A 144179-nucleotide genomic window follows, 5' to 3' on the forward strand; every position below is an offset into this window, starting at 1 on the left:
TGTCTTTCATCACCATCGGGTGATCAACTAAAGTCGAGACCAAAATCAATAACTGACAAAACTGTCAAAAGCATAAAAATGTTCAAGTTAAAACTGTTTAATATTGACAACGTTAAGTAGTTGATGGGTTTGATACAAACGACAAATAAACAGTCTCCAATAATCTGTTTGATTTTTAACATCATCGCAAGAGAAGGAACATGTTGATGATGGTTAAAAACCTACAGTTAAAGGACTCCTACAGTTTTCATTAGGTTGAAATTATTTCCACACATAAACTTGTAATAGCGTAAACTTGCAACAGAGTAAACTTGTAATAGAGTAAACTTGCAATAGAGTAGAATAGCAATTGAACTCGATGAGTCAGACAGAGTTAGACTTTAACAGAAGAAGATGTAAAATTTGAAGCACTTTGTAACTACATTTTGTTGAAACCTTTTTGTACTCAATACTACAACTTGACAATCTAAAGAAAAAGAAGATAAGTTAGTGATATCTGGCAAAGAATAGGTCAAGAGGTCAACACATGAAACCCTGTGATTCTATGAGCTACTGAGGGAGAGTATGTACAGTACCTTTTATTGAGTTGCTCTCCAAAACCGAGCCTGTTCCAGGATTGGTTGAAGGCGGGTTGAACAGTCGACGGTTTGCTGGAAGATGAAGCTTTCATACTAGACTCTGGCACAGCTCCTCCTGACCGAGGGGATGAGGCCGCCTTAGGAGTATTAAGGGAGAAGAAAGTCCAAGTCGGTTTTTCTCCAGAACTCTTGGAGGAGCTAGGGAGATTGGCTGAAAATCCTTTTCGTGGAGTTTTCATATTGCTTGAGCAAAGGGAAGTATCGTTTGATAAAGCGAAGGATAGCGGGAATGTAATCCGAGCTTGAGAGAAATACTCACTACGTGACTATAACAAGATCAAATAGCAAGTGATGTCCCTCAGCAAATTGCTGTGATGTCAAGAATCCCTTGAATGTTTAAAATTCTTTCTAATTCTATTGGATAACTTTTGAATTCTTAAAATCACTTAGGCCATTCATATTGTTGATGTAATGTGTGATTATTTTGCTCAATTGTGTAACATGTCACTCCTTTTTGTGTTCTAACCAATAAAATAAGTCTCACATTGTCATTGTATATACGTCTGCTGGTCTGCGTAAAATCCATGCTATTTCATATTTTTGTATATTTTTTCCAAGCTTCACATGCGTGTGATTCGTGCCTTCCGCCAAGTATCCAAAGATATTTCGTTTTAAAATAACACCTGGTTTTGAGAACCAGCTTGTTAAACGCCACTGACCTGCCGGCTATTTAATTGAGAATAAAAAACCCGGGCTTGGCCAGGCTTACTGCTGCTAAATCATAAAATGCTGGAGCCGAGCAACTACCCTATAGTGATATATCGAGTACACTACATGTCTGCTTATGAAATATATGTACAAATTACTTTGAAATATGATTCATGATTATGTAATTTCACAAACTATGACAATAAAATAGGCGGATACAAACTTCTCAGTCAAAAGCGGTGAGAAAGCTTTGACAAATATGCGGTTCACTTGATTAGTTATTTGAAATGAAGAATTTGTTGACTTTCAGTGTGATTTAATAGGCCTAAATACGACAGCTAATAATCAACAAATTCGATTTTTAGCATACCAATTTTCAAATAAAAAACTTCTACAAGCAAACTAAAATACTTGCAAATTTAAATGTTCAATGACAGCCAGTAAGAAAATCAGCCATTGCAACAATAACTCGAGCAGCTGTTGGTTATCCCAGCCGACTGCAAGCTTTTCTGCAAGAATCTTTTGTCAAAACTGATAAAATGTTGAGCAAATTCATTGACACATGCAGGAGAGTTGAGATTTTGGCAGGTGTTAGCAGAGCATGCTCCCATTTGTGCGTGGATGAGTTCTTAATATAGATCCCAATCATTTTGTAAAAATGTATGCCTTAAAATGAAATTGGAAACTATACAAAAAAAATCAGTTTAATTTATTAAAAATTTGAAGTTATCACTAAATAATACAATACGATTGAGAATAAATTAAATTAGTCACTGAAACTTACGAAAAAGTTAACATAATTAAAACGTGTTTGTGTAAATGTCAAAGTAAAAAGATCATGCTCACATTGGTTGAGCATCCACTACGACACCAATGCTAGCGCCGGTGTTTTCCAATATCACATATTTTTTCTCCTTAAACAAGATTGATCACCCTTAATTTTAGCTAAAGCCATCAGGAAGGTTTACAATTCAATATTCATATCAGAAATGCTTGTTTTCATGATTTGATAATGTGAACTTATCGCTGACACTGCAACCTGTCTGCTTATTATTCTTGCATGCAATATTATGTTTTAGCTCAAGCTATAGTAACTGACTAGCAGAATGCTCGGCGTTGTACGGGTAATAAAAAAGTCTTTGGACAGAACATTTATTTTTATTTAACATTTATCATTTTAACTTTCAAACTTCATATCATGGGAAAAGCGTTTTGTGCGGCTCAAATAAATTAAGAACAAATAAAACAACTGCAAACGTGTTTAAGTGTAAAATAATTAGCAATTAGTGGCTAAATAGTCTGTTTTACTACGATGATTACAATAAAAAATGATTTGACATTGATACAATTTTATCAACTAAAAAAAATAAAAATGAATATGTTGAATTAATAATAATAATTATTACATAGAAATGTGTTTATAAAAAAGGTTACTGCTGTAACCGAAGCTATCCGTCCAACCTTTGAATTTATCGACACTATTACCTCTTGATACTGGTACAACGTAAAAATGAGATATCGGATTGTTTTGTAGGATGCTTTGTCTGACTGAACAGAGAACGTAGATTCGATTCCCACTGACGATATTACTAGTCTAGGTAAAAAGGTGTTAAATTCAATAGTTAGCGATAGCCACAAGAACAAAAATGAGAGCTAGTAAAAGGACATTTGAAATTGAAACACTACGATTGAAAACTGCTAATTAAAAAAATAGGAAATGAATTTTAAAATCTTTTAAAATTTTTAAAAAGCAAAACATACGCTAAAAGTAATATTAATAATAAAAGGTGCATTCCCAATTAGCGATAAAGATACCGAATATAAAATAGCTAATGGTAAGAAACGCTTAGCATTTTTATTGCAGTTAGGTGCCCATATTTGCAAACTTGCAGTTCCAATCTTTGAGAGTTCAAATCCAGTACGAAGCACATTTTTCATTCCTAAAACTTCATCGCTGCAACTAGAAAGATTGCAAACTTTGAGATTTATATAGATAATAGGGTGCCATATTCAGAGCATTGGATAATTAGGCATAGTTCAGAATGTTAGGCCAATCCCGTTTTAAGAAACTCTGTCCGACTATTGGCTAATGCACATGAAATGTTTTTTTCACTGTTTTTGAAAAAGGTTTCAAGGGTTCATCGGTATTTTTGGAAGAGAATTTAGAAATAAGTCAAAGGTTCATTTAGAGCACAGACCATTTATAAGCTTAAACGCAACTCTTCGCAAAATGCAGTTAGATCTCCTACCTTTGTCAATAGACTACATATTCAGCAGACAATGATCTACAGAAAAACCTTGAATTACCTCAACACACGAATGGTTCAATATTCGGTGTCAAGTCTGAGAAATGTCTTAATCAAATTTTAACATTTTTGAAAACATACGCGTAGCAGTTTCACACATGACGATGCAGTCAGTGGTCCTTGAACACACTATCATTGTAGGAAAAAGGAGGCAAACACAGCATTTGTTTTGACAAATTAGAATATGAAGCATTGATTGTTATGCAGAGTTTTTAATAAAGCCATGTCACACCAGCGCTGCTAAATTAAAAAATTTGAACAGGGTAACGTGATCAGAAATGTACCATTTAAAATTATTACGAAGAAAATATCAGATTGGACCAACTTGGTATGCCAAAGTCTGACTGTAGGCCTACTACTGGACGTAATTGCGCCTTAAAACACTCACTTGGTGAACCAACTATACAAGGACTGACAACTACAAGAACATGAAATGCATAATCAGCAAAAGCTATTAAGAACAATAGAAGAGTTAGCCTGATTGACTTAAATTCACTGCTTGGCATGAGACTGTATGAATGAAGTTTGAACGACTGCGTGTAAGCAAGGCTATTTTAAAGAAAATTCTACAAATTATCATTTCTGCGCTACTTCCTGCTAATATATATTTGGAGCGTTCTGCTACAACTGCAATGTTCCGCAGTTAAGTTTGTCCGAAATATGATAAGCTTATAATTTGATTGTGAGTTGTCTAACCATTGCAAAATTGCTTTTGCCAGAAAACTTGAACAAAAGATGACAGTATCAGCTGCTCGGGTTTAAAAAAATATATTATAACAGTAGGAACAAAGCAACAAAATCGTGAAATCTTAATAGCCATAAGAAGGAAAAGCAATACAAACCCTAGCTTATAGAATCTTTACGCAAGTAGAGATTATTATACAATTTTAATGGTGATGCAAGATGCTAGATATAAAAATGTGAAGATGTCAAAGTTGAGTGACTGGAAAAACATAAAGCTAAGGTTTAGCCTCAAAATACCATTGCACTATTTCAAGACTAGCGAAAATATAAATGGCGGCTCTAGTGATGAACTCGCTACGGTACAAGATAATGAAAAGTTATCGTTGTATCACAACAATACGATCGCTAGCCACACTCCAACTGGTTATTGCAAAAATGAAAACTGGTTGTAACAAAACAAGTAGAATTTGAAGTCATTAGATATCACAAACACCAAAAACCATTTGATGAAGGCCCGTTACACTCTCGAAAGAAATACAGATCCAATAAACTTGTCAAGAGTTCATTGGAACTGTATCAGAAAAAAAAACCTAAATTTTGCAAAACAAGAGTTACCATCAAGAATATGATTGAAATCGTTAAGTATGTTACACAGGAAAAGAACAGCTGGTGTAGTGGTTTATGTCCGAAGTTATTGGAATGTTGTGCATCTTGTAATTTAAACAGTGATGTAACATAAACATGGGTCCATAACAGGACTGAGCCAGACATTTGTATCAAGTCACTCGTTACGCTGACCTTTGACCAGCCATCTCAAAGTGAAAGCAGCTAGTAATCCTGTGTTACGAGCTCACTCGGGCAAGACTCTAGTTGCAAGAGAGCACGACTGCTATCCAACTGCCTTCGCAACTGTTTTTCATATTTGTCTCGTATTTCATTGAACTGCATTATATTTGGTTTTTCTTTCATCCACAACTTGTTGAACTCAACAAAAACATAACCTACAATAATAATATTGATAAAGTATACAAATGCACAACTTTGAAATTCATGGGCTCGGCATGACACATATCAGTAGCTGAATGGGAGTTGTTTATCCCTGGCTAGTAACTAATGGGAGTTGTTTAGTATCGGCCAGTAACTAATGGGAGTTGTTTATCATCGGCCAGTAGCTAATGGGAGTTGTTTATCATCGGCCAGTAACTAATGGGAGTTGTTTATCTTCAGTGACCAAAAACAAACTATATATAGCAATTTACTATTTCGAGAAAATTGAAATGACAACTGACAATTGCAATTTACAAACTGCCTTTGTAAACTAATGCATTTGTTTACAGAAGCAGCTTGCAACATAATACACCTTCAAGGGTGACACAACTCTAATGTAGCTAAGTATTATTGCGATACAATGCACCCTCAGGATGCGATTACCCTGATATACGATTTTTCACCATAAACAGTTGAACATGATGATATTTTCACCTCACTATATGAACTTTATTTCACCATATGAATTCAAGAAAATTTTCGTCCGAGTTCAAATTTGGCAGTCGGTGTGCTTATTACATACGTCGAAATAACAATGACGCCGAAATGCAGTTAGTCGAAAACATTTTCACAACGTTTCGAAAAGACATGATGACCGACTTCTCTCAGGTCAGCATTACACGTGGGAAATTTTGTGAAAAGTTCGTAAGCAAGAGCAAATATTCACATTTGGCGTTATACTCCTTTTTTCTATAGACTTTTTATTCAGCATACGTATATAACTACAAGTATCTATATTTAATTTCTTAGCTACGGAGTCTGGGACCGATGCAAACGTTACCAGATAAAGGAAAAATTATTTCTATGACAACAAAGTTGGAGGTCATAAATAGATAGGAAGAAGGAGCTCGTATCGTTAATATTGCTAATGAGTATCGTGGCAACCAATTAACAATTGTGATTATTGTTATTAAAACAAGAAATTAATTAAAGCAAACACAAGGAGGAGCTAAGGACTGATGACTTGGAGTTCGAGGCCATGCACAAGATCAGCATTCAAGTGGAGACAACCATTTAGTAGTGGCAAGGAAGTAGAAGAGACAGAAAACCCTACATCGACAGAAGAATTTCAAGTGTTTAATTTACTGATGTGGACTGGTACATAAAAACAATACTGTACAATGTATGTATAATGTACATCATTAATCTATCTTCTTTGTGTGGCATGTTTTTCATGTTTTATTCATTTCATGTTTTATTTATTTCATCTTGATTTTATGTTTTATTTTCTTGTTTACTCCTGTCTTTGCAAGAGGCCTACTTTCTACTACGTAAATACAAATCATCGTGTGTATTTAACTCATATATAACTAGCTACTCAAAATATTTGACGCATCCACATTACATTCTAAAGCCCTGCCTTCTAGCGTATAAATACATACAAGCTTCTGCATGTATGATTACATTGATTCTTGTGCACATTTCATACAAGACAAACTACTGTACAAACTTCTCTGGATCCTTTTACAAGCGTTAGCTAGCTAGCAATTTCTGCATAGCACCAGCATTTACACTGCACCAGCAAGCATCATCCCTAAGTGGGCAATTTTTTACATTGCACCGAGTTAACTTGTTTTCTTAGAGCACTCCCTGCACCACCAAGAAAGCTGTGTATTCATGGCCATTTCTGCTTTTCATGACCCAAATGTGTTAAACTTTTTCTTTCAAAACTAGTCAAAAAATTTGGCCAGGATTAGACTTCTTTTAGCCTACTAAAAATTCCATTTCATTACGTATTAAATTCATTTTTAAGTGAGAACATTATTAGCATTGATACGTCTTTGCCTTTTCTCTGCTCTACTGGCTACTAACTCAAACATGAAACATAGTTGGGACATATATATATGAGTAGTGCATAGAGAGAAACCAACAGGCCAAATTTTACTTTTTATAATTGTACTTGAGTGAATGAGTTGATGTTCTGAAAGCAATGGCAACAAATAAAACAGAAAAAAAATACTTTAATTTACTTTGAGTTTTACCTTTTTAAACTCTATCCAATATAGTATACAATTTAACCTGAAAGACTCCTCAGAAGTTTGATTTTGATGTAACCATCTCGGCAATGTACTTGACAATGATTAAAATGTATAACTAAACAAATGCCTGTGATCCCTGTTTTTGTAACATAACTCCTCAGATTCTAACTATGACCTTGTGGCTATAATGTTACACATGAAGTGACTGATCTTAGTAGTTGAACAGATATAGAATAAAACTTATCAAAAAAATTACAACTGAATTTCCAAGTCTGTTTCTAGCAATAGCAATCAAGCCAGTATAATACTAAGATTTGAGTTGGTAAATTTATTATTATGCCATAAAGACACAAGTTAAAGGGTGTGTTGAACTAGTAAACTGTGACAAAGTCTACTATAGGTTCAGCAAAAATAATTAAAATTTTAATAATTTAAACTTAAGTTGAGAATTTTTCAATGACAAAATTGAAAACTATTCTGTGTCCTTGAGCTCGATCGGTAGCGCATGTCGATCGGACTGGGCACACAAATGACAGACAAACACTGAGATATATATATAAACTAGCACAATGCCCGGCGTTGCACAGGTACTAAAATCAGCTTATAAACAGTAAGAGTTAATGTAGTTGCCTGCCACTTGCCATTAGCCGGGCGATATGCCAATGGCTAATTTGAGTAAGCTTACTGATAAGAGCCATGAGAGCTGGCATAAAACTACATCGTGCCATATCTGGAGAGCAGTAACACATTTTCACCCCCATAGCGACATATATCGCCTAATGAATATAACAATCTTCTGTAGCTTAATTGGTAAGGTATTTACCTGGTAAACAGGAAGATCCGAGATCAAATCTTCTGTGATACGGATTCGTTATTCCTAAATTTTAGTCTGGTTCAGTTTGTCCAGCAATATCTGGACAAACCGAACTAGACACACACACACACGCACACACACACACACAAACTTTGAGATTTATAGATGTCATTGTTTGTCTTCAGTTCTCTGCCAGCCCTGTGTCGAGTTGAAGCAATTAAAATCTAGCAATAAACAATCCACGTCGCAGAGGATTTGATCTCGGAACCTCCAGGTCTGAAGACTAGCGACCTAAACTACTACACTACGACCATTCAACTGACTATGGCGATGAACGACTGTCATGACATTCATCACTTGGGGTTATTGATTAACACAGTTGATCGTTACGAGTAATGTAGCAATTATTAAGCTGGCTTAAAAATCACTATTATTTTAGTAAAGACTTAGACTACTACCTTACGAGGTATGTTACTCAAATTCATTGGGTCATTATTTTATCACTAGTGCGATCCGGGCATTGGGCTAGTAAAACTAGTAGTCATCAACAAAACTTATATAAATTCAAATATATAAATTATATATATTTTTATATAGGTATTTATATATAAATATATACATTTATGTACATATTTATAAAAATGAATTATGACTGTTAGCAAAAGCAAGTTTCCATACAATGATAATTGAGACTTTATCAAAAAGATAAGAAATGACATAGGATGTATAAATTGCCAAGTCAAACTTAGCCGGAACAAAAGCTTCTGTTAATGTACTTGTTTAGGACATTTTCACAAAAAACAACATAGGAGGATATGACAAGTCCACAGCAAAGATGACAAACAGGGAATCTCCATGAATCTTTTGTGTTAGTGAAAACTGCTTTGAATTTCTATTTTCATCTGGCACCATTGATTATAAATTCTTAGGAACTAAATACTGGTTGCAACATAAATTAAATATTTTTTCATTGGTATTAAATATAAGATGATACAAGGCTACTTACAATATACTTGATGGAAGTCATCAAGGGCTGGGGTTGTCCCCTCCATGTTATAGAAATGGGCCTTGAGACAGCCATTTTTCATGAACCTCAGACAGAGCTCAGTTAGGTTTATACCAACTATGGCAAACGAATACCTGAAAGTACAAGTAGACACGCGTAGAAGACGAGCGATTTGTGCAGAGAAAAGTCACAGCGATAACTGTTATTCATACAGATACGAGAGAGCGTTGAAACCTGGATATATTTCATCCTAAACTTACATGCTCATCAATTATGAAATGTGAGAAAACCCAGAAGTAAAGGGCACAAGTTGAATCTCTACCGATGATTGAGAAGAATAAATTTGTGTTTCTGTCACAAAAATGTTTATTTTGGTTTCGAGCAATCAAAGATAGTATATTAACAGCAGCTATATTAGACTATAGATAGTATATTACCTGCAGCTATATTAGACTATAAATAGTATATTAACTGCAGCTATATTAGACTAGAGATAGTATATTAACTGCAGCTATATTAGACTATAGATAGTATCTTAACTGCAGCTATATTAGGCTATAGATAATATATTAACTGAAGCTATATTAGACTATATATAGTATATTAACTGAAGCTATATCAGACTATAGGTAGTATATTAACTGCAGCTATATTAGACCATAGATAGTATAAAATCTTTTGATAAAAGTCCTGAATTCTAATGGAAAAATCATGCTCTATTTGTATAAAAGTTGAAGCAAAGCTTCACATCTGTGACTATGATAATAACAGAAACGAATTGGCGTCGTCTCACTTCTAGAGGGATTACTGCAGATATAGATTTCTTACATTTATAGATGTCAGAAACCTACCATACATGAATGTAGATGACTAAACTATGGCTAGTACGATAGCTAACTAAGTGATGTCTCTGAATTTCTGAATGTGATACCAAATCACTAGTGGTCTAATTGATTGCAACTGTCATGGAATAGATTTGTTAAATACTACTTCCAGATATAACAAGTGAGAAATTGTTTATATACATGTACATATCCATTTTATGTTTTTACTTGAAGATATTGATGAAACATTGAGATGCTATTGACATTATTATGGTGGCTCTAAACTGATCTATAAGACATCTGAAACGTTCAAACTGCTAAGTTTCACAGGGAATCAGCAGCATAAGTAAATCTTGTTTTAGCTGGGTTTTAAGGCATATTGTACAACTGCATGGCAGCCGAGACTAAGCACGCTAAGATAGAGGTATACAGGAACTCTATGCTCATATGGTCAGATGTAAAAAATGACTAGAAAGGAGACGTATTGAGAAACGATTGCAATGTCTATTTATATATGAGTCTTTCCATAGAACTCGCCCGCAAAGTGTGACATAGAGGTCAAAATCCCAAATTACCCCTACACTAGATTTAGCATTATTTTTGGGAAGCCTAAGTATTAAAATTTTGTAAACAAAACAGTTATTTGCAGTTTTGTTTTTTAAATTTTGCAGTATATTGGTGTTGCTACAACAGGTAAGGGACAGGTTGCCGATGTAACAGGGGACACCATATCGAAAAACCTTTTTATCAAACAAAAAGACACATGCTTAATCATCTTTCAGCTGCTTTAATACTTGGATAATAAGGTTACAGTGCCATAAGAACAGTTAACTATGGCGTGCAAACATTATAGTCTACATAAAACAATTGCCTGTCTTACCATACATACAGGTTGTCGATGTAAATGAGACACAAGGGGACACCATTTCCCGGTTACATTGGTAATATTGCCAAATGATAACACTATGTCATTAATTTGAAGTAATGTTACTTCCAACATAAAATAACAGTGATCATACACGTTTATATCTTTTGATTCCAGTTATTTAGGTTAGTTATCCTTAATACAGGTTGCCGATGTAACAGGAACACAAGGTGATGCGGCGTTCCTGTTACATTGGTACCATCGGCAGAGTGAATTCAACTTCGCAGATGACAAGAAAACGAATTTGCAAAATAAAATAATGCTTTCTTTGAATACATTATCTTACATTTCACACCCCAATGCTTTCATGTCACACTTTTTGCAACAAAAACTGTCGGGGACACCACATAATAATGCTTTTTATATCAATAAGTGTTGGTCGCTGGAAGTCGTACTTTGTGCCTATTGATGTTTGGATTGGTGCTATCCAAGTTAACACTTATCCATTTTGACATTTTTTTTACTTTGTAATAATTTAAACGTAAAACATTTGAGTTGTTTAATCACACTTTATGGGCGAGTTCTATTGTAAGACCCATATACATTATACATATATAGTTTTAATGGGCGATCCATTATAATTTTTATTAAAATGTGTTTTGCATTCGGTGCCACAGAAAATAAATAAAAAGAAAGATGTTCACATGTGGTGTCAAAAATGCAAAAACAAAGACTTATACGAGGCAGACTTGAAATTCTTGAGCTTATGGATACATATTACCCCTTTTGACATAACATTAAAATATTTAGCAATATAACAGTTCAGTGCATCATTTGATAAGTGCAAAATAAAATCATGACTCTGACATGTGATTGAATTTCATATTTAATGTATATAAAACTGCAAGATTTTGATCACAAGGTGAACAGGGCAAATGCGTGAAAGTGTATAGATTGAAGCACTGAAAGGAAAAGTATACAAATGACTCACCCATATTTGGGATGAACTGACTGTACAAGTGTATGCCGTGCCAACGCTGTATGCTGCTTACTGAAGTAGCTGTAACAAGTACAACTCTAATCTAGCCAGGGTTTTAAAGACAAAAGCAGAGTTTCTGGGTCAGATGAGGAGATAAAATATCACGAACATGATGGGAAAAAAATTATTGGCAGATAATGCTAAAAGCTACTACCGTACTTTTCAGACTATTGGCCGCTACTTTTTTTCTGATGATTCGAGTCATGTGGCTTATATAAGAATGCGGCTAATCTATGGCTTTTTCTTTCACCACTAGGGCACATTAACCAGAATCTCCGGTTAGTGCGCCTCTAGTGGCGAAAGAAAATATGAAACAATGCCTAATGGTACTGTTCCGTTAGGCACTAGGTTAAAAAGCGTCGGTTAATACGAAACAGTGCCGCTAGGGAGTGTTCCGTTTTAAACAGCAAAGTTGCTGCCGCGTTAAAAGCACCGCCCAGAGTTCTGCGGCCTATACAAAAGTGCAGCCTATGTATTGTTTTATTATCGGTTTTTTGAAAATAAAGCAGATCCGGCTTATATAGGGGTGCGGTTAATAGTCCGAAAAGTACGGTAACTAAAACATAGATGATCCTTACAAAGCGATTTCTTTCCATCTTTGTGCCGCCAATGAGACACATGTACAAATACTTTTTCATAATACTGAGTTGCTTAGGCCTCCAACTATGTTATTTAACATCAAGTTTAACATTAGTTATGTTTCCCTAATTTCTTATTGGTGTCTATGACTACATGAAAAGTCAACAAATACTTGATCGGAGTAGATCCCAGATTGCACAAGTCGCACATCGCTTATATCTATTGTCCTTCTCATCATTTACGTTGCAAATTCAATGATAGAGATATCAGCTGTAATTCAAAAGCTGATTACCCGCTATAGTACATGTAGTTTTACAGACATACATGAGGTTATAGAAACCGAGTAAGCCCATTCCCCTGAAGTCTGAAGCGGGATCAGTGCCTTGGAAACCGATGTCCCCCCATTGTCTAGTAAACCTCTGTTCCAAAGCATCATCAGGCTTGAGCGTTGCCCACAACTGACAAAACAAAAAATCATTTCGATGCAACATTTACGAACTCCACTGGTGTTGACTCCTACAATTACATCTTTCAAAACCCTCCATTGGTCATGGTAATCATGACCATTGAAATTTAGCTAGGTTGCAAGCTGTCAGATAGCAAACCGTATGCGGACACAAACTTTCTATACCAAAGTGTCATTACGGGAATGCGTTTTAGGAGTAATCGTATTTCGAGAATCAGAAAAACCAAGTTAGCCATTGTAGGTTGTTTGTGTCAAAAGCGACCACAAACTTGATACGGATGTGCTGATAGGCCAATGAGGTTAACGGCAAATGCTGTACATATTAAAAAGTCTGATTAGATTTATATGTCTTTTGCTGATGAGGCACTTAACAGTCTGACGCTTTTGTACACACAAGACTTTGGCAAGTCACCTGGCAGCTCTGTAACTTACATGTAACAACACTCCAAAGTGTTAAAGAGTTAAAAACCAATGGTCCAATCATTTGCAAGCTACCAAATGCTCAATACCGCAGAGGGGCTATAATATTAATTACACCATGGATTCATTGTTTAATCTACTTGACTTTGTGGATAACAAAGTGACATATTTTTGTGTGTCAAGTAAAAATTGTGTTCATCTATTGGCACCTTATAACACGTATAACCTATTAAATTGGCTGTGCCGCTGTTTAAATTATTGTTAATGAAACGATAAAAACCAATAAAAACCTATGCCATGCCACGTGATCGTTAAACCGCAGATAAATAGAGATGAAACCGCAGAAAAATTTAGGAGCAAAGATAAAAAGCACTACTATTCTTGTAATAAGCAGGCATGTACAACAGAAACTATGGATAGAAAAGAGGCATACATCAAGTAACTCCGCCCCATGCTGTGCCTCGTCATATTTCTCACTCCGAAGCGTGTCTAGGTCCTGTACCAGCCGAGCAAACCCAACAATCTTCTCTGCGCACTCAGTGAACCTCGGTCTAAACCTGCTCGGGAGAAGAGCATGCATGAGTTGGTGCTTTTAATCTCTTAGTGAAACAAAACTGAACAATACATTGGGATAAGACAGAACATAGCTTGGCCAGCCAGTAAACATGCAACACAAACTGCTAAAAATAACTTTTCCTGTGAGAGTATATCAAATGGGTAACAATAAAGACCAGCCCATATTCTAAGAGAACACAACTCTATGAAACATGTGATGAGTCCATAATAGAACTTACACTGGATGTTTATCGTGAAGTATTTTCTTTGCATCCATCACAGAAGCTACTTGTTCTTTCAGGTCAGTTCCTTCATCCGATTGTTCCACAAGCGCACGGCATTCCGTACACTTGGAGTGGCGAAGAGACAACTCTGCAAGATACCAATAGAATCTTCACAGATGTAATGATAAACTCCATTTTCGTTAACCAAACATCTATGACCAAACATCTACAGTAATTTGTTTAACCTCCACCTACCATGTGGGACATATGCAATACATTGTGGCATACATTTAGGATGTGGGATATATTTAGAATACTGCAATGTTTTCAAGTCTATGCATAAGCTAAAGGACGTGATGCTGACGTACATAGAGATGACAAGACACACCTCCAGCAACCAACACCTGTCAATCTTGGAATCTACCAACAGACTTTCGTGATTCTAATTAATGAATCCATTACAGCGAAGTACAACTAATAGAATTTGAATAAAGTGCATGTCACTCTGTCTAATAGAATTTAAGTGGATTGACTTGGCTAACTCAGATTGAAATCGAAAGCCATTTAACAGTAGCTCACTTCGATGCATCAGTGTACAAATAATAACAGAAATTGTAAAGGCTTAATAAGCTCCTGGCCCGATCAATGTACAGACTTTGACTTGCGATCAAACTGTTATACAAATCATCTGACATATGACATAAATATGATAAAATATCTCGCTCAGCTTCCAATATGAACTCCAGTAAATTAAAATACTGTATGACGGATAAAAAGGATTTAACTGATTACTGTATTACAGTATTAAAAATACCACAAAATTAAAATTCAGTACATGAGTATACAATTTTCATTTACATAGTTTGGCTATATGACAGCTGAGTAATACTAAGCAGTCTTGCATACTTTCTCTACATAGTTCTAAAAACATGGATCCCAAACAAACTACCGCGAGTGGTAACAATGGTGAAAAAGGAAGAAGGAAGCGCTTTTCTTAGAATGTAAGCAAACGATCATGGAAAAACGGGCCAAACATTTCCTGACCATTACTTGAAGCATTCAACAAAACGGTTAAAAAAAGACAAGTAAAAATGATACGAAAAATATAAAGCCTCAAATGAGTGACAATGAGTTGGCTGGACAACATATTATATTTATATTATATTATTAAAAATGAAATGTAAAAACAAAATAATAAATTGAGTTAATTTAAAGTCTACGTAGTAAAAGTTTGACTAGCTCTGTATATCTATTACAACCTCTAACTACACACCATACGCATCCCATATAGCCGAGACTACACCTCAGAGGGCTTGACAGTCGTTAACATAAGTTAACGTGACAATTATTGTTATTAATTACTATTATTCCAGTTTACATGTAGATTCTTAAATATATTCTTGAGCCTTTTCACATTGATGCCCATATAATACGGTTATCTTAGACCTATACATAATTGCCGAGAATACTCATATCCTTGTTTAATAGCTGTTGAACGAATTACAGTGTGTTTTATAAACAAAACTAAATCGAACACATGATGGTTATGTCATAACAAATAAATCATGTGATAATGTGACAGACGGTCATGATATTTTATTTATGATAATGTGATTATTGTATTGCTAATTATTTGATTGTATCATTAACTGTATTGCTAATTTCTAACTCAACATTTGTATTGCTAATTTCTTCAATATTCTGTTAAAGGATATAACATGCGTATCTAAACTTGGTAGGTTCAAGTCTTCTTCAAATAATTTTTAATTTTTGCGTTTATGACATCACATGCCAATACTTTCGATTTATCAGCTTATTTATTTTTGGTTGGCACCATGTATAAGACATGTTTTTCGTAAAAATTATTGAGGACTGCCCAATAAAAGTGTATACAGTATACGCTCCTAGAACGTAAATAACCCATTTCGGGAATGTTTACGTCATAAGGATTTTCCCATGAACAAACGAGCAGAGCGAATGTTTGAAAGTTTTTATGATAAATGCATGTGCACACAACTTACGAAAATTATTCATCAACAACGTCGAAACCCTTGCATCGAAATCTCATCAACAAATTTAACCATTTTTTTGTAGATTCGTTAAAGTATAATAACGATACAAAACACATACAAACCTATTTAAACATGTTACTAAGTCTTTAAAAGGCTACCGCAAAATCTGAAAACTAATCCATCTGATCGGATTATACATAAATAGACAGATTAATTTGGCTGAAAATCGTTATTAAAACTGGCCAAGTCTTACTTTTATCAACATAAAGACCGGCAAACGAAACGCCGAGCGACAGAGAAGAGAACAATTAAGTCGTGCACATTTCCCAAAAAAAATAACATGCACACTTTACCAGTCTACAGCATTGTCGAATTGGCGACGGTTTGTGTAATTAACATAGAAGTACAGAAATCGTTTCGTTCTTGCCGATTTCAAAGTAACTGACATTTTGGAAACTTTTGAGTACTTTGGTATTCTAACTGATGTCCAAAGCAGTGAAAGTAATGGAAAGGACGATGCTATTTTTTTCTAACGATTCTAATGAGATTATTACAATATTTAATTATAAGTTTGGATATTCTTCTTGATACTTCTTGATATTGTTAGCTATGACGTCTTGAAATGTAAACAAAATTGTGCATTGGTTTTCTATTATTACTGTATTAATAATATTGCTTATTCTAATAATATCAGCACATTTTACTTCTAATATTGCATTTCTCCTATTGCAGAGGGAGAGATATGAACATATAATCTTTTTATTTCATTATTGCTGTTTGTCATGACCAAACACTTCTTTAAATAGATTTTCTAAAAGTCTGTATAAATGTCACAACTTCTTGATATTGTTAGCTATGACGTTTTGAAATGTAAACAAAATTGTGCATTGGTTTTCTATTATTACTGTATTAATAATATTGGTTATTCTAATAATATCAGTGCATTTTACTTCTAATATTGGCCAATATTGCATTTCTCCTATTGCAGGAGAGAGATATAAACATATAATCTTTTCCTTTCATTATTGCTGTTTGTTGTATATAATAACACCCACACCCAGTACATTACAGCTACCATTGCAGTTATCCTATTGCACTGCAGTGCCATTTGACTGCTAATATTGCATTTCTCAACCATCAGTGCCCCTTCTTTTTTCCAATATCACTTTGGTCGTGGGCTGTATGACAGTGGAATTTCTAGTATATTATATGAACAGTAAAAAGCATGTAAACTGCCTGATCCATTATAAGACATTTTTAAACTAACCCATTTAGCTCTTTCAACAAAAAGAAACTAGATTTCACTTAGCTAATCTAAGAACTGTAGAGCAACTGAAGCATTAATGGTTCACACTGACATGTTTTGTTTACTTTTTACCAATGAGTTACCAACCGAGTTACCAATGTAACTCGGTTTATGGTTCTTGAATATGATCATTTTATAAGCTCAGGGAAGACCACACCTTCAATGTTAATTTACACTGGTTGTTTTCATCTTTTCTAGACAACAATGTTTATTCTGCAAAGAAGAAATATTGCAAAATGTTTTCTTCGTACATCTAAAGCAAAGCGAAGCTATACTGTAGCTTTACAATACATACTAGGAGCGGTTGTCTGTCTGACCGCATGTCTTCCTGTCGACAGGTTTTGAGGTTAGGACTAAAGAGTATTTTTGGCTACACTGAAACTCGTGACATAAAGCTTGGTATATCGACACTCGCCTGCACCAAGTAGGCGTTGCCAACTGTGACACTCCAGCCTGTTGAAGTACTTCATAGATATTGCGGGGCCACTTCTGTTCTGTGCTGTGTTGACACACCTGACGGTCTCTAACGGCGACGTATATTACCAGGATAATTATATATATATATATATATTAGAGAAATAGAGCTCTATACGATGTTTTTATCTCTGTTTCAAGTGCAATAAAAGATAAAGCAATATTCTTAAGGCTAACTACGAGAGTCTCATTAATCAAATCAAATTTGTACCGACTTGACACTTTTCATTACATGGACTTCTTTACGTTGTATAATGCAAAAACGTCCCATAAATTCGTTGCGGTATGCGGAATTTATGTTCTAGAAGGTATACGTTATAGGAGGTATACATTATAGGAGGTGTACATTATAGAAATGTTTACCGTATATTAATTAGCATTGGCTACAAACCTGTTTGAGTAGTACGAGATGTGCCTGGCTCTGCGTCATATTGAATTCTCAGTAGTTCACACCTTCCAGTTAGTCTGCGAATGATCCACTTCCACATAAAGTGTGTGTAGACTGACAGCAGTTGCCGAACCAAAAGCACCACCTGAAGCAGCAGGTCAGACTCTACTCACCAAAAACTAGATTTGAAATCACTTTTACACAGTGTAAGAGTACGATTAACTTGATGTTGTCAGGCGATAGAAAAATAATTCCTGCACAATGAATGCTTCAGCATCATAAGTAATACATGTTGAGAATATACATGTATACATTATATGGATTTCATCTTCCATATTATACGGATTCCATCTTCCAGGCTATTTATATGGCTTTCCTTCTGCGTAAAAGACATGTAAATAGCCTCATCCATTTCATACTTTCCCCTTAGACTCATCAACATGAAAAAACTTGACTAAACTTTCAACCTAATGACTGTTAAGCAACAAGGGTATTATTGGTTTGTATCAACAACTGTCCCTTTTTCTTATCACTTTCACTTGGCTTAGGCTTTAGGGTGGTCTATGAATACAGTAATTTTGCATTAAATGTTAAGGGGAGCAAACAATTTCTGTGTCGACTTCAATAATGTTTTCCTTTTTTCTCCACAGCAAAGACTGATGCAAATATGAAAAAATGATGTCTTAAACAGAAAAAGAAAAAAAATATAATAGAAGCCCAAAATGCCCCTATGCGTCATTTTATCTCGAAAGTATGACAAGGGAGGAAAAAATGTTTTAACGTTACAATAGAACCACCATTGTTCAAGTTGAATTTGAGAACGTCCACCAACTTGACACTGTACGTTATATATGAAATTATGTATGTAATACGATAAAAGTTTTTACTTTCAAGAGAATTCTCGTGAAAGGAAGTTGTCATTAGAGTGGTCTAGTGAATTATAAACAAAAGCTTAGGTTTGAAGAAGACTATGCGTTGTTCCATCTTCTCCCCTTGAAATACCTTACCTTATACATTTGAATTGCACATCTGAACAACGACCAGTGGCAAAAAAGACCTTTCAGTTCTCTAAAACAGAAAATCAATGCATACAGCCTGTGAGTCAAATGGGCATATAAAATATAGTCATAAATTAAACTATGCAATGTCAGTATATAGTTATTTGGAAAGGACAAACAAATTCTACATGTAACTTGAACTTAGCCTACGAGATGTCAAATAACTTTTGTGATATACTTACAACCTTAGTTACAATTAACATATACCCTAGGACACTTATATTTCGCTAGTATTTAGTTTCGTGAGTAGCATACAGAGTAAAATTTCGCTGCAACTTAATTTCGCAGCTCTAATGAGTGCGAAAATATAGTGATGTGAAAATAAATGCAGTGGAACAAAAATCATTAGATTCCTCAGGTCCAGTTCACTGGTACGAAATATTTTTCAATTTGGGACTACCTTACTTTTCGGACTATAAACCGCACCTCTATATAAGCTGCATCTGCTTTATTTTCCAAAAAAACGATAATAAAACAATACATAAGCCGCACCTTAGTATAGGCCGCAAAACTAAGGACTGTGCTTTTTAACGTGGCAGCAACTTTGCCATTTAAAACGGAACAGTGCAGAACGGCACAGTTTCATATTATCCGACACTTTTTAACTTAGTTCCTAACAGAACAGTACCGTGAGGCATTGTTTCATATTTTCTTTCACCGCTAGAAGCGCACTAATTGGACATTCCCGTTAGTACGCAGTGACAGAAAAAGCCACAGATTAGCCGCACCCTTATATGAGCCGCATGGCTCAAATCATCAGAAAAAAGTAGCGGCTAATAGTCCGAAAAGTACTGTAGTTTGTATTTGTGAACCAAAGGTAGAAATGTGTAGGCGAGATCAATAATGCAATTTGATCGCTTGCTGCCATTTGTCTCCTGGACTATCAATGACGTCAAGGTCCCTGCCGCAGTGACTGATGTGGTACCAATATTAGAATTCAAGTATTTATAGCACGCGGTGGCCATGGCTCCGGGTTGTTATTGCTTTTGGTTGGTAATAAAATTTATCACCACAATAATTATTATTCAATTTTATGACTTTCCCTGCCAGACTGTCATTCTCATCAGTTACAAATTTAATGACTAAACTAATATCATCATCTTCTTTATTTGTCTAGGCTTTTCCAAAAAAAAACTTATTATCTTAATTTGTTTTGCCATGCTGCTCAGTCGGTGTATTAGCTATAAGGAGTTTAGCAAAAATTGCCCAATGAGCCGAACCACACACGAAAATTGCCTGCATTTCTAATATGACGATTTTATTGTGAATGTCAATGAACAAAGCCATTTAATTTCGCGTTTTCGCTCGTTCGTTATGATAGTTTAGTTTCGCTCATGAAATTTTCGCGAGAGGATGTTGCCGCGAAAATTAGATGCCGCGAATACATAAGTGTCCTAGGGTAAGCATCGTGAATACACGATGAAACATTTTCTTAAAATAACTATTTTTTAAAAACAAGTTAACAGTAAAACCATTTTTATTGTAATTAGTTGCTCACACATGAAAGTAAGTTTAATGAAGTCAAAGGCATTAAAATTATACATACACTGGTATATATGTAAATCATTATAGAGCAAGTGCAACAAACGCGTAAATCTTTATACACAAATATCGCATAGTGATTGCTGAGACCTAGTCAATCCTGCACATTTTATTAAAATAAAATTCAAAGGTCTATTAGCAATTTTAAAGCACAATTGAGTCCGTCAATCATTTTCTCTTATGAATTAATGTTACAAACTACATCATCTGTCATCTAATGTAATAAACTTGCAACTTTGGCCTTTTTGACCAAAACTTTCTTGGCTTTATTGTTAACATTTTGCTGCCCTTGTCTCAGCTAAAACTATGTTTATATCCAGTTAGAAAAACTAAATTGTCACTCTTGTGGATTGAAGTAAACTAACTTTACATAGAGTATGCACTGGCAAAACAAACATGCTATATTACTAAACTACATATAACTAATACAGAGTTTGTACCAGACTAGAAAACAGAGACAATTAAATAGACTACTAAAATCTCCAGAACAGAATTTATTGACAAAAACAAGTGCCTAATAAGTTTGATAAAGTAAACTTTGCTACAGTCTAGCTATTCCTCAAATCATGAGATGAAACCTTAATGCTAATCAGTAAATCAATTCGTTTAAAAAAACCCAATTAAGTCCTACAACTTACAGAGAATATTATATTTTACAAGTTGATACAAACATTGAAAAAATACTTATAGCAATTAAATCTAATACCTGCATCCAAATACACTAATCACTTATTTTGGTAAAACAAACAATAAAACATACTGTAAAAGAAATATATAGGCTACTTCCCTAGCGACCCACATGTTCGAAGTGCGGGTGATTCTACATTAGCACATATACCCCAGTACTTAAAAAGAAACTAATCGTAACAAATATCTCACAATAACTATTTAGCACGTTCGAAATTTGACTCAGTCTCATCAACTTGCAGTAGTGTATACGGACAAGCATAATATATATTTTTATCTCCACTTATGACCTCTCAGGCCTACCATATTTTGCAAACTGAATATAAAACTCCTATTCATTAACTTAATCTTAAAGTAATAAGTTTTGCCTTCTCTATAAATTTCTTTGCCACAAATTCTACTTGCTTGGCTGCTTGCTAATTATGGTAACCTTGTTGATTAGTAACGAGCAGTTGATTATAATAGAACTTTGAAGCTATGCAACACTGAAATCCAAATTGAACACAATATAAAATTACTTGGGGTCACAATTGATGCAAATTTTGGTTTCAATACGCATATAAAACTAACAGTGATCAAGGCAAAACAATGTTTATATGCTCTTCGTAAGATTCGACATCTTTTGTCTGTTGAAGATGCTAAATTAATATATACTTCAATAGTCCGAAGTCGTCTTGAATATTGTGCTACTTTGTTTATGTTTCTTGGTAAATGTCATTCAGACCAAATTGAGGCTTGCTAAAATAAAGCGGTGTGAGTAATATGCAAAGCACCTAAATCCTTCTCAGTAACTGATGGTCGTCGATTATTGGGCCTACATACTCTCGCCAGTCGGCGTTCTTTCTTTTACAGGCAGTTGATAGGCAAAGTGGAGGTAGCTACAGTGGCCAGTGCTCTATACAAATATATTCAACAGGATAGCGAGAGACACCAAATAAGCCTAAGATCGCAATGCTCATTAATAACACCATCTATTAATAAGAACTATGGCAGACAATCTTTTAAATATAACGCTATCAAGATTATGAAAGAAGAGGTATTAGATCCTGTGAATGAGCTGTCATTTGATATTGATTAACTGGCCATACTGTGACTACTGACCATTCTATATTTTATTTACTAACACTGGTATACTAACAACATTGAATTAAAATTATTAAAAACCATCGGTTGTCACTTTACAACCATAGCTGACATAAGAATAGTAGAGTATTGTGTCACCCGCGTTAAAATTTTTTAAAAAATGACCATACTAATAATTACTAACTTGGAATCTAAATACTCAATCAACTCAGCTTGCATATATATATACACTATATATATATATACTCAGCTCAATCAACGATCTTATTATCCTCTTATAGAAATCATATTATTGTAGCCACTATCAATTTTATTCTCAATTATCATATTATACCACATTGTATTAGCTTTAATTTTTAATTATGAGGTCAACAGAACACTATTTTCTCATGAAAACCTCAATAAATAACATTCACAAACAAACAAACAAACAAACCTCCAGGCTGGAAGCGATTTTGAATCACAGAAAAAAATCAAAATGTCGCAAATTCCATGACTCGCTAAAGTTAGACTAAGCTACTCACTTTTAGTAATGCTCAAGTAATAACGTAAAGAGCGTTCAAAGCTTTATTCAATTTTTCTGACACTAGTTCATCAAGCGCTGTTGAGAATAAATTCTAAAAAACTTTTTTTAGCAGCAAAATATTTTATATACAAAAAAATATTTTAATTGTAATTTATAATTAAAATTAAATCTAATTTTAACATTATCCGTAGTAAATAAAATGTATAAGAAACTCTGCGTTCAGTCAATAACATATAAACATGGCGAAGGGCCAACAACTGAGCGAAGTAAAGCTGGGCAAAATGAGACTGTTCGGACAAAACAAGATAAACACAACACTTTTTATATTTACAATACACTGTTTGATGTGCAACTCTAGTTGCGCACCTAATAATGGCCAAGGTAACACTATTAATATTTAAAGTTTATGATTAAAAGATACAATTATGCTTACTGTAGATGTCTCGCCTCCTATTTATTAAGTACAGCTTCTGCTATATAATACTAGTATACTCGTATCTTAACGTTTTCATATTACTTTTTATGTTGCAGTAGTAGTTTAGTTTGTTGCTACTCGTACTTTTGTGCAAATAGTCTCTAATAGGTCATTATATATTAAACAGATCTTAACAGCATTGCACTAAATATTTAGAACATAAATCACCACGACTCAGTGTTGGCTACATATTAATGATGACTACGTGATGTAATTGTAATAGTGTTTTTACAATGGGTAAGACGACGGTTTTTGTGCCTTTTTAAGATGATTTCTAATATGATATGTTGAGTCTATCATTAATATAGAGCATCATATTTCTAGTTTTAGTGGCCCAAATTTATAGGTGGAAAATTTCACAAAAATATCAAAAGTTTACAGCTTCTGCGTTGAGACGTCAATTATACAGAAATGGTGTTAAATATTTGAGGTCACCTGGCTGAGAATTGTATTTTTGAATTTGTAAGCAGATTTGAAAAAAATCAACAATACTAGCCTACAGGAAATATTACATATTTGTTTAAACATTTTTAACTGACATTTTTCAACAAACAGTTGAAAAAAGCTTTCTGTGATTTGCAAAAAATTTATGCATTAAACAGCTTTAATTCGGTTAAAAGCTGTTCATCGCTGTTGTTCGAAGATGTTCATCAAATTTCTATTATATAATTATCATTATGTATGATACACAGTTTATGAACTTGTTCAAGGGCATTCATGTATGTTGCTTAAATGTATTCCTTAAGGCATAACGTCAACACATTACCATTGCAAATGGCAGTTATCAACTCATTTGCTAGTTGTTAATGCTGCAACTATGGATCGTTATTTACATGTATGATGAATCCGAATTGTGTTTGTCAGACTAATTAGGGCTTTTATTATTATAAGTTATTGTTAGGAAATGGTTTTCTTTTGGCTCCAATTAAAGAGTTTTTATATTTCAAATTAGAAGGCTCTTTGCTGTCTTGTAACGTTTTGCTAATAATTTTCATCATCTCTTGTAGTTTTCATACAGACGGATAACGAGTTGAAGTTTATGGTGGATGGTATTCCATTACCCGTAAGTTTGCTCACATACTATTTTATTTGTATTATTGTGTTTATCTTGAACCTTAACCCTTTCGCTGCCATAAACGCATTTATGCGATTTCTAGGGTCCACTGCCATAGACGCATTATTGCGACTTTCCCAGCTATTGCGCAGTATTCTGATTTTATTATTCGTTGACAACATAACCCACAGTCTTTAAGACTTTTACGAAATTGACAGTGTTGTCCGAAAATTGCTAGTTATGTTAATGACATTATAACCAATTAAGATTCAGATTTTCGTGATTATACAAATAATTAAAGTGGCAACACTGTCTCTGATAGTGGAGAAAGTAATAGTTTTGTAAGAGTAAGGAACATTGTGGAGGATCGTTTTAGCTTCGCATTGATCGTAGCTTCTCACAGCTTTATCATCGCACGAAGTATAGATCCATTGAATTTTTGCATAGGAATGTTGGTTAAAATTTTGGCAAAATAAATTATAGAACAAAAATGTTCTAGACAGAGATTGAAATTGAAAAAAATACTGTATGCATATCATGAAGCAATATCGGTAATTTTCGGTAAAATGTCTGGCACTAGGCAGATACCTGAATTTGTACATGGTTGGCAGCGAAAGGGTGAATTCATCAATCAGTAACAAATCTATTACACGCTGGATAAAGGAAACTCGCAATTGCAAAAACCTTTTTGTCAGAATAAATATCAACTTAAGCCTAAACCACAAAAGTTGCTTGCTGAATGTGAAGGTAGGCCTACACATCAATAGATTGAAGATTCACAGGCTGAACTATCAAATTAGCAGGAAAATGAATATGCAGTGGTTAGTAGGGGAGACTTGAGCCTTCACTCCAGCGGAGTCTTATTGCTTTCTTCCTTGTAAAATAGTAACTACTGCAAAATTCCCACTAATGGGTAAAGATTCTGTTGTATAAGTCAGACTTCAGAACCTTACTTGGTATTGATTGGCCATAGCGAAGTCAAGACGGTGAAAATATAGAGTGATTGGTTAGAGATGGTTATAATGTGCATTAAAAACCTATATTGCAAATATATAGATTGCAAATTAGCACTCAAGTGTGCAGTGTGTGAGTTTACTACATCAGAATATTCATATAAAGAAAGCTATGCATTGAAATATTAAATAAAAAATTAGTAGATAACACTTTAAATTCAACTGTTGTTTAATATGATTTAGATGCCCTGTATGGCCTCAAAACAGTGGACTGATACTCGTGACGTTTGAGGTATATGATGAAGAAGGCGGCAATTGTTAGAGTTCCAAGCCTGCTTTTTTAATTCGTGTCTTTCTTCTAAAGTTTTTTTGCTTTTATAGTGTTTAAAACTTAGTTCGATGTAGTTGCTACTATTTATAGATTTTTGTAACAATAATTTGTTTTAAGTGACGTTTGTTCAGAAGTTTTACAGTGGAGTGTTGAATCTATTTATTAACTCAGATAGTAACATGGCTGCGACTAGGTATTATAGAGAGCCTGGTTTGTGAACAAAAGGTTGGGTTTTGATTTTCAATAAGGTCACTGGTAGAAGGGCCATTCAAACCTTAAGTTGCTCTCTCTTACAAATCAAGGCAGAGTAGTCTGCAGTTTATACCCAGATAACAGGTTTACCGAAAAAATCAAAAACTGTATTTGTAAAAACTGTATTTTGAGACAGTACTATTGTTCACACTAAGATCGATTTTGAGTTGAAACTGTGTATGCTTGATAGAATTTACCACACATGTACCAAAAATATGCAATTTGGTATTTTGTTGTGCCTGTTGACAATTGTTTGAGGACATTTGTGTGTGAAACCGTAATAACTATGCAAAAAATGTCACCTTACATTTGCTCGGTAGTATACGTAAAAAAATTATATAAGGGGTATCAATTGTATGTGTGTAACATACAGCCATCTTTCTCTATTCAAGTTGAACATAGCAGGTGTCACTTTTCACAAGTTTTATTGTATTCGATCACCTGTCAAGTTGATTTTAAGCTATTTTAAGCTAGCTTTAGGCTATCATGCAGCAGTTCTTGCTGTCAGATGTTAATGAATTTGGCTGTTTATGATCTGCTAAAAGCCTAAAATGCTACATTAAATATAAAAACCAGGTTTGTGCCAATTGCTCAAATGAATTGAAGTTCTGCATTTCTAATCAACTAGATTATTTTATCTTCGAGCTGCTAGTTATCATGATGTTCTTAACTACTGCAGTCGATAGTAGCAGGCAGTACAGCTTTAAATCACTGCACTGGTGTGTTATCAATGAGACAGCCCGGTGTTTGTGGAGAGAACTTTGTACTGAACAAGTTTTTGTCGTAAACTTATAACTAGAGTGCGAGTCCAGCAGACAATGTGCACACACATAAATTACTGGTTACGTCTGTGGGTAGACACACGCTGAACTTGTATTTTATAACCAGGCACCTGCAGGAACTATTAATCGCTTAGGTGGATGATGGGAATACAGAGTAACAATAAGGAGGTAGCCTCTATTGATCTGATATAGCAACCAGGTGTTCTCAATTGTATTTTTCGCTCTTTTATGAAGTCTTCTAAAAATATAGAGTTGAAACATTAATTGTAAAGAATACTGAATGCCAACCAGTTTCAAAAGACTCCCTGTATTCGTTAATGTCCTTAATGCAGCTTTTATCATAGGTTGTGAACTGGAACTTGGTAAACTGTCTTTAACATCCTTGTTAACATCATTGCAACAGTGATATGATAAAACTTTCTATGTTGATCAAAGGGACAATGTTTTCGTTAAGGTATTATGGATACGCGAGTGGCTTGGGCTCTTTACTGTCATCGGTAGTTGACCGATGTTAGTATACAATCTATACTTGAAAAAAGGGGTTGCACACCAAATGTTGTAATCCATCTCTTCTGTTTTTTAGATAAGCTCATCTGACTCACTCATGTTCTCTGATGATGACTCTGGGTAAGTACTTTAATGGTGACATACTTCCCTTTGCTGCTTTTTTGTGTCACAGTAGTTCCTTAGCATATCCTGCAGCCTGCAGAATCACCATATGATTTGTAAATAGCATGACCTTCTGTCGCAGTTCATCAGTCAGTCTGGGTAAATTTTAGGTTACCCTATTTACTGAACTATAAGAAGTCGTGTTTTTCTCATTGAATAGCCAGTTGAGCATTTTTTACTCTGGAGTGGCTTATGCGTGAAATTATTGACCTATCGAGCAGCAAAAATAGTTGGGAGTTAGAGGGGAATTGTAAGGGACTAGCAAAAGATGGAGGCTACTCCTACTAGAAAGAAGAAAACGAAAATGTCAATTACGGGCTAAAAGCTATGTGACCGATTCTTGTACCTCCGGGGTCTTCATAGTTGAAAAGTAACGCCGCTGATGAAGATTTCATTGGATTTTAGCTCCTGCGTATTTGGAATGATACGGGTTGTTTTGGTAGATTTCTCATCAGGTTGTTCATGCTATAGATATTCGACTAACTCTTAACATGTTATATTAACATTTTATATTAACATGTTTAGTTGTAGCTATCATATAACGTAAGCATACCATTCAGCTCGCTGTTGCCTCTATTATATCTCTTAATCGTTCATCATTTAAATTTTAAATGGTATGTCGGTTTTTGGTATTCAATTCTACCGAATGACTTTCCTAAACAGTGCGACTTATTGCGACTCTAGCGCAACTTATTTTCTTCTTTATTATACATTTCATGGCGGGGGTGACTTATAGTTTGGAAAATTTGGTATAAAACTGTTTAGGCTGCTCTGCTAGCATGTGTAATGTGAAACGTTTTCATATTGTTTGACTTGAACACGGTCCAGAGCCCCAGATATATCAAGTTAGTTTTGTAGTCAGCAGGTCTATGATATCTCATGACTCCGTGTCACCATAGTCTGATTATGAGCTCCAATATATCATAGAAGACGGGTTACTAAGACTTTGTGGTATGTGTTGTTTTATCTTTGGCTAAAACCATCACTTATTTACATATCAATTATATTGTGACAGACGTGTGCTGTATGACAAAGGCGGCTGTTTTGTGTGGTCTGATCAGAATATAATCATGGTAAAGCTGTATTCTATTGCCTCCGACGTGCAATATTTTTTATGTAGAGAGAAGCTGTAGCTTTGCACAAAGACCTTGATGAATTCGTCACAATCTGCCTGAAATGCACTATTAGTGAAATATTGCCAAGTTTTGTAATGGAAATTCTTTGTAGTGCAGTACACTTCTTATGTTGGTGCGTTGTTATAGGCCGGCTCTCATTTCTTAATGCGTATGCCCACTGTTGGATAGAAAAATTGTAGTGCTTACATGGTATTATATAAAATGCAACATTTTGTCGTATGATTCAAAACGGCGTGCTCTTTCTCTGACATTATGGCCGGCCTTGGCTCACGTCGACTTAGGCAATCTATTATTTATGTGATGATATTGATTTGAGGTACAAAAATATGAAAAGGATATTGGCTTTTCTTTGTGTTTGTGTCAGGGTAGATGTTAGACTCTTTGTGTCGTCCTTCAATTGTACTGCATGTTTTGCAGTTGTTTATTATGTCTCCTACGTTAATGGTAATCGCTCCGTTCCCAACTTGGTAGATACTGACTGGATATGTAACAAAGATAATGCTAGCGGGACCTCCTTGTCTGTATTGCTGCTGTCATAGCTGGGTCAGCAAGCTGTCTGCATTGTAGAAGGCAACTTATACATATAACCATCACTACTACTCAGTAATTAGTATTTATGTGTTGTAGAATGAATAGCAGACAAGATAACACCCTTTCCCTTGTATTTACGCCTCCTACGTTAGACTTTCACACACAGTAAGTGATTCCATATTCCGCTATGATATTGCTAGGCAACCCAGCTGCTATACAAGCTTTGATGGTCATAGGGCCTGTATATCATATGTATATCATATGGTGTGTAGTGGTCATCATGAGTCACTCCTTGTTGGGACAAAGTTTACCTTTTCGGCTGCAAAATTCATAACTGTGACACGACAAATATTGACATCTTGTCATTCTTTGTTGGTGATAACAACGCAATAGTAAAGACCAACGCAATCGAACCAAGTCTTTTCAAGTAGCTACATCTCGAGTGCAACAGTAGAGTTTTGTGAAGAATGGTGCAGAGCTGATTTGAGAAAATTACATTATTCCAGTTTTTTACACTATTGTCCGTCTGCGGTCGCCCGCAGTGACATAGGTTGCGTTCTGAATCCATTTTGAGGAAATAAAGGACCATACTTTTCGGACTATTAACCACTACTTTTTTCTGACGATTTGAGCTGTGCGGCTTATATAAGGGTGCTGCTATTCTGTGGCTTTTTCTTTCACCGCTAGGGCGCATTAACCAGAAGCTCCGGTTAATCCGCCACTAGCGGTGAAAAAAAATACGAAACAATGCCTAACGGTACTGTCCCGTTAGAAACTAGGTTAAAAAGCGTCAGTTAATACGAAACAGTGCCGTTAGGCATTGTTCCGTTTTAAACAGCAAAGTTGCTGCCGCGCTAAAAACACCGTCCTGAGTTCTGCGGCCTATACAAAGATGTAGCCAATGTATTGTTTTCTCATCGTTTTTTGGAAAGTAAAGCAGATACGGCTTATATAGGGGTGCGGTTTATAGTCCGAAAAGTACGGTAGTTATTGGATTTGCCAACAGTATTTTGTTAAATGTAGCGCAAGCTTTGATTGCTCCTGACCAAACCAAATCGACCATGACCGGAGTTTTGAGATGTCCGGCTGATTCCGACTGAATTGTTCGATTTTAGAAGCTCTGACTCGGTTGCCATAAAGCGATTTCATAAAATATTTTGTAAAGTGTAGATCGAGGTTACATAGTCGTCTGCATAGAGTTTTTGAAAGTTCTAGAAGATCAATAACTAGCCTGTGTACCAGAGCACAATTAGTTTAATGATTTAGGACTAGAATTTAGGAGTTGTGAAACCCATTTGCGTGACAATGCTTTCTCTCTGTCTTTAGGTCAGTAGGAATGCCATCATTGCGCCGCATCACAGTCACCAACAGATTAGATGGTGAAAATATACACCTGCTGTCTATTAGCGGCAGCACCGCACACTTTCACTGTTCCTTTTTCAAAGAAAAGGTACATATGTATACGTCGTTTCTCTTGCTTTCAGTAAAACATCAGTGACTAGTTCCACTTCTTCAGGATAGTTGCTCTTTTTAGTTTCTCAAATGGGCCTGACAATAACAAGCAGAGCTCTATTTGCAAAAGTTATGTGCAGCAAGCCTAGGTTGCTCAGTTGTATGAATAGCTCACACGTTTAAAGTCAGTTCCTGTGATTGTGCGTTCAGGCCTGCAAGGTGCCTTGGGACAATGTTGGATCGTAGAATAGAATTGTATTATTGAGCCACTATCACAGTTGTCAATGCAAACGAGTTTGATCAATAGGATCCTTGCATGGGTATACTCACGATTCAATAATAAACTATGTATGAACATTTACTAGCCATGGGTAGGCAGCCATCCATGTGAAAATGAGGTCTTATGACCCCCCTGCTGCTCGTCGCCAGTTTTTATCTAATATGGTACTATTATATGGTTGACAGTTGTTAGTATTAGTCACTGGCAGGTATTACAAGTGACTAATCTTCTGTGTTGCTGTAGAATAATAATATTGTTTAGAGCGGCTAATCAATAAATTAACAGTGTTCAATCAATCATTGCAGATGCTATGATCAGCTCTCAGGTTATCCAATAGGATAACCTGAGAGCTGACTTTCTCAGTTATCCTATTGGATAAATCTAAATCATTCATTCGTGCCTTCTTCGTCGTTCTTAATGATAATTCATCCATGTGAACATGAGTTTTTATAACACCTGCTGCTCATTGTCAGCTGTATCTACTCTAGTACTATTGTAAGATTGGCAGTAGCTGCCAATAATCACTGGCTGGTACCAGGCACAGTGACAAGTGTTTTGTGTTACTGTTGGATAGTGACAATTACTATAACCAGCCACTGCTAAGTTATACACAGGTCTATCACTATAGTTGCTAATGTCGTTTCTGCTGTGCAGTCTGTTTCTATTTACAAGGTACTACTAACAGCCGCAATATACATTCAGTTTAATTGTTCAAAGTGTTCCTATTCGTATTCCTCTTTGACGCAAGTGGTTTTATTTTTTATTGGTAGATTATACAACCTGGCAAGAACACCACATTCGATGTTGTATTCCTGGCAAGGCAGCTGGGCAATGTGGAGCATGCACTCAAGGTACAGACTGACCGCGGAGTGTTTATGTACCATGTGAGTGCTCTACCGAAATACTTTTAGCTCTCCAATTCTCTCGCATTTTCAGTTTTGGTCTTTGTGTCCAATGGATTAGACACTATTCTGATAATAAGGGTGTATCATGTACAATCTTGCATGTATAGAGTGTAACAATTAAGGCTGGTTCACACTGCATCGGTGCTGCTCTTTTGGCGTCTATCGTCAACTATGTGCACTGTAGAGCGATAGCATCGACGAAACAGCGCGCATATGTCGAGGAAGTTTGCAGCTGTCAAACTTTCCTGATATTTCGCTGAGCATCGTCCATAGTCATGTGCACCATTGCGGTGATAGTAATTCGCGGTTGCGGATAGAGTGGTTTATTTATTTCCGTTTATGATCGTTGCTGCAGTACTAGTATTTGATTCGAGCGCGCAAAAACCATGAAGTTCCTTCGAGGACAATTAATAAAAAAAATGAGAGAATGAGAACACTACGTCATGGAGTACTTGCTGATGCAAATCCGGATGGGTATGTGAGAGTGTGAACATTGTTATCATCGATGATCACCAAATTATTGTGGCATCAACGCTAGATATGGTGATATAGTGTGAACCAGCCTTTACACTCAAATTTATCTCATCCAATTGGATAGGAGGATGCTATGTAGCCTGGTGTACTTTTGTTTTGAATGTGTGCAATCTTGGGCTTTATAGTGTATATTTGATTGCTACTCTTTTGTATACAGTAGACGCTCCTACAACATAAATAATCCTCTAGAACTGCTAGGGTACTAGTATATACAAGAGATACATTGTTTTCTCTCTACAAGTGTGGCAAGAGAGAAAGGGATATTTGTAAGGATAACTCGAAGATGCTCGTTATTTGAATTGAGTTCAAGAACTTCCGCTGACTTGAAGCCTCACGTTAAATGGATTTCTTACCTAATACGGTGCAAAAACTTTACATAAATTCTTTTAAATAATTGGAATTTATGTAAAAGGAGGAGTTTACGATGTAGGGGTGTCTACTGTATAGAGTAAACCATGTCTGCGGTAGGTATTAAAGGTCCAATCGGGCAGTGGCCAGCTGAAACAATCTGTTAAAATTATGTTGTTAAGCAGAGGTTTTTGTGTAAAATTCCTCAAATTCAGGTCTTTTGAAGCATCAGTTTTTTTGTAACTGGCCATAATGTAGATACATGCTTGGTCTCGGCTCAAAAATCAACTGATGTCTGGACTGGTCATTCAATGACATGTGTAAAGAGAATTGTGGGTTATTGTTGAGTCAGCTAATCAATAAATTAGTGACGTTCATTCCTTACATATGAAACAATCGTGCATAAGCTGGTGCTGAATTTCTCGGTTATCCTATTGAATTAAGCTAATTCAATTACTCACATCTTCTTTTGTTGTTTCTAATATGTCACTCTTTCGATGTTTGTAGAATTTTAAAAATTAAGATATTTTAGCGATGTGTGGAATGAGTTTGTCATTCACTGTCTAATCTTATGCTAGTATGCATTATTGGTGTCTGTGTGAATGTACCACTAAAATATGTATTGCTCCAATAACATATTTTTTCTGTGCATATTCCGAGCAAAAGATTTTTGCCGCAGAAATATATCTCGAATAGTTAAAACATCTAGTAACTCAGGCTAGGTTTCTGTCAACAACAACACACGGTTATTTTCATATGTCATCAAATGGCCGGGTCAAATCGGGGTTGTTTTTGAGCCGTGACCAAACGTGTCTGCACATTCAGCCAGTTACAAAAATCTGGTACTTCAAGTAACCTGAACTATGGTGATTCTACATAAGAAACTGCCATAGCATGGTGTTAACAGATTGTTTCCCCTGAACATAATATAACAGGGCCTTTAAAGAGTGTCGTTTGCCATGCTATATGAATTGTGTCTTACACACTATTTTACACTTGTTATGCATATTAATTATATATTATATTATGTTGTAAATATATGTTATATATTATTTTGTCTTCAGCGCACTTTCCATTATTTTCTACCTACAGGTGTTTGGAGTTGGTATAAATAACCCATTTAGGCTGAAGCCCTTACTCGGGGCGAGAGTGCCTGTAAATGGCAGCTATTCTCCTATAATCAGCATGCATAATCCCTTCAGTGACTCACTCCATGTGGTAGAGATGTTCTCTAGTGGAGGCAATATACACTTGGAGCTACCTACGGGGGCTGCGCAAGCCAGTCGTAGTATGTGGGTATGTTTGCTATGACCGTATATTGGTTATTGCACTTGGAATTCCCATTTAAGTCTTGCTAAAAACTGCTATGAATGGAAGTAGATGTATCTCTATATGACTACATTGTTTACATATTTGTATTACTGAGATGTTACCTCTATTTGAGTTCTATGAACATTTGGCTTAATTTAAGTTGTATAATTTCTCATTTGCAGTTACAGAGGCAAACAACTCATAAAACAGAGATTCTGTTAACTCTTTCACTGCGGAATTCGTTTACCTGTTCGCATGGAATCAGTTTTTGCCAAAAATCCTCGGCTGATGTGTTCGCAATATTTTCGTTGTAAAAGATGGCGTTGTTTTCTTAGAGCTTCAATCTGAAGTTCTTTGAAGTCGACCAAAAATTCTGATCTAGATTTGATGCATTTGAAGTACGGAAGCCTTGTGTAATATTTTTTTCCATTAATAAAGCCAGCTGTAGAAAAGTGCTATCGTTTGCACAGTTCAACTAAAAGGCAGACCCCTATTCTCTAATATAAATATTAAGTTATTAGAAGTATGTCAAGCCCAATGTTGAAGATTTTTATTAGCATGAACGGCAGAAATACATTTAGATGACTGTTTAAATTTTTTTTATTTCATTCTAAACCGAAATTTAACATTTAAGCACTGGGAAATTATGCTGTGAATTCTGACTGAAAAGAATCTGTTTTATTTTGAGGAAATGATAGTACAAAATCTTAAATTTATGATGGCAAAATTTTGGTTTAATCTTTTAACTCTATGGTCTGTGGTTAATGCTTTTGTATAGGTATTAAGGTAAGTCGTTATAATAATTTATCGTCAGAATGAACACTATAGACGAGCTGTTTGAACAGCTTTCCATAGTAGAAGAGTTACTCAGGTGTCGGTATATAAAGTTTGTTTTGTGTCTCTTTTGTAAGACAGTTTAGGTGTTCATGCGCAACCAACTGCAACCAACCACCTTACAAGATTCATTACCTCCTGTGGTTTTGAAATTGCTGAACATCCTGTTTTCTTTTTAGTTCACAGCATGCAAATTTTTAAAGATATTTTGCTCCGTTGAGTGGTCGGTCCTTAGTTGTACAGATAAATCAGCTGGATGATTGCTCAAGTATTTTTAATTTGCTTCCTATCACAACAATAAGATAATTTTTCTGGGCATAGCTGCCGCTTTGTGTTGATAAAACAATGAGAGAAAGAGATAAGAGTTTGTGGGCAGATAATTGTTCTTAGGCAGAGGTCAGTTTGGTGGTAAGGCTGAGTGGCTGTCTTTGCTCTAGTTACTGGTAAAGGCTGCTTACATTTTCAATATCGTATCATAGACAATCTTTGGACATTTTTTTAGATAATCTGTCGTAGTTAATTCCTTTATTTTCTAACAAGATAATCATTTCTATTAATTGTTGTCGTTTTATACTACGCTTGCACAAGTTGCATCGACGTTGGTATATATCTATAGAAATTACAGTTTTTGTCATTTTGTTAAACCCTGGGTCCACTTACAAAAATTAAAATGTAGCAATAAAATTCTCCACGGCACTGTATTTCATCTTGAGACCTCCAGATCTTGAGGTGGTGAACTTAACCATTAAGCTACACATCGGGCAAATAACCCAAGACGTGGGTATTGTTTTAGTAAAGTAACTTTCTAGGTAAGTTACTCAAACTCATTAGGTAATTATTCTATTACCCTTGCAACACCAGTCATCCTTCTAATATATATATAAATTATATAGTAGGGAATTATTATATAATATACAATATATATGTATTGTTATATATATTGGAAATGACTATGATCTTGAGGTGAATGCTCAAACTTCCAGGTAATGGTGCGTTTACACTGGCCGATTTTGTCACCGATTTTGTCGAGCACCGACAAATTTGATGAGTCGGCGTCAGTAGGTGTGAACAGAGATTTCGGTGTCGGCACCGATCTGAAAATCGGTTTCGGTGCAACCCAGCAGTGCCCGGTTGTGCCGACAAATCGGGCGCTCATCAGCCAATCAGAAGCTAGAAGCCTCATTAAAGCTATATGTGAAGCTATTGAAAACCATTAGCAGTTATATTATAGTAGTGAGTGTCATAATAATAATATTATTTAAATAAATATTAGTAGACTAGACTGGTACATATGTTGATAGCAGTCGTGACACGCAAGGGTACACCAAAAAGCTCCTTGCGTACACACAAAACAATAACTAATAACTACTGCTACTGCTACTACCAACAAACAACAACAAAATAAATATTATATCAAACAAACCTGTTTTTCCTCCTCCATCATACAGGCTGTCAGAGCTGCCGCAGCCGATCCTGCCATCAACAAAATCTCATCGTCATCGGAAGACTCCATTCGGCATACAGTAGTTGCTTCTAGCGGTAGTAGTAGTAGTAGGAGCGGCAGCAGCAGTAGTAGTTTAGTACTAGTATAGAATTTTCCACATCAAGCGCGTTGATTTTTATGTGTCCTTGTCTTCGCGTGGTCAGGTGAAAGTCAGAACGGTGAAGCGCTGTGATTGGCTGTTGGTACCGACAAAAATACTTCGATCGTTGCAATGTAAAGGGGGAGTCGGTGTCGGCACTGATACGTGAAATGTCTGAGTCGGGGTATTGGCACCTAATTGGAGTCGGTGTCGGCCAGTGTAAACGCACCTTAAGAGAATTCGACTCTGATTAGACATTATCACCCCATTTGGTTAACCAGGGTAAAGAAACCATTTTACATATCTATATTTTTCGTGCCATGCGGATTTTTCATTGCTAGATATTAATGGCTATAACTGGACACAGGGTTTAACAAAAAGACCAGCACTAAGATCTATATATATACTAGCTGGATGCCCCGCGTTGCCCGAATATTAAAAAATCAGCTTATAAACAATGGGAGGTAATGTAGTTGCCTGTCACTTGCTATTAGCCTGGCACATTACCAATGGCTAAGTTGAGTAAGCTCACTACTAAGAGCTAACTATTTGCTCTCACAATTGAGCACGCATAAAATTACGCTAAAACTCTCCACGACAGAGAGCGATTGCTATTTGTACCCATATAGCTACATATATTGCTTAGCAAATCTATCAAGCTAGTGTGGCTTAATCGGTAAGGTATTAGACTGGTGAACCGGAGGGTCCTAGATCAAATCCTCTGCAATATGGATTCTTTATTCTAAGATTTTACTAGCTATAGCTGGACATACACGGATGGATACACAAACTTTGAGAAATATATGTATAGATTTATAGATAAAGATAATATAATACATATAGTTTAAGAATAGGTTAAACTTATCTTTCAGCTACTGTTCACTTACAAGGATATGGTCTTTCCTCTCATCTATTTCTATGTAGTGACATTAATTCATGAAGAATGCAAACATTAACCTACTTCATCACCCTAATATTGCTTTTCTAAGGTCATCAGTGGTGAGACCTCTAATTGAAGATCATCTGCTAACAGTGGTTGCTACTAGTGTTCTTACTCTTGCTGCCTGCTGCCTTTTGATCTCGTGAGGGGAGATATCGTTAACATTATTCATGGCAATTTCTTGTTCATTTACCTATATATCAACATACATTGTTGGAAACAAGCTGTATGATGTTTTTGTTTGAACACTGATAGTTTTTTATGGACATATTACGATAACTTATAACATTAGAGACACTTGAAAGTAACTCCCAGTTAATATTTACAGTTCCTTACAGGAATAGGGGCTGTAGTTATCTGTCTCTGGTATCTTTAATAACAATGCAGCACAAAGCCATCGGACCTCATGAATAATTTATGTAATCGATATCAAAACGATTCTACCTTACACATTAATGTGGTATATGTTAGCCTGGGCTGCGGTCTTCATTAGTATTAGCTCTACTGAATTGTTTTATAGTCCATGGGAATACTCCTTATAAGAACATGTAAAATTTTGAATGGATCTTTTTCAGAACTGCTGCTATGCTTCTGAAAGTTTCCCTTTGTTGTTCCAAATGTAGTAGCTTAGCAGTCCAGTTTGCGGTAAGGGATCCTCAGGTGTGCTAAATATACGCATAATGATTCTATTAGTATGGCAAAGCAATCGATTGACGCAGGTGGTAGAGTGCTGGTCTACCTAGCCGAAAGTCAGGAGTTTGAAGTCCTTTGAAAGCATTTTGCTTCTGTCACCTTCAATTGTGACTTCAGAAAGATGGACACGCTTCTTATTATAATAAAAATGATCCAATTTTTAATAGTGGCACAATCAGCTTCAGCGGATGGCAATGCAAACTGTCTCGATTGTCAAGTATTCAGTTCTCAAATTTATGTGTAATAAATGTGAATAGAATCCCTTTCACTTATGCCTGACCATAACTTTGTTTCGGATTTATAGCTGATCATTCAATCCTATATTCTCACAAGAGATTTCCCAACATGCATCTTAGTACTCACTGGGAACGTGAAACCTGAGCTGTTAGCACTTGCTAACACGTAACTGAGAGGTCATCTGAATTAGTCGCGTGTATCACCTTTGGTGTTTACATATGACACACAAATTTTGAGCTATGTAGCTACTGATCATTAATAGCATGCTGTTCTGGAAAGCTCAAGGGGTAGACGGTATAACTAGCATGATGCTAGCTCATTCTAATGACCAAGGTCATACATGTATTTGATGTGTATTTGATTCGGCTCGCCGTAAGGCTTATTCGTGTACATTGTTAACGGGTTTTTAAGAACAGGTTAAAATAACAAGTCAGGCGTCCTCTGAATACAGTACTCAACTATGTGTTTGCCTATATTGATCAGTACATACAATGTCATTGTGAAATAAATCATGAAAGAAGGCTTGGCTGTCCATGGTATTGTATCTAACTGGATCGGTCATTTTACTGGCTTTAACTTCCTTAAAAACTCTTATTTCCTTCATTGGTCGTTTATGAGCACCAGTGTGTCATTTATGTGTCTATATAACTGAGATGTGTATTTGAGGTTTCAAATTGGATCAATAACCATGCGTAATAAGCGGTGGAATGTTTCTGCCATTGGTATTTGCCAAGCAAATAGTTTAATTTTTTCCGATGTTTTTTGAACTGCGACTGTAGCAATTTATTCCCATTGGTACACAGGCTGCTCAAGTTTTCATCAAACGCAAGGTCTCGGGTGATTCACGAAATTAGTAAAATCTAACATGAAGCTCTCATCTGATTGACAGGAGTGGTCCATACAATTAGTTATAGTACTATTCCTAACATAGATGTTCAAGGTTGCGGGCAGGACTCGTTAGACTGACTTCTGTGCAGGTCAGATAGTGTTGCTATTTTCACAGTTATTGGACACCATTAACACATTCTAGTTAGTAAAAGCCTTGAATATGTAGTGCGAACAGTAAAGTGCATGTCCGATTCTTGCTAAAGTATACAAAAGAGGAATATTTTATTTAGTTAGATGGGCAGGTTTGTGTTGAATTATCAAACTTTATATCAAGACTTTCCATCTCCGCTTGCATAGATATTTGTATACTCCGTTTCCAAATTAACCTGATTACTCACTTTCTCGCATTAAGCATTCAATGAACTTTCCAAATGAGTCATAATTATAATGTACCGAAACCTTTGTTGGTTTAGGAGGGATGAACTTGTTGAAAATTTGCAGTGAAATAAATCTTCACATTTCCGTTGCTAAATATGATTTGTAACAGCGCATGCAGTTTTTTCTTCGTTTCTTCTTCAGATCTTTTCTTTTTCAGTTATTTCTCTCTCTCTCTTCTGTGAAATAACCTGCTATGACCTTGTTATGCAGCGAAGTCTTTTGGGTTCATTCACTAAGATTCTAACCAATTAAACCACTCCTTATACTTTAACACGGTAACACGTATACAGTATGTGTGGTTTTCCACCAACCTGAAAACCACTGTCTCCAAAAGTTGGCTGGTGATTTTGCGTAGGCGTACTCCCACGCACCATTGATGACCGGTGAATAGATGATTTGGCTGGGTGCCAACCTTACCTATAGAACAATCATGTCAAAATTATTGCTGGATACTCCATTGACGCTTCTGAATGAAGCTGTCATTACTAAGGCAAATAAAAGGTCACCCTTTCTTGTACCTCCATTGATAGTTTCTTTCAACAAGTTTTTAGATTGTCAAAAAGAAAGATGCCTGCTATTTATGGTCAGAGTTGGAACTCAAAAGTAAATCTCATTCTGCTAAACTATTTTTCCCAATATTTGCACTGCTGCTATAGTAAAAGCAATACTTATTTCGAAATTAGATTGTGTTTGATTGAAGCTTTTATGAACTCTGGCTAGCGTTTTATAAACAAATGCACATTAGCGTGTTCATAGTCTCTAGCTAACGTGGTTTTGTCGGATATGTTTTCAAGTGGGAAGGAAAAATGAAGGTTCATTTTATTAAGCTACAAGACCAATTTTTCGTATGGCATTATCTTTGGTGATTGCATGTAAAGGGCTCAGCTGTGCAGCACGATGTTAACACTCTGAAGTCCGCGCCTGAGATAATATGGGGTTGTTTTCTCATTAGATCATATGTCTGAGAAAACTCCACATACTCTCCAAAACTGTGATAGGTTGTGAAGTTTGTTATGACTAGAAAAAACAACTAGTTTTAGTGTATAGCTCTTGTTGCTGAGGAAAAGCTGTCTATGTTTATCGATTTCAGAGCTTTCATTACCAAGAACTTTAATCACTATGTCATTATAGAATAGTCACGCCTCAGCTTAATGCGTTCGGGAACTGAGCTTGTATGTCGATTTACTGCGGTCTGAAGACCCTATCTCTCTTCTTTTATATACATGTATATAAATCTCAAAGTTTGTGGGTGTGTGATTCAGTTTGTACGGCTATAGCTATTAAAAATTGGAATGAAGAATCTGTATTGCAGAAGATTTGATCTAGGAAGCTCCAGTTTTCCGGACGATATGCAAGATGCACGATTGATGGATTCATTGGGCGATATATAAGTTTCTATGTAGGTTAAAATACGCATACCGCCCTGCATAATGGCACAAAATCATTTTATGCTTGCTCTCACGGCTTTTATTAGTAAGTTTGCTAACTTACTCAAATTAGCCATTGGCAATGTGCCAGACTAATGGCAAATGGTAGGCAACTACATTACCTGTCACTGTTTATAAGCCGCTTTTTAATACCCGTGCAATGCCTGGCATTTGGCTATTTTCCCATAAAAATTAGCTAAATATAAATTACAGTAAACCTCTAATTGAATGCCACCTTTATTTAAAGGCCACCTCTATTTGACCATCACTTTAGGAAGAGGGTTGAAAAATAAAGCACCACCATTTAATTGAACGTCACCACCATTTGACTGTCACTTTGACATTCTTTGATCTCTGCGAACCCTTAATAACAAGGGACTAGTAGAGAAGTGTCCACAAAATTGTTCTAATAATGACTCAGTTACATCAATGACAATTAATTCTTTTGTTGTTTCTATTCGTATCGAAGTCCATTTTCCAACTTCAAAGATTTTCGGTATGTTTGTTAAAACTTTGAAAGCAACACCATAGAAATAATTAGTAATCTGCATCAGACTAATCGTAGATCCCTGTTTGACGCGGTCTTATTACTTCAACGTATATGAAAAATGGTTTGCATTTACGATGGTATATGAACGACTAGTTTTAGGCTGAAAGCTGTGCTTAGCTGCCATGTGATTGTAGCGTATCATTATTTGTGTGAAACGCAATCCGTAAGTTTTTCTCTGCCAAAAATAGTTTTGACGCTAATATCGACTAGTTCAGCAGTGCATAAGATTTGAGGCCAGAAGACATGGCGGAATGTATTGAACAGCCAGAAGATGAAATCATTCCAAACTAGTCAAAGCAACAATCAGAACTTAACTGGCCAAACAACCGATGCAAATATTTTTGTTTTTGCATATATTATAACTATGGGTTGTTTATGCTACTTGTTCTTGAATATATATTTGTAGCATTTGATAGATTATAAGATTGGGCTATAAAATCATCATATTTTAATTGCAAGCAATAGGTATCAACTGGTCGTATCAGCTTCCCCATGCATGTTCTTTTAGAGATCTGCCACAAGTTGGATATAAGTTAGCAAATTTCCTGCATCTAAAAGGGTTTATGTCGCACCTCCTGAAGGAGAGTGTTCACCCGTGAAAGGGTTAAATTCATCTTCTCAATATTTTGACGAGGTGTTTGAAAAATACAACACCAGTCTTTATTTAAATGTTACCTCTAATTGAGCGCCACAAATAGAGATTTTAGGTCGCTAGCCCATCTCTTGTGAAGCTATGATGTTTCTTTTGTCTATCTAACATGCGGACGGTTGTGCGCACGCGCATAGCCGTCTTGTTCTACTCAGCATTGTTCTGGCAAAAGTTAAAACGAATGAAAGACAATAAATGGGGTGTCATGTGATCAATGGTTTACAAAGGAACTGTGTCATTCGTTACACATTACACTAAGTATTACTTTTTACTTCAAATATTTTCATATTGCTTTGCGAGAAGAATGTAAGTCACAATAATGAAAAGCAGTTTGTCATGTTTTGTTGTTAGTTGTAATGGGGCTATGTTTGTCTGTTTTCAGGAAATAGAGCCATTTCAAACAAAGCCAGTGATGAGAGCAACATATCTGGCGAATAAGATAACAAATGATACAGGATTTATACGTATACGCACAGCTTCACTGCAGCGTAAGTTTAATCTTTTAAATTTAGGTTATTTTCACATTTCTTATGCACACCCTTGAAAAAGCGCGTGACAAAAAATAGATAGTGTCTATCGCGGTATGTAATAAGTAGTTATTTCGTCGTGTCTATTGATTAACTTACATGCCATTTTCAGCAATATGTGATCAACAGGTTTGACAAGATTGGGTCTAATGGCTTTCGGTCCAATACCGATTAGTCCAAATCCAACTGGTCTAAGAGACCATTTCGTCCAAAGTCATGTAGTCCGAAACCGATTTGTCTGATATACCATTTGGTTTAATGACGATTAGTGTAAAATTGTTGTAAAGACAATGATAGAAATATAAAAACTTAAATCAGAGACTTGTATTTAGTATACAGAAGTTGAAATAGCTAATATTTTATTGGATTAAATGTAAGTTCAGGTAATTTTTGTATACAGAAAACGGTAAAAATACAAAAAGGATTTGAAAATTTAACATAATAAACAATATTATACATATATTGCTAGCTCTAAATTATTATATACGTTATTGTCCTTCTCGCTAAAACAACCAAGATTTTCACTTCATCTTTAGTATTTGTTTCTTGAGCTTAGCTTAGCTTGTCGTTAGAATCTCCTGTAACTAAAACTGTTCCTAACAGTAATTGGATCGATCATATATTTGGGCGAGTTGGCTTTAAACCAATCGTGTTTTAGACGAACTGTTGTACAGCTCGTACCATTGGACGGTTTGATTTTGGACGAATTAACTTTGGACCAATTAGGATTGAACCAATCTTTGTTAAACCAATCGTAGAGGACCGGTGATTAATGTGATGATTAATCCATCAGTAACCCACTAAGGAATCCAATGAAATATCTATACCATGCAGCAAGTTCGTTTGCTATAAGGCAAGAGTCGAATTATCATGACCTAAAACATTAAAATGTTCATTCAGATCTCGGGCTACCACTTTAAATGATGCATTATTCACTGAATTCCTCTTGACTCTGTTACTGTGCACCCTCATGTACTTCGATCCAAGGGAAAACCATCAAAATTGATAGAGATACGCAATTGGAGTTTATGTGCCCCAACTATGTAGTTCCTTCGCCTGGAGAATTCTGACACGCCCTTCTTGTCACCCTTAAAATACCCTACCTTTTCAGCTGAGCAGGCTAGAGAGACATTGCACGTGTTGCTGATAAATCGTTTCACTTGCGCGGAGTTCGGTGACTCATTATAATGTTGTAGGCACAGATGATCTGCTAATAGTCCCCTTAGAAGTAGAAGTGTCAGCAGAACCTGGGCTGTACACACCACAAAACCTGTTAGACTTTGGCATCCTGCATTCGCGGAGTGAACCAAAATCACTGCCTCTCTTCGTTATTAACAGCAGTATAAAACCTATAGAAATTGCAGTGAGTACGCATAGCGCATTTATGTCAGCTTTCGCATTATGCATTATTCTAGCCAAGAGTCAAGGTGGCAAGTCTGTGGGATATTTCCTAGAATGTATTTTAATGGGATGACTCATAGGTGAGCGGTATGCCCAAAATTTATAGTATTATATTATTATTTAAATCATTTCTCAAATGTTACGGTTAGCGTCTGCTATAACATGGCCATTGCAACTTTATACGGAATGACTCTAAAGAGAGTGAATTTGTGAACAGATGTGTTCATGCGCGGATCATTGTAGCGAGGTGTACATTTTATGTACATCTACATCTGCTTGTTTTGATCATGAAGTATTTGATTGAACTTAGGCAGTTATATTATTTATTGTTACGACATGCATTCGAGAGGGCATGAAAAGACATACATGTAGTTCCTGAAATATGAAAAGTGATTGCATATGCATCACTTCATTTTCACTCAGTGACTGACGTTATCAAAAGCGCCTCTCCTTCTCTTGGCTATCTTGAAAACATTAGTGCTAATATAGCAATCTGTGACCTGTCCTATCTCTCCCTCATAGATAAAGGATGTTATCTGCATCATAGATATGGCCTCTGTTTGCTTAGTTACTTCACCACTTTCACTGATGCCAACATTGTCAGAGCAGGAAATTTGAAGTTTGTGATGCTAATGACGTTGTTTTAAACACATTCTTCCGCATGAGCTATGCATTGTTGATTGCTGTTGATGTCATAAAGTATTAGATCCGCGTTTCATGGGTTCGTCTGTTTTAAATTTAAAAGAACATGTACTGCGACAAATACAGTTCAGTCGTACCTAAACTTTGGAAGACAGTCTTTTAACACCTGAGAACTTGACTTTTGAAACTTGGTTTTAATTGCACAGTGAATCAAATTCAGAGAAAGTATTTACGCAAATTTTTGCTATAGGGCCTGTACAGAAGGTAAGAGAGAATTGTCTAATGTTTGTGAAATGTGAATCCTAATCCTTTCACACTTAGTTGTATCCTGATTGCATAGGTAGACTGTATAGCCTTGAAGCTGTGGGGCCACCCACACACCCATAGAGTATAGCCTTGAAGCTGTGGGGCTGCCCACACACTCATAGAGTATAGCCTTGAAGCTGTGGGGCTGCCCACTCACCCATAGAGTACAGCCTTGAAGCGTTGGGCTGTCCACACACCCATGTAGTATAGCGTTGAAGCTGTGGGGGTGCCCACACACCCATAGAGTATAGCCTTGAAGCTGTGGGGCTGCCCACTCACCCATAGAGTATAGCCTTGAAGCTATGGGGCTGCCCACACACCCAGAGAGTATAGCCTTGAAGCTATGGGGCTGCCCACACACCCATAGAGTATAGCCTTGCCTTGAAGCTGTGGGGCTTCCCACACACCCATAGAGTACAGCCTTGAAGCGTTGGGCTGTCCACACACCCATGTAGTATAGCGTTGAAGCTGTGGGGGTGCCCACACACCCATAGAGTATAGCCTTGAAACTATGGGGCTGCTCGCACACCCATAGAGTATAGCCTTGAAGCTGTGCGGCTGTCCACACACCCATAGAGTATAGCCTTGAAGCTGTGGGGCTGTCCACACGCCCATAGAGTATAGCCTTGAAGCTTTGGGGCTGCCCACATCCTCATAGAGTATAGCCTTGAAGCTTTGGGCTGCCCACGCATCCACAGACTAAATGAAATAGGTGATGATTAGTTAACATAAGTCACATTGCGTTCACAAATTTATATACCTATGAGTGTTTGACTGGTGGAAGCTACAACTGTTTGCTGTGTTTCCTTTACCATTACTGAAGCAGCGTCTGTACACGGATGATTTAATGTAGATTATCAATAGTTTTAGATGTTGATAGTTTTTGTAAGCCTGCGTGTTCTAGTATAATCAAAAAACAAGAAGCTGTGCGTTTATGATGGAAATTGGCAATTTCAAAAAGTAGTGTACGTGCATAAGCTGCAAACGAGAGGATCTACGGTTTTCATCAAGATTTAATCAGCAAAGGAATTGCACAGAACGGTATGTAATCGCGCGGTTCCAATTGGCACTAAAGGCCTTCAAATGCAGTATCTGTTACACATTAAAGTATCTTTCTCTATATTTTATTTTCCTTTATTCATTGCTAGTAGGAGTTAATGTTCATGTGAAGAGGCATAAAGAAAAGTTGAATTCTGATGTTTCACTCACCTTCTGCTGAAACTGCTTTTATTTTATATATATTAACTTTTAAAAAGAATATGTGTGTTTCTGTGTAAATAATTAGTTTCTCTATTCTCACGTGTTTGTGTTGAAAAGTAATTATATGATTAAACATGAATAGGTCAAGTTAAAATTCAAAGCTACTAAAGAACTCTACACTGATAGCAATAAGTGGAGTGTTTGTTTAAAGTAAAACCTATCTGGAAAGTTAGATCTTTTCAATAGAAACTCGTTTCGCAATACCGCTTGTTAGGTGTCTTTGTTCACGATCAAATTATGATATGTGTATATATTATTATTATAAATGCTAGTTTCATAAAAAATAATGAAGAAAAGGCACTTAATACACTATGTGCAAGTGAATTATAGTATAATGTATAGTATAAAAAGTACTTATCTGTTAGTTAATCACTACAGACCTGTTTCAAGCAAATATAGTAGGTCTACTGTAATCAGGTGATAACTTCAGTAAGCAGACCTATATCAGCTTGAAATAGGTCTGTAGTGATTAACTAACAGCCTAACATGTAATATATATATACTATATATAATTGTGTATATATATTATTATATATATTATGTGGCCCATTATGTATATACATATATATGATGGGCCACGTGTATATAACATAATAATATGTATGCATAATTATATATATATAATATCTCAATAATAATATAATGCTTCAATATACATGTATACATTGAAGTCTTCTTTCCAATTAGGATCAACTCTTTTTGCCGATCACATGAGTATCCGGCTCCTAATGTTTCTATAACAATCAAAATGCTCACTTAGGTATCAGGGTCATCAACTCATTAGCTAATCAGTGGCTGTACAATTGACACCTTTTTGTAAGTACACGCAGTCAGGACTATAAAGTCTAGATGGCATTGTCTGCCCTCAGGGTTTTACTAGCGGGTATCTTAACCCATATCTTCTCTTTGTAATCACTTACATAACTGTCTATACTATTTAGTCTGAGCTATTGTAATTTTTCAACATATCTTGTTTCTGACTGACTAGATAAAGTATGCGTCAAGTTGATTCCTTATTACCTCACGTTATGAAATAGTCCAGTTTGGAATTGTCTACTCGATATCTCGTGTTGCCAACTTCAAAATAATAATATCTTCTCTTTTAGGATATTGTAGTAGAACCTGCGAATGAAGCCATCTCTATAGACTTCAGGTCGTCACTCGCTATCGAAGGAAACATTGAAAAGATGACTTTTGCAGCGACTGTTACCTACAGCTCGTTACTTAAACATAAAACTGTGGACATTGACAAGGGAAATATAGTCATTATAAGCAAGCAAGGTGCCCGAATGACAGTTCCATATCAGGCGCATGTGGAACAGGGGTATGTGTTGCTTCTTATAGCTACGGGTGTGGACTGTACTTATATTGTTGATTAAATTTATTTCTGTTAGCATTTTGTAGACTCTGTTCAATTTAATTGGTGACCCCGGAATTAGGCCATGCCGCAAGGTATTTGGACCACTTATTTTTTAAATAAATAGTGTATCTGCACATTATTAGAGTATTATATTAGTTTAGCTTCAAAAGATATCAGCTAAACTCAGTATGATACACTAAAAAGCGCCAATTCAGCATTTAAAATTTTTCTAATTTAGGATTTTCCAGCGCATCTGTCGGACTAAAAGCAGTTTATCGCATTGCATACCACGAGCCGCATATCACGGCTCATCACAGCGCTTTGCGTATGGGCAAGAGTGGCGTGGTGCGGTGTTAGTAAGCTTTGTAAGAAAAGGTTTTTATTTTAGGTAGTAGCTTATCAACAGCCTATCGTGTCATGCTTTTCATAGACCGTGTAGTTTAAAAGTTGTCACAATTTGTTTGCTCTTTGGTCCATTAAATAGGTTTTACCTATTTTGGAATAGTTAATTATGTTCAGGTAAAATAATAATATGATGGTCAAAGGGTGCAAGTGTTAACCGCTCATCCCGGTTTCAGATTAAATTACAGATGTTTATCAGTTTGTGAGTCCTATATAACTTCAATTTCAATTTAATTCGACGGTTTCATTTGTGCATCATCAAGACACGAAGGCTTTCTATTTTGGAAATGTTGTTGTTTACAGCCTGTAATAGTAAGAAAATGTCATATGTAGATGTATATGAGTCACTGGTCATAGTGCAAGCTTGATTGATAAAGCATCAGTACACTAGACAATTCTTAAATATATACTCGTGCACTCACATTGTGTCATCTTAGATGAACAACCACTGAGTCGATATCATTGCTGAAATAACAGTTTAAAGGCTAAACAAAATTTGTTCATAGAAGAAAATTAGCCTTGATTTTGATTTAATAATTAGCCTTAGTTTTAATTATTCGAAACTTGGTTTCATACAGTAGTTGTGGTGTTGCAGTGTAACTAACCTGGCGATTATAAATGTTATACCATAAAGTGTTACTATAAATGATAAAACTGAAGAGGAAAAACCAAATTTAGTTTTGCATTTCAAATGCCTGTCAGATATCCAGGTGGATGCCAGGATTATCCTTTAAACTCACCAGGGCATAGAATGAGACTTCATAGAGCACATTTGTAAAGGTTGTCTTGTTGAAGTGCCGATCAACAGAAAGATATCACATCTGTGCATTGTAGCCCGAGTGGCTTACCTAGTTCTGTCTTCAAACAATCTCTACATGAAACTTACATAGTGTATAGTACATGTATTGTATGTGCAGTAATCCCCTCTTTGCGGTTCCCCTTTCGTGGTTTCAGTACTTCGCGGATAAAAAATGTTTGTTAAAATAATTACAAGAAAATGCATTAAAACAGCATTGCATTTACAAATATGTGACTTGATCCTCACAACGAGCACAGTTAATCACAAATACAAATATTTAGACCTGATCCAGAACAATTTCCAACCCTCCTACATAAGTGCATGACTTGGCTTAAAATTTGGGACTGAAGTTGAAATATAAACTGAAGGTCAAACAAGATAACTTTAATTTACTCATTTAGTATATAGGAAATAAATAAAATATGTTTAGAAACACCAGAACACTTAAAGGTTGACTTGCGACAAAATTCACATTACAGTTATTTGGTATCAAAAGATTCACCATGTCTTACTCTGTTGTGTTGTAGGTGCAAAATATGTGGAAATGTGATTACAACCTCTTAAAAGCTAAAAATCGAAAAGCCGCTGTCGATTGGAATCTGTTTATTTCTCTGACGTAGTCATTAAATTTGGTTATTGTTTTGTCACGTGATGTTCTCACGTGAATTGAAAGGCCAATAAAAGGCTCAATATAAAACTCATCGTAGCACTACTTGATGACAAACACTTCGGGTTTTACTGAAGACCCCGTATCAAATATAGATGCTCGCTACTTTACAGTTTTGTTTCGACTCTGTCTAATCGTCTAGTCGTAATCTGATCATGTGACCCAATACTTCGCAAATAATTTCTGCAGCGATTTTCAATTATCACAGGTGACCAACAGGCTCGTCATGATTATCAGACAATGATATGTACTCCTTCGAGCTAAGGTTAAAAAATTGAACGAATTTTCACGATAAGTTATAAGATATCAGTGCTAAAAGTGACAGCATTACAACGACGATAAAACAGACGCTTAAAAACATTAGACATGGTTTTATTGAAGGCGTGAAGTATATTTGTGAAAATATTTCGACGAATAAGGTTGCTTGAAAGTGTAAACAGAAGCCATCTCCCACAACTACGTCACATTTGAGCCATTTTGGAAAGAGAATCCAAACTATGGCGGTCTCCGTGTGGCTGCGATTAACTGTTCGTTTTTTGAGCTTTTAAGAGCTTGTAATCACATTTCCACATATTTTGCACCTACAACACAGCAGAGTAAGACATGGTGAATCTTTTGATACCAAATAACTGTAATGTGAATTTTGTTGCAAGCCAACCTCTAAGTGTTCTGGTGTTAAATTTAGCTCATTTTTATACTTTAAATAATTAGTTTGTATTTTGCGAATTTTCACTTATCACAGGGGACGCCCGGTCTCCATTAACTTCAAAAACTGAGGGCTTACTATACTCTTTTGGCCTTATAAATAGTTCAGCACTAGGAGAAGCATTAGGCATACAGCTGAACAGTCACCAGGTCAACTGCGTATGGGTAAACCTAGCAAATTTTGTCATAGTGGTTGTTGGTTCGGGTTTGATATTGCCAGGGAAACATTAACAAATTCATTTTCGTGAAAAATAAATCAACTGCCATCAGACAACAGATCTGTTCGCTAATCATTGCTTGAGAAATGTTGTCAAAGTATATTTTATTGAAAGCAATGTGAATTTGTTGATTTTAAAAATGGTTGATCGTATCTATGGAAAGACTTGTAGTGAGTCGTGCAATAGATTCAGACAGTCGCAAGCTTTAGCAACAAATGCTTTACTATAATTTTGCCTTTTCTGATTATCGGTCATGAATCACCAACTAGTTGCAACTAAAATAAGAAGCCTGTTTGAAGTTTAAACCAAAGTTCACACATTTTGAATTTGTTTTCCTCTCAACTCTAGCAGCGCTTAACGGATAACATAATTATAATGAAAGTGATGTTTTCTATCTGCTCTAAGGCTATTATGACAGTTAAAGTTGGCACACAGTAAGGAATATCGAGGAAAGATTGCCATCGTTGGCTCGCTCATTAAACTGATTTTAACTTTCTTTCCAAAAAGTTATTTTATTTTGTTAGCATTTTAAGCTATATAGTTTTTTCATTGTTTCTTAAAATATGTTGATAAATAGTTTTTTTTAAACAGAAATTGGCGACCAGGCTCTAAAATACACATGTTGATGTTTGTATCACCTTTTGAAATCTTTTATTTTTTTGCATATATAATATCAAATTTTTATTTGCCATTACTGTTTACTACTTTGAGAAGCCTGCGATATTCTACTAGTTTAATATGAGAATGTCTGATTTCTATGATGGTTTTGTACTCGTCACAGCTAAATATATTGGGTATTTGCACTTTTGCTCTCTACAATCTTATAAGGCCAAAGGATTACCCATAGGTATATAAACCTTATATCTATATTTATATAGATACATATTTTATATATATATTTATCATATATAAAATATGTATATGTTTATTATATATATTTTTATTTATATAGTTATTTTATCTTATATCTATATTTGTTCATTTATCTATAGGATTACCTCTCTTAGGCCTATAATGTTTTCTATTACACTCGAAGTAATTTTTCTGTGAACTGCCTTGTAGGACTCTGGAGCTTGATCCATCCTCTGACCTAATTGTACATACATCAGATATAGATCAGTCGTCTGACCTAGTTCGCTCTCTGCGTGTCAGGAACAGGTTTAACAGGCCTCTCGTTATATATAATGTCTCCATATCTGAAGAGGTCGCTTGGCTCAAGGTTAGTACTTGTATTAGTCGTATGAGAATCATCTACCTAGAAAGATCCTTCATTTTTTTTTGTTTCATGACGGTGCTTCAAAGTTGATGACAGTATTAGCACAATAGAAAAAGGTCAACCTAATGTTGAATAATTGCAGGTCTGTGTCACATCTGCTGACTGATAAAAGTAACCTCACATTTTTAGTCACACGACTCCGAACAACTGTGCTCGTTGTGTGTTAGTTGTTGGTGTCACGACTCCGAACAACTGTGCTCGTAGTGTGTTAGTTGTTGGTGTGTTGAGACCTCTCTTTAACCGCCACCTTTATTTGACAACCGCTATAGGAGAAGGGTTGAAAAATCGATTGCCACATTTTAATTGAATGCTACCTCCATTTGACCGCCACTTTGACATTCTTTGATCATCATGAGTAACGTCATTACACCTAACGTCAAGCTGGCTTCACGGCTTGTATCGTAGTAAAGATTTAGACTAGCTCAACTTACTAAAATTCATTGGATGAATATTTTATTACCCATGCCCCGCCCTCCCCGCCGGGCATTCAGCTAGTCTTTACTATAATAAGAGCCGTGTTCCCCTTTTGCCACTCGTACAGGTTAGAGAAAAAATAACGTTTTACCCATGAATTGAACTCAGATATTTGGCTTGGCATCCAGTCACATTACCAGCTGCACTACTCAACCAATGTGCTGCGTTGCGGAATGATTGGGCACATAGCTATTACTCTCGACGATCTTTTTTTAGCGCATCGGACAGTCAGCTCGCTTCGTGTTAAAGAAGGTCGCATTGCTTAATTTTTGAGGCCAGTTTCTGGCAGGTTAAATTAACTAGTATGACTGTCTTAGCCCAATTTTCTCAAACAGTGTGCTTAGACAGCGCACCCAAACAGTGCCATACAGTTTTGAGACTAAATTGGCTTGTCAAGAACTTTACTTTCTATAGTCAATAAGTCAACGACATACGATATTTAATAAGCAAATAAAAATGTATGTGATGTGATCGTGTCTGTACGTATTATTATCTTCAACCATTAAAAATAAATTGTTCAGATTTTAGCCTACATAATCATTCAAAGTATATTTTACCGCTGTTTGGTTTACATGTTTAAAATCAGGACAAAATGAGTATTAATTTAATATATAATTTACGGCTGTTGACTAATTTACAATGAATAACAATGTTGTAAAAGAGAATTTGTTTTCCAACAAAATGGTTCAGTTTATTTCGCACACCACTTTGTTTACGTACAAAGGGTGCCACTGTAGGTTGCCATAGTAATAGTGAGATAGAGACTGTTAAAATATTGTCAACAGTCGAAGTTATGAATGCAGTGTCTATATCGTATGTAATGGGGAGCATACTTACCGCTTGTAGATGACCGATATAGAAGTAAGTTATGAATGCAGTATCTATATCGTATGTAATGGGGAGCATACTTACCGCTTGTAGATGACCGATATAGAAGTAAGTTATGAATGCAGTGTCTATATCGTATGTAATGGGGAGCATACTTACCGCTTGTAGATGACCGATATAGAAGTAAGTTGTGAATGCAGTGTCTATATCGTATGTAATGGGGAGCATACTTACCGCTTGTAGATGACCGATATAGAAGTAAGTTATGAATGCAGTGTCTATATCGTATGTAATGGGGAGCATACTTACCGCTTGTAGATGACCGATATAGAAGTAAGTTATGAATGCAGTATCTATATCGTATGTAATGGGGAGCATACTTACCGCTTGTAGATGACCGATATAGAAGTAAGTTATGAATGCAGTATCTATATCGTATGTAATGGGGAGCATACTTACCGCTTGTAGATGACCGATGTAGAAGTAAGTTATGAATGCAGTATCTATATCGTATGTAATGGGGAGCATACTTACCGCTTGTAGATGACCGATATAGAAGTAAGTTATGAATGCAGTATCTATATCGTATGTAATGGGGAGCATACTTACCGCTTGTAGATGACCGATATAGAAGTAAGTTATGAATGCAGTGTCTATATCGTATGTAATGGGGAGCATACTTACCGCTTGTAGATGACCGATATAGAAGTAAGTTATGAATGCAGTGTCTATATCGTATGTAATGGGGAGCATACTTACCGCTTGTAGATGACCGATATAGAAGTAAGTTATGAATGCAGTATCTATATCGTATGTAATGGGGAGCATACTTACCGCTTGTAGATGACCGATATAGAAGTAAGTTATGAATGCAGTATCTATATCGTATGTAATGGGGAGCATACTTACCGCTTGTAGATGACCGATATAGAAGTAAGTTATGAATGCAGTGTCTATATCGTATGTAATGGGGAGCATACTTACCGCTTGTAGATGACCGATATAGAAGTAAGTTATGAATGCAGTATCTATATCGTATGTAATGGGGAGCATACTTACCGCTTGTAGATGACCGATATAGAAGTAAGTTATGAATGCAGTGTCTATATCGTATGTAATGGGGAGCATACTTACCGCTTGTAGATGACCGATATAGAAGTAAGTTATGAATGCAGTATCTATATCGTATGTAATGGGGAGCATACTTACCGCTTGTAGATGACCGATATAGAAGTAAGTTATGAATGCAGTGTCTATATCGTATGTAATGGGGAGCATACTTACCGCTTGTAGATGACCGATATAGAAGTAAGTTATGAATGCAGTATCTATATCGTATGTAATGGGGAGCATACTTACCGCTTGTAGATGACCGATATAGAAGTAAGTTATGAATGCAGTATCTATATCGTATGTAATGGGGAGCATACTTACCGCTTGTAGATGACCGATATAGAAGTAAGTTATGAATGCAGTATCTATATCGTATGTAATGGGGAGCATACTTACCGCTTGTAGATGACCGATATAGAAGTAAGTTATGAATGCAGTGTCTATATCGTATGTAATGGGGAGCATACTTACCGCTTGTAGATGACCGATATAGAAGTAAGTTATGAATGCAGTGTCTATATCGTATGTAATGGGGAGCATACTTACCGCTTGTAGATGACCGATATAGAAGTAAGTTATGAATGCAGTGTCTATATCGTATGTAATGGGGAGCATACTTACCGCTTGTAGATGACCGATATAGAAGTAAGTTATGAATGCAGTGTCTATATCGTATGTAATGGGGAGCATACTTACCGCTTGTAGATGACCGATATAGAAGTAAGTTATGAATGCAGTGTCTATATCGTATGTAATGGGGAGCATACTTACCGCTTGTAGATGACCGATATAGAAGTAAGTTATGAATGCAGTATCTATATCGTATGTAATGGGGAGCATACTTACCGCTTGTAGATGACCGATATAGAAGTAAGTTATGAATGCAGTATCTATATCGTATGTAATGGGGAGCATACTTACCGCTTGTAGATGACCGATATAGAAGTAAGTTATGAATGCAGTATCTATATCGTATGTAATGGGGAGCATACTTACCGCTTGTAGATGACCGATATAGACCGACAGCTAGTTATACAGCCCAAAGCAAAGATCAACCTTGTAAAGCTCACTATAAACTCGGCCGTAAAACGCATACATGGCACAGTTTCTGCAAAAGTTCTGGTATACACAAATGTCTCGGTATTCACCGTTTCTCTACACATATATGATGGAAAATTGGAGGTATGCGCTTGGAAAACAAATGTATTTTGCCCTGTTCAACATATTATGTTTTGATTGTTGTTTAGTAATTGTTATCATATGTTCACTGGTATTTTTGCAGACCGTATTTCAGCATAATAGCAAAGAGTTAGACTTTGGCTCACTAGGTTTCAGTGAGACACGGGAGCTCTATTTCACCCTTCGCAATAATAATCCAGTTAATGTAAGTATTCAGGCTATGATGATTTTGGGCTTTGTGCGCATTTAGTAATTTTGCCTCAGTCAGATGTTAAGTTTCATTGTTCTTCTATTCAATTATCAGGTAGAAATTCAAGATATCTATTCGACCTCGGTAGTGACACAAGTAGAACTCTTTGGGGTGGAGGAAGGAAAAGGCAGTACACTGACACGCCCACCTAACTTGTTGAACTTAGACACCGATCCGGTATTTATTGTTGCTTTATTATGTAAAGTTCAGTCTGTGAAGTCTGTTTTATACATTGAGTGTTATCTTCTCTTTCTGTAAAATAATAGAGACAACTTGTGACCATCTAGAAATGGTGGTTTAAAGATGAAATTACACACAATTTCAGTAAATTTTATCAGAATGTACCGGTCGATATTATTCTAACATTTGCAGTTGTTTTTGATATTTGAGGTGATTTGACCGCGAGGATGTTTCAAGATTGAAATCAACAAAACCTGAATGAGGTTAAACTGCACAGAAGAAAAATACATGCTGAAATGATGTCACTAGTTGCTGTCATTTCTATAATTGATATAGATTATAGCTGTATTCTGCCTCTCTGTTGTAACTATAGACGTTGTACATTTGCACTTTTGTTTGATCTCAGCATTTTAACTGCTGACAAGTTTGGTTGATTTTAATATTTAAACATCCATCCTGGCAGTAAGCTGACCTAAAACATTAAAAAATTCGCTAATGATATAAAAATATTGATACTTTCTGATGAAAAATCTACTAAAATTGTATGTAAGTTCTCTTTAAGTCTATTTTATAGATGATAAAAACTTGTTCTTGTTGTATCTGCTTGTTGTAGTTAACACTGAAGGCTAATCATTTCGCTGTCTACAAAGTGAAACTGAAAGCTCCAAAAAGTGATGGAAACTATCTTGTTGATATTCGGGTTTCTACCAACTTTGATGTATGTGGAGTTATCATCTCTCATTAAATAGTACCAGTTTTCCTTCAGTGAACACAACTTGTCATCTGTTCTCATGCCAAGATGGCAACTCCAGTTGCTGTCTGCCTTTGCAACTTTGTCAACTAAATAACGGAAGGAAGGATGTTTTGGAAACATCACTCACTGCATTTTTACTTGGTCCACTAGGCATTTAAAATGCTAGGTTTGGGAAAGCAGTAGCAGCCACAAGAATAACAGCCAGGGATACACATAATGTATGTGTCAAGCTTAACCCATTCAGTACTAATTAGTTATCGGTTGACTGTCCCCCAAGCCTAATTAATTTTTCAGTAGCCTTATAATTAAAATGGAGCTACACGAAATTGAGTATAACTACAGTACTTTTCATAATAATCTTGATTTGTTTTTTTGCAGCTTAACTGAAACATTCCAGGCTACAATTTGATATAAATATCTCTGTAGCTTTACAAATTCTACTAACCACAATTTCTAATACTTCCGCGAAAAATATTTTGGATCAAAGTGAATTTTTATGTTTCAAAGCAGCTATCAAGCAGTTTTTTGGTAGTGACATTGTTGGACTATGTTAGATTGATAGGGAGCTTTATCAGCAGCAAAGCAAAAAAAAAGATTTCTCAATTCCAAGTAATAGAACAGGTGTTACATGCTTCTAGCTAACACTACATCGCTGACAGTTTTATCAATTACATAATCGAACAGCTTAGTAATTTATATTGAAATGCATTGCAGAGGTTATTATGGATATATTATGCATAAAACAAGATAATAAGTTACCAGCTAACAGACAATCACCAGCAAGAAAAATATATGTAAAAATAAAGTAAAGTAAACTGTAAAAAATGCAGTAAAAATGAAGATGCACGAAAAAGGAACATTTTTTACATGTATATGTATAAAAATATATATATAAAAATGTATTCATAAAAAAAATGACGAGACATTGAGAGTTATTTGATGCCAACTACCCATGCACATTTGCTCCAATTATCAATTGATTGATGCAGTATTTTCTTGGCTTTGGTAGTTCTTGTAGTTCTACAAGAAAATCATAAAATTATTATTTATTATAGGATAATCAAGTGATGAGTTCTAAAAATTGATAAAAACCTAAATTTTATTTGATTGAAAATGTTATAATCATGTGTATCATAAAAAAATCCATATCTTACACTGTTAGAGTATAGTTTTTTCGAAATTCACAACAAAAGTTTCGGCTTTTTATCATTTTTTTTTGGTAAAATTCTATATATATTCACATAAAACTTACCTTCTTTCATGAATAAGGTCTCAATTTTTTCTTGAACATTAATTTTGTTGCTATTTTCTTCCTCTGAGCTGATTACCACATCTGATTCACTTGAGAAGTTTGCCATCGTCCGAATAAACTTTTTCCAAAACGGCGATCAACAAATTTTCAGAACAGTTAATATCTATCACGTAATTTGTTAGTTAAAAATCTATTGTCCAATCACATATTTAGTATTAAAATGATGCCCCGGCTCTTAAACTTCGTTTGGTGAATAAATAAAACCGATGTACCTAAACAGCTAAGCAATAGAGTGAATCAAAATTTGACCCGGAGAATCCGGGATCAGGTCCTAGGAGAATACAACTCTTCCCGTGATAACCGGAAACAGGCCTGAATGGGTTAATATTGCAGCATTTCATGCACTCTTGAGTCGTTTTGTACTTTGATGTGTCGTGTCCTGTCTGCAAGGTGTTTTGTGCAAGTAGTACATTGCCCATTACATTGTATCATCAACACTGTCTAGAGATTATTTATTTGTTCTGTAGACATTTTATGTGCCATTGAAGTTTCGGACATCAGCAGGAAGTGTGAAATCTATACCTGAAAAAATTGTATTCGATAAAGCGTTTCCAGTGAGTACCAGTTTGACAATTTGTTTATATACTCTATAGACAGATGCTGCATTTGACATTACTCAAGTAGCGGTGAGTGGATTTGCATCAAGCCTGTAAGGTTGTTGTATGTTTTTATCTCAAAAATTTACAAATTGGGAAGCAGAACAGCGCTATGTCTCCCCTGAACAGTCAAAACATCTCATATATCCAGTTCAATGTGCCCATTTTCAACCTGCGCATTAAAATTCAGCATACCGTAAAACCTCTATTTGAACAGCGTGGCGCTCTATTTTTCAACACTTCTTCCAAAGGGGCGATCAATTGGAGGTGGCGTTTAAATACAGGCTGGCATTTACTTTTAAATGGATCGTCAGAATCTTGGGAAGATAAATTCAGCCCTTTTTTTGGGCGAAGCGGATGACCCCTATATTTTGCCCTCTTTTTCGGAGGAGCAAAATATCGGATATATTTCGGATGTTAAACCTTTTCGATGCTATAAATCTGCTAATTTACCTCTAACTTGTCAAAGATCTTTAAATAAACTATGTATTGGGAAGCCGAGAGATATCTCTACCAGTTGTTATCTATTGCTTGAAATTAATCTGCAATGATATATGTGTATCGATCACAGAAATCAATGGTTGCAATGACGTTATGAAATGCAAACAAAATTGTGCATTGGTTTTCGTTTCTCAAACTTTAACACCAGTTTTCTCAGAACTATGTTTTCACAATAATGGTAAACATGTATTCAGTTTGTTGACCATAAAATCTGCTGTAATTAGGCTAGAATTAAAAAGTTTGTTTGCAAATTAACTGTTAGAATTTTTTCTTTCTGCTAGTGTAGATAACTCCAAATCTCACACACCCTACTTAAGCATGGTTTCTGAGATCATGACCCATATCCTGTGCCATGCTTTGCAATTTATCAGAGATTTCAATTTACTATTTCATTCTAAATTTAAAGGCATATTTTATATTTATATTTACCAATGTTGCATAAATGCTCATTGCGCTCATTGATGTTTGCTACGGTTTGCGGTCAAAACTAGTTTTTTATGTGCAATAGAAGAGGCGTTACGAGCATTGATCAATTGTAATATCAGATTACTGCAGTGACGCTATCAAATTTAGAAGTTATATAATTATAATCTATCAAATGCTACAAATATGTATTCACGAACAAGTGTCATAAACGAATCATACTTATATTACACGCAAGAAACTAAAATTAACGTTTTTAAAACCAAAATATTGGCATTGTTTGCTCGATTAGCTGCGTTCCAGTTGTTACGTTCGATGAAACGAACATTTTCTGATGTCCAATACCTTCCACTCATCTTGTGCACCGCTAAACTAGTCGATATTAGTCGCCAAATATTTTTTTGGCAGAGCAAAACTGTAGTATACCCAAAGCTTTTACATTATGCGTTTAGCACAGATGCAATGCGTAAAAGTTTTGCTCGGTAAACGTAACTTTTGTACGTTGTAAATGTAAACCGCTTTTCATATACATGTACATTGTACTTCGAAGTATTAAGACCGCGTTAAACAAGGAACTAGTATTAACCCGAGACCATTATTAATTTTTTCTATAGCATTGCTTTCAAAGTTTTAACGGAAAACAAGTGAAAAGCTTTGGAGCAGAACAACGAGAGAATTGATTGTTATTGATGTAAACAGTTAATTAGTAATACGGTTTTGTGTACACTTTTTACTGATCACTTGATATGGGTTCATAAAGAATGTCAAAGTGGCGGACAAATGGAGGTGGCGTTGAAATAAATGGTGGTGCTTCATTTTTAACCCTTGTCTCATAGTGGCGGTCAAATAAAGGTGGTGTTCTATTAAAGGTTGCGTTCAAATAGAGGTGGCGTTCAAATAGAAGTGACGTTCAATTAGAGGTGGCGTTCAATTAGAGGTTTTACGGTGAATATGCATTCGGAAGCTAATAAATATCTCTATCAGTTGATATCTATTGCTTGCAATTAACCTACGGTGTTATTTTAGCCTTTGCGACGCAATTTGTTCAGCATTTAATTTTTTATTTTATTATAAGTTTGAAGTCATTTTTAACTGTATTTAGCAATATTGCATAAAAGCTCGTTGCATTCATAGATGTTTGCTACAGTTTGCAAACAAACCTGACTTTCTATGTGCAATAGAAGATGAGCTAAGGGCCTCGATCCCTTAAGATGAGCGCAAGGATGCTATCAAAGCATATGCTATAAATCGGTAAATTTATAAGTTTTATAATAATAGTCTGTGTAATGCTACAAATATGTATTCAAAGAACAATTTACATAAACAAATCATTCCTATAATACATGGAGAAACAAAAGTGGATATTTTCGAAACACAAACATTTGCATCGTTTGCTCCGGCGAGTTACGTTCTGCTTGTTTTTCTTCGGGCTGTTCAGTACCTTCTTGAATGTCTTCTGATCTCAACTGTTCTTCTGCACTGCTGAACTAGTCGATATAAGCGTCTTAACAATTTTTTGGCGGAGCAAAACATTTACGCGTTGCATTTTGCACTAATAATAATAAACTTTTAGCCACAAAGTGCTAAGCACAACTTTTAGCCTAAAACTAGGCGTTCATATACCATTGTAAATGTAGACTGTTTTTGACAAATGTCCAAGTATCAAAACCGCATTAAACCAGGAACTACTATTAGCCTGATATAGTTATTCATTATTTCTATGATTTTGCTCTCAAAATTCTTAACGAAATAATCAAAAAGCTTCAGCGTTGCAAAGCAGGCTTTGATACGAATGAACAGAAACAACAAAATAATTAATTGTTGTTGATGTTAGCAAATCATTATATTACGATTTTGTGGACACCTTTTTACTGATCACTTGATATTATGGGTTCATAATGATCAAAGATAATCAAAGTGGCGGACAACTAGAGGTGGCGTTCAATTAGACAATTGTGTCATAATTTGGCTGTGGAAACAAATGAACTAAAATGTAATATTCATATGGGTTTTATACTGCATTTCCATAGAGCGATAGTGTAGCCACTCCTGGGTGCGCCAATGTCGAAGTGCTACATCGGGCCGACAAGCAAATAATATTTCTATAAGGCGCTATAGTAAAGTGATGGCTCTGCGACGCCTTACGTCACAGCATACGTCTACATAGAAAGCAACAGGAAATCAAGACCTATGCGCAATCACAGACGCGACGACATTTTCATGGCACAAAGATGGCACATCTAATTGACGTTTCGCTTTTTAACAGCGACATTAAATTGTGACAGAATGAGAACGACAAGACTGTTTCCATGATTGCATTGCCATATGGGGGTGTGTCGCTACGCTAACACTCTATGGAAACATCGTAATTGTCCAACAAACAATGGTTTGGTTTTGACATGTGAACCAATTAACCTTTTGTGCTGAGGTTTGACTGTATACTGATACTCAAGGCACTTCGTTAAATAATATATCATATGACATAGTCTTGCGTACTTCAGAATGAAATCTACGTTAGGTCTACACTCTAGTACTCTGTCATTTTACAGACAAAAGTACCATTCAAAGTATTGAAGATTCGAAGCTCCTTCACCCACTATACAGAAGTCACTAAAGTCTCTTTCCTCCCAGATGATTCTAGATTTAGATATGAACCTACAAAGAACACACCGACAGTTCTTGAACCTTTCCAGGACACAGTTGTAAGTCATAATAGCTCAATAGACCCCTCTACTGAGCCCAATACGCTATAAATATAATTTTCATTCGTAATTTAATATATATGTATAAGTCACTTCAATAATATAGTAGCGTCGACCTACGAGTTGCAGGCCTCTTGTTATAACCTCTGTACTGTATGTGTAATATATTGTGTCAACATGCCATACGCTTACATATATGTACTACTGAATGCCTGACATTGCACGATCAATAAAAAGTGTTTGGACAAAAAATTGGTCTTTAATCAACATATTCATCATCTACCAATGTAACATAGATGAATGTGTTTGGGTATTTCTGTACAATTCATACTGTACCGGCTGCGGTGCCAACTATGGGTCTATACTGACCGTAATAATCTTGCTGTCCATGTGAGTTTAAGCATTTTTCTTCCGGCCAACAATGGTAGCAAAATGCTAGCTGAAGTGTTAAGCGTGAAGCCATGAAAGATTAGCATGTGTAATAAGTATGCGCACAATGTGTTCCATAGTACAGGGCATCTTCCAGATTACAATGTCCCTGTTATGCTATTTTACGCTTTACGTTGGGGAACATGACTCTTTTTTGCCCCCTCCCCCATGAGACATCTTTTCATCATACGATATCAACAAAAACATTTTTGGTTATTCAAAATTTGGCAGTGGGTATTCTGAATACGTTGTAATAACGAAAACGCCAACATACTATTCACCGAAATCCCTCTCAGATCGGACGAAAGACATGCAATGCTGGCTCTCTCTCCAGCTCAGCATTCTCTCTGTCCAGCTCAGCATTCTCTCTGTCCTGCTCAGCATTCTCTCTGTCCAGCTCACCATTCTCTCTGTCCAGCTCACCATTCTCTCAGTCCAGCTCACCATTCTTTCTGTCCTGCTCAGCATTCTCTCTGTCCAGCTCACCATTCTCTCTGTCCTGCTCAGCATTCTCTCTGTCCAGCTCACCATTCTCTGTCCAGCTCACCATTCTCTCTGTCCAGCTCACCATTCTCTCTGTCTGGCTCAGCATTCTCTGTGTGAAAGTTAGGGAAAAGTGAAAGTGAATACATGCACCGGCTCAAGTCATGTCACTCCAAAGGTAACTAAAATTTCATCTTTTTTTCGATGGATATTAAAAGGACAATTATGTGAAAAGCTGCTTTCGAAAACAACATCACTCAGGCTTTCTTGTCGAATTAGGTTGAAAAAAGTTTCCAATGAGGTCAGTTAAAAGTTATAGCGAAAACGAAACCAGAAACAAATGGGAGATAAAATTTTAGATGATGACAAAATTAAAGGTTAATCAAGTAAAATACATACTGAAAGTTAGCTTCAAGTGTGTGTTTAGTAAGCTAAATCCATTTAGGTTATATTAAAAGTTTATATTATACGTCTGTCTCGAAGGTAAGAACTTTCTACGGTACATCTGCACATAGTACATCGTAATGTTACATTTTCTTGCTAATCATAACCCCTACATTCACTAACGTTACTGTAGGTAATTATAGTCACTAAGGCTAGCATACAATTTTTATAACTAATTTTTGATATGTACAGTACGTATATAAAATTTGGATGTTTTTTACCTGGTGTGCTTGCATTAGATAATTACTATGGGTTTCTATGCCTACTTAAGCTGGATTTTTACCCTTACGATGCCGAAACCGGAACGAATTAATGTCATATGGCGGGGTTACACGGTACAATCAGTAGCACAGTGTAATGTAATGAATAAATGCCTGTTTGCAAAACAGGAGGTTGTAAGTTCAAATCCAGTCCACAACAGATTTTTTATGTTGTTGCTATAATTGGGCACACAGACAGACCAACAAACAAAAGAGAAACTTTGAAGTCTATAAAAATATATAGATATCGATTTAGACATATACAGTGAAACATGGATAACTCGCCCTCGGATATATCGAACACATGGTTAACTCAAATGGATTTGCTTGGTCCGTTCCCACGCAATGATAAATGGCTCTATATAACTCGATCTCGGCACTGTTAACTCGAACAGTTTTTTGCCGAATTCACAAACATGGTTTTCGTTCAATTTGTTTCGAAGGAGTTTCCACTAGTCGCGGAGCTGAGACCACTCTGCTTTATTAACGAAAGCGCTTTTTATACGCGTATAGTGTACATATAATTTCCCCCTACCGTATAATGGAACCGAAAAAAAAATCGTATATAAATGATTAATAGGGTCGCTAAGACGTTCGCTTAGTTACGGCCAAGCTATAAACGTTAGAAGGTATTAGCGATAAAAATTTAATAAAGATAGACACAGCATGCAAAATACATATTGTAACAGTGATTATATGCGGATACATAAAGATAAAATGTCACAAATAGGCTCGTGGCTTGGCGTCCGCTACAACAGACATCCACTTTACAATGGCATCACGCAAGCAAAGAAAAGCGTGGAAACCTTCTGACAAGCTTAAAGTACTCGAGGAAATCGAAGCAGGACAAAAGCTATCAGCATTATCAAAAAGAGAAAATCTTCCAAAAAGTACAGTGTCAACTTGGATTAAACAAAAAGAAAGAATAAGATCATTATGTGACCAAAATTCATCAAGGCTAAGAGATCGTTCAACGTCGCACGATGATTTGGATGGTGTATTATTGACTTGGTTTAGACAAGTGCGTAGTGAAGGCGTACCTATCGATGGGCCAATTTTGTTAGAAAAGACTAACAAGTTTTTAAGGACTATAATAACTGTTTAAAATCTATTTCTACAATAAGTCTCACTGTTGATCTTTGTCAAAAAAATACCTTCTCACAGAGTACACTCGATCAGTTTTTTAAATGAAACAACTAATCAGATGTAAAGCATGCTTTTTTGCATTGGTCATAAATGTTTACTTATGTCCAGTTTTAAAATTTATTAGAAAGAATAGATATTTTCTATTGGGCTGAGATTTGTTTGCAGTTTTAGGTGATGTGACTGACAAGACGTTTTAAGATTAAATTGGCAAAATTGACCTCGAGTAAAACACTCAGAAGAAAAAATGTCTTCTGAGCGTTTTAACCGCAATTAGGTTTTGCCAATGTTGATCTGAAAAAGTTCTGGCAGTCACATCACCTAAAACAACACACAAATCTCAAGTGTATAAAAATATCTATACTTTCTGATAAATACTTTAAAACTCCACATCAGATGCCCTTTAACTTACAAAAAACAACCTATACCTTAGTTTTATATATACATGTAGTTTGTATATGTATCTACTGATAAATACATTCACTTGCGACTGTGCTCTGATAACTTGAACGCTCTAATAACTCAAACACTTTCGCTCGGTCCCGTGAAGTTTGAGTTATCCATGTTTCACTGTATATATATATGTACTGAATATATACTATATGTATACTGCATATATGTGTGTGTATATATATATTATGTAGGTATATATTTTTTTTCTAAAGACTAGTGACCCTTGTCAGTATATTGTAGATCGGGCATTTGTATTTTGATGCAAATAATGGATCAGTGAATGACAGCTATGCTGGCTTGCCGCTCAACTCCCCGGGAGGTCTCAACTGGATAGCCGGCCTTTCTCTTGCCCCTGAGACGGATAAAGTTGACACATATCTATACAATATGTTCAGGAACCGCTGGCTCTCTATGCAGGGTCACAAAAGGTATGCTCAAACTTGTTCACATGGTTAAAGCACATAAATTACATAATTTTTTTATTGTATATTTCAATACATCAGAGACTTGGCTTTCGAATGAGCTATTGTTTGCCATGGTGAGACAGACATTGGTCGGTGTTTATAAGATTTCCCCAGAGCTCTACCGCGAAAAAGTTTACTGGCATAGTCTCGAAAATTGTGACGTCACAATTCTCATATTCGTTGTTGTGTGCTCTTACCGCTTATTTATCAACTACGAAAGTGACGATAATGACGCTAGTGGCAGGCGAAGGTAGGACAACTCCAAAGAACGAATGAAGATGACAAAGGAATCAGTGTCATTAGTTCTCCATGTACATAGTTTTTCTATGATAAGTACCTCAGATTCCAAGAACCATACTATAGTTTCCCGATGATACTATGCACTAGCTCTTTATTTTTAATGCGATGTTAAGGGTGACGACTGAGACTAATTAATTTCAAACATTGCGTGATCTCGCGAAAGTGCGATTGACATTTAGTCCTAGGGCCACGCAACCGCAGGTCATAATTTAATCGATGTGATTTCATTTCCTTTATCAACGACAGTACATTTATTGAAGCATAATTAATTAACCCAGAACATGTGTTTGTATTGGTTGGGCGTTAGCCCGATCGCGGGCATTGTTGATTATTTAGAATCTTAATTTATTATTAGCGCTCTCCGGGTTTAACAGCACTTAATGCCACAGAAAAACGCAGCCTCAATGGCAGCGAAAGGGATCGACGACCTAAGGCTGAATGAGAATTATGACGCCACATTTTGAATACCTGAACCAAGTGTTTTTTTTGCAGGACGTACTTTGGACACCCCGGCTTTCATAGTTCTATTATTCTTTGTGTATTGAATATAGGCTCATTCGAGAGCCAAGACTCTGATGTATTGAAATATATAATGAAAAAACTATGTAATTTATGTGCTTTAAGTACTAGATGCTCGTTTTTAGATTTCTAAATAGATTCCTTAAAGACAAGCAATAACATAATGATAATCAGTAGTTTGTTAGAAATGAAAAACAAAACTAAAACCGAATATCAAGAATGAGATGATTGTACATCGGTCTTTTAACTGTGTACACACTTGATTCTAGTAGTCTTTTTCATGCTAGATTTTTGTGAGTACACAGTTATATACACTTGTACAGTTGTATGTACTTGAAATGCGAATGTCAGTTGAACTAAAGACATTTGGAGATTGCACTAATGAACAACAATAGGCTCTAGCTGTTACAAACATTTTACAACTCGTCGTTAATGTTTTAAACACTCCGCTTTCTGAAAATTAAGCCGCTATTAAAAAGGCTCGGATAAAATCAAAACTAAATAGTGCTTATCCTCTTGTGGTCAATTGTACTTTATTTTTTCATCATCCGCTCAATATAAATTTTCAAATTATGCAATTCTAATTTGCAGCTATTACTTGTAATTATAAGGTATTATCAGGTAGATTTCTTGATATTTATAAATCATGAAAGTAAAGCTAGTGTTTCACGTAGTCTTCCTATTGTTAGTTACTGTTTAGAGAGTAAACATGCTTTCATGATCTCTCTTCTTCTCTATCCCTCACTCTCTCTCTCTTCTTCTCTATCTCTCTTTTTCTCTCTCTTTCTCTCTCACTCTCTCTCACTCTCTCTATATCTATATCTCTAAATCTCAGGTTTGGAAAAAACCACGGTTTTTGCGAAAAAACCAGGTTTTTTTTGTTTAAACCGGTTTTTATGGTTTAAACCGTTTTTTATAATTTTACCAAGGTTTTTACAATTTTAAGTCTAATTAACATCACTTACTATAGCTGCATGATTGAGTATTGAACATACATATGTGGAATCATTTGTTAAAGATGGTACTGTGGGAGTTGTTATGGGAAAAAAGAAAGAAAACATGGAAATTTCAGAATGAGTCGTAAATCAAACATGATCGATGAAATACAGAGCAGAAATCTTATCACATAAAGTGAATATTTTACATACAGCTCTATGTTTAAGTAGAAACTTTAATCCCGGTGATTAGTCGTGTGGTAGTGTAGAGCAGAGTATAATGCAGATGCATTGCTAGTGTTTGGAGCTGTGGCAGATGACTCAACTTCTATCACCTGAATACTAGCATCACTGTCTAAATTGGTGTTTTCAGCTTGACATTTTGCTACGTGAGCTTTAAGCCTATCTGTGTGACCTCGCGTTACGACAGCACACCTATTACATTTTGCTTTGAAACCTTTGCCTTTCAAAACACAACAAACTTGATAAACTGAATTCTAACAATCCAGCTATTTTGGCTTGTGCCCAATAAATAAAATATTAGTTTGCAAACTTGAAGCTTTTGCCCAAAATGATTTTATTGTTTTAATTTCTAATTATAAGTAATCCTTTCTCACTGGCCAGACTACTTGAGAAAATATTTATTCATTATTAGAGACAATGATTGGCTTAGTATATTTCACATGGTTTTTATATTTCATCAGTAAAGAGATCATCATATCACTTGATAAAACCAATTGAAAATGAAATTCACTAATTCATTGTTGTGTTAGGATTTCATGTAGTTTCAACTTGAACTCTGCCATCAATTTATTACTGTATCCTAAATAAACTTCAACAGCTGATAATTACATATAATTGCATTTCTACCGCATATGAACCACTAGGAGCTTAAAATATTATGTTTTTCACACAAAAATAATGAAAGAACCATAAAACCGGTTTATTTCGGGCTGGTTTAAATCAGGGCAGTATCCACCTGTTTGAAAATGGTACTGCGGGGAAAGTCGAAGAGGGGTACCGATTGCCCTCTCGGTGGGGGAGGGAGGGGGGTTCCGGGGATGTCCCCGTGAAAATTTTTAGTATAACTAGACAAAATGTTGCAAACCTAGCAGACTTTGCTCCTGATGGGGCACTTGTTCTAACAGCAAATTTGACATTATAATCCAGTTTTCTAAATATTAAACTGTTTATTGAGATTGTCTTTAACAGCGCTTATTAAAAATATATGTGAATGAGAGCTGCTAAAGGGGTTGGTCACAGCTAGCATGAGGTAGAATTATTACCGGGTACAATGCTGAAAAGTGTAGGAGACGAGTAGTCTCCTATGAAATAATTAAATTAAATAATATTGTAGAGTTAAAAAGTAAAATTGATAGAGCACCATGTTAAAGATAATGCACTTATACTATAGTCTATAGTACTGAGCAAGTAGTAGTAGACTTAAGTTTGTGCTATGCTATTACGTGCATAGCTCAAACTTAATTTATTTCTATGAAGAAAATCTTTTGTACATAAGCATTCATTTACATATCTACTACTCATACCTGCCAACTCTCACGCATTGGGCGTGAGACTCACGCAATTGCCCCATGCCTCACGCATCTCACGCCCGTGTCACGCAATTGCCCCTTTTACCCAAGCAAACCTGTTTTTTGCCCCAATCTTTAACTAGTAATCATATACTTACTACTAATAAACAACTATATATAAACATATTTGTGGCATTCTCATCTATCAATAGCCTCCATGACATGTAGTTTCCATATGGAGTTATATTATCTTTCGCTGTGGTGTTTTTCTATGAAAATTTACCCCAATTATCAAATCCTCGCGTTTTCATTGCCCCCAAAATAGACTCTCACTCACTTCTCCACTCCAGGGTTGGCAGGTCTGCTACTACTACAAAAATACAACCGTGTACAATTGTCTCTGTATGAAATGCTTGAAAGCATTCCTTTCGGTAGAGTCCAATGCTATAACGTTGCCGTGCAAGCTACCTTAACGATCGTTTTTCTCTGTAGATTCCAAGTATAATAAAAGTCTAAAAAGTTTACATCACTTCTATCATCTGAGTTATTGTTATTCTAATCACACACAAAATCACTTGCGACCGTAGGATCAAATAATATTTTATTTTACCGTTTTGAAAGTCGAGCCGATGTTCACTGGTATTTCCAGCTTTTATTCTTTTCCAAGGAGGTGCGATTTCTTTAGCACAAAGCAACGCCTTTTGGATAATCGTTTCATATCTTAATTTATCGACTAATATCTTGTTGGTGATATTTAAAACTTAATAGCATTCATACCCTTTGTTTAACGTTACGAACTGGCAGCTTCATAAACGTCTACCGAAAGCAACATAAATGCCGTTTCCCCACGCAACCGATAAACGACATTTTGGTCATTTCCCCAGCCAAAGTGTTAAAATCAAGCAAAAATGACATAAATTCGAGGATTTCGAGCCTCGAAAAATAGTACTGCCATGGCAGTAGCTGCAGTATAGGAGGATACGGCCCTGGTTTAAACCACGGTTGGCTCTGTTTAAACCATTGGTTTAAACCGAGCCAACCCTGCTAAATCTCTCTCTCTCTGTCTCTCTATTTCTCTCTGTCTATCTATCTCTCTATCTCTCTCTCCGTCTCTCTATTTCTCTCTATCTATCTCTCTCTATCTTTCTATCTCTCTCTCTGTCTCTCTATTTCTCTCTGTCTATCTATCTCTCTGTCTCTCTATTTCTCTCTCTCTATCTCTCTCTATCTATCTCTCTATCTCTCTCTATCTTTCTCTCTCTCTATCTCTCTCTCTCTCTCTATCTCTCTCTCACACTTTTCAATATCATTCAGCTTTGATAGAAACACTAACTGTTGTAATTAGTCTTCGTGTGTCCGGTTCTTCTCATAGCGTGAATGTAACAGTACAAGTGGACACTGAGTGGATACAGAACTTCCTCTTTCCAGCTCAAGCGTATCTTATATGGCCAACTCTTTTACAAGGAGGCAATAGGCTGCGTTTCACTCCAACACAAGTTGGCAACCTTACAGTGAGTTTCATACCCTGTCTCCTAAAGCTCTCATCTGCACTTTCCTCTACTGTGGTACCTTTCACGTTGCTCGGATGCTTTCTTTATGATAATCTTTTTCAATGATCACCCTAAACTGTCCAGGCACAATTGGTACTCAGTCTATCATTTAGTAACACGGTGCACTAAACATATCTACGACTTTTTCACTTTAATATGTAGTCTATGTTATTTTGGTCATTAATTCCTTAATTATGTATAAAGTTTCCATACAGAAATAGCATAGATACACTCCATATATAGCTGCAATATCATCGTGGAAACACACGTGGCGCTCTCATCCTGTCATGATTCAGTGTTGCTGTTTGTTAGTTACGATCGCACTGGTCTATGCTTTGATAGAAGGCATCGCCCAACCATCGCTCCACTATAGCGCCTTATGGAGACATCATTTGCTTGTCGGCCCAATGCAACGCTTCAATACTAGCGCACCCAGGTGCAGCTACACCATCGCTGTATGGGAGCTTAGTTATGATCAAGCACCATTGTTGAGGGTATTTGGATATTGTAATGGTATCCATTGTGGCCATCCAAGATTTATTAAAAATAAGTTTGATCAGTTGGTATATGGGCAACCATTAATTCAATCTGGGAGTTTAGGTACAGTCAAACCTTGACATATGAATTAATTCATGCTGATATTTTCGCAGTATGCCGAAACTGACGTATGCTGAATAAAGAATTTTTATAAAAATTAGTTTGTTCTACAGCTAAAATGACCGTGATAAATGTTTCTGGTAACCTTATATAACATCGGAGAAGTGCATAATATAAATTATATGAGAAAACAAAATATATATCTAAATTATATTTAAAGATAATAAAGGTAATAAGGTACATATCCATCAAAATTTTCAATAGTTACCTTTATCTTCGAACGCCTTGAGAATAGTACTGTTGGTCTGTTCTGGGGCCATACCGGGGCCATAAAGGAAGGGTGGATATCCCTCTAATGCCATGTGTCCTCAGGTATTCCTGAAACTCTTCAGAGATTAATTGTGGCCCGCTATCCGACCACAATATCGTAGGATAATTATAAACAGACAAAACACGTTCTAGGAAAGATACAACCTTTTCGGCCTTGGTACTTCAAAGAATGGAATCTTCAAATATCCCACTAAAGAAATCAATAATTACAACTATCAATAAGCAATAATGACAACTACTGAACCACGTGACCAGAAATGGGCATCTTCAAACCGCGGGACCAGAAATGTAGGCTCAGAAGTAGAGTGAGTGAGAGCATTCAGGCAAATTTTGGCAGAAGTTTTACAGCTGGTGTTTGTCTAAAAAGTCATTTTTAGATGAAGTCATTCAAGGTTTGACTGTATCTGCAATGTTTTAGAACTGTTATAGTTTCTATAGTGGTTTAGCTAGTGGGACATTGGCTGATGCTACCTGTATCATTAAATGGATTAGTTCGGGTCTACTTGCAGCGTTTATATTCTAATAGATGCACACCCATTATCTATCACCATCTTTTAAAAACTGTCGCTTGTTTATTGAACAGATCGCCTTTATATTTTTTGTGAATACCCACATCTGCTGCAGCTGATTATGTTTGTTTCAGTCTATGCAAGTTGTGGTAGAGAATCCTTCTCATGCAGATGTGACGATACAGATAGTTCCCCTATCATTATATCCAAACCCTCAGGCTATGGTCAACATGCTTATGCGGGGGTAGGCTTGTAGTCACATCATTTCATTGTATCCGGCGAGCCTAATGTTGTCTGCAACCTATATGGTCATCATCTGTTATATGTGAACAGTAGTTAGCTACAGTTGATGAATAAGACTAATAAAATAGGAGAGTTGTGTTCTCATCAACAGACAACCCTCATATATTCAGACTAATACAGGCTGGGCAATGTCTGATATTAAAAATTGAGTACAGTACAGTACATTGAACAGCCTATATTGTCTTGCACACATACTCCTAGGCTACAATATGATATAATCTATATACAGTAGACGCTCCTATAACGCATATTTCCTATAATGAAAATTCCAGATAATGTAAAAAATTTTATGTGAAGTTTTTGCTTCCTACTACGTAAAATATTCCATATAACATAAAGGGTCAATTCGAGCAAGTTTTCAAAATCGATTTGAATGTTGGTTTATTCTGCCGCACTTGCGGAAGAAAAGACGCTGTGCGTTTAGCCTTATATCTATGATATATATATATAACTTTTGCAACATTGTAGTTCGTCGTAATAGATCGTTAAATATGTCGACAAAAAGGCGAATAGGATAGCCTGCGCAATTGTTCATAAATACAAAGACGCTTGATTGGTGCAGATGTTACAGCGTCGGTCTACCAGTCTTAATGTCAGGAGTTGGAATATCGTCGAAAATTATCTTCATCCTAACCTTGACCCCTGGGTAGTAATAAGCCTACGAACAGGTAGAACATATCTTTATAGTAAAAAGGTTTTGTTGTTTTGCCTTATTGTAGATGTACAAAATATTTGTAATTAGCTTTACTTTGCAGAGTAGACTTTGCTGTTTAGAAAATAAAGTAAATCATTGTACAGAAATGTTGAAAGTGGGCAGTCCCAATCAACTTGTAAATTCACTGCAATAATTGTCTATAAAACCAGTGATATTGATCATGAAAAGGAGAGAATTTGTTGATGCAAACTAATAGCGCTGCAGTTATGGTACAGCTCACAAATTAAAAGAGTTACATAAAGTTTTTCCTTTTGCATGGCCAAAGGGTGGATTTGGAAAGATATGGGAACGGATTAGGCAATTAACACGTATTTTACTGTTCTAGTGTAAATTCCTTACAACGTAAACGTTCTTGGATCGGATTATTTATGTTACGGGAATGTCTGCGGTATATGTAGATTTCTCAAAGCTGGTCTGTGTGTAGTTCGTGCTGTCCAGCTATAGTTATTAAAATCTTGCTGCTTGCTGTATTTGAACTCATGGTGATCACAACTGCAATATTCCAATCCACGCGCTTAGCGACGGAGCTATTCAGACCTTGAAATGCATTGCCCTTATCATATAGTATATACCGTTTGCATACAGAGCAAAAGTGCAGGCCAATTGTGCACTTTTGTTTATCAACTAATATTACTTTTTGCATTTTTTATTTTTTGAAATTGTTGAAAAACTAGTCGTTTGCTAATATTACTTATATTTTTAATTTGTAATTTTCATTTGCCGTTTTAATTTCAAATGTGGGTTACACTTCCATTTCCGCTTTTTTGTATAGCTTCATTGCTAAATCGGTCAAGGGAAATATTATCTCGAGTAGGAATAGCCTCTACATTTACTCTCCATTCGGTCAGACAAAGTACTAGACAAAGACAGTCCGATATCACATTTTTACATTTGTTCCAGTCCAGAGGTACCAGTATCGTCATATTCAAAGTTTTGATGAATAGCTTCTGCTGGAACAGTAACCTTTTTTCTACACACACACTTCTATTCTCAAATTGTTATTATTAATTCAACATATTCAGGATTTTTGTTTTGTTTTTTGTTTCGTATTAATGGTATCATTACCAATTCATCTTTTATTGTAGTCGTAACAAAACAGACTTCATTTAGCTATTACTTGCTAATTATTTCACATTTCATTTAAACGCTTTAATAGATGTTTTATGTTGTTTCTTAATTCATTTGACCTGCACAAAACATTTTCTTCATAATATGAAGTTTGAAAGTTCATTTGTTTGACAAAGTTTGAAAACCTTTGCAGTTCATTTTATTTTCTCTTAAATTATTTCAACTACACAAAACACTTATCTCATGATAGGAAGTTGGAAAGTTAGAATGGTAACTGTTGTTACATATTAAATTAAAAAAGATTTTCTGTATAGAGACTTTTATTACCCGATCAATGTCGTGCATTCACCTAGTATGCATATATAGCATAGATGAAGGAGTAACGTATAGTTATATCTGCAATAGGGTACATTATAATATTAATAACAGTCATAATAAATAAAAGTTGCAGTACAACTTTCAGGTGGCAGACTCACTCTCACTAGTCACTCGCTTTGTCTGGCGCGTGAGCCACTTGTTAGTCAAAGTTGTCATTTTTCGGACAATTATCCGGACTCCAGACGTTCTCCAGACAATAAAAATTTTTGGGGAGTTAAGTCCGAAGAAATGAGGGTCGGCTAAATTTGCTGCATTTTCAAGTGTTAACTTACTGTAATTTGTATTGAAACATTGGCATACCTTAAAAGCACTCTCATAACTTGCTATTTTAATTGATCAAAATAATCATAGGGTTCATACTCAGGGCAATGAATTTCAACACTAGGAAAACCTTGTTACCTGATTAAGCGAATCCTGTATGTTGTTAACATTCATTTTTAATGAGATTTGGAATTGTTTTATCTTTAATGTGAACTAAAAGTAAATTCTCATATCTCTTTTTGATGCCTGTGGTCATATGCTTCCAGGATTCACTATTAGTCACTTATAGCCTCACAGACTAACAATAACTTATAATATGCTTTCTTACATACCGGTGCTTTCTTTTACTTGCTTTATAACGACTAATCACCTTGACATCCTTATATAACCTGATTACATGTTTGTCTTGTCGTCTCAGGTCTGAGATGAAGAAGCTTCGGTCACATATCAACCACAAAGAGAAAGATATATTTACTCTACAGAATCTTGAAAGATTTAACGTATGTGTCAGATTTACTCTCACATGTGTTATCTGTATGTTTACTCTCACGGGTGTTATCTGTATTTTAACTCTCACATGTGCTATCTGTACATTTACTCTCAAATGTGTTATCTGTATGTTTACTCTTACATATGCTATCTGTATGTTTACTCTCACATGAGTTATATATGTATTTACTCTCTCATGTGTTATCTGTATACTTACTCTCACATGGGTTATCTATATATTTACTCTCAAATGTGTTATCTGTATGTTTACTCTTACATATGCTATCTGTATGTTTACTCTCACATGAGTTATCTGTATGTTTACTCTTACATATGCTATCTGTATGTTTACTCTCACATGAGTTATCTGTGTATTTACTCTCTCATGTGTTATCTGTATACTTACTCTCACATGGGTTATCTATATATTTACTCTCAAATGTGTTATCTGTATGTTTAATCTTTTAGTTTTGCTGTTTATGTAAAAACAAAGCTTTTAAGTATTTATTATTAGCATTTTTTAATAGTTTTTCCTTTTTTCATGTCAATTTTCAATCAACAAATAAACTCTCCAATTCTCTATTTCGATTTTCCTATTTCTGCCACAAGACAGAAAATATCAGGAATGACAATATTTTTGTCCATGTGTAGACTCATTAAAAACTACGTTTGGAATGGCCAAGTAAGATATGTGCATTTTGCAGTTCAGTCTGGTGTCTGATCTGGTTGGTTGTTGCTGCCTATAAGGTTTTACGGTAGTGGCTGAGATGCAGCAGCTTACCGCCTAGACAGGCAGTACTGATTGTTATTAAAACATTTCAACTATATATTTCATCTTGAAGTTTTCGTCTCAACAACTATCACTAAATTAATCTGTCACAATTGCTTTAGTGTGTTTCAAATCTTGGAATCCAAACATTAATATTAGAGACTTGATGTATTATTGTAATGTATGGTTTTCACAGAGAAAGAGCAACAATCCGGTGCCAGCATACAGACAAGCTATCCGAGAGAACTATGGTGTCATGCCACATCTTGGCTCCATCTCAACAACCCTGTTGCCAGGAGTCAGGGTCAGCGTAAGCATTGGGTTTCAGCCGAGACTATCGAAAAGCTATGTGTCTCTTATACTGATCAGGTGTGTAGGCGATTGTAGCAAACAACCCCCTGATTTAGCATTTTCGTTTTAGTCAACATTTGTCAATATTGGTCCTCGAAAAAAGTAAGAGCTTATTCCGCGGCAGATTTGACCCTCGTTTTAGCTTGCAAAGTGTCCAGATCTTCATGAAAGAATATCCTAAGTTTTTGTGGTAATCTATATATTTTTTTTCAAAGTTTGTGTGTCTGTCCTTCGGTATGTCCGGCTATAGCTCTTAAAATTTTTAAATAAATAATTTGCAGAAGATTTGGTCTCAGACCCTCTCGTTTGCTTCCATTCCCTTACCATTTAGGCCACACAAGTTTTATAGATTCGTATATATTGTATAATATGTCATTATATGGGTGTAGATAGGATACCACTTTCCGTTGCAACACAATGTCATGGAGAGCGGTAGCGTAATTTTATGCGTGCTCAATCGTGAAAGCAAGGAGTTAGCTCTTATTAGTAAGCTTACTCAAATTAGTCATTAGTAATGTGCCAGGTTAATAGCAAACAACAGGCTACTACATTACCTCTCATTGTTTATAGGCTGATTTTTAATACCTGTGCAACGTCGAGCATGCCGCTATTATCCTAAAGTTTTAAAAACGATCAGTTTGCATGAGTTAAAATGAGGCTAGTCCGTAGCAGGGTTAACTGCAGTGTCAGTGGCGTCAACCTGTCAATAGTGTTTGAGCTGTCAAGCTGCCAGTAGTGTCAACCTGCCAGTAGCGTCAACCTGCCAGCGGTGTCAGCTTATCAATAGTGTCAGTAGTATCAACCTGACAGTAGTGTCAACTTTTCAGTAGTGTCAGTGTTTCAATGCTAGTGTGTGAGTGATTCAGGTATGTTAGTTTACTCTGAACAGTGTGTCTTTATTTCTAGTTTGGTAGTAAGACAGTGTGTTGGTAATCTAACTAGCATCATTGTGTAAGCAGCGTCAGCATGCTGTCAGCATGTCTATATGCAAGTAATGTCTCTCCAATGATATAAACTCCCACAAGAATAGGCGATGGGTATCATGTGTGCGGGCTTAAATGATCGAGCTCTGTTGGGATGAACCTGAACACGACACCAGAACAAAGAAATATGCTGAATAAAGCCCCTTGCAAATTTACAAATATTATGAACAATAGGGGTTATTTTACTGATCTGTTGGTTTCATTTTGTTGTCAAATAAATATAGTTGCCCAATATTGTCACCGTTATGATCAGTCAGTTGCCATTCACAAGCATTCGTGATATTAATAGTCGCCACTGTGAAATGGCCCAAATTTGGTTTTAGATTTTTAGGATGAAAACTACACTGCACAGCTTTGCCTGCTGTATCATTTTATTGGCCAGGTAAAACAGTGTGACAACGATGAAATACTTTGTTATTTTATATTAGGGGTGGCAAAATATTAATAAAAAACTAGAGAAAAAAAGGACATTGTTCGGGTGATTTCGAGTAAATTATATTTAACTTTAAGCATATACTACGACGACCTCTAAAAATCTTAAAACTGATAAAAATAGGTAATTAGAAATGTTTTATTTTTCATCTATCCATTTTTTTGGTTAGGTATTACCCGTACACTGTAGAAATTCAAGGTTTGCTATTGTGAACCGCGGGGGTCGACTGACTGAATGAGCTAATGACACGATAACAGCGAGTCGTGTTTTCCAAAGCCTAACAAGGCAACGCGACCACCGCGCAAGCACTGCGTTAGCCCCGAAACCCAGGCTAGCACATTCCCAACTGAGCTTGATCATTAAACCCCGCCCATGAGATAGCCGTTGCCTATCCGTGTGGAGGTTTTATATTATTGGTCTCTCAGACGTACTAGCTAGTTCAATTACCAAAAGAAGTTAGAAGATATCTTATTCAGGATGAAAGCAGGCTCAACCCATAGAGATGGATTTCGACATTAGCAAGACCTTGTTAAAATCCTTAGGCAAGATTGGGCATTCATTTTTAACTGACTTTGGAATAATTCCATCCTCAGTGTACAATAAAAAGAAATTCTCATTTCTTTACATTCTGCCATGCTGTAATGCTTCCAGGACTCCCTCTTTATGTCAATTTTAACCTCAAAGAATTTAGTGTATTTTTGTGTGAGGTGTATGAAAGTTTCTTGCTGCTGCCTTCATTCGTTAGGTCTGTTGTAGAAACAACTTAACTGTAGTCGACATGCTAATAGTCTCCGGGAAGGGGGCGACCAGTGGACTGCGCGTTAAAGAGGCTGATTCCTATGGCTACCTCAGCTATGAGATTCGAGAGAGCTCACTTCAATGTTGCTCAAATAATGGTGAGTTACTGATTTACATGAATGTTGGCTGCAGGATTTCAGCTTACAACCAATCTTGAAACAGGAGGTGCCAAGTGAAATACGTTCAATTTTTTCCTCCTGACTACTTGTTGGTACTTTGGTGTTCAGAAAGTGATGCTTATAAACCTCGGATCATGTAACCTTGCTGGTTACAACTGCTCTGAAGAATTAACATACACAGTACTTAAAGCGCTCCATAAAACGTTGGATCAAACTCGTACCATTCCGGTGCCATTACTAATACCTTACCGACTGCGCCAATTCGACTGCCATCCACATTCATTGAATAATCCTTACTATAATAATAGCCGTGTTCCATGATGTTAAGAATGTTCATATGAGGGAAGAGTTAGGAGAGCAGGCCACTAGAGCGCCACACATTGTCCGCTGCTATCTAATGTGAAAAAGCAGGCATGCTCCAAGCAATTGACAATCTTAGAACTTCGGTTTTCTATATTTTAAATGCTCCATGATTTATTTGATTAAAAACTCAAATATGCACCTTCGCTTGCGCTAAAGATAATAGCCATCAATGAACGTGCTCATAGATTGTTGTGGTGAAAGCGGCGCACCATTGTTCATTGGAAAGGTAAAACGTCCTAAGCAGCTCTGGTCTTACTGGACTTATCGATAAACTCTGAGCTGTTTTCCTTCAATTCTCTCAGTAATCAGTAATGTCAAGTTGATAATGTGTCAGTGGTGTCAACCTGTTAATAGTGTCAGATGTATCAACTTGTCAATAGTGTCAGATATGTCAACCTGTCAATAGTTTCAGTGGTGTCAACCTGTCAATAGTTTCAGTGGTGTCAACCTGCCAAGACTTTTAGTATTTCACAAACTCTGAGCTGTTTTGCTTGAATTCTCTGATCTAGCCATGCCATAATTCCTGTTTGTAAAGCTTGCTAACTTTACCCTGCACTAGAATTTGTATGTTTGCTATGGACCAATATGTACATTTATGTATTTATGGGAATGCTGAACTTGCTGACCCTATCGAATGGATTGTAGAAGGAAGTGACTCCAGTGACTCTAGCATATATGAACTCAGTCATACATTCACTTTACATAACAACGGCAGCTTGCCTGTCTATATACATGGCTTTGAAATAGCTGGCATCCCATGCGTGCACGAGTCTTTCAGGGTGAGTCTGTCTCTCCACTATTTCATTCGCATGATACCAAAATAAAGTTACTTGGCTCCCATTTTCATATTTATTTTATCTTTCTTATACGTAGGTTAAATAGGTGAAATCTTAAAAGATAAAGTTATACAAAATTTTAGTAGATGTTATCTGAAGGTATCAGTATTTTTCTATTAGTTGCGATTGTCTTCTATATTTGACATGATCTGACTGCCAGGATGTTTCAAGATTAAAATTTACAAAACTTGATCACAGTTAAACTGCGTAGATGAAGCAAAAGTGGAGCTATGACGTCTTGCAAAAAAGACTGACAGAATAGAGACGGGTAACGCTGCAGCAATAGCCGATACCAACTATCGCATCGATAGGCACTAGTGATTTCATTTTGCATCTATTTTTCTTCTGAGTGTTTAAACCGGGATTAAGTTTGGTTGATTTTGTTCCTAAAACATCCTGGCAGTCAGATCACCTCAAACATCATAAACAGTCGCAAAGGGTTAAAAATCTGGATACCATCCGATACAATCTCCTAAAATTTCGTGCAGGTTCATTTTTAAGTTTTTGGCTATTAGAAACTCACCAGCTACTATGCTAATAAGATATTTCAGTGCCAACACTGGCTCCTTCTATCTCCAATGATCTCTTGAGAGTTTTGATCGTCACAGGAAATTTTTTTATGCTTATGCAGGTCATGAACTGTACAGGATTCGAGCTGGCAGCAAATGAGTCGAGAGTTGTTGAGTTGGTTTACTCGCCAGACTTCAGCTCTGCATCTGTCGTGGCTGACCTCGTCATTCACGCGAGCAACAATCTCAGCAAGAACTTAACTGTATCCATTGACATCCCCGCGCGTCTTCTCAAACAGTATGTTATCTGTGTTCCTCAAATCGGTTATATCTGGGACTGTGTCTGTTTGTTTACATCCGACTATTTCTGCCTGATCTCCAGACGGTGTTTTAAATAAGCCACTACAGTGTTTTAAATAAGCCATGGCTACATGATCATAAATTATCATAGACATGTGTTCTGGTTATGCGCTATGATGTAATTTGGTTTACAATCAATTTACAACTCAGTCCAGGAAAAGTAAATTGTATGTCTTTTTAAACATTTTACTGTCTTTAAAATAGCATCACAATTTCAAAAATCTTTCAATGCATTTTCTATCATATTATGTGGATGGATAGTGCTGACAAGAGCATCTACACAAGCTTATAATGTGATGTCATATTGTGAAGGATTTTACCGTGCCACCTTCACTGTTATCCACGAGCCGAGTAAATCACGAAGACCGACTTCTTATCAAAGCATAAAACATATATTTATGTGGTAAATACATTTGCACTAGTATAACAATAGTCCGGAATGCATACATAAATAATAAACAGTATTGGAATACAGTGTCTATCGTATGCAGGGAACTGCGCTAGCTCTGCCTGCCTCTCTAACGCACTCTTCCTTTTATGTTCTTCTCTCCCGTTGGCTCCATCCATTTGCGGTTTCTGTTTCCCGCCGTAATGTTCGCTGCTATGTGACCCGCCTACTTAGAGTCACCTTTGTCCTTTATCGTTAGCCAGGCTTTCGGGCGAAAGGGGGGCCCGGCTCGGCCTGCCAATCGATCGTCAAGCTGGCACCGGCTCTGTTCGCGATGCTCTTCCATCACACTATTGTATTTGGCAACTGAAGTTTAGGCATGATCTGCACAAATGTGTCTGAATCGAAGCAAATCAGTTTTAATTTGGTTTTTGATTAAGCCAACTAGACTAAACTATTTGATAATGATATGGTATGCTTACTTCACCTTTCACTTTGTCTTTCTTTGACCAAAAACTCTAAGCATCACCGTTTGTCCTATTTTAACAAAGTGAACTTACAGCCAATACTATGAATAAAAAAGGAGAAAAGCATTTTTATTTATAGAAAAATCAAACTATATGACAAGGTTAGTTTGCGAAATCTTATTAACCAATCATATTTAATAATGTGGAAAACTACAAAGGTCAAAGGTTAGCTAAATGCTGATTGAGTATCTTTTCAGGTTGTAAAGTGTTTGTTATTATTGTATGATCACAAGTCTCGGCGTAAAAGGCCATGCTAAGTAATGCTATGACTGATACTAGATCTGTCGCCACTTCAGGATGAATCTGATTTAAAAACCGGTTTGGCTTGAAAACTAATCAAATATGATCTGATTTCTATCCTATAGGCACCCACTTCTTTAGCTAGCGCAGATGCATAAGTTCACTCTGCTAGCAAAGAGCCTTATGTTAGTGTTAGGGATGATGTTCTTAGCTGCTCTGGGTAAATAACTATCACTATGTCTATGAGTAGGCATATCTCATCCATCTAACTTGATTGAAAGTAGGCATATCTCTGTTTTTTACCCACAGGTGCAGACAATCATTACCACGGCCTGACTGGGAGGTACCATTCTTTTGGTCAGCAGGAGCGATGATGATTATTTTACTTGTCATCTCTCTGCTGCTTGCTTATGCTGACATGAAAAAAATCTTCGCAGCGAGTCTATATGCTGCCGCTATGAAAGGTTCGTGTTGGGCATTTTACAGTTGGAGTAATAGTATGGTATGTCAAAACAGTCAAGTGGCTGATCCTTTCTTAGAGTATACATATTTTGTTAGAGTTATCACACCGTCTCATTTGGTCACTTAGTCAGCAGCGAATTATTAGCAATATTGATTTTGCTTTTCTAGGCTTTCACTGCCATAAAAAATTATTTTCCATTCAGTTGTGATTAAGTTTTGGAGTTTTAAAAATAATGCCTAATCAGTTTTAGAGTTGTCTTTCCCTGTTTGAGATGTTTTTTATCTCAATTACCAATATAATATATGCATTATTTCATAGGCAATAATTTTATTTCAAACAAAATGTTTTCTGAACTATGCCTTATAAAAATCATAACACAAAAAAGGGCAACAGTACTTCAAAACTGTTTGTTTGTTCGCTGTGTCAATACATATATTTTCTGTCACATTTCTAGATGAGTTCGGATGACTAAAAGCCATGTTTGGTGTGAAGTTAGGTCTAGTCTTGGTCAGCGAAAGTTGTAGAGTGACCGATGAATAGTTTCCAGTTTACTGTAGTGACAATATCAGACTTTTCTTGTGGCGGATTGCCTCAGAGTGGTTTATCACCTAGGACAGTGTCAATTAAGTTATTTTATATACACACTGACAGCTCATGCCACTTTTTTCAAATTCATGCATGTAACAGCCAATTGAGGACTCATGTACACACAATCTTTTGATATCCCATGACGCGTGTCTGTACATTAATTAACTAAAAACATTCTTTAGTTTGCCCTGCTTGTTGTTGCAGGTAATCGATTTGACTTGAAACAACTTTCAGAGGCAAATGCCTCCAGACAGAATGGCTCTACTATTCAAACAAAGTCTAGCGCAGTCGGACAAAGCTGTAGCCCAGAAGTGCGGCGTCGTAATAGGAATGCCGACGTGCTTCTAAACAATGGTACCTTTGCTAAACCTCAGGCTAATGGTGATTCAAACAGATCTCTGGCTAATTCAGAAAAGCGTAACAGTCAATCGGTGAAGTCCCTACCACAATCAGGTACTTTTTACCGGTTTTTTACAATAAAACAATACAGTGGAGCCTCGGTTCTCGAACATAATCCTTTCCAGAAAGTTGTTCGAACAGCGATTGGTTCGAGATCCGAAACAATTATTTCCATTAGCATAAATGTAGGGTCAAGTGGGGTAAGTACACCATCAAAAAAGGGTAATTCAATTTCGCAGTCTTACTGCTTTGCTTTAACTAAACATTTGAGTATAATATTGGTCATTGTGAAACTCCAGAATGTTCTGAGCAAGAATATCAGCACAAAAAGACTGTTAATTAAATATCATTGCTTTATATGAAGCGCTAAAAAATGTGTGTCTAGGTGGTGCATTTACCCCATATACAGGGGTAAGCGCACCACCTAGCCTTCTTTGCCATTGTTATGCATTGGTTGATAAACAGAGGCAAATGCACCAAATTGCTGATATTGAAATTATATAAAATTCAATAGAGATGAAAAAAAAAGTTTTTTTGAGCTTGTACCGCACCACTGAAATGTTGATCGTATTGAACATTAAAAATTTAAAAATTAGCAATTCTATACCATTGCAATTCAAGTGACCAGTTTTACTCAAGTGAACCACAAATTTGACATAGACTAACTCAAAGGTATACCAACAAAGACTATAGAGATTGGAGAACTTAAAATGAGATTGAACCGTCTCTTTTGATGGAGAACTACATGTTTGCTGGGTGGTGCACTTGCCCTGCCCTTGTTATATATTAAGGTGCACATAGGTTAATGTTAATGTGTACTACATAGGTGCACTTGCCCCTGTCTCTAAAATTATCAGGGGCAAGTGCACCACCCCATTTAAAATAATACAAAATTATTTGTTTGGATTAAAACAAGAAAAAAAGTATTCTATGGACAGACACCAGTTGCACTCAATAGTTAGCCAAAACAAATATCCACTAAAATGAAAGTTATAAAATTATCTGTGAACAGCTCTAAATTTAAAGCCAACCACTTAAATAGCGCATTTACGTTTTTGTTGCTCACTTCACAAAAAATTTGAAATCCAGAATGCAGGGACTATAGCTTCCTGTGGAGGATCATGGGTAATAGTCCTGCAACTCATAGACAGCTATGCAGGGATTGACTGATAAAATATCAACAGCTGGTGCACTTGCCCCAATGGTGCACTTACCCCACTTGACTATATGTGAATTTTAATCCGTTCCAAGTCGAAAAAACAACTTTGGTGAAGTATTTTTTAACATCTTACACCATAAACTGTACTGTATATTGCATACTATAAATAAAAACATGTAGATATGGATCGTGTTTAATTTTAATAAAATATTTTCTATTTATGATGATGGAAAAAGAAAACAAGAAGTAAACATTTTGTATGTTTTGTTCTTCAAACATCGAAAACATTCTATGTAGGTTAACATACAATAGCAAAAGTTGCAGAAGCGGATACTGAAACAGCAAAAAAATGCCACAGATCATTGACATCAAAAGTTGTGTGAACAGAAACTATAAGCAGCAATGGCACGTTTACTTCACATCTTTACAGGAGAATCATCCTCCAAAACAATTTAGGGTAACTCGACTGGAAGAGTTGTCCCCTTAGAACATCTCTTTGGTAGAGATACGTCGCAGATGGTTCCTTCTTTTTTGTAAAGAATTTATGAAGCTTAACTCGCTTCTCCCTTTGTTAATGAACGTTTTCATGCTGTTTCCGGAGCTGTTCCGAGCGTTTAATTCCAATGTGCATACCCCGGTTTGGTAGAGAACCAAATTTATGTTCGAGATCCGAGACGAACAAATCTCAAATTTTGTGGTCGAAAACTGAATTGGTCGAGAACCGAAGCGTTCGGGAACCGAGGTTTTACTGTATGTTGAATATTCAGGCTGAGACTGATAGATATGTAAATGTTAATAAAAAGAAGTGTGTTATAATGTGTTGTTACTGCTGTAAACACTAGGTGGGGGTTCTTTATCTGTTCTTATCGGTTTCACTACGTATCTTGGTCTAGGCATACATTTTATATATCTCACATGCATTAAGTATTCACTTTCTGTTGGTCTGTTGTTCTAATCTTAAGCTATGTTATAGTTATCATATTATGACTTGTTATAGTTTACGTGTTTTTTATAGTTTATGTATTATTATAGTTTATGTATTATTAGAGTTCATGTATTATTCTAGTTTATGCATTATTATAGTTTATGTATTCTTATAGTTTATGTATTATGCAATATTCTAATTCACGTATAAGGCACCATTTTACCTGATACAAGGGTGCGAAGTTTGACGGATTAAGCTATCAAAGCTAAACCTCTCTTAATGCATGGTAATGCATAGCAAGTAATTTAGCCTGTGTTTTTACATAAACTCATTAACTCATAACTCATACATGAGATGTCCCTAACATAGCCATTGAGCGTTTGATTTTAGTTACTGTTCTTGTATTTTATTACAAGGTTTCCCATATACATCTACTGATAGGTATATTTCAACTGCTATTGTCACATTAGTGAGATTGTCTATTCTAGCTATGTTAATCCTCTTAAAGGTTTACCTGCAATAAAATTCACATGTCAGTTGTTTGGTATCAAAAGGTTCACCATGTCTTACTCTGCTGTGTTGTACACATGTAGGTGCAAAATATGTAGAAATGTGAATACAAGCTCCTAAAAGCTCAAACACACACAGATAATCGCAGCCATCACGAGAAGGCCGCAGTTTGGAATCTCTTTATTTTGATGGCGTACTCAAACATTTTGGTTATTGTTTTGACGCGTGATGTTATTACGTAAAATTGAAGGCCAATAAAGGCTCAATATAAAGCGACTCGTAGCAATAGTTTATGACTAACACTTTGGGTTCTACCGGAAAGCCCTTATAAAATATAGATGCTCAATACTTTACAGTTTCGTTTCAGCCTGGTTTAATCATCTTGTTGTAATAATCTGATCATGTCACCATTACTTCCTTCTAAATGGCGCAAACAATTTCTGCAGCATTTTTCGACTATCACAGTTGACCAACAGGCTTTTCACGTTTATGAGAGGATGATATGCACTCTATTGAGCTAAGGTTACAAAATTAAAGTAATTTTTAGGTTAGGTTTGTAGATATCAGTGCTCAAGGTGACAGCATTACAACGATGATGAAATAGACGCCTAAGGACAATATACATGGTTTTATTGAATGCGTGAAGTATATTTGTGAAAATAATTCGGCGAATGAGGTTGCATGAAAACATAGACAGAAGCGCATCGTGTTCAACTACGTCACATTTGCGCCATTTTGAAGAAAGGATTCCAACCTACGGCCTTTCCATGATGGCTGCGATTAACTGTTCGTTTTTGAGCTTTTTAGAGCTTGTAATCACATTTCTACATATTTTGCACCTGCAACACAACAGAGTAAGACATGGTGAACCTTGTGATACCAAATAACTGTAATGTGAAATTTACTGCAAGTAGACTTTTAAGTATAAATACACCGCTATCATTCTCCTTGCTTGTTTTATACCAAGAACAGGGGGCTTCTGCACCTTAGTCATAGCTTTATGAGTTGATTGAGGAGGTGGGTAGATGGTAGTTTCACAGAGACTGTCTCACTGCAATGGTATTTTCACGACGAGTCTTTCCAGTTGAAAATTTTTAATGGTCAAATCATAACGTGACAAGTTGTCACGTTATGAATTGACCATTAAAAATGTTGGGTAATGTTTTAAACCATTAAAATTGACCATTTACTGACAACTCTATTATTAATATGTGTAAAAGTATTCATCAAGGGAAAGTTTTAGTAAATCTCCAAACAATGATTACAGCTGCAGTTAATTGTGGTACAAACTGTGAAGCAAACATTCTTTAAGTTTTATATAGTCTTTAAACATTTCCGTATTTTGTTCATTTTCAGACACAAATGGCAGTAAAGCCTCTGAGCCAAAGAAGCAAGCAAGCAGCAAAATACGAAGCGTTCCGCCCCCTACCCTCCAACTCACCGATCTTTCTATTCCGTCCACTAGCAAGGCTTCAAAACTTATAAACACAAGTGCTATAAACAAGCAAAGCTCAAGTACAGCTCCACCAAATAAGGTGAGCTTTGGTTGTGGGTGTTTTTGTACTCCTAGTCCTGGTTTATTCAACAAACGCTTTGTAGTTTAACTCCTTTTAGCGGACATAATCAAACACAGTAGATGCTTCTACTACGAAATAATTTGTTCTGGGAACATTTACGTTATAGGAGTTTTAAGTCATACCAATGATATAAACCTCCACAGGATTGGTTACGGCCATCATGTGGGCGGGGTTTAATTATCGAGCCCTGTTGGGATGAACCCGAACCTGGCACCAGAACAAAGAAATATGCTGAATAAAGCCCCTTGTAAATTTACAAATGTTATGAACAATGGTGATTACTTTACTGATCTGTTGGTTTTATTTTGTCAAATAAATATAGTTGCCCAATATTGTCATCGTTATGATCAGTCAGTTGCCATTCACAAGCATTCGTGATATTAATAGTCGCCATTGTGAAATGGCTCAAATTTGGTTTTAGACTTTGAGTATGAAAACTACACTGCACAGCTTTGCCTGCTGTATCATCTTATTGGCCAGGTTAAACAATGTGACAACGATGAAAGACATCGTCATTTTATGGTAGGAGTGGCAAAATATTAATAAAAAACGAGAGAGAAAAAAAGGCCATTGTTCGGTGATTTTGGATAAATTATATTTGACTTTAAGCACATACTAAGATCCCTACGAATCTCACAATTCATAAAAATAGGCAACTGGAAATGTTTTGTTTCCCATGGATCTATTTTTCTGGTTAGGTATTACCTGTACACTGTAGAAATTCGAGGTTGTCTGGTTCATGGTTTGTTATCAGCGATCGATGCGTATCTGCAATAAAAACCTAGACCCAAAGACCTAACAAGGCAATGAGACTGCCCCGCGAGAATTGTGTTAGCCCCGAAACCCAGGCTGGCACAATCTCAACAGAGCTCGATCATTAAACCCCGCCTATATGATAGCCGTCGCCAATCCTTGGGGGGAGGTGGGTGGTTTATATCATTGGTCATACGAACCGTAGAATACTCGTCTGATGCGTTCTAAGATCACTTTCTGTCGTACTATTTTTTAATAAAAACTATCAGAAGTCCATGGATGTGCAATTAGTCAAACCTCTGTAGCTGTAATGCGTCTGAGACATCTGGTCATCGCCAAAGACGAAATCGCGTTGAAAAATCGAGTTTTTGCAAAGCAGAAACAAACTCGAGGTTGGCTATGAACCTATTTTAGCATACATTTCAAGTACAGACACGATAGGCTTAATAATTAACTTCTAACTAATCAGAAACGCCTTATTCGGCGCTTTCTAAACTGCACCACTCCGCTCTAGGCCAGACGGAAACCATGTGCCGAGCCACACTACATGGCTCATGGTAAGTAATGGGTTCAAAAACATCCTTTTATTAGTGTTTTCGAATTGCAAGCTTTGTTCACCTGCTTGAGGAAGATAGTTTATTATGTCACAGAACCGCATTTGTCATTCATAGCCGCTTCATTTTCACCATACTTATAATCTGCATCAGTTTTGGAGAGCATGGCCTTGAGCTCAGACTTTTCACTTTCATCCAGGTAACCAATCACGTCGTGAACAACAACCTTCTAAATGGCAATGCTAACAAAGTCAGCAAAGCGGTCAATGGCAGTACCCAGACAAGCAAAGACAAAGAGAAGCAGGAGAGACTGCCTGCAGAACCATTGCAAGACGCGAATAAGCATAATCATAGAAACAACCTGCTAAGAGTTGACAGTGAGACAACAACGATATCTGCCAAGAATGGGCAAGACAGTCCAACTGATGAAGGAGTAGCTACAATAGGCCTACAAGTGCTTGAGAAAGAGTTTGAGTGTGAGGAGCCTGCACCAGGTGTGCCACACTTCCATATATCACGCTCATGTGTATAATAAGTACATCATGCTCCTGTGTATGATAAGTACTTCATGCTCGTTTGTATAATAAGTATATCGCGCTCATAATTTTCATGATTGGCATCATGCCTTGAGTCACCCCGATAGTTGCTTTAGTCTTTCATCAGCTAGGTGTCATAAAAGTTGATATTTTAAATTTCATTAGATTTACCATCTCCAACACTAAATGAAGAAGCAAGAGCTAAACTACAGCAGAACTCGAGAGCGCAGCTAAAGAAGCAAAAGAAGAATAATCAGCCAAAGCAGCGGGTATGGTAACTAGTTATTTGTCAGTTGAATGTTAGCTAGTCATATCTCTGTTTTATGGTAGTTAGTCATCATTCAGTTTTATGGTAGTTAGTCATCTGTCTGTTTTATGGTAGTTAGTCATGTCTGTTTTATGGTAGTTAGTCATCATTCAGTTTTATGGTAGTTAGTCATCTGTTAGGTTATTGTAGTTAGTCTTCTGTGTGTTGTATGGTAGTCATCTGCCAGTTTTATGGTAGTTAGTCATCTGTCAGTTTTATGGTAGTTAGTCATCATTCAGTTTTATGGTAGTTAGTCATCTGTTAGGTTATTGTAGTTAGTCCTCTATGTGTTGTAAGGTAGCTGGCCATCTGTCAGTTTTATGGTAGATAATCATCTGCCAGTTTTATGGTAGTTAGTCATCTGCCAGTTCTATATTAGTTAGTCATCTGTCAGGTTATTGTAGTTAGTCCTCTGTGTGTTGTATGGTAGCTAGCCATCTGTCAGTTTTATGGTAGATAGTCATCTGCCAGTTTTATGGTAGTTAGTCATCTGCCAGTTCTATATAAGTTAGTCATCTGTCAGGTTATTGCAGTTAGTCCTCTGTGTGTTGTATGGTAGCTAGCCATCTGTCAGTTTTATGGTAGTTAGTCATCTGCCAGTTTTATATTAGTTAGTCATCTGTCAGGTTATTGTAGTTAGTTCTCTGTGTGTTGCATGGTAGCTAGCCATCTGTCAGTTTTATGGTAGATAGTCATCTGTCAGTTTTATGGTAGCTAGCCATCTGCCAGTTTTATGGTAATTAGTCATCTGTCAGTTTTATGGTAATTAGCCATATGTTAGTTGTGTGGTAGCTAGCGATCTGTCAATTCTACAATAGCTAGTCATATCACGGTCGTATAGTAGCTATTCATCTGTCAGTTTTATGGTAGACTAGCTGTACTACTCGGCGTTGCCTTGGTAATATAAAAGTTTTAGACAGAAAATTGATTTATATTTAACATATAACAACAATTGCCAATCTAACTTTCGAACTACATATCATGAGAAAAGTGTTTTGTGTAGTTGAACTAATTTAAGAGAATATAAAAACAACTGTAAAGGTTTTCAAACTTTAACAAACATCTTTAACATTCAGACTTCATATCATTAAGAAAATGTTTTGTGCAGGTCAAATGAATTAAAACAATACAACCACTATAAAAGGTTGTAGTTGTAAATGTAAAATAATTAGCAAGTAATAGCTAAATTAATTCAGTTTTGCTACGATTACAATAACAGATGATTCGGTAATGAGACAATTAATACAAACTGAGAAAACAATAAAAATCCTGAATATGTTGAATTATTGATAAAAATTCTTGCATAGAAGTGTGTGTATAAAAAGGTTACTGTTCCAGCAGAAGCTATCTATCAGAACCTTTAATACAACCGATACTGGTACCTCTCGATACTGGAACAATTGTGAGAATGAGATTGTACTGTGTTTGTCTCACCGAAAGGAGAGAGAATGTCGAGGCTCTTCTTACAGAGATAACATAACTATTTGCGGGAGAAGAATTGGCGTTGACCCCAAATATAGTATTTATAATATAGTGGCTGCAGGGCTAAAATAGTTAGCATGCGCATACTCTATAGGGAATATGATAACGTAAATGATCAAGATGCCTTATGTAGCTCAGTGGTAGAGCGCATGGATAAAAAAACTCGCAGATGTATTCGTCGTGAGTTCAATTCTATCAGAACGTGGATTTTAATTCCAAGATTTTAATATCTGTAACTGGAACTACGCGCATATCCACTTAGCTCACACAAATATATATATATATATATATATATATATAAATTGGTAGTTAGTCATCTGTCAATTGTGTGCTGGCTATTTATCTGTTAGTTGTATGATAGTTCGTCATCAGTCAATTGTACAGTAGATAGCTATCTGGTGGAAGTATAGTAGCTAGTATCTGTCAGTTGTATGGTAGTAATTTATCTGTCAGTTGTATGGTAGCTAGTAATCTAACGATTGTAGAGTAGTTAGTCATATTTTGGTGGTATTTTGTTATTCTCTTGTCTGCAAGTGTCAGCCAGTTTTGTTACTAATACTTATTTTAGTTGGGTCGTCATGTTGCTGTTACTATGGTAACTCCAGTGTGTTTATGGTTTTATTTTCTGTTTGTGTTACACATCTCAACTATTAAGGTTACAAAAGCTAGGCAGATTAATAGTCATTGAGAGAAGTTTTATCGTTTTTGCATGTTTTGTGTTTGATTTGACATAGCAATTAGCAAACCACTTTTCAGCTATATATTTTCGCTGCATGCAGGCCAAAAAGACATCAACAACTGCCGCTCCAACAATGATAACTAAGGCAGTTGGCACCGCCGATCTAGAGGACTCAGCTAGCCTCAGCACTGATTCCAGCAACGGAGCTCGCGATGGAAAGGTAAAAATTATGGTGTTACTGCTTTTGTTTCACACTTACACACGGTTTGATTTTAATCAGTTCATTCGTAATTGTAGATTCTGAGCCAAATGTTTGACCCAAAATTTTACAAGTATCGGATGTTACATTCTTAGACGGACTTTCTACAAGTTCTCTTACATTTAATTCCTGTTTGCAGACCAAGGTTACTGATTGGCTACACAAACTACCTGATAGACCCAATGGTAACTGGTCATCTTCAAGCTATGCCCAGCCAGCAGGTACTTGTAGCTACCTTTCATTACATTCAGTTTTCTTAGAGCAAAACTAATTTTTAAAAGTTGACACGACGTTTTTAAAATATATAGTCAGTATTATCCAATTTAGCTAATAGTTTTATTTTTATAACTTCCCTCAAATGCTCTTCTCAGGGTATAAAAAAGTGATTACTTGAAACAGCTATTAGCATATATCAGAATATAAAAAGTGAAGTTTAAATTCAGCTAGTTCAATAAATAATAATTACTAGTTACAATGTTGTCAGCCATCTTTATCTTTTACCTAGTAACTACCAATATTTTGTCTGTGCATGAATTTTATAGATTTTTTTGTAAATTATGTACACTATTAAATTATATAAATGTTTTTTCCCATACTAAAAGTAAAAACCAGAGCTAAAACACTTTGTATTTAAGCTGATGGATCGAATAAAACAGTTTTAAAAGTTTATTTTGTGGCTTGTTCATTTTAACAGACAAGGTCAATCCAAATTTCATATTTTCAAATTCAATGGGCACAATGTAACCTTTGGACGATACAACAGCTTTGTTCTGTTAGAATGATTTTAGGTAGTTTAAATATCGTAGGCAGCCAAATCATTGTCTTTGTTGAAAATGAACTTGCCCAAAATGTAAGTCTGTTTTATCAGAAAGTATCAGTACTTTTCTATCATTTGCGATTGATTTTTATCATTGTTCGGTTTGACTGCCATGCTGGTTCAAGATTAAACTTGACAAAACTTGATCGCGATTAAAACGCGTAAATAAAGCAAAAGTGTGATCATGACATCTATAGTTGCAAAGAGACAACAGAGTAGAGGCGCGTAACTCTGCAACTTCATCACAATAACTAATACGGTATTAATTTTTGCAACAATACCAACTACTGACGTCATTTTCATTTTGAATGTATTTTTTTGTTATTATCTTTGTTGATGTTAATCTTGAAACATCCTGACAGTCAGATCACCTCAACCATCAACTCGCAAATGATAGAAAATACCGATACATTCTGATAAAATCTATTACAACTTTGTGAAAGTTCATCTTTAAAAAGATTTCCTCTGTGGAACAAGCGTGTTGTGTCTAAGCTGTCTGTATTGGATCAAGAGTGGGTTTTAGAAAGGATCACTTTCGCTTATTCTTGATGATTGACACAGTTTCACTGTCAGCATTCTTTAAAAAAGTCCCTTGTAAGAGTTTTACGTGTTAAGCATTCAATAGTGGTTGTTTCTAATTTCTGTTTAATATAAAGAGATTTTTGATTAATTTTTTTATGAACATGTTGGGATCCTGTAGCAGTGCTTTGCGATCTTGCTCTCAGAGAATCTACGATTGTTATGGTCGCTAGAATCTATCGCTGTTTCTGTTAAGAAAGTAATGCATCGTTTAGTGTTTCTGGCTTCAAGCATCGTATAGTTTCACACATTTCAAATATGTCTGTTCAATTTTTTTCTTGTCAACCGTATTCAGCCTTCGACATGAATTCTCATTTTCTATTAACAAAATTCTCATATTCTCAATAACAACGGGAGTAAACTAGATTATTTGAATAGTTGGAAGAATCAAATTTGGGACTTGTTGACATTTATTTTTCTTGCACTCCTACGAGTTTGGTCATTCATTCCTTGATGTATCTACACATACTTCGTTTGCTTGTTGAAATTGTACTATACATGTTGTTTAGGTGAGAGGTTAGTTCTTCTAAAATGTTCTGAATTAGTTACAAATCAATTTCAAAGGCTTCTAAATGTTGCCAAAGTTGATGCCGCTTTTTGAGTTAATAAGGCATGCGTGTGTGATGAGGTTGAAAATGTATTTATTATGTTATCTCTTGCATTTTGAGACAGTCTTGAAGGCCAAGTTTATATATTTGTTACAATTACCCTTTGCTGTATATTCTAATTTGCTGGTGTATCTCCAAGCTAATTCACGCTTTTCACACCTTATTTCCTTTTGATTGTTTTTTTCTGCAGACGTCATTGATGCCAGTGTTGTCGTTATTATTTTATTTTCGACACTACGTACTGTTACAGGTTTTCTCCGTGTTACTTCTTTTACCTAGTCAGCTATTCCGCTGCTACTGTTACTGTATTGCTGTTGTGGCTCCATTGTCAGATCACATGTCAGTGTCAAGTGACGCTCCATCCTGGGACACTGTTGGACAAGACACTTACGGTATACCGGCTCGTTCCTCGCGCTTTTCTCCTTCACTGTGCCACCTAGCTCTTCCATTTCTCACCCTCTGCGCTATCATTTGGTTAAGAAGGTGGTGGTTAGCAGGCAATCAGTAAGAGGGTAGGATGTAGGGTGGTGGTGGGTCAATGGCATCGGGTGAAATGGTGGTGGGTAAGAAAGTGGTGGATGGGATGGGCGAATAAGCAAGTGCTAAATATGAACCTACACAAAAAATTTGTAGATTATATGTGACCTCTCATGTGAAAATCAACCAAAATGAGGGACTTTCAGATTTTGAGTTAGTAAAATAGCCAGATGCAGAATTTGGTGGAGAATTTAAAGCATTTTGAATTTTTGAGTTAACTTAAGTAGTTCATGAAATATTGCAAATCTTTGGAAGGCACGTCAGCCAAAACTCTCAAAATCTGAAACGGAGAAAATCGCAAATAAGGACGCGACACACAGAAATAGGTTGTTTACATTATGTTCTCCTTGGATACGGCCATTTGTATTTTACTGGCTGAGGTGAAACTTGGTCTGTAGGGTAAGTAAGCATGCTGAAACAGTTTGTGTACACTATTTCAAGGTCAGGACAACAGAAGACTAGTAAACCCTCCTCTCAAATGGAAAAACAATTGGACATTTTTACGCATCTGTACTTTACACTAACCGCACATTAGGAATAAGATGAGAAGCTCCTAGGTATATCACCACTAACTGATAGGCTTCAGGATTTAACATCACATCTGAAATCCATACTGAGGTTTATTTTGCCAAAATAGTGAGTGTAAAAAACACAAGGGGTATCAGACCTAAAACCACGATTACATTCCTACTCACATCTGACTCAGAAAAAGACTAAAATTCATGCTATGGTCACGTTTTACGCCTTTTACCATGAGGCTTCAGGCAAACTAAATCATCAGTGCCAAGACGGCAAAATTCTCGAATGTTAGTATGCAAGTATTCTTGGCGGTCATAGTCTAAACCTTCAGGTTTTATCACATTCGGCAGTCCATTGATACCTTCGAGTCTTACATCATACATCATGGCAGGGGAGTCTAGATGCGTCTGAACTTTTACTTTTTCTAAACAAAACAAAAACATGGCTGTGCATCAAAGTGACCCTGGTAGCATGGTTAGCAAACAGTACACACAACAATCTATGAGAATAACCTGTCATTGTACCGGGGTAAGCTTGGCTGAATGAAAACTTGTGAAAGCTCTTAATTTCTTTAATTTAGAATTAAATCCTTAACTTCTTTTAAATTAAATTCATTTATCTAATCTAATAGAAATCTAAAGAATGAGCTAATGAGGTGATTGGCAACGGATTCTGACTGTGGGACACTTTTACGAGTAATAGACTTAGTGGCCTAGTGATCGTGTGACCAAGGGATTGATTGCTCATGCCATAGGGTTAATGTCAGCAGGCAAAAAATAAACACACAAGCATTGACACATTGAATAAGTCATGTGGCAACTGGCACTCAATTATGAGTGAAAAGACACCTAACTCAGGCCAGTGAGTACGACTGATCACTGAGTCATGTATTGTATGATGTAATTTTATGTGACTCAGGGAGGCATACACTTGGCCAGCAACTAGTAGGCTACTACACCCATACTATTACTACCAAAAATAAACAGGGTAGATCAGAAAAAATTCAATAAGACTCACCATAATATTTAAAGTTGCATCTTGACCTTTTTCTGATCTTCTCCTTATGCCCGAAAGGTTTTGTGGTGTTCCCATCATTCACACAAGTAGAAATTCGGCCCATGATAACCAAATCTAACTCTGTCTTTGAAATTCCTTTATTGTAAGTCAGCTGACTGAAAATCAGAGTTCTATCAAATTTGTTGATGCAGTCACACTTACAACTAAAGCTAATAGGTTCATCAGACCACATAGGATGAGTTGGTAAATTGGCAGCAGGTGATTAGGAGTCATTAACTGGAGTACTATACAAGTGAATAACAGTTAATCCTTCGGTAAGTTCAACATCGTCTTCTTGTCGTCAATAATTTCGGGCATCCGAGCTTGCAGGTCATCAGTAACATAAAAATTTGGATCTCTAGACATTGTTTCTCCATAATCAGCATCAATTTCATTGAGCAATGTGCCAAGTTCCTCAGAAAAAAAAGTTTTTCGAAGTTTTAGAATCTTCACAAGTCGCCAATTTGGTGACGTCACGATCGCATAGCAACGACTACGATCGCAAAATTTCGGCATAAGGAGCCAATGAAATCACTTTTTGACTTCAGAAATGAATTCCTCACACTCTGATTGGTCTAGGGTGAAATAATAAACAAAGAGGCCATGTGCTCCCCAATAAACCTAATGCAAACTTCAAAGCTCCATTACTAACGATAGTGAATGCCGACTTTTGGTCGATTTTCACGCGAGAGGTCACATATTATAAATTATCGGTATTTTTTGTCATTTGCGATTTTTTTCCATGTTTGAGGTGATCTGACAGCCACGATGTTTCATGATTAAAATCAACAAAACTTGATCGCGGTCGAAATGCTCAGATCAAGCGAAAGTCTGATTATGGCATCCATAGCTGCAAAGGGACTGACAGAATAGAAACGCACACCACTAGTAACTATTTGAACAGAATTCCTAATATCCGCTATAGCAATGATATAACTAGTGAAGTTGTTCTGCACGCATTGTTCTTCCGAGTGTTATAACTGCGTTGATTTTTCTCTTGAAAAATCTTGGCAGTCAGATCACATCAAACAACAACAATCGCAGACAATAGAAAAATGCCTTTTAATAAACTCTGCTAAATGTTGTGTAAGTTCATCTTTAATTTGCTAAAATGAGCAACGACTGTGCAGAAGTATTCAATAAAATGGGTTACTTTTGGCTTGTGAGTTTCTTCAATGTTTTATTCTTGTAGTAATTTCTCAAGCTCAGCCCTAACTGTGTCTGTCTCTGGCAAAGGAGTTGCCCTCTCGCTCTCCTTAGGTGCTCAAACTTACTTTCTGTTTGGATTTCCTCGACTTTCGCTTGCAGGGATGGTCTGTTACATTCTTGGCAACTACTCAATTAAAAACCTTTACTATACGGAGGATGAGGTGAACACTAGCATATGAGGGTGTTATGTAGTATAGCATATACTAGAAGAGATAATTTTATTCGATAAGCGCTGCATAGAGTTGTTGCTTTATGTCAAGGTCAGATTGACGGAAAAATGTTTCTAATCTTCCTTATGCATTCATGGGCTGATAACTGGTGCGTGTTAGACGGTTGCAACCATGCACGAGGAGAACATTTTAGAAAATTGTTACTAGCTGCTTTTGCTCTGAGCTACTGGTGATTGTTGTCTCACTTGTATACATGTGTCTCGCTCCTGTGAATTAAGATCAAACTTTACACAGCATTACAAATGCATTCTTTCATTTTATCTGCCAGTAGTGCTTGGTTTGCTTCAGCCTTTCCCTATTGCCTTATGTTCTGTTTTAACTTCCTTAGCCCTGCTAGTGTGCAAGTTTTACACCCCTTCTCTGCGTCATTATTTGAAGCTCCGATGTCTTGTCTTTTGAAGATGATGCTGTTGAATGTTTACAACTTATTTTCGTTTTACGAAATAGCAATAGACATCGCTAACTGTTTTAGACACATATTTTTCTAAAATTTTGCTGTTCAGTCTATGGGTTGTGAATGTCTGCGAATAACTACTCAATAGTACCTGTGGGATTATAACCTGTCTTCTTTGTCTCAATTTTTGTGATATTAATAACATATTTTGTGTCGGGTAGTCATTACTTCAGTGTGTTTGTCAGAACCCTGTATTCTTAAACTCATAGATGTTTCTTACGAGCTGTCAATGTGGGTCAGCGGAGTACAATCTCTTCTCTAGTTCTCTTCCCCAGTTCATGTCTCTAATAGAATCGTATGTTTGTACTGATTGCACTAATCCCGATCATAAATATTCTACATAAATAAACTTAAAACTGAAGTGTGAAATATCAAAAATGTTGATTAAAGATTTTTTCCCACTCCTTCAACGCTAGTAAGTGAATGCTCTGGCTGTGAGATTGCTTTTGAGGTTACTCACAGCTCGGGTTATCCATTAAACCCAGTTATTCAACTGTAAACAGTTTGAGACTAGCAATGGTCTGATGGATTATTATTGTCTGCATCTTCCTGCAATTATTAAGTGTCAATATTTCATATACTGTGTTGTTAAGCCGGAGTCAAATGAAGTTACATGCAGTTGTCCCAGCAATATTGATTACATGACCATTCCTATCAATGCAATTATTTTAATTCGTTTTCTAGTGCAATTGACTACTACATAAGTGTTATTCCATGTTTGTTTAATTGGTAATTGCAAAGGTTGTTGACTCTTATCTCTATCAGACGGGAGAGTCGGTCAGGTTGACTATAAATGTTAACATGCATTGTGTCACCAATTCTTGTTGGTCTTGGATGGTTTTATCTCATCCGGTTTAATAAAAAACACTTGGAGGAACTTACATAAAATCTTTGTAGATTTTATCAGAAAAAATCACTATTTTTCTATCATTTGCCATAATTTTTGATGTTTGAGATGATACGACTGTCAGAATGTCTCCAGAGTCAAATCGATAAAACTTGATTGCGATCAAAACGCTCAGAAGAAAAGAATGTGCAAAATGGTGTCACCAGTTATTATGGATGTGATAGTTCATATCGGCTATTGCGATCAAGTTGACGTGTTACGCATCTCTATTCTGTTGGTCTCGGCAACTGTAGACGTCATAATCGCACTTACGCTTGGTCTAAGCATTTTTATCCCTGTGAGGTTTTATTGATTTTCATATTAAAACATCCTGGCAATCAGACCAACTCGAACATAAAAAACAATCGCAAATTATGGAAAAATAATGATATTTTCCGCTAATATTTACTAAAAGATTTTTTGCAGGTTCATCTTCGAACTAATGTGTGTTTTGGCTACACTACCAGTTTTTTTTAAAAGTTCTTATAATCTATGTTGCAAACGTGAATTCGAAAACAGGAAACCTGGGCATTTGAATGTGTATTTCATCATACGCATTCAAATCCCCTATACCCTAACCTAAGTTCTTATACATGAATTTTTTGTTATCGCTCGTCACAAACAAGGACTGCTGTCAACAGAGAACCTTAAGGATGCGCTTTCGAAAGAGTATATATAGTCATACCTCTACATACGAGCCTTATTTATAGGTCCGAGCTCACATTTCAATTCTCTTGTCTCAGAGCATTATTTGCGATATAAAATACTTAAATACAAATTAATTCGTTCCAGTCCTTTAAAAGACACTTCAAAACGAATATGACAACGGAAAAATGTTTTATTAATTTTTCTAATTTATCTCTTATGCCCGAAATGTAACATATACCTATCTAGTGGGAATGATCTGCTATAAAACATAACAATATTATGTACCATGCCTTATGGAGTTCTTTCGTTTGATTCAGACGGTAGCTAGTAATGGTGGTGGGAGAGAGACTTTACGGCAACACATTCGGTGTGCTACACTTTGGTTACACTATGTAACATTAAAGCTCAAGCTTACTATACACGCTTAGAAATAAGTTTCAACCTTATTTTACAGTAATTTCTAGCTTGGCTTTTGTTTTCTTTTTTTTTCTTGCATGACTATTTTTCTCTTACGTTTTGGCTCACTTCCATCTTCACTTCTAGCTGGTCTTTTTAAAACTTTCAAACTGATTCGATCAGATGAACCAAGTGATGCTGTTCTTGTAAGGGGCCTCTTGCGCACTTGGCCACTTAGCGGCTGCATCGAGTGCTGTCTAATATGCTCGTATCTCACTTTTGTCTCATATCTCAAGGCAAACATTTCCTCAAAATTTTCATCATATCTCAAATGTTTCATAGGTTGGTATACCGGAATGTCGCGGTATGACTGAATTATAATTATGTCACACTGTTTTGTTAACCCTTTACCTTGCCAGTAAGCGTAAACACAGAATTCTTTCTGGTTTCAGACGACTTGTCTATGCTAGCTGATCAGACAAGAGATTTTGCGGCCAATATTGACATGGGGATGCCCAGCGCTGCTACAAAAGTGAGAGAGCCCATTGGAACTCGGCCACAGCCGTTGAGGTTTGCAGGGAATAACACCTCTAGTTGGGACTTCCCATCAGCTTCTGCTGACAGGTACATCCTAGCTACTTGATGTAACTTTTAAGAAACTTTGGTCACTGGCAACGCAATGTTTTTGGTTCACATGCCAGCATACTGGCAGCTCATACTGATATAGCGTGTGCATCCACAAGTCACAACAGCGCCTACACCTACCAAGCTAGCGTATTGTGTGTGCAAGAGTTGCAGTGCATATCAATAAGACCTTTCGTAAGACAATACTCATTCAAACTAAATTTACTTCATGGGCATGTCCATAAATAATAATTTGACATTTAGATTTATTTGATGCCATTGCACAAGTACATTTGCTGCCATTATAAAATTCTTTGAATTAATTGATGCAGTATTTTCTTGACTTTCAGATAATATACAAATTTACTGCTTTCGAAATAGTCGTTCCGGAGCTGTTCAGTGCAACTTGCGTAAATGATGGGACATTTTGTGATGTCCCATTATTTACGCAAGTTACACTTAATAGCTCCGGAGCGATTATTTTGAAAGCAGTAGATTTTATATTATCTGATAGCCAAGAAAATACTGCATCAATTAATTCAAAGAATTTTATAATGGCAGTGAATGTGCATGTGTAGTTGGCATCAAATAACTCTAAATGTCAAATTATTATTTATGGACACACCCATATACTAGTACGCGGGTAGTGCAATGCGCAGTGATAGATCGTCTTGTGTAATAACTATGTGCACAAGTGTTCTTAGATGTTGAAGGGGGTTTAGTGGCACAGATGGTAGCACGTTTGAATGGGAATCCAAACATTTGGGTTTGATTCCCGAGCGGTGCAATATTTTTCCTATCACTGTTAGCGTGGCTTGGGATGGACGGACATACGTGTAGCTCTTATTGTAGTAAAGATCTACATTTAAGCCTTAGTTTCATCTAGTCTGTAAGCTTTTTAAAGGGGGTAACATATTCAACTATTTAACCACTTTTACATGGTGTTTATTTCACATGCTAATTAGGCATAGTGAAGGCATGTGCACACTATCGCTCAAATCAACAATTAGCTGTGCGATTGACCGCAATGGGCTGCTATGCCATCATTTTGCAACGAGCGGCCAACATCATTGCTGCTTGCGACGATGCGATGAACTTTCAACATGTTGAGCATTGACAGCGATCATCACAACTATTAGCATCTTGATTGGCTGTTTGTTGACCACATCGGATCCAATTTCAACAGTTGTGAAAATCGATATCAATTCATATTCGCATGCATGGCTAAGAACTACACTCGTGATGAATTATGTAATCAGATAATTAAAAGTTATCAAAGGACCAGGCAATATCACCAAATGCAATTTTGTAATTTCAATTGGTTGTTGGTTAGCGATCAACTACTGCTAATCGCTCATGGTGTGTACACCTTATCGTTGGTGATCACATCAAAACAGTTCATCGTTGCTGTCCATGGCGCAGATAAACGTTGATGTGAGTGATAGTGTGCATGGCCCTTGAATGTTGATAAAAATATTCTTATTTCTTGTGCGTGCTTAATATCAATATGCCACAGGATGGAGTTTTAAAAGTTTGTGAGTGTTTGATTACGTGAGCTCACCTTGCAATATAAGTCATTTCACTATGTTTTAGTGGTCGGGTAATTCCTAGCCCATTAGGTTCGCCTCTGGTTACACCGAGAGCTACGAGAGTGCACCCTGGCGATGCTTTGACTAGCCAAGATCCTAGACTATTGCAACACTGTCAGGAGGAGCGACGCAAGAGAGAGGAGAGAAATCATATTCAAAGGAACGGTCAAGGTATTCATAAGATAGCCTTTGTTCCTTTGTTCTGCGGGTCTTGCCCTCTTTTTAGCTATGGGATATTTCATATCTATCATTAATCGCGAGCATTGACCTTGAATTTACTTTAAAAGTTGCAGTTTATATTATGTTGTTTTTATTATAATTGACGCTTCTCACATGTATCATAATCCGAGAAGAGATAAACGGAATGATATTATAAAACATTATATTTCACTGATTTAAGGCATATTAGAAAGTCTTATCAGAATTTTTCTTTAATCCTTTCCCAGAGTATTCAATGCAAAGAGATGATTATATAATTGTTACACATTTCACTAGTGTTAGTACTACTCTCCTAATGGCCTTGTTCAAACCCTTTTTTATATCCTCGCTCGCTTTATCAGGTCTCGATGACTGGTCAAGTTCGCTGCAGGAGAGCATCTGGCGCAGTGCCAACTGGTCTCCTTCGGACAACCTATGGAACACTTCCAACTGGACCCCTTGGGCCATCAACGACTCAGGTAACCATTTGACTTCAAGCAGCGGAGCGGACAGTTCCTCTTCACCAACTGCAGGACTCGGCTTAACTTCACCGTCTTCTTCGTCACAGGTAGATGTCTAGCTTTATTTATCTGCTGCCTAGCTTTATTGATATGCCGCTTAGTTTTATGGACATGCTGACTAGCCTTTTTGACGCACCACTTAGATTTATTGATGTGATGTCTTTGATGCTTGTTATTGAAACACATCCGGAAAAATAAGTTTTATTCTAATAGCAATAGATGATAGCAATATCTCTATTGATTTAAGTTGGTTCATATGCTAATATGGCTAATGTGTCTATGTTGTTCAGAGCTTTTTTGCTTTTGTCAAAATTCTGTCTTTTCCACACTGTGAGACTCATTTAAAAGCCTTAAATCTTCTAAAAAAAATAAGCTGTACGCCATTTAATGCCGCGCATTCTGTGTTTGGACTGAGTTCTAAAATCTACATATTGTGTGCTTTTGGTAAATATTTTACGGCCGCCACTCCGCAGACCATTTCCTGCTAAAACAACGAAAACTCCTAATTTTATAGTGTATTTTTGCTGTTAATTGATATTAATTTATTTAAGAAACCCTTAAAATTGCTTCGGTAAAGCGACATGGTTATGAGGGTCAGTTTAAACATGGAGGCAGTGGCGGACAAGTTACGCCCCACCATTGCGGGTGGATTCTGGATGCATTGCCTAAGGTAAAGGCAGCCTCTATTGTTAGTAGAGATGCCCCGATTCTAAGTTCACCAGCCGATTCAGATACCAATCCGATATACCGATCCGATATACCGATTATTATTGAAAAATTATCCGATTCAGAGACCGATTCCGATATTTTGTGTTGCATAGATAGTTGTTCATTTTATTATACAAACATAAACATAATGCAAAGAAAATACAAATATTAATGTATTTATTTGTACTGATGAAAAAATATATATACATATTGGCATAATGTACTGACATACCGCGCATGTAGTAACAAAACAGTCCATGTTTCTTGTCATTTGTAAATAAAGGTAATTACTGTTAGTGGTACAGTTCTGTGATAACGAAGTCTCTCTTCTATTGCTGGATGAACTGCTACGCCTGTACAAGTTTAGAGCAAATCAATGTTTCTTTTAATTACCGTTAGTGGTTCAATTCTCTCAGTAAGAAGTATATTTCTTCTATCGCTATAAATGTAGCCAAGCGTACTGAAGGGGGGACTCACTTGCCACAGATGATGGAGGACAGGCTAAATACAGCTAAGCCTCTGGGGTGACCGTGTTTTGTATGAAACAAACGATACATTGTATCGTCAGGATAAAGAGAGTGATAGATAACTTTAAGCATCGACTGTCTAAATTTCTTTCGTTATGCTAGTAAATACAAATATTGCACTGCGTGCTTGTCTCCCATCTTTGTTATCTTGTTCGTGATTAGTTGCAATAATCACGAACAAGATATCCTATTGCTGTAATTGGGAAATACCGCACTTAGTGATTACGTCCTGACTAAAGCAAAAGCGTTCCTCAGCTGTGTTGGTCAGGCTATAGACACGAAATGAAATGTCTGGCAGGTCAGAAATTCATTAGGTAAAAGTAAGGAGCTTGCAGCTGATGATTTTTTATTTGTGTAGCAGGCTAAAATACGATTTTCTGCTAAATAGTTGATCTGTAAAAAGTATCGGAAGTTTCATATTTTTCAAGAAAATATCGGCCGATACCGATTCAGATACTTAACACCCATATCGGCACTGATACCAATTTCGATACTACAATCGGGCAACTGTAATTGTTAGAGCATTCGAGAAGGGTGGCATCAATGTCATCTCACTCAGACAATGATGAGAAAAAACGTAGGGACAGTTTAGTTTGGATGCCAAGTGTAAAAACTGAGGGTTATATAAAAGAAGAGTTAATAATTTATATAATAAAGGGACTAAGCTCACCGCTTTGACTTTCTCGTGGTTTTTATGTCTGTTTCATAATGCATTTGATAGTATGGTGCACCTTGTATATTGGTCAAGTACAAAACTAGATTATGAAATCGAAACTTGACCCTATGAAACGTTGCACCCTTTAGTACCGAAAATCTACAGTTTTAGTGAAGAGTATTTTCTTACATGAAAATGCCTCTGCACTCATCATCCCCTAGTCCCCTTCAGAAGCTCGAAAATTGGCAGGTCTAAAAATTTTTGCCCTTTCGTATAGTGCAATTGGTTGTTTTTTAATTTCTAGTATTCCATCATTAGTTAGAACATGCATACCATACGGTGAACGTGTATTTGGCATTATTTTTAATAGATAACTGAAAATTATTTCTGTCATTCTAGAAATCTTATGGTTTGTGAATTTTGTTGGGCTGGTCCCTAGCAAATATATTGTAATGAAATCAAATTTAGTTGAAGATGTTTAAAAATTTGTAAAAGTTCCTAGTGATCCGCTCAATCACCTCTACGAAGCACTGAGTTAGTGTGGAGCGGACACAGTCGGGATCATTGTATTCATCTCTTTTTATTGCAGGTTAACAATGGGCATTACGGACTCTTTTCATCGTCTGTTTGGTCGACTTCTTCATTTGCTCCATCTATCTCCACCAGTTTCTCAACACCAACTAACTCAAGCGCTTGGTCTTATGAACAGGCAAGCGGAGATGCCATCAACAAGGATCAGTAGTGTCGATTCCAGACTTGTTATCGCTTGCTGCACTTTATGTTACCTAACACTTGTTCATGCTTGTCTGTTCAGTTTATACGCTTGAGAACAAAAGACCACAAAATGGCATCATTCAAATGCTGGTCAAAACTCTTGTCTGGGTTTTTTGAAATGGTTGCATCTGGTAATATGTGAGTCTGGTCTGGTGTGTGAGCAGCCTCTTCCCCCCTCATTCGCGCTCATTCTCCTTCATGCCTTTTTGAATCATTGTAGCTTGTTCACGCCAAAGAGAAGAATTGATCAATAATAAAGGGGCTAACAAACTATCTAGTGGTCTTTGTTCCCACTTGTTTTGTCTTATCTTTGTTAGTTTTCTTCCCTCTCCGGACTAAAGTAGAAGCTTCTATAACATATAACTAGAACCTAAACTTTGCATAACCTAAAGAGTATATGTAAAGTTTTTCCTTCGTATAACGTAAGAAATTCCATGTAACGGAGAGCGTCCAATCAGGCAAGTTCTTGAGTTCAATTTGGTTAACGAGAGCTTATCGTTATCGTCTTCTCCCTTGCCGCACGGGAAAAAATAAACAAGGTACGTGTATTTTTATCGCTATTATATATACTAGCACCCTTGCGGTTTAGTGCGTTGTGAGAGATCGTCAGGTGGGCCGATAGAGCACAGAGAATACATACTGTAGTCGCTCAATTATTCAGTACTACCGATTGGTGAAGGTTTTAGTGTCGCTCTGCCAAGCTGAATGTCTCATTGAACGCTATTTTTTATCCTGACCTTTAACACTGATGATTGCTAGACGGATGTACAGGCAGACAATGATCATATTAAATTAAATATATATTTGTTTATTTTACTTTAATTTAGACTTTAATAGTATTAATTCGATTATTTTGTTTTTGCAGCATAGACCTTGCTGTCTAGAAAAAAGTAAAAATCAAATTAAATTGACATTGAAGGTTTGCACTCCCGTAACTGTAAAGTTACTACAATCATGGAGCTTAAACCAAGTGAGTGTTAAGAAAGGCGAGAAAAGCTGTCAATACAAAGTTATTAAATTAAGATGTCAAGTTCAGTTTGGTTTCTTGAAAAGGGTGAGTTTGAATCGAGCTTTGGATGGGATTGGGCTATTAACATGTGGTTGCTGTTCAGTTAACATAAAATTCCTATAATGTAATTTCCTGAATGGATTGTTTACATTGCAGCAATGATATACAGCCCCCCAAGGATAGCCGACGGCTATCATATGGGTGGGGTTTAATGATGGAGCTCTATTAGGATTGTGCTAGCCTGGGTTTCGGAGCAAACACAACTCTCGCGGGGCGGTCGCGTTGCTTTGATAGGTTTTAGAAAACACGAATCGCTGTTATCGTTTCATTAGCTTATTCAGCCAGTAGACCCCGCGGGTCACAATAGCAAACATTGAATTTCTGCAATGTAGGGGTAATACCTAACCAAAATAATGTATTTATTCAAAATAAAACATTTCAAATTACCTACTTTTAGTAATTTTAAAATTGGTAAAGGTCGTAGTATATGCCTAAAGTTAAATATAATTACCCGAACAACGGCATCTTTTTTCTAGTTTTTGATTAATATTTTGCCACCCCTAATATAAAATGACAAAGTCTTTCATCGGTTTCACATTGTTTTACCTTGCCAATAAGATGGGACAGCAGGCAAAGCTGTGCAATGTAGTTTTCATACTCAAAATCTAAATGCGAAACCGAATTTGAGCTATTTTACGATTGTGACTATTAATATCACGAATGCTTGTGAATGGCAACTGACTGATCATAACGGTGACAATATTGGGATACTATATTTATTTGACAACAAAATGAATTTAACAGATAAGTAAAATAACCACTATAGTTCATAATATTCGTAAATTTACAAGGTGCTTTATTCAGCATATTTGTTTGTTCGGGTGCCGTGTTCGGGTTAATCCCAACAGAGCTTCATCATTAAACCCCGCCCATATGAGCGCCGTCGGCTATCCTTTGGGGCTGTATATCATTGATTGCAGGGACATCTACAACAATTTTATTAGCCGTAGTCAGATATTAATTAGAATTAGTTCTTTAGTTTTGAGTTCATGCAAGCTTCAAAATTAGCCATTTCTTGCACATAATCACAATTTGATGCTTGGTGATATAGGAACTGTTTGCGCTGCCGCCAGCATGAACCTCCAATAGAATCGATATACTGTCGTGTTTTTTCATAAACTAGTGATAGGTGGTATAATAGAGAAATCTGGTTATTCTGATGTGACAGCTATCATCAGTGCATCCTAGTCTTATACTGGTTTCTTCAACCCTTTCAAACCTCTGCCTGAGATAATAGGCTTGAGATGTTCATAGGCCTGAGATCTGGTAGAAAATATTTTTCCACCTGATCCTATGCCCAACTAAACTCGGCCACCTAGTGTTAGCTTCTTTTTCAATCTTTTGGTTTGTGTTGGCTAATGAAAATAGTCAATTTGTGAGTAATACATTTTCGATATAATTCCGAAGTTTGAAGTTGATTGAACGCTATCCTCAAAATACAGAGGGCACTCTTAATCAACCAATAAATGAAACAGGGTCGCTCACTGAACATTAAATTCTTACGCGCCTATTGAAATTTTTGGTAATGAAGTTTTAAAAATAGACAAATCTAGCAAAGGTTCTTTTCAGCAACAAGAGTTTTACAGTAAAACTTAGTTTATCTATTCATAGCAGCATATTCTATCAGACTCGACGTACTGCTATCACTGTTTCTTCAGCTACAAATAAAACATTACTTCTTTGAAGAGTGAGAATACAAGACTTCACTCTATTTGATTCCAGTTTTTATTGTGCTCTACAACCTCAGAGTTTCAATATGATCTTCAGTTTAAAAGGAATTGTGCTGTTATAAGTACTTTCACAGTTGATGGAAAGTTTTTGATACAGTCTAGGATCAGAGGACCTGCTTGTATGTACAAGATTAGGCTTTTTAAAGTTAAACTTTGTAAACATAATTTCGCTAGTTTTATTTAGTCGTAGTGATTTATTATTGTAGTTGAATATTGCATACATAGATTTGGATAACCACACGGACAAGTGATGCATTGGAATGGGAATAAGCCCAATATTTGTAAAAACTGATATAATTTTTTATTTCGACACTTAATATTCATTTTGAGCGGTCACAAATACATACAATCACATGCTAACCAAAATATTTCAGCTACTACATTTAAGTAACTCCGATCCTCTCCAAGCGGGCTGCAACAGTTTTTTATTGGCTGTAGATTGCAATTTCTCTAATCCTGTAAGCTAAATAGATATCCTCATGGAAGTAAATAATACTTATTAATTATTAACGTACTACAAGAAAATTTATTGTCTAATTAAAAATTCATAGCCTTGGCTGTATTTTAGTCTCTGTTAATATAGCAGGGATCTATTACATGGTTTGGGAGAGTTTAGCTGTAAGAAATGCGTCTGGTATTTATCTACCTAATAAAAAGGGTCTTAGCAAGTTTCACAGTTGTCAAAAATAACACCTGAGTAGAACTTATTAGTGTTTAGAAATAATATATATCAAATAATATATATAATATAGAAATAATATATATCAAATCGTCTGACATAAACTTCATTATATTTTGCTTAAAATTTGTCCAAATTTTGCCATAAAGTTATTCTTTAAAGCTCCTAAAGTCAAATTTGAAAGTAATTTTGATTTTGAAATCACTGTGTTAATTTCTGAAAAAACTCATTTGTTTTTTTAGTCAATCAAATGTTATTTAAGGTATTAAAATACACTCTTGTTTTTTTTTATATTACATGAATAATAATTCATTTATACTTGAACGGTTTAATGATCAGATTTAAAAATAAAAAGCCAGGCTATATCTTTAATTTTTGCTGAGATAGTCCGCGAGTGGATATTTAACAGGCTGGTTTTCACAAAAAGTCCAAGTTTAGAGACCAAATATTTTTGATGACTTAGGGAAAGGCACATTGCACATACGTATGTTGCACACACGTTGGAAATTTGGAAGGAAGGGGCCAAAAAAATTGAAAACACATAACGGTTTGTGGCCCTAGCAAAAAATGCATGGCAAAAATACATTCAATAATCTTTACTATAATAGGAGCTGCGTCTGTCTGTCCAAAGCCACTCTCGGAAGTTAACTAACTTGACTTTCAACTGAACATACATAAAACTCAGACATAGCCTACCTCTTAGACTGATACGTTACTAAGAGTCTTTTTATTAATGATTTTATATAGGTCCAATACATCTTAATCCCCGTCGTGATTAGTCTAGATTTTCCATTGGCATACTTTTTCTATGGAAGTGAAAATCAAAATGATGATTATCCCTTTTTAACATACAGACTTAGCTATTAAGGCTTTTATCTTAAACTTAATTTAAAACTTATAATGTTCTAAAAGTACTTTTTGAAGATGGCATAAAATAATATGACTTTTAATGAAATAGTTTTAACAGCATTGGTACAAATAGACACAAGTTATGTAGTCTATCAACAGGGTGAATATCCTTAACTCGGGATATTTTCATATCAAGTATTTTTCAAATACTTAAACTTTACTCAAATATTGACATAAATGTATCATGTTTGTATGGGTGAAAGCATCAATACGTGTGACTTTGAAGGTGTCAATTTACAAATGTCAAGCTAGAAATCTAACTTGGTGACATTTCTGGGTTTAGAAAAGAGATTTATTTGACCTTGCATTCTTTATTGTCAATAAAAAAAGAAACCGGCAGGGACTATTTTTTTCATTTTTTTTCATGTTGCAATAGAAAGGTAACCTGAAAACAGCCTTATTTACTAGATAGCAGACAATCGTTTGGCTGTGTTGTGAGCTCACAGAGGTGCTGCTGACAGCGTCTGTCAGAATATTGTTTCTAGTTTATTAGCAATTCATGCAAACTCCAAGAACCATCAAGAAGCTACGAAACTTGCGAAACTTCGCTAATGAGCACTTGAAGCAGAAGATATCCAGTTCAACCAATATCTGACAGTCAAAAGTCATGTTACATAGAGAAAACACCACTGAAGCAAGTATCTGACCAATAGCAGTTGAGTTGAGCTCTGGTACATAATTGAACAATCAACAATACAATTCATTAAATGGACTCTTGTAGCCCATTAGCTAGTAGCTAACCTCTGTAACTTAGTTAATGAATAAGATTAGGCAACCTTTTGTCTCAAGGCACCACTGACAAAGCTGACAAAGGTCTCAAGGCACCTCTGATTTAAAACTGCCTAAATATTTCTATTATTGATTTGTGGGAACCATGCAGTTTATATTTACATTAAATATGGACTTGCACAAAATTTTGGTTGATGAATTTGGGTCGATACTACTAATCAAATCTTTCTGAGGTTTTACCTGAATGTACTGACATTTTCCTATCATTTGCGATCACTTACGATGTTTGAGGTGATCTGGCTGCCAGAATGTTTCAAAATTGATATCCACAAATGTTTGTGTGATTAAAATGCTTAGAACAAAATACATGCAATAAGATGTCACTACTTGCTACTGCTGCTATGGTTTATATCGAATAATGCATTTAAATGGCAGCATTATGCATCTCTATTTTGTGAGTCTTTTTTTCAACTACATGTATTTATGTCATAATTGCACTTTCACTTGATCTGAGAATTTTAGCCGCAATCAAGTTTTGTAAATTTTAATCTTGAAACATCTTGGCTATCTAGTCACTTCAAACGACAAAACTTGCAAATGATAGAAATGCAGGTAATTTTTAATATACTAAAACTGTGTGTAAGCTCATTGTTAAAGCCGTCAGATACTGTCACCAATTTTCATTCGTTAGCTCTGAGAGTCAAACAAGGTCTCATAATATTCAGGTTTAGGTTGAAATGTGAGTTGTACAACTTATCATCAACTCTGTAAAGAGTTTGGTGCGTAATTAGAGACCGGTTTCTCCTATTCATGTATGTTTCGCTAGTTTGGGAATTTTCTCTTATGGCACTTGAAGCTCGATTAATTCATTGAAAGAACTTTTTACCCACTTTAGAGTCTGGACCCGAGATAATTCAGGGAATTGTTTTCCCATCTGAACTTTTGCCAGAGAAAATGGACTCTACTGCGCAGTTTCGCGTCATTCTTGTAAACTTCTGAAATTTATTGGATCACGAAATTTTTGTCAAAGTTTCACGTTGATTGCATTAGCAGTTGTTGAGATAGTGCCAAAAAACCGAAGGCTTCTCTAACTGACCAAGAAATTTAAAATAGCCACTGACAAAAGACTAGTTTCTAACGAGCATGAGATTTTTGATAATAAAGGATCAAAATTAGACAAACATATAATTAGACAAACATAGTAAGCTTTTTATCCTCAGCAACAAGAGATTGACTTTAAAAATATTTGTTTTTTATTCATAACAAACATACCCACTCTATCAGACTCAGTTCACCGCAATCATTATGTTTCTTTAGTTATTTCTGAATCATCACTTCTTTGAAAGACTGAATAAAAAAAAACTATTCACTCTGTTTGATTTCTGCTTACCGTATTTCTCGTCGAGTTATGCAAGCTTGTAGTTTTAATATTATACTCAGTTTAAAGAGATCTGAGCTATTTTAAGCCTTTTCAAAGTTGATGGACATTTGTTGACACGGTCGGTATAGGACCACGGGACCCACTTTTATTGCGCTTATTTATACATCTATAACTAAACTTCAAAATTTAAAAAGATTTGACAAGAGAACAACATCTGGTTGCCTAGAATTTCTGATAAATGTGTATAAACTTATAATAAACTAAAATGCTTGCTAAGTTTGCATACGTAAAATGATCAGGCCAGTTTCTTTTTTGTTATATTGCTGCGCTGAAAGCATAAATCGATATACATGTACGAGCAAGTCCATCAGAGTGGAGTATGATTATGCAGTGAAATGCAAATACCGCAACATCCTTTAAGTTGAAAGGGTAAATTTCTACATGAACAAGTCAACCTGATATTATATACAACTTGGTATATGACGTCTGCTATTGACTATTTCCTGTGTTATTAGAAAAGGCTTGCGAAGCGATTGATTTGTCAGTTGGGCAGAGGAGGCAAACAGTTGTTGTCTTTTATCATCCACTCATACATATAGATATATCTGTGGAGGTGAATACTTTTCACTCGACATAATGGCCTCCTTGGCAGCTCTCGGTGAGTTCATTTAGTTGTCTAGTAAAATAGATCTTATTTTACTAGTCCATAAATGATAACTTCAATAACACATCCTGGGCCTTCTATAAATAAGCAAATCACAGAACATCTTGTGAGAACTGTTCTCAGCATCTTCACACTAAACACACCTTCGAGTGGAGTTTGTTTCCGGCATCATAATTGACAGATTATTTTAAGCATTTGTAAAACTTCCTAAATTCTATATTCAAATGTTTAAAATTGTTTCAAAGATTCTCGGAAAGAAGCAAAACCTCAAAATTTGTTTATAGCTTTGGTAATAGTCAACTTTCATACCATATCAACAGTGTTTGTTGAATAAATAAAACAAACAACTACGTTGCTAACAATATTGACATTATATCGTGCTGAAAACAATAACTGCAAGCTACCTTTTACTACATTTTGGTGAGGCCTATCAGTTTTGTGGTCCTTAGCCCTTTGACAAATTTTAGGTGCAAAACTATGGCAGGTATTTCATGAACCTGCACTCAGTAATGTCTAGATACGGTTTGTGACAACTGGAATGTACAGACAGTAGACGCTCCTACGACGTAAATAATCAGTTTCAAGAATGTTCACGTTATAGGAATTTTACATTATATGATCAGTAAAATACATGCAAACATATAGCTACATGTACCTACATGTAGCTACATGTAGGTACATGCACCTAATGTACCTACATGTACCTACATGTAGCTACATGTACCTACATGTACATTGCCCAATTCATTCCAAAGATCTTTCTAGACTCACATCTTTAACCCGTCAAAGAGGAAATCCTCAAGTTAACTTTTTTATTTATCGGCTTCACTGTGTAACTGCCGTATTATTGGTTTATATCGATAACATTTTTTCATTTTCTAATCACTTTCACCAGCTTTATGATCCATGATTGCGATAATTTAATAATTTTACAAAAAGTTGAATATCCTTTTACATCAATTTGTTTGTTTTTAGACAGCAAGACCTGTTTTGCAATGGAAAACTAATAATAAATATTTTATGCGTCTACAATCATGTACGGTAAAACAAAAATATACCTTTACTTCAATAAGAGCCGTATCTACACTATATGTTCATCTTCTATCTGTCTATAGGGGTTCAAGGCTATGATAAAAATAGCTTTTAGCAATACTCCAACTCGTGACGTTCAGATTGATAGGTTGGCGTTGTAACACCTGAACCAATCACTCAACTCTTAATATTTCTGAACAATCACGCAGCTGCTTATCCTCTGCATTTTTTCGCCACTTATGACATCTATAATGGTTAACTAGGCTGTCACGGAACTTGTATATATCATACAAATAATGCTATAAGTTTTCTCTCAAGTGTGATAAAAGATAAAGCAGAGATGTTAAAGCCAACTACATTGTTCTCATTAGTCAAATCGAATTTGAGAACTTGCGCCGGATTTATCATTTTACGTTATAGGAGATTTTTTAAGTGGTGCGAAGCAAAAACTTTACATAAATTCCTTATATGGAATTTATTTCATAGGGGCTATACATTATAGAAGCGTTTACTCTATATATTCCCTATTGATTACAATCGGTTTCTATAGCAGCCAGTTAGAACCTGCAAAATGGAAAAAAATCAGTTTTGCGCGTATAGAATTGCTCAAACCTATTCGCTGAAACAAAAGAGGATAAACTGTGGGTAAACTGAATAAATGCCTTCTTCCAAAGGAATTTGTTGCTGTATTTAAAAGTAAAAAAAGTGAAACTTGGTATGATAAAATTGCTAAATTCTAACAACAAAAGCAGCCACCACCCCGCTTGACGGGTTCAGTAAGTTCTAATGTAAAGCTTGCTGATGCATCTGCGAGTTTGAGAATGCTATCTTGTTTATACGGTCTAGAAAAATAGTGACTGGAGAAACAAAAAAACATGGGGTATATTACACTACCATACGCATATCAGCGCTTATTTATATTATTAACCTAATTGGTTTAGAGTTCAGAGTCTATTGGGGAGAAACTGATTCTAATAAAACCGTTGTCATAACGGTAAAGATTTAGGTTTTAGTTGATGAAAGACCTTGAAGATGAATTTGCATAGAATTTTGGTATATTCTATAAGAAAGTAAGGATATTTTTAGTTAGTTGCAACTGTTTTTGATATTTGAGGGAGAGGATGTTTTAGGATTAAAATTGTCAAAACTTCATCGCGTTTATAAAGCTCAGTAAAAATAGTTCAAAATGGCAACACTAGTGGTTATCGTTACTAGTGGTTATCGTTACTAGTGGTTATCGTTACTAGTGGTTATCGTTACTAGTGGTTATCGTTACTAGTGGTTATCGTTACTAGTGGTTATCGTTACTAGTGGTTATCGTTACTAGTGGTTATCGTTACTAGTGGTTATCGTTTCTAGTGGTTATCGTTACTAGTGGTTATCGTTACTAGTGGTTATCGTTACTAGTGGTTATCGTTACTAGTGGTTATCGTTACTAGTGGTTATCGTTACTAGTGGTTATCGTTACTAGTGGTTATCGTTACTAGTGGTTATCGTTACTAGTGGTTATCGTTACTAGTGGTTATCGTTACTAGTGGTTATCGTTACTAGTTGTTATCGTTACTAGTGGTTATCGTTACTAGTGGTTATCGTTTCTTTAGTTGATATCGGCTAACGAGTTCAAGTTACAGCATTACACTATTCTATTATTTTGGTCTCTTCATATCTACAGACATAATCACATTACACTATTCTATTATTTTGGTCTCTTCATATCTACAGACATAATCGCTCTTTTAAACTTTGTGGATTTTAATCTTAAGACATCCTGGCAGCCAGATCGTCTCAAACATTAAAAAAACATTCGCAAATGATTGGAAAATATCAATACTTTCTAAGAAAATCTACTAAAATTTTGATCAAATAAAATTTACTAATTTTACTAAATTATTAAAACTCCCAATATGATGTTGACTCTAAATGGGCACCAGTAGTACGGGTATGTGATATTTATTCGTCACGTTGGTAGAAACTTTTGTGTTAGTTGTAGGTTATGCTGTGGGTTGGTCTATCCAGCTTACAGATGAACTTGCACAATTTCACTCAAATCAAGTGAAAGTGTGGTTATGATGTCTATAATTGCAATGAAACAGACAGAATGGAGACACGTAAAGCTGCAACTTGAACGAAAGAGCCGATTTCAACTATAGCAATGATAATAACTAGTCGTCCAAAATATGTCATTCAAAAATATGTCCAAAATGACATTTTCCAATTTTGGACATATGTTTTTCTTAGCGTTTTAACCGCAATCAAGTTTTGTTGATTTTAATCTTGAAACAATCTGGCTGTCAAATAACCTCAAATGTCACAAACAGTCACAGATTATGGAAAGACACTGATAGTTGTTGATAATTTCTACTAAAATTTTGTGCAAATTCATTGTTAACATAATAATATATAATAATTACTAATATACAATAATACAATAATAATATATAATATTGTATTACAATGCAATTATAATACAATTGCCTCTATAATACAATTACTTGCTTTTTGGCATTTATGCAGTTTCTCTGCTAGCGGTCTTTTCTGTTGCACTGGGAGCGCTGAATGAAGTGTCCTTTATCCATTCTCCACATTCGATGGGAGGAGACAACTATGACTTAGATGGACTCTGTCTTCACCCAACAGCTGATGATATGATCTATGCTACGGCTAAGAATGCACTCCTACTGCTCGACTGGAGTCAAAACCCAGATGCCGCCATTATAACGCTGATTGCTGGCAACACAAACATAGGCAAGCATACATTGTTGGATTATATTAGTCATACTGGTATTGAGTTACATATGTTGTAGGTGGTGGTAGTTGGAAGGCTATTTTATCAGCCAAATAATAAATATTTTAAAATGCTCTAAAATATCTTATTTTAGAACATTTTAAAATGTTAATACATTTTATATTTAAAAAAAGATTATTCATTCTAAAATAAAACATTTTCAAACAATAAAGCATTTTATTTTATTATAAAATACTTTTATAACCAGTATGAGAGCTTTCACTAGATTTTCAACTTCCTAATTACTTAATTCTTTTATAAAAAAGTAGGCAATCTGTTTGACATAAATATCTTGAATTAAATGCTATGTAAACCAACTTTTCTATTTTGAGAACTTTTAAATGGACAGCTACTGCTGCATGTTTGTTGAAGCTAGAGATAATTCCAATCTGATTTTTATTATGTAATGCCGCTTAGCTTCAAAATAGGAGGAAATTCGTTAGAGTTGGCTTCTCATCTCAATTATATCATGAGAAGTACAAATAGTGTTGAAAATGTCTGAATGGAGTTCAGGCAGTTTATATCGGTTCAAGAACTGATATAAACCATAATTGCATTGTCAGTAGTTGTGGTTCGGTGGTAAGTATGCCAACTTACGATCAGTAGGTTGGTTGTTCAAATCAAGTTTGAAATTTCAGACACGTTTTATTGATCATCTTTTCAGCACAAAATACTATTTAAGCCATACGAACATAGAGAAAAAATTGGAGGTTTCTATAACTCACCTCAAGCATTCTGAGCCTGCTACACAATTTCTGTTATGCCTGTTGTCTGATGACGATTAACATAGATGACAAAGTATTCGCTTTAGTCAGGACATAATTTATAAGTGTGGTATTACCCATTCCAAGCAATCCAATTAGTTATAAGTTCACTTATAACTAATCACAAACAAGAAAAATAGGACAGCACTGTAATAATTATATTATTACACTATCAGATCACCATGATGCCTGATATAATCTGCATCATGTGTCAGATTGTGGGTGACTAAACTGGTGCCATCAGCAATAAGCAGAAGGGGTGATTTTTAGCATCTTGTTAGAACAAAGTAAATTGCTCAACAAAAAGTCTGGTTACACACTCCGAGATGTCCAGACTTAGGAGCCAGTTAAATAAACTTATTCTCAGGCTAGCCACTGCAACAGACCAAGGATGCCAGTATATCTGGACCTGTTCATGCCTACTAGATTACATCTCTGTACTGCTAAGAGAGAGACAAGTAATGCAAAAGTTGAAATTCCTTAATACATTTTTGCATGCAGTTTTATGTAAAAGGCTCAACTCAATACTAATCATATCCACTCAGATATTGGCAACCAAAAAAAAGATTGTGCTGAGGTGTTTCTACTCCAGAACCAAGTGGAAAATCAGCTAGGAATTAAACAAAAGAGTGGCAAATCCATTTTGAAAATTGCAAGACTGAATGTAAGGACACTCTTGATGAAGATCGCTTAAATCAACCAGAGTGACAAAATGCACTGATGCTGAAAAAACTTCAGACATACCCAATTGATATTGCAGCGCTGAGCAAGAGCCGTCTAGCACCTTCAAGGAGTTCGATGAACTGTGGCTACACATTCTACTGAAGTGGCAGAGAATAGCTTTTACAAAGACAGACTTGAGATTGGACACCCGTGTTTACAGGGTGCAGACTGCTGCACATAATAACAGCCAAGACACTAAAGAATTATGAGAAGACCCATCTAAAACTTTCTAAGAAGCTATATGTAAATATTAAAATGCTAAAACACAATAAGATCGAAGAAAGCCTAGATAAGAAAATAAATGAGAATCAGATGAAAAGAAGGTAATGGAAAATTACTGAACAATGGAAGGCTTTGAAAATCTGTCACTTAACGCAGTTAGAGGAGACACCAAGATTTGTTCAGATCGGATGATACGAAGCCAAATCAGTGGCCTGAAGAGAGAAATGCTGCATGAAGCTGGTACCTATTAAATTGCACCAGAGAAAACAAGGCGAGACCTTCAACAGTGAGGAATAAACTTCAGCAATACACTAGAGAATTGAAGTTAAATAGATGGGAGGAAAAGCAAGAAACCTACAGTCTGCTACTGATCCCAATGTTATGAAGAATTTGATGAAACTAGACACAAACAGATTGCAAAAAAAGGCAGAAAACAGACCTGCACGGAAATCAGGGATGAAGCCTAAACCATAAGGCAGTCACTGCCAAAAATTACCAACTGAGAGAAAGAGAGAGGGAGGGAGGGGAAAAGAGTGAGAGAGAGTGAAAGTGAGTGAGAGTGAGAGAGGGGGAAAGAGTGAGAGAGTGAGAGAGGGGGAAAGAGTAAGAGAGAGGGAAAGAGGGAAAGAGAGTGAGAGAGAGAGAAAAAAAGAAAGAGAGAGAGAGAGAGAGAGGGAAAGTGAGAGTGAGAGGGGGAGAGAGAGACGTGAGAGGGAGAGAGAGGAAGAGAGGAAGCGAGAGGGAGAAAGAGAGGGAGAGAGAGGGTGAGAGGGAGAGAGGGAGAGAGAGAGAGGGAGAGAGGGTGAAAGAGAGAGAGAGAGAGGGAGAGAGAGGGAGAAAGAGGGAGAAAGAGGGAGAAAGAGGGAGAAAGAGGGAGAGAGAGGGAGAGAGAGGGAGAGAGAGGGAGAGAGAGGGAGAAAGAGGGAGAAAGAGGGAGAAAGAGGGAGAAAGAGGGAGAGAGAGGGAGAAAGAGGGAGAGAGAAGGAGAGAAAGGGAGAGAGAGGGCAATGGGAGAGGGGAGAGGGGGAGAAAGTGAGAGGGCAATGGGAGAGGGGAGAGGGGAGAAAGTGAGAGGGCAATGGGAGAGGGGAGAGGGGGAGAAAGTGAGCGGGCAATGGGAGAGGGGAGAGGGGGAGAAAGTGAGAGAGGGAGAGAGGGCAATGGGAGAGGGGAGAGGTTGAGAAAGTGAGAGGGGGAGAGTGAGAGTGACAGTAAGAGGGGGAGTGAGAGTGAGAGGGGGAGTGAGAGTGAGAGTGATAGCGAGAGCGAGAGTGAGAGAGCAAGAAAAATAAAAAGAGAGCAAGGGAAAAAGGGAGAGAATTATATCATATTTTCTAGTATAGCGAAACTAGTTCAAATAAATGATACTTAAAGTTAGCTACTTTTCTGACCATAGCCTTGTCCTTTTTCTTTAGGTGTGTTGCAAAACTAACTTGTTTCCTTCGGCAGCTTTAGCTATTTTAGTTACTATAAACTAACTAACAGTGATTAAGAGAAATGTACTGATTTGTGTAAAACTCCTACAAGCACACACGCTTAGCGAGAGATAATATAATTCTCACAAATGGAGAGAGCTTAAGCACTAACAGTATTTATTAATTACAAAACCTTGACTGATTTTTGTTTAAACTAATTAGCAAATGCATTGTATTTGATTCATTATTGCATCCCTTTAATATATAATATAGCACGAACAAATTAGTACATTTATATTTTCTGCAATAGGTACAAACAAAGTAATGGTATGCTTCTGTATGGTGTAAAACACACCACCATGACTAGCTTTTTATAAGCTACAGTACCTTTGGTGGTCCTAACACTTATTAAGGGCTTCTTCTGGAACTGTCAGATTAATCCGAAGGGATGCATTTTGCAACACGTTCAGTCTGACAGAGCCAGGTAACCATTTTATTTGCGCGATGTAAATTTTTAACATGCCCACATTGTTATAGTCAACAGGGCTTCCAAGTTATGGTCTAGATCCAAAAGGCCCAGTAATTTTAGGTTGAAAGCTTGTTGAGAGCTTTTGTTAGATTGGCATTAATCAGGACTTGAACCACCTACCCCATGGTTAACAAGTCAAAGGCACTACCACTAGACCACCCTAACGCCCTAGTTTTCTGTGATAAAGTAAACATTTATCTATGCGCCAATGGCGATCTTGATCGGTACATGAACCAATTCAGTTTTTTATAAGAATCAACATATCTGAGTGGTACCTAGATCGAACGACTCATTATAAGTTGGGGCATCTCTGATTGAGGTGATAGCTGTAGGTGTCATGTTTGCTGACCAGTGAGTTATGCGCTATAGCTGTCATCTATGCTGACCACAGAGATCTTACCTATAAAAACAATGCACGCTGACCAGCGAACCATGTTTAAAATCTTTAAAAATGGAAACAATATCAAACTTATTGTTTAATTCTCTTTTTTCTCATACTAGCAAACACTATTATAGAGAAGACAACTCAGCTAACTTCTTTTTGATGGTCTATTTTAGGATTTGTTGATGATTCTGGAGGCTACGCCAGGTTCTATCAGCCAGCTGGCTGCACTTCCTTTGGCAGCATGTTAGCAATCGCTGATTATAAAAATCATGCAGTGAGAACCTATGATCCAGTTATGGATTCCGTTCAAACTCTTATAGCAAAGGGAGATAGTGGCTACACTGACGGCGTGTATACAGGATCGAAAACCAATGGGCCGGGTGTAACATACCCTAGCATTATAGAAGCTCTCAATAGCACCCACCTTATTGTGGTACAGATCACGGCGAAGGTTAGACTCATAGATACCAGCAGCAGTACAATCACTACTTTAATTGATGACAACAACCCTGTAAGTATATATTGTAAATTAATCTCAATACTCTACATGTACTACTACTCTGTATAGTTGTTACCATTGTATAACCATGTACTCTGTATGTGTTACTACTCTGTATAGTCGTTACCATTGTATAACCAGATAGTCTACACGTGTTACTACTCTGTATAGTTGTTGTCAGTTTATAACTAGATGGACTACGGACCCTACCATACCTTGTAGGTCAGTGGTTCCCAACTATCTTGGAGCCATGGACCCTCTGAACTCTTTATCTAAACGTCATGGACCCCTTTATAAACATCATAATATATAGTGTTTATAACATAATATAGGAATCAGCAGATTTGACATGTTTATATTTATTTTCTTATATAAAGCAATGCTATACTAAATTGTTTTGAGTTAATTTTCAGTAGTCAGTTTGTTAGTGGGGTGGATTGTACTTTTTTTCAATTTTTTTGATATTAATGGTCGCCATTGTGAAATGACCCAAATTTGGTTTTAGATTAAGATTTTGAGTGTGAAAACTACACTGCACAGTTTTGCCCACGGTTCCATCTTATTGGTCAGGTCAAACAATGTGACAACAACGAAAGACTTTGTCATTTTATATTAGAGGTGGCAAAATATTAATTAAAAACTAAGGAAAAAAGGCCGTTGTAAGGGTGATTTCGGGTAAATATATTTAATTTTAAGTATATACTAAGACACCTACCAATCTTAAAATTTGTAAAAATAGGTAAGTTGAAATGTTTTATATTCCATGGATTTTAGTATATCCCCAAAATTGAAAAGGGAGAGAGAGAATTACGTGTTTGCTGGTTACAGGTTTTGTTGTGTTGTACTACTAACCAGAAATCAGGTACTATCCAGGGATTGACGCACATACGTAATAAAAGTCTAGACCCAAAAACCTAACAAAACAACGCGACCACCCCGCGGGAATTGCATTAGCCCCAAAACCCAGGCTAGCACAATTGCAACAGAGCTCGATCATTAAACCCCGCCCATATGATACCGTCACCTATCCTTTTAGGGTTTTATATCATTGATCCAACCACTATAAGACAGAAATAGCTGTAAGCAACTAGCTAAAAAAACCAATACTGGCACAAGCCTGTGGACCCCCTCAAAACCTCCTGTGGACCCCTAGGGGTCCATATACGACCAGTTGGAAACCACTGTTGTAGGTGTTAGCATTGCCCTGCCACATATTCTACATCTTCCTTTTAACTTTTTGCAGTCGATGAGCTTCTTTATGAGCCATGACCGACAAGGCTTCTATTTCGCTCTCAACTTTGATGACCTATTCTATGATCTCTACTACTTCCCAACTGCTGAACTATTAGGAGGCAACGCTCAGCTTAATTCAGATTATCTTCTTGTTCAGTATGAGGCGACAAGTAAGTTTGCCATAAAACATACAAATATCATGAGAATAATGAATCAAGTACATCATCTTTTCCAGTTGTACACAAGTGAGCATTTCAGATAAACTCTGACTTATGTATGTAGCCTAATTGAGCTCATTTTATGTAAGTGGTTGGTAGTCATTTACATATGTACATACTCAGCTAGTAAAACTAAAAAAATAACTTCAAACTGACTATTTCTTGAACAAACACAAAAACTTAAAAGAAGTGCGGCTTATCATCAATCTTCTGTTAGCAGTCTTACATGAAATTTCTGATTTTCTGTTATCTTTTATTTTCAGTACAGGAAAACTAAAACTGTTGATCAAATAAACATATTGAGTTGATGATAGTGACAGCTATTGATTTTAGTACCATAATCTCATTTACATTTGTGAGAGCATGCTTGCTTTTGTGTAATGATATTATGATGCAAAGAAAGCAATAAGCAATGGTTTGTTTACCTCCTAAATACAACAGTTAAAGAGATGACAACTCCTAAATTACATATTCTCAAATTTGTGGGGCTAAACTACTAACGGAGAATATGTTTTTAACAAAATCTGGCAGTTGTGAACATCAGATTTGCTGCCATGTCTACAGAAGTGAGAGTGAGCTTTCTCCTTTTTTATCTCTTGATGGTGCCATAAACATATTGAACCTTTATTAGTGGACAAGCTGGGAGTAAAGAGTCACAGTGTTACTAATCTAGTAACTACTACTAGCTTACTAACTCTTGGTTCACCATATTCATTGTTTGAATTCTGTCAGGCTTATTCTGTTACTAGTGGACAAGTCAGAAGTGCAGAGTGGCAGTGCTAGTAGCTCAGTATTGAACCTGCACTACTACAGCTGGGGTCTTGATGCTGGTGACTTTCTCATCATGGTAAATGATGATTGGTAAGTCTATTTTAGTTTTAAATTGACTAGCTAAAATATACAGGCATTCTTTAGAGATCTATCTGTTATAGGTTGTTAGGAAGACACAGCATAAAGTATGCAGATAATTCCTGCAGTTGTTACAGGCACTAACTTTATATAATGTCTAGAGTTATCTACCAACGGATAAAAATTGTTTGCATAAAGCATGGAGATTTTTGCTCTTTTTAGGCTTGATATTATCTACAAGGACTCATTTTCAACTGCTGCTTCTAGTTACTTCACCGCACCAGATGCAGTTTTGCTGGTACCTGGCAACCCTGGAATGCTTTATGTAACAGATAAATACAAACTTGTTCGACTTCAAGCAGGTAAATACAGCTTCACAAACATTTAGCAATGCTCTGATAGATTCCGCAAGGTTAGACATAACTGTATAACTTAGTCTACATAAACAGATGTTGTTAAATTTTGTATCAGTAGTATTTTCATTTATACATATGCATTAGCACAAGTAAAGAGAAAAGGTTCCTGGCTGTTAAAAAGGGTATAAACCGTAAAAGTTGTAATATTGTAATATTATACACTGACTGTCTAACAGAAGCTGTGTAAGTCTTATTCTTTAGACGGTTTAGAGGCTCCACAGCGTGTCAGTGAGATGCCTTCCGAAGTCCATGGAAATTCTGTAACCGAAACGCTGTCAACGACGACGAACGCTGGATCATCAGCCATGCTGAATGTGACAAGTTCCATAAATACCTGGTTTACCACAGACCCAACAAACCAAGGACTTCATGCAACAAGTACTGCTGATGATGAGCTGTCTACAACTAGTAATAAAGAAGAGAATGGATCAACTCTTTGCTCGACAGGTACAAAAGCAAATGAACAGACTGCTGCAAAGTTATCAGGATCTCTTTAGAGTTTTGTTCATAAGCAAAGCTAATCAAAAAATCTAAGATTTTTTAATCTGCTGTGATATATAAGGAGTTGGTAAATATAACCATTTAAATCAAATTCTTTAAAAAAAAACTTTTTATTTGATACAGTAATAGAATTATTTTGGGTGATAAAACAAAAAATTTGCCGTACCGACTTTTATTATTCGGGTCCAAAAATATCTGTGATAAAGGTCATCATTCCATAACTTTGACTGAATGCATTGTTTGTGGGTCTATTAAATGATTTGAATATAATAAAACACTGCATAAAAATGTATGCTGTTAGACATGCCCTTTGACAGATAACAACCACGGAGAACAGACATCATCAACTGCATTCGACACTGAAATGCCCGTTACCAGACAAACTACCCCACAGTTTCAGACACAATACAATCCTACTTTTAAACTGACTTCAGACAAGCGGTTTGATGAAACGGCTACAAGTGAGAAGTTAACAAAAACAACAACAGAAGGACAGCCATCCGATGAATCATCAACCACGAGCATTTATGCAAGTACAACTATATTCGTCACTGAAATGCCCGTTACCAGACAAACTACTCCACAGCTTCAGACACAATACAGCCCTACATTTAAACTGACTACCGCCATACAGCTTGATGACACAACGACTACCACTGAGAAGTCAACAAAAACAACAGTGGAAGGACAGCCATCCAATGGAGAAACAACCATCCTTGGAAGTACAACCTCAAGCAAACAGCTCTATGAACACGTTGGTGAGTCAAATGTTTCGAGCTTTTATTAAAAGTTTAACAAACAGCTTCAGTGTTGGCATATTCAATGATTTACCATTATTCAAGGTGGTGTTTTGTTATTTTTAGTTGGCCAAATGGAATACAAAGTGAAGACAAACGTGCTTTGTCCATCGACAGTGATCCTAGAGAAGATAGTATTAGACGTACAAGTCTGTTCTCTCTACTGCTCCCATGTCAGTCAATGTGCAGGCTTCAATTTCAATAGGCTAACTGGTAAATATATTTAAATAATGTTTGTTTACATAAAAGACGTTCAACAGCTAACTTCAGTATGCTCCTGATTACAATGATCTTGCTAAACGATTGTTGGCTTACAATTGTCTTATACAATATTTCTTGTTTCTGCCATACAACATTAATTTTACCACATGATATCAACAAAAATTTCTCTCAATATTAAAATTAAGCAGTTAGTGTGCCAATTATGTTGGAATGATGAAGATGCAAATATGCTATTATCCGAAATTTCTTTCACAATGACTGAAAAAGATACAATGCTTGTGCTCTCTCAGTTCAGCGTTATTCATTATCTGCTGCAGTAAAAATGAAAGCGAAAACAGAGTGAAAAGGTGATGAAGTTTTATACGATGAGGAAGTTGAAGTTTAGTAGTGTATTAAAATCAATACAAAACCTTTGCTTTAATTGATTGTCTATTAAGTTCATTAAGTTAAGCCAAATTCATTTAAGTTAATTTCAACGTTTATGTTATGTGTCGGTCTCAAAGGTAAGAACTTCCTACCGTACGCACTGTAGTAAGAACTTCCTACGGCACACACTGCACATTGTACTAGATACTCTGAATACTCAAAGGTAGCTGTAGGCGACTATAGTTACTAAGTTCAAAATACTATTTTGTTACTAATTTTTAATATGTACAGTACATATAGAAGATTTTGATGCTTTCAACCATAGGGTATTTGCATTAGATAATCACTGGGGGTTTCTATACCTCTCTACACATTTCGCTATACGATTTAAACCCAGAAACAAATTAAAATCGTATGGAAAGGATCCAATGTATTTGATTATGTCTTTTCAGAATATGCATGTGTTGTCTACTCAGATGGTTTCTTGTTTTTTAGTGGTTGGAGTCAAGTCAATTTAAAACTTTAAACTGGATTGAATTTTTTTCTCCTGATTCATACAAAGTTTAATTTTGATGTTTTTTAGTCTACTATCTTTAAGATACTAGGTTGAAAATAATTCATTTTCACAAAAAATATCATAAGATAATTTAAAGATATAAAATATTATTTAGTTTAAAATAAAAAGCAGGTTGTTTTCATAGTTTTAGTGTAGCTAAATGTGCAAGGTTAGAAATTATTGATTCTGTCAATGTTCAATAAAGTTTGATAAAAGCAACATTGAAAGTTCGTTAAGACAAAATTTTACTGACACTGATCAATATATGTTGCTCAAGTAATATTTCATGATAAACAAGTGCGATCACTGGTTTCTTAACATATCCAAAAAAATCACCCTTGAATTTGCAAAGTAATGTTTTAAATTAATATTTAACATATTTTGCCAAATATCGAAAAGTATATATATTGGCTGTTAACAATGTTACTACCTCAAAAGGATTTCTTATACTAAAAAGCAGTTATATTTCTCATAAGCATGTTTGTATTAAACCTAGACACTGTTGGTGTCACCTCGCTGTTTATATACCCATAAAATGTGATGTTCTTCCGAGCTGATGCTGTTATGTTATACAGACATCTTTTTGACTCTGGTAATTAGTGGCCAAAATGCAGACTTGATTAGCTGCTAATATATTACTTCGGTATAATCATTTTATATTTTGGACATTTCTAAGCACCAACAAAAATGTCGGGTAATCAAGGGTTAAATTTCCACAAGTTAATATAAAATACAGCGTCTAATAGCCAATCAGAATGCAGAGTCAGTGAGCAAATCAAACTAACAACCTTTTTAACATATAAGAATATTTTGGTACATATTTATGTTATTAGCTTGTTTTATTTGTATGTTTAGTGGCACCATATATTATGGCAATCATTTAGATAAGTAAGCTTGGACACAGCTATATTCTATATTGTATAAAAATGTAAACACTATTAGATCTATTGTATTATAAGTTTTCTTCAAAATGTTAAAACCCTTTTGTTTAAATATATTTAAATTAAATAAGCATGAATACTATATGCCACCAATTTTTATGACAGATATTGAACAATTTTTATTTCACAAGGTAAATGCAGACTACTAAATCCTTGGGATAAGACGACTGTAGAAGGAGGAAGTAATGACAGATGCTATGAGAGATCTTTACTGGGGGAGTAAAATATTTTTAAACAGATTTGCTTGATTTTTGTCAAACTGCTTCTTAGTTCATACTAGTAATTACCTTCTTCATGTTTTAAGAGCAGACGACTTCAACACTGGCCAGTTTTTGTGCAATTTTTTGTCGCCACTAATTATAAAGGAGCTTTTCCTATGGTTTTTGCAAGTATACCAACTGTGTTAAATGTTTTGTGCACGATTTTGTATATTTTATTGTATAACTGCTTTTTCGTTGTTGATACATGCTTTTTGTTGTTATCATTGTGAGATGGTAACTCTGTTGCAGTGAAAACATTATAAATCAATAAATAAAAATAAATAGTTAAAATAACACAATCAGCTACAGCTATATACTGACATGTCATCCTTCATATAATAATGGAAACTATGTCAGTATTCATCATAAAAAAGTTTACCAAATGAATAACTGCACAGAATGAATTGTGTTCGACAAATTATCACATTTTATTTACGGTGTTATTTACTCATAACTCATTTTTGACCTCGCAATAAGTAAACTTTAAATCTCACCTAAGCATCAACTATAAAAAAGAAGCCTAAGATTAATTGAATGTAATTGGAGACAAACCAATTACGATGGCTGCTGCATCTCTTATGACTATTGCTGCACTATAAACAATGATCATCAAGTTTAGGTTAACAATGCCTTAAAAGCAGATTGTGAAATATTGTAAAGTATTGCAAAGTAAGATTGTAAATAAATGATCAAAATACAAAAAAGGGAAGATTGTTTTCAGATAGACTGATGAATTTTTGTCTAGTCAAATAAGAATTGACTCACAGTCAGAATAACTCAATTACATTATTCACCCTTTTGACAGTTTTTCCTTCTATTTATTTGTTAGGTACTAAGGCCACTGAGCTTGCTTATATATCTAGATAGTTAAAAAGGGAATATTGACTTTCTCATAAATAGTGTCAAAGACTTATGCAAAATAGGCCAAAATAAAATACATGAAACTGTTATATTCAATTATATAGTTTTGTATAGCATTGAACTATATTGATTAGTATTGAATTGTATTGTGTGGTATCATGCTTGTCAGGTGGTATCACATGGTGCCACGTTGAAGCTTGTCAAAACACATCGCATGACATGAAATCGCACTGCCTCCTGTAGCCTTGCAACATATTGTATTGTATCATATGGCATTGTAATGCATCAGCGTATTTGTCTAGACAAGCCCACCTCTAGAATGGAAGTCTGAAATAGAAAACGCTTGCAGTTTGAAGCCAGAATGTAGGTATACAGGTAATAAGTGTCTTTGTTTTTATTTTCCTTTCTTAATGTTCATTTAATAATTACTAATAGTTTTACCTAATGAGCCTCTTCCTCTATCCTTATGCACTGCAAAATGCACCACGAAATATCTGTTTTCTTAACAAAGAAGAAATAGTCCTTTAAATGCTTTATATTAAATTATGTATTCATTTTGATTTATTAGCTGTTGAATTTTTATTATTCTTTTTTGTCATAGTTTTGAAAACATGTTGTTTTGAAAAGAAATTATGGTCAATAAAGTAGTAATAAAAATGGGGTTGGCTGATAAAACATGTAGCATTGCTATACAAATCCAATTTTAATAGACCCATTTCGATAAGTGTTACTCAGAATTTATAGACTCATTTTAATTAGTATTACTCAGAATTTATAGACTCAAGTAATTGTTTTCCAAGTACTTTTAAATTGGTCAGCCTCTTTAATTTTATTCAGATATTACATTGAATATTATGTTATTATTTTAGTTGACTAAACTCAGCTTAACAACCCAATTGACCAGAAGTTGTATTTACATACATGTAACTATTAGTTGGTGTTTTATACTAATAGTACAACCATATCAGTCATACTTCTAGTATTATGATCATCATTCAATTTTTCTAACAATTAGTGATCATACACAAAGGAAAAAATATTAAATTTATAAACCTTCGTAAGAACTTTTGACCATATGCTGTTGGTGTGAATGACCCTGCTAGGGCCTAGGACATAAAAAAAGTATGTAGAACTGACAATAAGTAGGTTTAGAGGTAAAAGTGATGATAGCCATATGTACTACATTCTATGTCAATATTTTTAAGTTTAACTATATCTTTTAAACGAGTTACTTATCTTTACCATTCACCATTCCACTTTTTGTACATAAGGCATGGCAATGCTGTAAAACAATTCTATACAAAACATCAAATGCATGCATCAAAATATTTCAAGAGTATAATCAATTTTCTGCTCAAAGTTCACATTCTATATTAAATATTCTGAATTCTAAAGGCTTAGCAATAGAAGTGTGTTTGTGTTTAATAAAAGATAGATGAGATTACCTATAAAAAAAGAACAACTGGGCAAAACTTGGGTTTCAATTTGTTGGAAAGGATTCTGAATCTGTATCTTGCTGATAGTTGACTACCTTGCTACTTACATGTACATGTATGTGCCTTGCTAGTAATTCTCTGTATAGTGTATGTGTCTCTAGATAGGTGGAGTGGCTATAGAATAAAATAATGATCGCTTTGCATGCAATAATTTTTTTTACATTTATATTATATCTTATAAAGAAAACTGTTGGTCCCCTTTATTCTCCACAAGACAGTCAAGCAATAATACCGGGTGTTAAACTTCAACAATATATATACTTAAATAAATAAATATACATCGGCATACACATACAGTAAGATAGGCAATAAGCCATATGTAAACATGCAGAGAGTGTGTGCATACAACTCTGCCTTAATGATCACTTCGTGCTCCTTTTGTATCAGGTTTTATTTTTTGGCTCCGCCCTTGTTTCTTTGTTCTGCGTTTGGTTTCCTACTACTGTCTTCTGTGGAAATGTTTTAGTTCAACTCAGTAAAGAACAATAGCTAGGTAGGAAACTTCATAGATTTAGCTTAGCTATATTCGTGCAGCTCACTATAGTAAATGTTTGATTATTACAAAGTCTTAGCTACTCAACTCAGAATAACAGCATCCAAAATTATCACTTGCAATATTCAGTGCTTGACTGATTACAGGAAATGACTGATCAGCTAAAATTAAAACATCTGTTTGAAGTATCCTCAACGCTGGTAGGTTTAGTGACACCAACAACATATGTTAGATTCTTCTTATAAACAATTAGATTTATATAAATAAAAAATGCACAAGTCTATAACAGATAAAACATGCACAACATAATTTGCTACAAAATTCTCAGTTGCAGCTCATTACATGTAGATGTGAATTAATAAAACCTATAATCTAACTTACATACTCAACCTGCCAATTGTGTATGTATGGTTGTATCTATGGTAAAAAAAGCGACATAAATATAGTTACAGTAAAATAACATTGCTGGAAAAAATACTGTACTGCCAAATTTTTCTGGTTGAACGACGAGCCTTTCATCTACTAACCCATATCAATGGTTAAGTACTATCTTTCTGTACTTTCTATTATTGAAGTCAGTGGCCGGTCTTAGTTGTCTAATGAGCAATCAGAAGTTGCAATTTATATTTAGTAACTCTGCTAGTATCCCCAGTGTATCTAACACTGGCTCAGGATACTATTTAAGTTATTATTTAGGTTATTATTTAGGTGTTATTCAGCTTACTCGAGTATCCTAACAACATTTACTCTTAAGGTTACAGCGGTGAGAATTAATACAAACTGCAGATATGTGGTTGTTTTCATTACACCATCAAAAGGCAAACAAGAGAAGAGACTTTAAACTTATACTAAAACATACAAATTCTGCTAAGTTGCAGCTTAAAATGTAGAGCAGTGTGATTTTTTATTGATTGATAAAAACATCATAAAGGTTTTTCTGCAGCCTTCTGTTATTTCTGATATCACGTGTCATAATTTGCTAAAATAGGACATTTATTTTGTTTCAGCATCACAACTCTTTTCTTTTGTTTTGCAAAAAATAATGAATGCACTTCAGTTAAGACTATTTTATTTCATAAAATATGCAGAATCTTAAAATGGCTTAACAACATCAAAGAATAAGTAATTAGTAAAATTATTGCCTGTTTTTTTAGTTAATGAACTAGCATATTTTTCCAAGTTTCATGAATACCCTGCATTTTGGGCTGGCGTTTTTTTTCTGTTGCTGATCTGTTAGAAGTTAATACAACAGACAAACTAAAATCAAAATAAGAGTTCATTCAAATAGTCATGTAAAATTTTATCTAAACTATGCACCATATGTTAAATTTGTCAATAAAAAAGTTTGCAACCTCAAATTATCTGCACTTAAGTCAAGCTGATTGTTGATTAGAATGCTGAAATATATGCTGATGGTGTGAACAACCCTGTTAGTGTTTATAGTGAAAGTACTTCAAGAAGCTGTCGTATACTGACCTGATAAACCATGCCTGTACTTTGATAATCAGACAGTTGTAAACACCTGCTACAGTGTTAGATTATTACTGAATTTTATTACCATTATCAAATACCTATATATTTATGACTATGTATATTGTGAGAGCAAGAACTCGTGTCACTAATTTTTATATTTAAGTCATTATTGTAGTCAGAATGCTGTCCAGTACCTTAAGTTGATTGACCACAATGTTTATGAAGTGAGATAAGAGAAACTTAGTACCCACTAAATCTATATTGTTGTTACATTACGCATTTACAGAATTTAAACTGTACTTTGAAAATATCTTTTAAACATTTTTGTGATAAACTATGTAAAAAAACTGACCCAAATCCAATTGGACGAGCTGTAAACAAATGCAGAATTGTACAGCTATTCAAACGTTTAAATCTTTACATACATAATTATGAGATTTTGCTGCACACTTCATGTTTTTAAAGTGTAACATTTCAGAATAAATTGTTTTCCAACTTCTTCTTCAGCCAACCATAAATCTTTAGTAAATGTTGCAGATAATACTACATATTCGAAGAACAAATGTATAGTAAATATATATTAAAGTGATTTACATTGAGTCAGTAATAAACAAGTAACATATAAAATAAGGATTTCACCATATAAAAAGAAGCTATGAAAATGCTTAGTTTGGTGGTAAAAATGATGATGCACAGGGTTGCATAATACTTGTAATTATTTTACTAGCTAAAACTTAACTACTATATTATGTTGCCTGTTTTTAGTATTTTTATGGTTGATATAATATTTTGAAAAGTTAAAAAAATTTCCATAATTTTTTGCTTGAGACTGCAATGTTTTTTAATTGATTCATTGATCGGAGTAATCTGATGTTGATAGCAAATGTAAAATTTACTTGAATCTAAATTAATAAACAAAAACTAAGTAAAATGAATTTATTACCAGAAAAGTTATATATAAATGTTATTTAACCATCATATAAACTTAGACTTTACTTCAAATCAGTATGATTTATTCAATAAAAATGCCATAGGAATTATTAAAACAACAGCAGTCCTATATTTTAATTTTCACCATGATTTTTGGTAAACATGCTAGTTATGATAAGCATACAGTGGATACATAGTACTTAAACCATCACTTCAAAACTTTTTACAGTAAAAACTCTTATCAGTTTTAAATACTTGATTGGGAGGTAGACCTACTAGTTAGATATCATCAATTTAATCATCTGGATATTGCTCTCTGCTGAGTCTAGCTAATCAGCCTTTTTAATTTGCTTGTCGTTGTATTATTAGTAGGCTAAGATAGTACATGTGTATTATAACAATTGCTCAGGTTGACAGATTTATTGAAACTAAGGTTTATTGAAACTGACTTTTGGTTTACTTCTTCCTTACCATCTTCTCAGCCCATTTTGCAACAGTCTAGTTTTGACTGTCAAAGCAAAATCATTAACAGCATCTGACCCTTTTAATTCTCTGAAGAGGTCAGTATTTGTCAAATGTCGACTTCTTAGGACCGCCATACTACAGCTCATCCTGGCTTTCATTAGTCGCTGGTTTTCTCCTTTTCCACATATATTTTAGATGGTTTTCACACATGCCGTAAAACATCCAATCTGAGATAATAGTTGGTTGAGAAAGTACCTCCTCCGAAAGTTGGATATCTAGATACTGTTTCTTTAATGAGAGGTGTAGCTATGTTTGAAACATAACTTGTTGCAAATACATTTGACCATGTATCTGTTTTCTATTTAATAAAATCAACAGTTACATAACTCTTTTATAGAACTCTTAAAATATGCATATCATAAAACTTTAACTTAATGATTAGGTATTTTATTAAAGTTTGTGTTTTTCCTTGTTAAGTTGAGAGTATTGAAGTACCTGAACATGGCAATGTTAAAATTAATATGTGTTTTATCTGTAAGAAAATCCCCCATATATTTAGGTTTGAATGTGTTTTTTTCACAAGTCACAACAAGGAAAATTAGAATAAATTTATAGCTAAGTTAACTGCACCAGAGAAGTTTTTAATTGATGAAAACAAATATTTGAAAAAATATCATAATACTCTTTTTATTTATATACTATGCACTCTTATATATAGTTTGTTGCTACTGCCATTGTAAAACTGTCCGATAAAAAATTACTAATTTGAGTGTTGTGTTTAATAATTTTACTTTTTAATTTGTAAAATGCATGTAAACCGGATGATAGCTATTTGACCACAATCTCAAGCCTAAAGTAAAGCAAGAGAATAATACACCTAGTTAAATAGTTATGATTCAAGGTCATTCTCATGTGATATAGTTACACAAATAAATCAAAGTAGCATATTGTACTGATTACTCTGCTATCCGAATAGAAACGTAAATGTAAGATTTGACTGTGTGTCTGTTTGCTATTGAATAAGATCAACAATCACATAGTTCTTTTATAGAACTATTACAATACGCATATCATGAAACTAGATATGTGGTTTTCAGACATGCATTATACACTGCATTCGTTTCATTTTGGGATTTACTTAATATAAAAACTACTCACTATTTAAAATCGTATTTGTTACAATTTTATTTTCAGTACACACTTTTCTGTTTCCTGCAGTATTTAGGGTTTCTCTTAAAGTATTTAAAAAAGAATGATAAGAAAATTTAAACTCGGGATTTAGCAAAAGTATTTATTAAAAAGTGTTGAAAAATTGTTGGAAATATAATTTTATCTGCTATTTTATTTTCAATCACACATTTAATATTTGTTTATGAAAGCACAATACTTATTAAAATACAAATTGTCTTAATATATCTTAAACAATTGCATACATGCTAGTTTTTATTGGCCAGCAAAATATAGAGTCGTAGAGTGCACTCTTTTTCCCACTGGCATGTTTGTGGGTCAATGGTAATTTAACACGTGTTATACTATGTACTCCTTTTGGTACTATAATCTGCCTCTTAAATATCAAAATTAACAAACATAATTGTACTGAACACTTATATATCTAATATATATATGTATTATTATAAATTTTAACATATAAATTGGAGATGCTGGAAATGTCCTTGCTCTTCTAACACACTTTATCTTATTTTATCTTATTTTTGTGTAAGTTCATGAAAGGCAACTGGGTTAAAAAACAAATAACTACTTATGTTGATGAGATGATAGCCGATTCAGATTTTTGTGATTACACAGATAATTAAAATAGCAATAGCAGCACTGACTCCAATGGCGATGAAAGTAATGGTTTTGTAAGAATAAGGAACATTGTAGAGGATCGTTTTGCTTTGTAGCTTCACATCGCTTTATTAATGCACAAAGTATATATACAATGAATTTTTAGCATAACAGTGCTTGTTAACATGTTAGCAAAATCAAATATATAACCAAAACAAATGTTCTAGATGAAGTTTCCAATTGAAAAAATCTCATGAAGCAATATCGGCAAAATGGCTGGCAGTAGGCCAATAGCTAAATTTGTACATGGACGCTAGTGAAAGGGTTATGTATTGGAAGTGTGGCAAATCATAGACAACACAAAATTGACTAAAAAGTACTTACTTTTTTGATGTGGAAATTTAGCAGGTGAGAACTGCGTTTTTTCCAATGACCGCAAGAAACAAACGTTTACGCGACCTTCTTGGTACACGTTGGCAGTAAATATTAATTGCATGTAAATTACTACGTGCTAATCAGAGATCGCGGGATTTTTATGTAAAAATGATGAATAAGTTATGTATAGAGGCGGGTACTAACCAGAGATTCCCGTTAATGTGCGCTAGATACCTAGTAGCGGCTAATAGTCCGAATAGTACGGTACTCTATAAGGCGGACAATCAATCACACACGCAGACAGACAGACAACGATGGCCGTTTATATAGTAGATTGTTGTTTTTATAATTTTAAACTATATACAGAAAAAAACAGTAAGGCGATAGCTTAAATGTTTCTAGTCCTATTAAATAATACAGTACATTTAGTTCCCTATAATCCTGAAGTTTTAGTAGGCAGCTGCTAGTTGCCATTGTTGAATTGCAATGCATTGCGCTCTGTGTAAACTTTTATAGATAGGTCTAAATAATAGGGGAATGCATTAGGATGCTTATTAATATTGCCTTTATATATTATTTTTCTGCTGTCTTACATTTGAAAACACAGTCTGTGTCAAGCACATATATATTTGGCGCTGGCACTTACACTCATGATGAATTAGGTGAGTTTAGTTTTTGTATGATAGATAAAAACTAATAAATATGGTGGAGATTTATCTGCAAAGTTTTCACTACTGTAAACAAATCAACTAGGCTTGATGACAGTTCATCTTGTTTGCCAGAAAGCCATCAGTAAGTGTAGCATATGTTGCATTACTTGTAGTAGATGTATCTGCAATTTTCAGAACAATTTATTTTATTATTACTGTTACTATTATGGAACAAAAATAATATCATTTACGAACCTTCCTTCATTTTTATCCGTAGATGAAGTAGTTTTTGGATTTCTAGCTTTTAGTAAGGCAGTTTGAGTCTGGTTGATTTCCCATGTACCAGCCGTAAGCCTGGTCATACCTGTAAATTCTCCAATTGTCAGTCAGATTGCCCAGCAGCGGGTGTTTATTAAACTGAATCTCAGAAACTACAGAGGGTTTCAGGTTAAATATTTCAGTGACCTTGCAAAGGGCATGGAGCTCTAATAAAGCTAATATGCTATGAAACAAGATGTTGTTGATTTCAAAGCACTGAAACGTATCAGGACCATCACCTGTTCAAGCACGCCACATGTCTGGGCCGTGTTTTGGCTGCTGTTCTGTGTCTTTATAATCAGTCACATGATGGTAAGCACTGAAAAATGAGCTTACTAGATAATTCAGCAGGTTTTATGGACAAATATTGGTATTTTTATCATATCCATGTACGATCCCTTTTAATGTTTCCATTAGGGAACAAGGGATCCAAGGGATTTTAATGTTTCCATTTAGGGATTCCAAAGGGATCCAGCTGCAACTATTGTTTAAGATCAAAATCTACAAGCTCTGATTGCCGCTAGAATGCTCAGAAGAAACTATCTTCCGAATAAAGTCATTAGTTGCGCAGCTTTCCTGGCTCTCTTCTTATTAACAACGTTCAAATTGTAACGATACACTTCTCTGTTCTGTTGATCTGCTTGCTGAAGTGCAGTTATAAATGTTATGAACAAACTTATGCTTGAATCTGAGCATTTTACCACTAATAAGTTTTGCTGACTTTGATCTTGAAATATCCATACAGTCAGACAAATTCAAAGGTCAAAAACAATAGCAAAGGATATAAAAGACCGATGCGTCTGTGTAAAATCTATAGAATTTTGGTCAGGTCATCTTCAATCTAAATTTTGGCTGACTAGTTAAATGCATAAAACAATCTGATTTTAGTGCCTTTCAAATGATTGATTAGATACTTTTTAAATAATCAATTGATGGCAAAAAATTTATAATTTAATTGTTTGTGTTCTGTAAAGGATTTAGGTCCCTGCCTTTCAATAAGACATGGACTAACATGGCTCTAAACTTTCACCTGCCACACCAAAAACACCAGCATTTGCTGGTATATTAAAAATCAGGTTAAAAAACAAATTATAAAAAACAAGTTGTTTATAAAAATGTGACTTGGATGAGGTTTTTTTGCCTCTCAGTCTTTTTCTAAGATCCCAATATCTTTGTCCATCTCTCCGCCACTCCCAAATTTCTCTCTCTTTCACCCTCTCTCTCACTCTCTTACTCTCTCACTCTCTCTCCATCTCTTTCCGCCACCCCCTTATCTTTTTATTTCCCTCTGTCTTTGCCACACCCAAATCGCTTTTCTGTCTTTCCCTCCCTCTTGCTTTCTCTCTCTCTCTCTCTCTCTCTCTCTCTCTCTCTCTCTCTCTCTCTCTCATCTCTCTCTCTCTCTCTCTCTCTCTCTCTCTCTTCCTCTCTCTTTCTCTCTCTTCTCTCCCTCTCTCCCTCTCTCCCTATCTCCCTATCTCCCTATCTCCCTATCTCCCTATCTCACCCTCACTCTCTCTTTCTCTTTCTCTCTCTCTCATTCCCCCTCTCTCGCTCTCATTCTCTCTCTTTCTCTCCTTCCCCTCTCTCTCTCTCTTTCTTTTTTATTCACACTTGGGAATTGCCTAAAACTGTTCTTGTCATACTTGGCTCAAAAATACTTGCATTAAAGTACTCCTTCTGCTTCATCATAAAAGCGTTTATTTTTGTTTTTATGAGTTTTTGTAAAAGCACTTGAAATGGCTTTGAATTAGAATTTCAGAGAAGAGTTTAATAAATTAGTCTAAACATCAAAAATTGGTTGTACCTCTTGAATTCTTGCAGTTCAACGTGGTTATCTGTTGCAGGGTTGGTTGCACGAAAACTGCAAAACACTCTATACAGAGAAGCATTAGACCACCTCAATGTATCTGTAGTTGCAATCAGTACAAAAGTTGGGTAAGTATTTTAATCCCTAAAGTAAACTTAAACTATTGAAGTGATGCAAAAAAGCTAAGATATCAAGGTCTTTGTAGACCTACCTAGTCTACAGATATAGATTTTTGAATAAGATCCTTTCTTAGAACGCTCAGATTGTGTGATTATGCAAAGTGCAGAAAGTCCGATTATGATGTTTATAACTGCAATTAAGCTAAGATACCAAAATAATAGAGACACACGTAGGGCATCAAATTGAACGCAATAGTCAATATCAATAACACGATAAGCAGGCAGCCACACAACTCGTAACATAATTTTAGCGTGTATTTGTCAACTGAGCATTTTAAACATGATCGAATGTTGTTATTTTAAATTTTAAGACACCTTACAAGTCAAATTAGTTCAAACATCAAAAATGGTTCCAAATAGTTAAAAATACCCATATTTTTTGATAAAATCTACTAAAATTTTGTGTAAGTTCATATTGAGGCAGAATTCGGTTTTCTGAAATGCTTGCAATGCTAAATTCATGAAGTAAAACCTTTGTCCAAAACTTACTAGCAACTCTGTGTTTTTAAGCTTACCACTTTACAATGATGCCATCTGCAAGCGTTTGTCAGGCAGTTTAATGTTTGACAAGTTTGTAAAAATTGTAGAGTTAGTCAACTGGATTTAAAACGGACTATTGATGGGAGGTTGCCAACCTGCCTTTCTGTTGACCTCAATCAGCGATGGTTCCCATCTTTTGAAGAGTCTTCATTCAACCAAGTTTGGTATCGGGTCAAATTGCTTGAGTTGGTCCAAGTTCACTCTGTAGTGGCAGTCGTGAGTAAGTACAGGATTGGCATGAATGCATGTATTACTCCATCTCTACACTTGTTAGTAAGTACGCAATTGACCTGAATGTACATATCACTCTGCATCTAAACTTGACAATGGGTACATACATGTATATGACGTGAATGAGCCAATAACTGTATCTACACTCGCTAGTACATTCACCAAAGACATGAATGTTTCTATCACTGTACGTACACTTGTTAGTACATACACAGATGAATTAACGGTTCCTATCGTAGTATCCACAATTGTTAGGAAGTACAAATGGAATAAATATACCTACATTTATCACTTTATCTAACCTGCTAGTGAAAACACGATTGATGTAAAAGTTTTATGACTCTAGTTTCTTTATAAATGATAAACTCAAATTCAAATATTATGAAATGCAAAAGAAGGCCGGTAACTGGAGGTTAAACTATGCATTATAGGAGAGGAAGGACACTCATACAAGGTTAATAACTACAGGTAACTATAGGAAAAAACTGAGGCATAAAGTCAATTGTCACTTTGAGTTATCATCATCAGGTTTTGAAACAGTGTTTCGAGTATACAACGCATTTGTTTATGGCAAAATATGCTCATGTAAAGCTGAAAGTACACAATGCAAAGTTAACATATGTAACACACTGTTTGAGATTGAAATTTAAGCTAGACTGTGAACCTAGTTTAAGCTTTATATACTTAACTTGCTATATTCACTACCAGTAATGTCACCTCATTCATGATGAGTCTATCATAGCTGCAACAAATGATTACAGTCTCTACCATAATTATATATAATCTAATCATTGCTATAATCTAGTATGATCTTCGATGCATACACATGTGTGTATATATATATGTGTGTGTGTGTGTGTGTGTGCGTGTGCGTGTGCGTGTGCGTGCGTGCGTGTGTGTGTGCACATACAAATGCATGTGTATGTATTTGCTTGCGTGTGTGCACATGTGCATGATCATTTTTTTATGTGTGTTTTTCTTTATATACATCTTGCACACTACTTCTCAGAAGTCGTTCAATATAATAATAATTTCTAATTATTCCGAGCTTCAAAAATCTTATTAACAAATACCACCTTTATTGAAAAGTTAGAGGCTTCCATTACATCTTTGGGTATCCTGATTAGCCATTTAAATGACTTATCATAGATACTTCCATGACATTTTTATGAACTATCAATATATTTTAGACTTTATACATTATCCGATAGTATCAGTTAACTGATACTATCAGTAATCTGATAATATTTGACGCATAGTGCATGATACCTGACATATGAATGATATTCTAAGACTATAAGATATACTATATATAGTATATCTTATAGCCTAAGAATATAAAATATATGAGTATATTGAACTTTTGTGTAGGTGATGTGACGGCATCCATTTCAACACAAATGTATGAAAACCAAGACCATGGACCGCACATTGCTATAGACGGAGTAAAACTTCCTGGTTGGTCAAACATTGTGCGAACTACAGCGGAGCATTCACCTTGGTTTCAGTTAGACTTTTCGATTGCTCACTGCTTTCACTCTGTTAAAGTCTACGATCAAGCTATGGACTATCCCTCAGGTAATAACTATGAATGTATTCAGAACTAATAAGCAAAGTGATTGTAAGTCAACATGTTACTTTCTTATAGTATTCTTCCATGGTTAAGAACAGCTCCTTACGCTGAGACATAAAATGCATATTAACTTATTTTAGGAATAACTATGTCTAGGTGTTATGTAGTTATACAAACACTATTTGAACAATTAATGTAAAAGTTCCTACAAAAATTGATCAAAAAGGAGAAAATATTTATTTTGCAGTGCACAATAATAACCTACAGCTTCACCTTGTTATGATCACGCACAGTTTATTCACATAAACGTAAAACAAGGTGCTGCAGACATATGAACAAAACATATGTCAACGTATCACCTTGTAAAAAATTACGATGAATCGTTTCTGAAATTTTTAAAGCTATTCCTGAAATGTTCTGAAAATATAAAATTGTTAGTAGGGTGGACCCAATTATTTTCAAAATTATTCTAGTGATCTCATATATTGTGGTGAAAATTGCATGAAACATTGCTAGAACATTCATTTAAAGTTCAAAACTGGGTCACACCATAATAGTCCCTTGACCTTGTAAGTCAACTTTATATGATTATTTACACTTCAAAATTCCAAAGTAAGGTTCCTGTAACATTGCCTAGACATTCAATCAAAATTAAAAATGATGTTGCGCCAAAAAGCTCTAGTTACAATACATTTCAATCTCACATAGGTCTTTTGTGCCCAAACCTTCCAAAGTAACTTTCATGAAATATTGATGAGACACTCATTTCAATGGAAAAATGATGTTGCGCCTTAAAGCTCTAGTTATATTGCATGTCAATGTTATCTGGACGTTTATGCTCAAACATTCTAATGTAACCTTCATGAAGCATTGCTGAGACACCCACTGACAGTCTAATTTAACAACGCTATGGTAATATTACCAAAGTAACATTCTATAGAATGTTATGATAATATTGTTTCACAACATTATGAAGAACTTACTTGGGACATTGTTGTAACATAATACAATAATGATCCTTATATAACCTTTGTAAAACACTAAGAAAACGCTTGTTTGAAATGTTATTTTGCGCGTAGCACTATGGAACATACAGTAACGTTGTTGGTAGTTTGGTATGTCTAGTTATTACACTGTACTATGGTATAATATCTGCATACACCACATAATGAAGTGTATACAAAATTTGAGCAGTAAAGAAAACTGTCATAAGAGAAGCAGCGTCAAACTCAGACACATGGATAATTTACACACGACATTGCTGACTTCTATCTGTTGAAATATACAAACAAGTAACAATAACCTGATAGTCTTAATTTTGTAACGTTCAATAAGCAACAAAACAAATAACAAGCTTTTTATAGACATGAATGGTTCATATTGTTTATGTAGACACACCAAGTGTTCATTCAGTCAATAATTTCACTAGCTTTGTAGAATATTGATGGTGGCAAAAACTATTTTTGACACAGAGCAATGTTCTTGTATGAGTTAACACTTATGAGCTGTTATTTAACTATTTGTGAATGATCGCATGACATTGAACGCATTCAGTTGTATTGTGGTGGACGCGGGGGCCATGATTTCATAATTCGTTTAAATATCTATATATATATATATATATATATATATATATATATATATATATATGTATCTTGCATGCTGCGCTGCTCTTTTTTATTATATTGTTAGTGATTTGTCCACATACTATATCGCTATTATATCTTCGTTCATCGCTGTATTATAACCATGTCAACGCGTTAGCAATTATGTTTATTACTAATGCTATACGGTTCTTACTTGGTTCCTTTAGCCAAAACAAGTGAATTTATTGTATATAAGGGAGCGAGCTTTCTCAGTTAAGCAGAGCAAATAGCCGTACGCTCCTCGGCTAGTAGAATTTCCTTCTGTAATAAAAACTGAACAAACCTACATGCGGTCTTCTCTCTTAATGTAATAGCCTATACCGTGCCGAGTAAAAACTGGCAAATTCCTTCACACTAGCAACAGTAGGACTGCGCCAAACTCGGCAAGCACCATTTAGGAATTTAGAAATCAACTCCGGCAGACCTTTTGCCCTGCTTGCGAAAACCAGCCTCAGTAAAGGAAAATTCGAGTAGTACCGCAAACACCAGGGGTTCCGAATATGGCCAAGATAGATGTACAGCTATTCCCACATTTGTAGAGAAACCTGGTGTTTTAAAATAAGCAAGTTATCCAGCACTCCAGAGTAGAGTTGATGACTGGCACTACGCCAACCTACTCCCATTCTGTAAGGCACTCGATACTGCCAAAAAAGGCTTAAGCATTCAGGCCAAGTCAGGCTGCATTCGTCTATAACGCCATATCTCCCTCACTCGGAGTTAGTCTCAAGTCATGTCTCAAAGAAAGGCAAGTAGTGTAGACCTGAATACAGAATGATCAGCTGACACTATTGGGCAACTTGTCAAGTTAAGTCAGAACCAGGAACCATCCTCCCAGTTCAAAATGTGTGAGTATAATGGCTTCGGAAGCCAAGAATTGTTCATTACTGGATTTAGAGAAATTGCAGCTGCAAATAGATTCAGCACACTGCACTTCAGAGAGGCTTTGATGGAAGAGGCAGAGTCCTGTAAAAATGCAGTTGAGGTGGCAGCCATCTTTGAAGCCATTCGAGCCCAGTTTTGACTATTTCCCTGACAATCCCGAGCAGAGTTTTGCTGTTTAAAAAAGAACACAAACCTCCCTGCAGTACATGCAACAAAAATTTAACGGCTAGTCTAAATAGCCTACGTTGAGCTGCCCAAACTGCTCAGAAACAACATAGCAAAGGAATCTTTCTCAAACTTTCTAAATCAGCCCACCCTACAGCAGCACCTGCTAGCCGTACCCATGGAAACTTTCACAGACACAGCACGGGCTGGAGAAAATCTTCTTCAGAACAACTCTGAAGAAAAGCCGTCTCTAGGCAGAGCCGTCTAAATTGTGGAAAAAAAATAGAAGACTCAGAGTCCTATTCGAGACAAGGTGCAGTACGCAGTGTCAAACAGGACTCATTGATTGCATTGCTATCCACAGTAAAGCAGCTGGCGGAACAAGTAAAGTAGCTTCAAAACAAGCCAACAAAGCCTCCAGAAAGAAAGTTTGACATTTGTTAGGAATGTGGAGGCATGAGACAACTCTGAAAGGAGTTCCTGAGTCAAAAGAAAAAGGAGTTGGGAAACAGGAGAAGGTTGCAGCAGTAACACCCACTACTAGCTGCAATAAGGCCCATGGGGTAACCAAATGACAACATAGTGCCGATTCAGTTGAGGTATCACCCAAATGAACCTTTCTGAGAAAA

General features: G+C 35.7%; 3 protein-coding genes across 3 annotated transcripts in view; 1 reads left to right on the forward strand and 2 right to left on the reverse strand.

The window, feature by feature from the left end:
- The window catches only part of LOC137406820 (serine-rich adhesin for platelets-like), a 13591-nt gene extending 12774 nt beyond the window's left edge, over nt 1–817 (reverse strand). Inside the window, exon 1 of the mRNA XM_068093432.1 lies at nt 576–817. Coding sequence (XP_067949533.1) covers nt 576–817 — 242 coding nt within the window. The remainder of the gene's footprint in view (nt 1–575) is intronic.
- Nucleotides 818–4344: 3527 nt separating this feature from the next.
- Nucleotides 4345–23127, reverse strand: LOC137406035 (ELMO domain-containing protein 1-like). The gene is made up of 9 exons (XM_068092553.1): nt 23081–23127; nt 19282–19342; nt 18278–18419; nt 14110–14242; nt 13749–13872; nt 12754–12887; nt 11803–11871; nt 9123–9256; nt 4345–5277 (listed from the first exon to the last, which is right to left on the reverse strand). Exons 2-9 carry the CDS (start codon nt 19288–19290, stop codon nt 5105–5107), a joined length of 918 nt encoding a protein of 305 aa, XP_067948654.1. The 5' UTR covers nt 19291–19342; nt 23081–23127; the 3' UTR covers nt 4345–5104.
- Nucleotides 23128–23427: 300 nt separating this feature from the next.
- On the forward strand, nt 23428–106072 carry LOC137405716 (transmembrane protein 131-like). The gene is made up of 37 exons (XM_068092077.1): nt 23428–23551; nt 24653–24708; nt 27601–27644; nt 29450–29518; nt 30680–30803; nt 31856–31969; nt 33965–34168; nt 42745–42850; nt 44086–44252; nt 47605–47822; nt 51712–51868; nt 55346–55522; nt 55623–55724; nt 55824–55946; nt 56563–56667; nt 58483–58569; nt 62085–62237; nt 65690–65877; nt 70572–70710; nt 72320–72429; nt 75329–75410; nt 76365–76537; nt 78692–78831; nt 79861–79994; nt 80683–80858; nt 82385–82539; nt 83331–83579; nt 87476–87654; nt 89203–89497; nt 89705–89808; nt 92108–92227; nt 92406–92487; nt 94603–94662; nt 100658–100829; nt 102423–102589; nt 102979–103184; nt 105617–106072. Exons 1-37 carry the CDS (start codon nt 23452–23454, stop codon nt 105767–105769), a joined length of 5190 nt encoding a protein of 1729 aa, XP_067948178.1. The 5' UTR covers nt 23428–23451; the 3' UTR covers nt 105770–106072.
- The last annotated feature ends 38107 nt before the right edge of the window (nt 106073–144179 follow it).

Source organism: Watersipora subatra, chromosome 10, assembly GCF_963576615.1.
Source record: "Watersipora subatra chromosome 10, tzWatSuba1.1, whole genome shotgun sequence".
NCBI lineage: Eukaryota > Metazoa > Bryozoa > Gymnolaemata > Cheilostomatida > Watersiporidae > Watersipora > Watersipora subatra.

Excerpts from the sequence above, each read along its gene's own strand:
- LOC137406035 (XM_068092553.1), bottom strand. Across the intron at positions 11,872-12,753 it reads CTCGGTTTCTATAACCTCAT|CTACTTCAGTAAGCAGCATA; the intron begins GTATGTCTGTAA and ends TACTTGTTACAG. Across the intron at positions 9,257-11,802 it reads TCAGTTCATCCCAAATATGG|GTATTCGTTTGCCATAGTTG; the intron begins GTGAGTCATTTG and ends TTGTACTTTCAG.
- LOC137405716 (XM_068092077.1), top strand. The coding sequence starts at position 23,452 with ATGAGACTGTTCGGACAAAACAAGATAAACACAACACTTTTTATATTT. Across the intron at positions 55,725-55,823 it reads GCAATAATAATCCAGTTAAT|GTAGAAATTCAAGATATCTA; the intron begins GTAAGTATTCAG and ends TTCAATTATCAG. Across the intron at positions 103,185-105,616 it reads CACCGTCTTCTTCGTCACAG|GTTAACAATGGGCATTACGG; the intron begins GTAGATGTCTAG and ends TTTTTATTGCAG.